The sequence below is a fragment of the Cornus florida genome, unplaced genomic scaffold (assembly GCF_030987335.1).
Source record: "Cornus florida cultivar Cherokee Brave unplaced genomic scaffold, ASM3098733v1 CherokeeBrave_3.0.0_Hap2_Chr06, whole genome shotgun sequence".
Classification (NCBI taxonomy): Eukaryota; Viridiplantae; Streptophyta; class Magnoliopsida; order Cornales; family Cornaceae; genus Cornus; species Cornus florida.
The window spans coordinates 18,931,105-19,075,283 of record NW_026775576.1 but is presented as its reverse complement, the minus strand read 5'-3'; the positions used below and the strand labels follow the sequence as shown (position 1 = coordinate 19,075,283).

The 144,179-nt window shown below is 39.4% G+C and overlaps 1 protein-coding gene across 1 annotated transcript; it reads left to right on the top strand.

The window, feature by feature from the left end:
* The first annotated feature begins 60,936 nt into the window (after positions 1–60,936).
* LOC132311153 (DExH-box ATP-dependent RNA helicase DExH6-like) lies at positions 60,937–128,380 on the top strand. Its single transcript, XM_059808915.1, has 14 exons — positions 60,937–61,280; positions 74,856–74,946; positions 75,132–75,444; positions 75,587–75,661; positions 81,467–81,511; positions 100,927–101,017; positions 101,141–101,199; positions 108,797–108,958; positions 124,204–124,256; positions 124,593–124,626; positions 124,754–124,843; positions 124,934–125,938; positions 126,231–127,328; positions 127,456–128,380. The coding sequence occupies exons 1-14, from the start codon at positions 61,157–61,159 to the stop codon at positions 127,912–127,914; spliced, it is 3,699 nt and encodes a 1,232-aa protein (XP_059664898.1). The 5' UTR covers positions 60,937–61,156; the 3' UTR covers positions 127,915–128,380.
* Positions 128,381–144,179: the final 15,799 nt, after the last annotated feature.

Genomic DNA, 144,179 nt, shown 5'->3' with positions numbered 1-144,179 from the left:
AAGAAATTCATTAAATCAATAGGCAAGAATAATTTATCAAAGATTTACATGCTTAAGCTATGGACTAACAAATTCCTCATAGATCATGCCATTAAAACCATTCCACATTCTCATTTTCATTGTCATAATAAAAATGCAAGCTATACAATCATGAGAAACTATAATCTAAGACAAGATAATAGCTTCAACATAATCATTTATAGAGATTAAGCTTTATTACATCAAAATGAGTACTCTAGAATGTGGAACAACCACATATATACATATTTCCCCCAATTTAAACCAAAAGCTAGAGCATGCTTACAAAGTAGGGCTTCATCACTTCCCTAGATAGGGAGTTAGTTACCCATAGACACAAAGGAGGAAGGAGAAGGAAAGGTCTTCAACTCCATTTTCGTGCTTAAAGGCTCTAAGACTCCAAACCCAAGCTTACAATATTTCTCTCTCTAAAAGCTTTGCTAGAAAAGTGAGATCGATCTAATACCATCCTCCAAGCCCTTATTTAGCCAAAAATATCTTTATTTTCCCTCCATTTTCAAGCCCTAACATCCCTAGGAGAATTCAGGACCACACAATGGGTCAAGGGGACAACCTTGAAGGAAACAATGCAGACCTATACCCACTTGTCTGCGAAATGGCGGGCGTCCGCGGGACTTGGGTGGGCGCCCGTGGCACTCCAACTCTCTGCCATTTTGGGCGGGTGCCCGCGGAACTTTAACTCTCTGCCCTGAAATTGCTACTTTTGACCTCCTTTTCACGAGCTAACAACGCAAGTCTTCTTCCTAGAGCTTTGAGCAACGAGCATTATGAGTTCCATGGATCACTTGACTTGGCCAAAACTATGGTCCCCAGCAACGGCGTACTTTGATCTTCAAAAACTTAACAAGCGTCACTTTTACCTCTCTTAGGGGAACCAACCTAAAAATAGACAAAAGAATGCAATTAAGGCTAATATATTCAGTATAGACAACTAATAGACTTAACTAATGCAAATAAGAACGCTTGAATATACAATATTCGACGCTTATCACACCCCCAAACTTACATTTTGCTCGTTCCATAGCAAAACCAAAAATGAAACTCTTAACAAAAATGACAACATTTGAAATGCTATCAACATGCATCAATCATGGTGCAAGAAAATATATGCAGAGCTCAAATGTAACCTAGAATAGACAGAATATTGGAGATGGGATCATTAAGTAGACTACCTTGCATATATAAAGCCTTGATAAACAAAATGGCTAAACAAATTTTAATTCTCATGCATCAACATCATAGTCTATATAAATAGTTCAATTGTCATTTCTTTAGTACAAATCAACTCCAACTTCAGGGAAAGTTAACCGGATTCCCAATATGTGGCTTTTACCTTCTTTTTCCAATTTCAAAACACAAGCTTCAAATCATTGAATTTTCTTTTTTGAATGAGGTCTCTAAGGCGTGAATTTATTCAAAATACAACTTTTGTTGCTTTTTTTTTTTTTTTTAGATACATAGTATGTGACGGTGGTGTGTTGTGTCGCCATTCCTACACGCTAAATTGATGTAGTGAATGTGTGGTTCAAGAAAAGCCTTTTGGGTCAAATTTAAATTTATAAAAACCACTACCAACACTACTACTAACGTAGCAAGAGTGAGTAGGGATCGTCCCAAGGGACTGTGAGGATCGAGCAATGTCGTGGAATCACAATTAGGGCTAGTAGGTCGAGTAATCAAACAATTGGTTGGTTGGTTGATTAAAGAGCAACTAAATTAAACTAAGTAATAGCAAAAGAGTGCAATTAAGAGTAAGTAATAGAGAAAGAGAGAGAGAGAGATCTTGGGGTTTAGAGATAACCACCAAGCAATGCATTTCTATATCATTAACAAGTGATCAATGAGGGCAAATAGTGGGTTGCAATATTGGTGTGTGTGTATTTGGTTGATTCAACAAACAAGGATGACTAATTAAGCATGTATTGTCTAAACATCATGTGAAAGGCACAATATATCTAAGCTATGAAGCATATATTGTCTAAACATCATCTGAAAGGCACAATATATCTAAACTATGAAGCATATATTGTCTAAACAACATGTGAAAGGCACAATAAATTAAAACAAGTCATTAATCATTTCATTAAGCTCACAATCCAAATACAACACAAGGATAGAGACATATGCTAATTGCATTCAAAAGCTTGGATCATCAAACAACAAGCATAGAATATCCTCCCATTTAACACTACACTACAACTACACTACATCTACACTACTAGCATGAAAATAAACTAAGGGAGAGGCACAATCCATCAAGAGATAAGCATGAACCATCAAGAGAATCACAAAAGCATTCTTTTAAGCATAATGTTTTGATAATCTCTAAATCTATAGCATCGACACACATAGACATGCATCAATAACACAAAATCTAGAGATAAGCACATGAACATCTATTCTAACATACATAGACATATGGATAGAATGAAATGACCAACTGGAAGCATTAAACCACATAAATCATTGAATAAACAAGATCTATATATATCAAAGTGTCAAAACATCAATTACAACACTAATCCCTCAATAATACACAAGATTAAGATATAGAAAGCATGCTTGGGGCTAACTCTAGCCCCAAGAGGATGTCTAGCCACTCATGGTAGTGCTTCTCCAACCCTCAAGGGCTAACTCCATGGTTGAGATTTACTCCTTGGAAGATGAAGAGTCTCCAATGGTGTCTCTAGCCTCCTCCTTCTCCAAACTTCCACTCCAAGAGATGATATAAATATTATGTTCTCCCCTCGAAAAAGCAATCCTTATCCTTATATAAATAGGTCAAAATGACACCCAAAATGAGCTGGGGTCATACACACAATATTCCCTAATGATTGGATAAAGGACAACTTTCAATGAGATGGAATTTTAACTTTTTCGCACTGGAGGAAGTTCGATCGATTGAACCTTGAACTTGGATCGATCGAAAGTAAGTGAGATCGATCGAACTTAGAATGGATTGATCCAACTGGCTGAACTTTTTGGAAAAAGACAAATCCGAGATATTTATGGGAGATATTTATGGGAAAAGGACAAAAGTGGTTAGTGGGTGGTACAGCTGTGGATAGAATCAATCATTTGAATAAGGACAAAAGTGTTCGATCGATCGAAGGATGGTGTTGGATCGATCAAACTTTTGGAACTTTATGCTTTTGGGTCAAGGCTTGGATCTATTTTGAAGTGCTGAGATCGATCATTGTTCGATCAATGGAACCTTGAACTTAGATCGATCGAACTTTGCTGCTTGCCACCTTTGGTTTCATTTGCTTCCTTCTTTCTCCACTTTGTTCCTTTCTTTGATTAATCCCAGAATTGCTTCAATTAAGCTCTTATTTGGCTGAGTTAGCTTATTTTCGGGATAAGTACCTGAAAATATAAATAATACGAAATCAATCTAAAATGGTAAAGTAAGATAGATAAAGGTACTAGAATGCCTAAGCTTAAGGGGTTCAAATACACACTTTTCAGTGTTCATCAGTATGGTCGTGCAATGTCGAAGTCCCTTAAGTATTCTAACCAATCCATGTAACAAGCGTTAGGCCAGTAACTCCCAAACCGGACGGCTTTAGGGTGCTAAGTGTAAAGACACTTCTAGGGCTTAATAACTTGAATTGGCAAGGCTGCGAACTCCAATGAACTATATTTATTTATTTTTATTTCGTGAATGACCGTGCAATGCCTAAGTCCCTTAAGCTTTCTAACTAACTCATGTAGCAAGTGTTAGGCCAACAATTCCCAAACTAGACGGCTTTAGGGTGCTAAGTGTAAGGACACTCTAAGGGCTTAGTAACTTGAGTTAACAAAGCTACAAACTTAAACTAGTCATTATCCTTATTCATATATATATATATATATATATATATATATATATATATATATATATATATATATTTTAGATTCAATGCCAAAGATATCCATTCATTAGGGTCATCAATTCAAATCAACTGAGTCAAGGTTAAGGTCAATCAAGTTGCATGCCTCACAATTGAGTTTCCGGTGTGCATCTGTGCAGTGTGAAGCATAAAAGAGTATGAAATCCGACGAAAATCTAATTGAAGCATTTATACAAACCAATATGAATCAACATGATCATTTCAAAATTTATTTTTTAAAACTATCATTTGCCTCTATACACAAAGTATTAAACACATGCTTCAATCTTCAACAAGTTCCAAGATTACTCTATCATTGTTCTCCAAAAAAAATGAGTTTATTACTTTACATGAATAAATAGCGCATCCAAACAAAAATGTAATTGCCAAAAAAATACAATAATGTACCCCCAAACTTGAATGTCACAATATCCTCAATGTGAGAAGACAAAGAATGAAAATGGAATTGAAAAGAGGGTACATAGAATAATAATACCAAGTGGAGGAGGAAATTCAATAGCAATGCAAAAATAAGCCACATTACGAATTCCAAGAGCATGCCCCCAAACTTGAATTCAAAAACCTATCAAAAGACATCTATACACCACAAGCATCAAATGAATCCAAACAAAGATGAATAGAAATAACTGCAATTTTATTTATCTAAAAACCAAATATCCTTGCAAAGCAGTAAAAGTATTGCAATTAAAAGTTCAAAATAAGAACTGGAAAGTAAATGCCAAACGCGGCCCAAAATAAAGTCTAACAAGTACCACTAGAAAGCAAGATAGATATGGAAAGCACAAAATCACTCCATCGGAGCGGAGGATGAGCCACCGGCGCCGCCTAGGGTGTGGTCAATTAGGGTCTGGAGCATGGTCTGCAATGTCTGTTGTCCATCCTGAGTCACCTGAAGCCTCTCCAGAGTCTCCTTATGGAAGTCCGTAAGGATGCCCTCGACTCGCAGCTGGAATGTATCAAGACAAATGCTGAGCGAGTCATAAGCTGCCTCGGGCATAGCATGCGGAGGCGGGGCAACAGGAGCAACAGGCGGAGCAGGAGCAACTGGAGCTCCCCAATCCAACACATCACCTATGCGAGCTTGACGGGAAGTCTTGAGTTAAACTATGCTGGACTTCCAAACCCCAAGGTCAAAATGAAACACATCAGTCAGCTTCTCCTCATTACGGGGCGCTTTGAACCCTTTGTTCTTGAGCAACCAGGTGATCAAATATGGAAAAGGAAATGCCCAAGTGATGGCATTGCTCGACCATAACACAATTAGATCATTGTAAACCTTCCGAATTTGGTCCCAAATAAGCTGCGGGACGCAGAACCACTGTTCCTTCTCAGCGGCATAAAGGGCGTTCAGAAAAGCCCCTTTACACTCAGAATGCTTTGGCATAGGAAGGGCATTTTTGGCCAAGACCGAGTCCAGGAACCAGAGCCGACATGGGAGAAATGACTTATTGGTGTTGGTTGTTCGATTGCTAGTATACTGGTTGTGGCAAATTTCGTCCACAACGTCCGCCACTTTTAGATTATCTGGAGGCGCAACGTACAGAGGTAGAACCACTTCATCCACCGGAGATGCCAATGGGCAGAGCAAAGCCGTGGCAAGGTCCCGAAGTTTGAACTTAAAAGTGATGCCATCAACAATGGTCTTAATGACGTCCGGGTTGTCGCATGAATGGAACAGGTTCGCGTAAAATAGGCAGACCATACGCAAATAGTAACCACTAGCGCGTGGCTTAAAAAGAGAAGCGAGGCCACACTCCGTCAATTCGCGGACCGCCCACGTGGTTTTCGGATTATTTTCGAAGCCATCTTGGATGTCAAATTTTGCCTCGGTGTCGATGGGCCAATCCGCCCAATTTGGCGTGGGGGCCTCCCCGGAAGGTCCTTCGGAAGAACGAGCTCACTTGGAAGAGGTTTTAGGTGCCATTTGAGTGAAAAAGTTGGTTCAGGCAATTTATCAAACACCTGGTGTGCACAAAAATTAGGAAGAGAGACAAAAGGGAGTTAGAGATGTAAAAATCCCAAAATTTTGACCTGCAATAGACAAACTAGCACTCCTAAACAATCACCAATCCTCCACAAATGTTATCCGGTCCTCCATTGATTATAAATTTAGAGAAAAAGAGAATAGAGAACTTACCAACAATGGAGGAACCCAAAAGCCCCTTGTGTTGGGTGATGATAGAATGATGGAGAATGTGGGGGATTGAAGAAGATGGAAGTGTGATGTATGGAAGAATGGAGATAGGAGAGGAAGAGATTGGGGCTAGAGTGGAAGGTTGAGAGGTGAAGGAGGGGAGTTGGGGTCGCAGGATAGAGAGGGAGAGAGTTTAAAAGGCTTAAAATGGGCTTGCCAGCCCATTTTAAGGGAAGAGCGACAGGCGGTGGGTGCCTGCGGAAGCAAGAGGCCACTGCCCATTTTCACGGGCGCCCGTGGGACCTCGATGAAACTGCCCATTTGTGCAGACTTCCTATCGGCACGAATTTTTGCCTAACGGGGGCCGGGACAGGATCAAAATGTAAAACATATACTTTGACGAATCCTAGAAACCGTGTGAGATCCCTGGAATGAGAATCGATGCACAATTACCAAAGCAGTATAGTTGATGCCCAAATTACCAGTGAGATTTGGATTTAGACGAGAAAATTGCAGTAATGACCTTGAAAAATTTCAAAAATGGTACTGAGACCTTAGAAGGACTAAGAGAACCGCATGTGATTTTTGGAATGCAACTCGAGCCAATTCCGTAAGAATCCACATTTGGGTTAAACTTAGCTAATTTCTGGAGAATTCGTGGCCAAGGCAACTTGAAGGAGGGAAGCTTGGAAATTGAAAGAAATTCTTCCCATGAGTGCTAAATTTAACGATGATAGCTAGACGAACCAAGATTTCGCATTAGTCCTCATAAATTGGGTTCGTCAATAGGGCTTTCTCTACTTTGCGAATTGGGACTATGCCATCAACATAAGGCTTAAGCCGTTGGCCATTAACCTTAAAGTGAGATCCATCGGTAGGATCTTGGAGTTCGATTGCACCATGAGGAAAAATGGAAGTGATGGCATATGGACCATCCCACCGTAAACGGAGTTTACCGGGAAAGAGTCTCAATCTAGAATTGAAAAGCAAAACTTTTTGTCCAGGGGCAAAAGACTTGTTAACAATGTGCTTGTCATGAAATGCTTTAGTCTTTGCCTTATAGATTTTGGCACTTTCATATGCATCATTGCAAATTTCCTCAAGCTCATTGAGTTACAATTTATGAGTAGAGCCGGCTTATTTGAGATCAAAGTTGAGCCTTTTTATGGCCCAATAAGCACGGTGCTCTAATTTGACCAGGAGATGACAAGCTTTGCCAAAGACAAGTCGATATGGCGACACACCAATGGGCATCTTATACGTTGTCCGGTATGCCCAAAGCGCATCGTTTAGTCTTAATGACCAATCTTTACGGTCCAGTTGAACCATTTTTTCCAGAATATGCTTGATTTCCTGATTACATACTTCCACTTGACCACTCGTTTGAGGGTGATAAGGTGTGGCAACCTTATGAATGATGAAGTATTTAAAAAGGACGGATTTAAGATAGCGATTTTGAAAATGAGATCCGCCGTCACTGATGAGTGCTCGAGGCGTACCAAAATGACTAAAAATGTTCGATTAAATGAACTTGACCACAACTTTATGATCATTGGTTTTGGTAACCTCAGCCTCAACCCATTTAGACACATAATCCACCGCTATAAGAATATACTCATAGCTATAAGAAGATAGAAATGGTCCCATGAAGTCAATCCCCCACACATCGAAAATTTCTATGATTAAGATGGGAGTGAGGGGCATCATATCTCTTCTAGACATGGAGCCGAGCTTTTGGCAATGCTCACAAGATTTACAGAAATTGTAAGCATCCCGAAACAAGGAAGACCAGTAGAATCTGCTTTGAAGAACTTCGTCAACGATCTTCTTGGCACTGAAGTGACCCCCACAAGCAAGGGTATGACAGAAATTTAGGACACTTGTGAATTCATTTTCGGGAATGCATCTCCGGATGATTTGATCCGGGCAATACTTGAATAATTCCGGATCTTCCTAAAAGAAATGCTTGACTTAGGAGAAGAACCGGTCTTTCTTTTATTTTGACCATTTGGAGGGAATTTTTCCTACCGTAAGGTAGTTGACAATATCCACGAACCATGGAAGATTTAAATGAGAAATCTAAAACAGTCGCTCATTCAGAAAGGAATCGCGAACTACAGCAAATTCAAAAGATTTCTCAATGAGCAAACGAGAGAGATGGTCGGCGACAACATTATCTGTCCCTTTTTTGTCCCGGATTTCAATGTCAAACCCTTGGAGTAAGAGTATCCATCGAATTAGGCAAGGTTTGGTCTCTTTTTTGGTGAGTAAATGCCTTAAAACGGTATGGTCTGAAAAGACAATGACCTTGGATCTTAGAAGGTAAGAGTGGAATTTATCCAAGGCATATACCACAGCTAGCAATTCTTTTTCAGTGGTGGTGTAATTTAACTGAGCATCAAAGAGAGTCGTGCTAGCATAATAGATAGCACGCAGAAGCATGTCCACACGCTGGCCCAAAACCGCTCCTAATGCATAGTTGGATACATCACACATGATTTCAAATGGAAGAGACCAATTGGGCGGTTTCATGATTCGGGCAGATGAGAGAAGAGTATAGAGCTTCTTAAAAGCTTCCAAACATGTTTCATCAAAATTGAACGGAATATCCTTGGCAAGAAGATACACAAGGGCCGAAAGATTTTGCTAAAATCTTTGATAAAGCAGCGATAGAAGCCAGTATGTTTAAGGAAGGAACGGATTTGACGGACAGAATTGGGAAGAGGAAGGTTAGAGATTAATTCAACTTTGGCCTTGTCGACCTCGATTCCCCTTTTAGAGATGATATGTCCTAAGACAATGCCTTCTTGGACTATAAAATGGCTCTTTTCCCAACTTAGAATCAAATTTGTCTCCTTGCATCTTTGGAGCACAAGGGATAGATTTTGGAGACATGAGTCAAAGGAAGATCCAAAGACGGAAAAATCATCCATGAACACTTCCAAAAACTTTTCAACCATATCAAAAAATATGGACATCATGTACCTTTGGAAGGTTGCCGGTGCATTGCATAGCCCAAAGGGCATGCGCCTATAAGCAAATGTTCCAAAGGGACATGTGAATGTGGTCTTCTCTTGATCTTGCGGATCAATTGCCACTTGGTTATAGCCGAAATAACCATCAAGGAAACAATAGTAGCTTTGGCTGGCTAACCTCTCTAGGATTTTGATCGGTTGGTCAATTAAACATCAACCTTCGCAATAGCACGAATCATTGTAAAATAGGGCTATTGGTCGGGTAAGTCGAACCACTGGGACTGCGCTAGTCTATGGCAACCTAAGTGTCTAGAATTGTTCTTAGAATGATAAGGGGGAATAGGGTGTTTGCTTGGTTTGTCACTAAAGCTATGAAATTAAGATGCATAAAATAGTAATGTGCTAGGAAGTAAAGAGATAGAACAATAGAGAAAATACTAGGGAATTGACTTCACCACAAGCCATATAAACATGCCTAATTGCAATTAACTTGGGGAACAAAGTATACATGCAACCATAATATGTAGAAATGCAAGATAACTACAATATCTTCAAGAAGTTCACACATTCAAGAATTAAGTATAATCCATCCAAGGTTGGCATAAGTCATCTATCTAAACTATGGTATAGAATGAAGTATCCTTCCTAAGCTATGAACTATCAAAGTCCTCAATTTGTGTGGTAAGTGCACATGAAGTCTAGAACTAAGCCACAATCCATCAAAGGTTTCCCTAAGCCATGGAATATCAAATTTCTTAAACAACATGCCATTAAAACCATTGTATAATCTCATCTTCATTCTCACTATAAAGATGTAAGTAGCATAATCATGAAGAAACAATTTCTAAGACAAGATAAGAGTCTCTACAAGATTAAATATGGAATGAAACACAAATACCTCAAAGTGTATCTCTAGATTAGACAACTTGTTACATAAATGCAAAGTTCCCCAAATATAAACACAATTAATACATATTTACTTGACAAGGGTTACATCAACTCCCTAAGAAGAGGTTTAGTTACCCATGGTAGCTCTAGATGAAGGAGGAAGCAAGGCATCCAACTCCATTTTCGTGCTCCCTTGTGTTGGCTTGAAGAACTCCTCCTCCTTGCTCTCTTCTCTCTCCTCTAATCTTGTAGAATATCAAGCCCCTGATATGTGTGGCCTTCCTTGCCTTATCTACCACCAAAAGGTCACCAACCAACATCTCCAACCACTTCATTAAAGAGGAAAGCAAAGTGAAGAAACCAAGGTGCAAGTGGGCTGAAATGAGCCATTTCCGAAGGGCATTCTGCCCAAAATTCGAGCACTCTAAGCAAGGCCTCGAGCACTCGAATTTAGTGTAAAAATGCCCATGCTTCACTTGCTCCGCCCAGACCTACTTTGGTTAAACAGCCATAACTTTGTACTCCGAACTCCGAATGATGAACCGTTTGAAGATTTAGAAAGCTAATTCAGAGCTCTAAATATTTTATGTTTTGGTGGAGATCCAATTCTCAAGGATAGTTGGTCGAAAATGAAGATCAAGGCAGAATTTCATTGCTGCCAGGCAGTTCTGCGCGCCTCTGGTAACAAGGCCATAACTCTCTGCTCCGAGCTCTGAATGACAAACCGTTTGAAGATTTGGAAAGATGATTCAGAGCTCTAAATCTTTCATGTTATGAGGGAAGTCCAGTTCTTGAGTTAGGAAGGTCAAAATGGCGAGCAAAGTTCAGGATCCACTGCTGCCAGAAATTCAGCCTTGTGCCTTTTGATGGCCAAAACTCCACAAAGCCTTGATTTTGCTCCTTTTTTGGCAAATGGACCTGAAAATATATACATACACACAAATGAAGATAATCTACTTAATTAAACAAACAACGGACTTAACTAATGCAATTTAGGGCGCTTAAATATACAGTATTCAGCGCTTATCACACCCCCAAACTTACATTTTGCTAGTCCCTTAGCAAAACTACAATGAAAAACTTAATGAAAAGACAACCATGGGCATGCTACTACAAAAATATCATCCATGGTAAAATGAGATAGATACATAGCTCAAATACAACTTGAAACAGACAAAAACTAGAGATGGGGTCATTGGGAAGACTACCTTGCATATATGAAGCATTGATACAAAAATTGGCTAAATACATTTCCACATACATGCATCAACATCAAAGTCTATATAAATAACTCAATTATCATCTCTTGAAAGGAAATCAACTCTAGCTTCAGTGAAAGTGAATTGGATTCTCAATTTGCGGCTTTTACTTTCTTTTCCAATTCCAAAGCACAAGTTTGCAAATCATTAAATTCCCCTTTAAATGAGGTCCCTAAGGCATGATTTTATTTACAAGACAACTTTTGTTGCTTGTTGACAATTTATTGTAACTCATAAGCGAAACATAGAATGGTTGTGCAATGCTGAAGTCCCTTAAGCTTTTTAACCAACCTATGTAGCAAGCGTTAGGCCAACAACTCCCAAACCAGATGGCTTTAGGGTGTTAAGTGTAGAGACACTCCATAGGGCTTAATAGCTCAAGTTGGAAAGGCTACGAACTCCAACGAACCATGTTTATTACCAGTTTATTTTTTGAATGACCGTGCAATGTTTAAGTCCCTTAAGCTTTCTAACCAACCCCTGTAGCAAGCGTTAGGCCAACAACTCCCAAACCAGACGGTTTTAGGGTGCTAAGTGTAGAGACACTCCTAGGGCTTAATAACTCGAGTTGGAAAGGCTACGAACGTTAACTGATCATTATTTTCTTTCTTTCTAAGTGTTTTTTTTTTTTTTTTTTTTTTTTTTTTTTTTTTTTTTTTTTTTTTTTTTTTTAGATTCATGCCAAAAGTATTCATCCATTAGGTTCATCAAATCAGATTAACTAGGGCAAGGTCAAGGTCAATCAAGTTGCATGCCTCACAGTTAAGTTTCCAATGTGCATCTGTGCATTGTGAAGCTTAAAAGAGTGTCAAATCCAGCGAGAATTTAATTGAGACATTTATACAGACTAATTTGAATCTACATGATCATTTCAACTTAAATTTTTCTTTATTTTCAAAAATGTCAATTGCTTCTATACACAAGGTATTAAACATATGCTTCATCTCCAACTAGTGTCAAGTTATATTATCATTGCTTAGCAAAAATGCAAAACCAAAAATGCATAAATGCACCCCCAAACTTAAATGTCACATTGTCCTCAATGTGAGGAGACAAGTAAATCAAAATAAGAGCAAAAAAGGGGGGAAAGGAACAATAATACCAAGTGGAGTGACGACGACGTAGATGGTCAGCCATGCGAGTGTGCAAATGCGTCCCCCAAACTTGGACAGGAAGACCGATCAAAACACAACTAATGTACACAGGTAAAAATCAAAACATAAATAAAAAGAAAAACAGGACTTATTTATTTATTTATATATATATATATATATATATTTTGTTATAATATTATTATTATATATATATAGTATTATGTTTTTTTTTTTTTTTTGGAATGAATGGCATGCATGAGTTGGTGGTGAGTGAGAAGGTGAGGTGGGTGAGGGTGGATGCCGAGGGTGAAGGGGATAGAAGCCAAGGTGGGTTGGTTTGGGTTGGGTGGCTGCATGGTTGAGAGTGGGGAGCATGCATGGTTTGCATGCTTGGGTGGGGAGGTGTGGGTTGTTTGGTGGAGAGTGGAGAGGTGGGGATGCCGAGAAGGTGGCATGAGAGAGTGAGGGGCATGCATGCATGGGCTTGCATGCATGCATGCAGGAGGGTTGAGGTTGGTTGGCATGGTTGAGGAATTTCAGCGAACACCTGGCGTGCACCACAAAAAGGAGAAGGTGAAAATGAGTGGGGTGGAGGAGGAAACCCAAAAAATTTGGCAAGATAACAAGCTCTAGCATAGAGCAACATCAACAACAAGCAACCCAAGCATCAACAAAATCACCGACATGCAATCCCATCCTCCTTATGATGAAATAAAGACAAGGAAAGGAGAAAAAAAAGGAAGCTCACATACCTTGGGACAGAATATGAAATGGGAACTGCAGAGATGTAGGGGTGGTGGCAATGTGGGTGGGCTGGTGGTGGATGAGAGATGGATTGGGTGTTGTGGGTAGAGAGAGGAGGTGGTGGCATGCATTTGGTGCATGGAGGGGTTGGTGGGTGGTGTGCCGAGAGAAAGGTGGTGTGAGGGGGTGAGGGTGTGGGAGGTTGGTTGGTTGGTGTGGGGAAAGGGAGGAGCCGAGAGAGAGGGAGGTGGTTGTGAGGTGGAAGAGGGGTTGGTGGTGGTTTTGTGGGTTGAGAGGGAGATGGAGCTGCGAGGGAGAGAATGGGTTTTAAAAGAGAGAAAAGAGAGCTTGGTTCGAGCACTCGAAGGCCCACTTCGAGTGCTCGAAATTGGGGCAGAGAGTTGGGTGATGGGCTAGGGTGCTGGCATGAGGAGTTCGAGCACTCGAAGCTTGGTCTTCGAGTGCTCGAAAGTGGAGCAGTGGGTTGCCGAGAGAAGATGGGTGTGAGTTGGTTGAGGTGCAGGGCATGGTGAGGGTTGATGGTGGTTGAGGGGTGGTGAGGTTGGTTGTGAGGGTTGGTAGGAGGGTGGTGGGATGTTGTTGTGTTGCGGAGAGAGAGAGAATGTGGGTTTGAGAGGGATGGTTTGGGTAGGTTGCAGGAAATGGGGTTGTTGTTGGGGAGGAAATGGTGTTTTGTGAGGAAGCCGAGAGTAGTGAGGGTGTGAGGGGTGGCATGCATGCATGGACGTGCATGCATGCATGCAGGGTGGTGATGTATGGTTTGGTTTGGGAAGAGAGAGAGAGGAAGGTTTACATGCATGCATGGGCATTCATGCATGCATGGGAGGAGGGTTGATAGGAGGTGGAGTGATGAGAAGTTTGGAGGTTTGGCATGCATGCATGGGCGTGCATGCATGCATGCAGTGTGGTGAGCTGGGTGGTGAGGGAGGTGGGTTTGGTGTGTGGATGGGGAGTTGGCTGCGAGGATGGGAGTTGGAGCACTCGAAATGGCCTTTTCGAGTGCTCGATATTGTGGCAGAGAGTGAGGGTTGGCTGGGGCATGGAATTCGAGCACTCATACCAGAATTGAGAGTGCTCGAAATGAGGGCAGTAGGTTCAGCAGTATGGGTGGAAGAATTTGGAGCACTCAAATTGGAAGCTAGAGTGCTCCAAAAATGGGCAGTGAGCTTGGGATTGATGGTGAAGACATCTGGAGCAATCCAAATAGAATTTAGAGTGCTCCAAAATGGGTAGTAGCTCATGGAATTTTGATTAGATCATTCGAGCACTAGAATCTTGGCCCAGTGAGCATTTTGAATGGATGCAAGTGCTGAAACAAATGTGTCAAACTTTTTCAAAATGTAACACATTTCCAATGTATGGATGAATTTTGAACTTTGCAAATTCATTCCATTACAAAGCATGGATGTAAAAATTTGTAAATGTGGCATGCCAATCCCATGCATGGAAAGATTTTTAAAGCTTTGCATGGCAGTTGGAAAAATATGTGAAAACTTTGCCATTCCCATGCATGGAAAATTTTAAAATTTTGCACATTATTCCAATCTAATGCATGGATGGATTTTTGAAGCTTTGCATGCATGGAAAGAAATTGAAATTTTGCATGGGACAATGCATGGGGAATTTTGAAAAATTTTCAAACATTGCAAATGCATGGAAAAAATTTTAAACAGTGCAAGAATTTCAATGCATGGATGATTTTGCGAAAATTTTCAAGAATGTATTACAAATGAGACATTATGCACATGAGTAGCATTCCCAAGATCCGATGAAATTGCTAGGAAGCGATGGAAATTTCCGGGAATGAAAATTAGAGTTGAGAAGGTCTAAGAAAAATCAAATTTTTGGCTTTTCTAAACCATTTCCCAGAAAATTTTGCAAGGCACGAGCAATTTCAAAAAGAAGGAAGCTTGGAAATTGAAAGAATTGCTTCCCTTGCTTTGCTAAATTTAATGTCGATAGCTAGACGAAGTTAGAGCAGGTACTAATCCTCAAAAATCTCGATAGCTAGACACACCGAGATCAGGTTAGTCCTCCTTACCCTATACCATGTCTCTCAAGAGACTCAAGCTTCCCCAAATAGGATAATTCTTTTAAAAGCGAAGGAGGAAGAGCTTGAAGACAAAAGTGGAAAAGAGGTAGCGGAAAGACCTCAACCCACTCTTCATCCTCAATGAAGAACTTTGGATTATGGGGCTTATTTGGATTATAGGAAGATGGAGTAGGTGAGAGTGCACCTAGCAAAGGCTTTTGAAGGGTCATATTGAGTACGGGAATGCTCGACAACTTATCCTTCAAAATTTCAACATCCTCCTCACACTTATCCGGCGGTTCGGGCTCAACAACTTGAGACAACTCAAGAGAAGGAATGAGATGAGATGCAAGCTCCCAAGAAAGAGATACATTTGATGTTGACCAAGGAAGATAATGAATAGGTGGATGAATATTAAGCAAAGAATTCACCTCTGAAATGGAATTGTCAACATTAAAATCCTCACAATTGAAATGAGCCAAACAAGCTTTTAGAGGATCCTCCATTGAAGGAGGTGCATCAAGCAAAGGATTATTTAGGGGTTGTTCTAGAGTTTTAAAGGATGCAATCTCATCATCTTTTTCCTCATTTTTAACCACAAATTCTTCCATTTTATGAGTGGCAACAATTTGATCTTCAACCACTATTTCATCATTTTCATATGTGATGACCACTTGATCATTCTCATGATGAAAGTTACTAGGAGTAATCTCATCATTCATAGAATTTTCTTTTGGATTGGCCATAAATTCAAATGAAAATGTTTCCTCCTCTTCATGATTTTTAGCATTAATCCTTTGTTGAATTTGAGATATTTGGTCATCTATCATTGCACTAACTTGGGACTGGTGATATGGTACCACTTGATTGATAGACTCTACTGTGGATTGCATGCTAGCAAGGGAGGCCAATAGTTGATTGTTGGAGTCCATCATTTGCGTGTGCATAGACTCCATCATTTGTTTGTTAGCAACAATTAGCTCATCCAATGGAGACGGTGGAAAAGGAGAAGAGGGCGGGAAAGAATGATCATTGGGTTGAAAAGGTTGCATATGAGATTGTGGGGTTGAATTTCCTATGTCATGCCACAAGAAGTTTTGTTGGTCTCCCCAACCCGAGTTGTAACCATTGAAGTATGGATTACTACCCGGTTCAAAGAAATTTTCATTTGGTTGCTCTAGATAAAAATCCGAGAATTGTCTCGTTGGAAGACAATCTCTTATATGATGTGAATTACTAGAGCAAAAAGCACAAAACGCATGTGGTGTGTAGAATTGAGTTGGAAGATAACTACCCTCCATCTAGGACTTAAACATCAACAACACACAACATAATCAACACAACAATTCTTTATCATCAACTCCACATACAATGATCCCTTTCTCCTCAATTATCAACAAGATAGGAAATAAATGGCCACGACAAGGACCGATGCTTTGCAATATAGTAAAACAAAAATAGCCTCGACAAGGGCTTCACAAGCTAAATTAAACACATACACAATATTCACAATGCGAAACTAGAAGTCACGAGACTTACCTGGGGGCCTCTAGACTTACAATTTGCTAGCGTTCCCCACGGCGAGCTTCGCGTTCCTAGAATCTCACTTACAACACAAAAATGGTTAAACCACACAAGAAATATTCACAAGACACAGTATTCACAATCAAACTAAATTTAACCCTAGAACTTTGGTCGCTAAACCGTTTGTAGTCCCCGGCAACGGCGCCAAAAATTGATCGGTTGGTCAATTAAACATCAACCTTCGCAATAGCACGAATCATTGTAAAATAGGGCTATTGGTCGGGTAAGTCGAACCACTGGGACTGCGCTAGTCTATGGCAACCTAAGTGTCTAGAATTGTTCTTAGAATGATAAGGGGGAATAGGGTGTTTGCTTGGTTTGTCACTAAAGCTATGAAATTAAGATGCATAAAATAGTAATGTGCTAGGAAGTAAAGAGATAGAACAATAGAGAAAATACTAGGGAATTGACTTCACCACAAGCCATATAAACATGCCTAATTGCAATTAACTTGGGGAACAAAGTATACATGCAACCATAATATGTAGAAATGCAAGATAACTACAATATCTTCAAGAAGTTCACACATTCAAGAATTAAGTATAATCCATCCAAGGTTGGCATAAGTCATCTATCTAAACTATGGTATAGAATGAAGTATCCTTCCTAAGCTATGAACTATCAAAGTCCTCAATTTGTGTGGTAAGTGCACATGAAGTCTAGAACTAAGCCACAATCCATCAAAGGTTTCCCTAAGCCATGGAATATCAAATTTCTTAAACAACATGCCATTAAAACCATTGTATAATCTCATCTTCATTCTCACTATAAAGATGTAAGTAGCATAATCATGAAGAAACAATTTCTAAGACAAGATAAGAGTCTCTACAAGATTAAATATGGAATGAAACACAAATACCTCAAAGTGTATCTCTAGATTAGACAACTTGTTACATAAATGCAAAGTTCCCCAAATATAAACACAATTAATACATATTTACTTGACAAGGGTTACATCAACTCCCTAAGAAGAGGTTTAGTTACCCATGGTAGCTCTAGATGAAGGAGGAAGCAAGGCATCCAACTCCATTTTCGTGCTCCCTTGTGTTGGCTTGAAGAACTCCTCCTCCTTGCTCTCTTCTCTCTCCTCTAATCTTGTAGAATATCAAGCCCCTGATATGTGTGGCCTTCCTTGCCTTATCTACCACCAAAAGGTCACCAACCAACATCTCCAACCACTTCATTAAAGAGGAAAGCAAAGTGAAGAAACCAAGGTGCAAGTGGGCTGAAATGAGCCATTTCCGAAGGGCATTCTGCCCAAAATTCGAGCATTCTAAGCAAGGCCTCGAGCACTCGAATTTAGTGTAAAAATGCCCATGCTTCACTTGCTCCGCCCAGACCTACTTTGGTTAAACAGCCATAACTTTGTACTCCGAACTCCGAATGATGAACCGTTTGAAGATTTAGAAAGCTAATTCAGAGCTCTAAATATTTTATGTTTTGGTGGAGATCCAATTCTCAAGGATAGTTGGTCGAAAATGAAGATCAAGGCAGAATTTCATTGCTGCCAGGCAGTTCTGCGCGCCTCTGGTAACAAGGCCATAACTCTCTGCTCCGAGCTCCGAATGACAAACCGTTTGAAGATTTGGAAAGATGATTCAGAGCTCTAAATCTTTCATGTTATGAGGGAAGTCCAGTTCTTGAGTTAGGAAGGTCAAAATGGCGAGCAAAGTTCAGGATCCACTGCTGCCAGAAATTCAGCCTTGTGCCTTTTGATGGCCAAAACTCCACAAAGCCTTGATTTTGCTCCTTTTTTGGCAAATGGACCTGAAAATATATACATACACACAAATGAAGATAATCTACTTAATTAAACAAACAACGGACTTAACTAATGCAATTTAGGGCGCTTAAATATACAGTATTCAGCGCTTATCAGATTTGATCAATGAATGGGAGTGGGAAATGATCCTTCCTAGTGGTAGAATTTAGCTTCCGGTAGTCAATACACACACGCCACCCGGTGGTGGTGCGTTGTGGCACAAACTCTCCCGCTGAATTTTTATCTATGGTGAGGTCGGATTTCTTAGGAACAACTTGAGTGGGGCTCACCTACTTGCTATCAGATATGGGGTAGATGATTCCTGCATCTAGTAACTTGATCACCTCTTTCATGACCACTTCCTTCATGTTGGGATTCAACCGGCGCTGCACCTCTCTAGAAGGTTTAGCGTCATCCTTCAAATGAATGCGGTGCATACAAATAGAAAGGTCAATTCCTTTCAAATCAGCCACTGCCCAGCCAATAGCTTCTTTATGCTCTTGTAGCACCGCTAAAAGGCTATTTTCTTGATCCTTTAAAAGGTCCGAAGCAATGATGACCAGAAGTTCTTGACTTATACCAAGAAACACATACTTGAGGTGGGCCGGGAGCGGCTTTAACTCAAGTTGTGGTGGAGATTTCAAGGAAGGGACCGGAGGAGTAGTGGAAAGTTAAGGAAGTGGTTCTTTTAGTACCTTCCAAGGAGGAAAGTCCATGATAGCACCAATGTCGAGCAACGAATTCACTTCTTGGATGGCTTGGTCAATATCAAAGTTCGAGAGGTCAAAATGGGATATACAAGTTTCCAAAGGATCTTTGCTTAGAATGAATGGGAAAGATTCTTCAACCACTTCATCGACCACATCAATAAGGAAACAATCATCCTCTTCGGAAGGATGTTGAGTTGCATAGAAAATGTAGAGTTTGACTTGCATATTTCCAAAGGCGATGTCCATCACCCCGGTTCGGTAATTAATTGAAGCGTTAGCCGTAGCTAAGAATGGCCTACCGAGGATCACGGGAATATGCTTCTTTGGATCATGGACCGGTTCCGTGTTAAGAACCACAAAGTCTACCGGGAAGTAGAATTTGTCCACTTTAATTATGACATCTTCAAGAATGCCTCGTGGGTGCTTAACTGATCTATCGGCAAGCTGCAAGACCACGGAGGTTGGCTTTAAATCTCCCAATCCAAGCTATAAGTAAATTGAATATGGAATCAAATTTACACTAGTTCCTAAGTCAATGAGGGCCCTCTCTATCTTATTGTCGCTAATGACACACGAGATAGTTGGGGCGCCCGGATCCTTATACTTTGGAGGAGCACTGTGTTGAATGATTGCACTCACATTTTTAGTTAATCTTACCTTCTTTGGCAAATGATTTTTGGAAGTGCGCTTTTGAGTGCATAAATCTTTGAGGAATTTTACATAGGGAGGGATTTATTTAATAGCATCCAAGAGAGGCAAGTTGGTCTTTACATGCTTGAAAACTTCCCACATGTCTTGAATTTTATAATTTTTGTTCCCAAAATGTGTCGACTCTTGGAGACGTTAAGAGAATGGAGCCTTAGGCTCGTAAGAAGTCCCTACATTTGGGTTGACAAGCTTAGAATTTTTAGTGCTAGAATTTGGATCTTCAAGAGTGAACTTTAGATTAGAAAAGCTAGGATTTGGATTTTTGGGAGGAAGAACTTTTTCTTTCCCTCCATCAACCTTGTTGTCCACAACTCGACCACTCCGGAGGGTGGTGATTGTTTGGACTTGTTTATGAGTAGGCCCACTCGGAGGAGGGGCTTCGTCAATCACATACATCCCTCTAGGATTCTCAAATGGTTGAGCGGGAAGCTTTCCCTTATCTCTTTGAAGAAGTTGGTTCATGGAAGTAGCTATTTATCCTACTTGATTCTTAAGTTTAGCTATCGACTTAGTATGAGAATGAACCATTTGGAGACTGGGTTGCAATGATGTCAAGAGTTGCTTATTGGATTCCAACATTTGCTTGTTTGCAGCCAAAATCTTATCAGTTGGAAACACAGGAGGGTGATTAGAGACATTCGGATTATAAAGGGGACGGTAACTTGAAGATGCCTGAAATTGCCTATTTTGAAATTGAGAAGGGGGCTGATTTTAATGCCCTTGATTCTGAAAATTTAAATTTTGTGGGGCGGGTTGTCTCCACGAAAAATTTGGATGATATCTCCATCCCGGATTATAGGTATTAGAATAAGGATTGTTTCCGGGCCTAGAAAACATCGCATTTGCTTGCTCTTGATTGGGACTAGGAAATTGCTCTGGTGTGGGGCAATCTTCTGAGAGATGGAAAGGACTAGTGCATGATGCACATACCGCACTAGCTGAATTTTGAGACAAGGAAAGAGAGAGATATGGTGCCTTCAATTGATAGAATTTATAAGCTATGGCATCCACTTGAGAAGACTCTTCCCTCATTGTCTTCGATTGACATGGGTTGGTGCTCTTTGCGTTGGTTGAGGTTGGAGCACTGCGAGAATTATGTTGCAATGAGTTTTCACTCAAATTCTCAAGTAAGGTCCATGCCTCATCCGCACTTTTAGACATGAACATCCCTCCACATGATGAGTCAACCATGAATCTATGGGTGTCGGTTAAACCAGCATAGAAAGCTTGCACCAATTGCCATTTTGGAATTAAGTGGTGCAGACATTTCCTTAGGAGGTCTTGAAGTCTTTCCCAAGTCTCTTGGAGTTGTTCCCCCTCGCTTTATGAAAAGGTAAGAATGGAACGCCTCATTAGGTTGGTTTTACTCACTGGATAGTACTTTTTTAAGAATTCTTGTTGCAATTAAGCCCATGTAGTGATGGAATTTGCAGCAAGAGAGTTCAACCAATATTTTGCTCTATCTTTTAAGGTGAATGGGAAGAGATGCAAATCGTGTGACGACCCTGGTTTTTAGGCCAGTGTGTCCTGTGATGAACCGAAGATTGACCCGATAACGGATCTGATACGCGGAAGCGAAAACAGAAAACAAGACTCAAAGAAGTCAAAGTGACCTTCCATGAGGTCGTGGAACTCAATGAGAACTGATGCGGAAGCAAAAGGTCAAAAATATGACAAATAAGCCCCTAGGGGCAAAATAGTCAATTCTGAAAATATAAAATCGGGTGCTACCAAGCACACCACTGGAAAGATAGCAAAAAATTAACAAATCTAGACTCAAGAATCACTTGATTCAGAGTCCGGATGAAGAAGATATGAAATTCCAAAGTTTCATAAAAACCAACTTTCGGGTTTCAAAACAGTGCGGCAAGGCTAATTGACAAGGGATAAAATGGTCATTTTAGATAAAACTAGATGCAACTGAGCATACCGATAGATAGACTAGGAAAAATTAATGAATCTAGACTCAAGAATCACTTGATTCAGAGTCCGGATGAAGAAGATATGAAACGTCAAAGTTTCAAAAAAACCAACTTTTGAGTTTAAAATCAGTGCGGCAAGGGTACTTTACAAGGGGTAAAATAGTCTTTCTAGATATAATTGGATGCAACCGTGTATACCGTTGGATAGACAAGCAAAAACTAATAAACTTAGACTCAAAAATCACTTGATTTAGAGTTGGGACGAAGAAGATATGAAGCCTCAAAGTTTCAAAAAAAACAACTTTCTGGGTTTCAAGCATGTGCAGGGTCTGCACAGATTTTCGGACTTCAAATGTGGTTTTAAGGGCTTAAACTACATTTTTTGGCAAAAAGTTATGAACAACCCCCCCCCCCCCCCCCCCCCAAAATTATGTTTTCTACATGACCATGTCAAGAGAAGATTTTTTTCTCCAAGTGAAATATCCGAAATGCCCCTAAGATTAGAACATTTTCTGGAAAAACCTGAAAAGCACCAGGTTCCTAGATCTACGAGTTATTTTCGGCATCAAAACGATCTGTTTTGCAAAAATACAAAGAAGAAACCCCATCAAAATTGAGTTTTTTACATGACCAGCGAGAGAATTCAAAAAAAAAAAAATGCAATGTAGAATGCCTAATATGCCCTCCATGAAATTTGGTCATGGAGGTCCAAAAAAGCGGCTAAAAAAAAAACAGAAAGCTGAACTTTGCGATCGATTTCCTGAACCAAGATGACACTTTATGGAAAAACACAAAAAATAAACCCCCCCTAAAATCACGTTTTCTAAGCGATCATGTGAAGACAAGAATTTATTTCTGGAAGGAAAACCCCAAAGTGCCCCTAAACCAGATTATGCAACAAAATGTCAAAGTGAATCCTTAGGAGGCTCAATTCACAAAGGAAAGGGTTTTTCCCGAAAACAATCTTACACGCAGACGTAACTTACCTATTAAGATACGCTACAATGGTCCACGGCTTAAAAATACTGTCGATGCAAAATCCGACCCCCCAACGGCCAAAAAGGCAAAAATGGACTTAAAATGGGAAAAATGAAAACCAAAATTGACAAATGATTTCAAATTACCGTTTGGCCCTTCGCCACACTTCAAACATGATTTATGAGACCCTATGAAAGAATGAAAATGGAATTCCCACACCCGATGCAACCATGGTGAGACAATGACTTGGCATTTTTCAATGTTTTCATAATATTTCATGAAGTTAAAACATACATAGAATTCAATATACATCTCAATGGCCTCCGGCCTCATCTCATACATATCAAATACATTGTAAAGAGTGTACTTAGGTACACATTACATACATGGAATCAAAAGATACAAGCTTTGTGAAAATAAACAAAAGCAAACATGATATGCTAACATGTGTATATTCAATGTCATCAAAAATACTTCAAGACTTCTAGCATGTCTAAAAATGTTATGTATCCCACAACAAAGCTTCTTTACCTGCAAAACACCCAGTAACTTCGAGGTGAATAAACAAGACTAACAAGTTTATTCGTAGGGGATGAGTATGCATCGACTCGATTTCTTTAGAGATTTTTAGGACTAACATGATATAGTTCAAAAGGGATCATGCCACCTAACGTCTATGTCAAAGATTAGACTCAGGGATCATCCTAAGCTACCGTGGAGTATAAGCAACAAGAATTATGATATATATACATATATAAAACAAGTCAAAGTTGGGATAATCCAAGAGCATGACAAGAAGGTTACTTGAACATAGATTAACATGAATTGCATTATCAATACAATTATGCAAGGCTTGGAATAATTCCATACAACACGACAAAAGGATACTAGAACATAGATTAACATGAATTGCATTATCAATACAATTAACATGATTGGAGCATTCCAATTAACACGAAAGGGTTAATACACGAAATCAAGAACATGGCATAATATCTATGCTATTAGACAAAGTTGGAACCATTCACATAACACGAAAAGAGTTACACATGATATCAAGGATAATGCATAATATCTACGCAATTAAACAAAGATGGGATATTCTATAAAACACAAAAAGGAAGATACATGGAGTCAGGAGCAAGGCATAATATCTATGCATTTAAACATGGGTAAAATCTACCATATAACACGAAAAGAGTCTTAAATCTTCAAGGAATACAACATTTAGAATTTAAGGAGTTAAATCACGAATGAAGCATAAAATCTATGCAATGAGACAAGATTGGTACATTTCACATACACGACAAGTTTAAATCTTCAAGGAATAGCAACCTGAAATTTAAAGAGTGAAATCAACCAATGTGGAAACTTGGATATCGCCCGGATTAAAACCATACTCTTGAGATCACTTTAGGGCTACTAACCCATGGGTACCTTTCCCCTAGTGCGCACTATAGTGTAGAGGGACATTCCCCCGTACTAGAACCGAGTCCTAGCCATGTCAATTCTTGATTAATATCCAAAGTCCCAAAATCAACAAGTTGTGCAAGTCAAGATTGTATCAAAATACAAGAAATGCATTACCCACATATCATGCACAACCAAGATTTTGGAACACACAAGTCATTCCCTAAGTTCTCAACTATGATGGCATGTGAAATGTCAAGAAATCAATGTGTGCATTTATATAGACCACAACCAAGATAAATAACACATGGAATCCATCGAAGCAAATATACCATAAGTATAAGATATATGATTCAATTGTATACTAAACAACACGTGTGATTAAACCATTCCGAAACAAATGAGCATGTTCATTAAGCACATTAATGAAACCAAGATACAAGAAGCCTAGATACATGATATCAAGGCATGATTAACTCAAGGGAGACATAAAATGAAATTTAATCTACTTAAGGGATTAAATTATCAAGATTACATGGCAAGTCCAAATGTTCTACAAATAGGTTATGTCAAGAATCATGTCAAGGCCAAGTTCAATGTCAAGTTTCAAGTGCATTTCATACATGACACAACCATGTGAGTCAAGTCCCATACAAGGGAAATAAATAAATGTAAGTTTCAAAACTTATCCGATTATGCTCAAAGTAATACACGTGAAGGAACTTATCAAAAAAATCATGAATACAAGGTTAGAAACTTAATCAAGTGCATAGAACCATTAAATGGATTTTAATTATTTCATTTAATTAAAATCTCTAGATTTTAAAAGTCATCCAAATGACCTCAATTTAATATATGTTATACAACATGTCACAACCTGATTTAAGAACACGGTACAAGTACATTTAATGCAAGGTACGGCCACGAATATTAAACTTTAATACTAGAAAAATAATAATTGAAAGGTTTCAAAATCTAATCAAATATTCTAGATTTAATATATGTGAAACTATATTGCATGCACATCAAGAATTTCAGGTCGAAAATCTAACGAGATGAATAGTACACTTGGAGCAAATGAATTAATCTAATAAATTAAATATTACTAGATTTCAAAACTTCTCTGATTACTCTCAATTTAATCTATGTTGAAGAGCATGCTAGGGCCTAATATAATATGCAATCACATGTTGATTTAAAGCTAGATAAGGCCACGTGATTTAATATTTTATTCAAGATAAATATTAAAAAAAAATCCTCATTTCTTGTCCAAATAATCTAGGTTTAATATATATCAATCTACATATCAAGATGTAATATTCTATCATGCCACATGATTAAACAAAGCTATGGACAACCGAGAAAATTAAATCCTTCACAAGAAAAATAAATAATAAAATCTCTAGTTTTGTGATTCAAGCATGCAATCAAGTTGTATAAGCATCGCAAGCATGTAATATAGCAAGAAAGTAAATTATAACACCCCCTACCTCAATTTGAGATGAAAACCTCAAATCCCCACTGAAAAAAAAGTGTCCCGAATTCGCCGAAACCGAAGGGTTTTGTCGAGGACAACACGATCTACATGAATCCGAAGGAAGCCCCATGAAAATCACAACTTGACTTCAAACCTAAACTCAAGAAATAGTCAGAAATGAATTCTAATAAGGGGGAATGATAGAACACGTCGAGGGGAACAATAAATGTAAAGGCCAAAGGATTTCTACTAAGGAAATCAAGTGGAGGAGAAGGAGAAAGGGTGGCATCCAAGGAGCTCCCATGGCTGCCGGCCAAGAGAGTGGAGAAGATGAGTGAAAATTTGATTTTTCACTTTAGGGCATCCTATTTATAGTAAGTCTCAAAAACTGCCCCGAAAGGGCCCCGCCAGATCTGGAAAAGTGGATTTTGAGTAAACGTGCTCAAATGGAAAAACTCCATAAACGAAAAAGATTCAAAATGAGAAAATATGAACAACGGAATAAACGGCGTCAAAAACTGAGTTCCGAGCAGAGAGTTATGCCCGGAACAAGTTCGGCGACAACCGGGTCCAGAAACTCTGAAACTGGAGAAAAATGACCAGAAGGAAACTCTATGAATTTACGAGTCAATGAAAAGTAAAAATGAATCTCGTACGAGAATTCAGGCCCCAAACGAGACATTTTGCAATAACTTTCGTTAATTGCACAATGATCCCAACAAAAAGGGTTAACTGCGAAACTGCCCCAGAATAAAAATATCTTCCAAAAGATATTTTCTTAGATACCCCCGAAATAAAATATCTTCAAAAGATATTTATGAAAAACACCCCAAGAAATGAAAAAGATTCTGAAGAATTATGCATTTATACCCCTATGGACACCAGGAGCAACCAGAGTACTTTCTTGCAAAAGTAAAGATACGTATTTCGAGGAAACCACTGAAGATGAAGGTACGTGAAGTCAAAAACTAACTCCGAGCATGAAAAGTGAGGTTTTGCCAAACAAGTAACAAACGGAGATAAGACAGAATAGGGAAAAGGACGAAATAGCGCATAGTGTCCGAAAAGTAAAAATTCAGAAATGACTCGGTCCTCAAAGGAAGTTGTCAATCCATATAAAAGAGTCTCAGGAATCATTTCCAAGCACTCGAGACAACACTAAGCGACAAGGAACAGAGTTCAGAAAGGAAAATTAAACGAAAAAAATTCATTCGTAAAATTTCAGGAAAAAGGAAAGGGAGGCAAATGACCGGGTCGTTACAAATGGAGAGCATTTCAGGGAAGCCCCTAAGCTTGATGGTGGAACAGATTTCAAGGAACTCATCAAGGTGCTTATAAGGGTCCTCAAGTTCTAAGCCATGAAAGGAAGGAAGCATTTGAATTATACTAGATTTGATTTCATATTGGGCTGCATCGATGTTTAGCATCACTATACAAGAAGGAAAGGCATAAGTTATAGGGATGAAATGGTCCCTCGGTTACAAAACCGTTGGCAATCCTCGGCAACGGCGCCAAAAATTGATCGATAAAGATTCGATCTATAATAAATCAACCATTTACAGTAGCACAAATCATTGCAAAATAGGGCTATTGGACGGGTAAGTCGAACCACTGGGACTGCTAGTTTATGGCAACCAAGGTCTTTAAATTCACTTTTAGTTTGATGAAAGGGGTGTAGAGTTTTTGGTTTGTCACTAAAATTAGGAATTAAAATTGCATAAAAACAATAATTGCAAGGAATTGAAGGGAGAAAATTAATAAGGAGGGGATTAGAGAAGTGAATCTACTACCTACCTATAAACATGCTAGAACTTGATTTACTTGGGAGAGCAACATATGCAAATGACCATGGAATGCAACAATCACAAAATTGCTACATTACCTTCAAGAAATTCATGAAATCAATAGGCAAGAATAATTTATCAAAGATTTACATGCTTAAACTACCTAGAGACTAGGGTGTAGCCCTAGACATGCTCACTAGGCTAGAGATTATCAAGCCCTTAATCAAATGATAAAAGCACATGAAATCAAAAATCAAGATTAATCCATCAAAAGGAGACCCTAAGCTGTGGACTAACAAATTCCTCAAAGATCATGCCATTAAAACCATTCCACATTCTAATTTTCATTGTCACAATAAAAATGCAAGCTATACAATCATGAGAAATTATAATCTAAGACAAGATAATAGCTTCAACATAATCATTTGTAGAGATTAAGCTTCATTACATCAAAATGAGTACTCTAGAATATGGAACAACCACATATATACATATTTCCCCAAATTTAAACCAAAAGCTAGAGCATGCTTACAAAGTAGGGCTTCATCACCTCCCTAGATAGGGAGTTAGTTACCCATAGACACAAAAGAGGAAGGAGAATGTGATACCCCTCGGATCCAAGACACGGGTTGATCAGGCCCATACCCAAACTCGAGGGATATCGAACAATTAATATGTTATAACGAACACAGAATACTAAATGAAATAGGAATTAAAATTTAAGAGCTGAAAGAAAACTAAAAGATAATCCTTAATAATTTAAAAACTTAAAATTCGATAATCCAAAACTCCATAAGTTAAACAACTAGGGAATCCATCTCCAGTGGACCCCTAAAAAAAATCCCAAACTGAATGAAAGTAAAGCTGAAGATAAAATCCAAATCTATTATCTGGAAAGAAGTCCTACATCGTTGGTAGAGTGGAAGATCGTCTCTGCTTAGCACAAACAAGCTCAAGCCTGAAACTGACGTACACCTGAAAAAGAGGAGTGGGTCAGGCCCACGAACAAGTTTTATCCTACTACAATCCAAGCAGAGGCTCGATACACATGTACATACTAAATAGTTCAATAATAACTAATAATCCATACATAAATATATCCACACTACTGGACTCTCGCTAGACTATGAGGAGGGTCTCAACCTGAATAGAAGGTATCACACAAAACGCACCTGAGTGGGCATGAGTACCTAAGCCTAAACAGGGTATACCTCAACCCTCACAGCCAGCTACACATCCAACTGCATATACTCCTCCTAACCATCAACTCTGAGACTCAGGCTCATGTCACGGTAACATAAAAATATATTTAATTCCGTTCCTAACCATCCACAAGAAATCCAGTAAGTCGTTCGGCATATTCAACCGCACCGACCCATATATATAAGGAGGATTTTATTTAATAACCTGTACCCTTATTCCAAAATAGGTAGGACTTAGCAATTTGAGCTAATCTAAACCTAGTATGACACCGTCCCAGACCGGTGCATATAATCCCATCCGTCCAACAGTTGATAAAGCATCGAAAATATGAATGTCAATATCAAGAATTCCATATTAAGCATATTAAAGTATATTATCAAACATGCTTAAATAAAACCAACCAGTTGATAAAACACTGATAATACAAATATCAATACCAACAATTCCAAACTAAGCATAATGGAGTAGCTTAACAAACATGCTTAAGTAAACCAATACAGAAAACATAACTTGATCGCACAGGACTATGCCTGTAAATAAAACTCTATTCCCAGTTTCCATATGATTAACAGAGCCTAAAATAGATATTGTCTCACTCAATTCCATGGCATGCCAAATAAATCTAGGCAACTTATCGTACTGTTAATTTCCTGTCCGAACAGATTGATGCACTAAATTCTAAAATTTAATTATCAATTAATCCTTAACAAAATATAGATTTCTAACAAGTATTTCTATTCCACAAATATGTAATTAGCAGTGGACAAGTCCTCACAGGAATTTCTAAAATAATTAAGAAATATACTATCCAAAACCAAACAGGTCTGCAAGGCACATAAAATTTCCATATAGTTTTAACGATTAAAACTCGGTGACTAAATCTGTATTATTCTATCCCTTGAGACTTTAATCCTACTTTGAACAACCTCTAATACCTCCATTACAGTATTTAATTTCTCTTGGAAAACTTAAACAAACCATCACCACAAAGCTTTCTCATTGAAAACTGAAGATCACGCTAACAGAACAAAAAAAACTAGAAGAAGCAAAGATGGAGCAAGCTCCAAAAAAACTTGGAGCCGCCTCCAAGTGCCTTGGAGCCACCTCCAAAGGCCTTGGAGCCGCCTCCAATCAAAAGGAGCAGCCTCCAATCCAAAAGGAGCCGGCTCTCTCCCTCCTCTTCTCCGTGTTTTGTTTTTCCAGCGTCGTTTTCACCTCCGGTACTTCTCTGCCAAGGTTCCTAGAAACTGTAACTAAATCCCAGTAGGTTCCCACCCTTATTTAAGTCCTTATTATAGTTACTAACAGGGATTTAAATAGACAACAATGCAGAAAAGTTTCAAGTTTAAACAGTTTATCAAGAATAAGAGTTATGACTTATACTTAAATCATTAAAACAGATAACATATATTTTTAAACATGTTATAAATAAACCTGGAACTAATCTAGTATGCAAAGAACATGAAGCCTAAGGGAGAGAGTTAAGACAGAACTTGCCTTTGTGACTTTTGTTCAAAATCTGTACGTCGTCTTCGAAGATCTCCAGCGAACTCAAATATTGTAAAACTTCCTCTATTTCTCTCTCTGCTATTTCCACAAACGTGTTTTGGTTTTATTTGTTTTTAAAACCCTAAACAGACGTCTACTATATATTTATAAAGTTATACCAAACCCTAAATTAATTCAAGCCCCAACTGAAATCCTAACCGGCCCAAAGAAACTTAATTAAAAACCTACGTCGGCTACAAACGTGAAAACAAAACCCTAATTAAATCACGACCATTAACAATTAAATTAAAACAATTAAACCATTACATTAAATTAAATTAATTCATTTAAAACAACTAAATTAAACCACTTAAACCAAAAATAAAGAATTAAACACAACAATTAAAAAAATAAGTCATAATTCAAGTAATAAAACATTTAGACACGTCATGCAACTTAAACACCAATTTAAACAAGTAACAAACACACAATTTAAACAAGTAACAAATATATCAAATAAACAATTAAATAATTGGAAATTCAATTAAAAGAATAAATTAAATACCAGGACTATCCTTTTGAAATTAGGGGTATTACATTATTTCCCCCTAACAAAAGGAATTCCGTCCTCGGAATTCGCTCTTACCTTCTTCCCATAATTCAGGAAATTGCGAGCGAATGACATCCTCCCATTCCCAAGTGGACTCAGCCTCATTATGATGACTCCATTGAACACGAACTAAAGAGATTACCTTATTACGAAGGATTTGACCCGACGGTCGACAATACGACACGGTGGCTCCAAATAAGTTGCATCTGGCTGCAACTCAATCTCCCCAACATCGATATGCTGATACCGATCCTCATCTCGCAGAAATTTTCGCAACATGGAAACATGGAACACATTATGGACACGATCCAAATTATCCGGAAGTGCCAACCGATAAGCGACATCTCCAACTCGATCCGTAATCATGAATGGACTGACCTACCTCGGTGACAACTTCCTTTTCTTCCCAAAGCGCATTACACCCTTCATAGGCGACACTTTGAGTAGCACCTGATCCCCAACCTGAAATTCCAAAGCACAAGCGCGACGATCAGCATAGCTCTTCTGCCTACTTTGAGCAGTACGCATGCGATCTCGAATAAGAGCAATATTCTCCGAACTATCCTAGATGAACTCAGGACCCAAGAATCTGCTCTCACCAACCTCTATCCAACAAACAGGCGATCAACACGGTCGGCCGTATAACGCCTCAAATGGTGCCATCCCAATAGTCTTCTGGAAACTATTGTTATAAGCAAACTCCACAAGCGGTAGGTAATCCTCCCAGTGGCCTTTGAAATCAAGAACACACGACCGAAGCATATCTTCTATGATCTGATTCACCCGCTCAGTCTGTCCATCAGTCTGAGGATGATAAGCAGTGCTAAGATGCAACTCTGTACCTAAAGCCTGCTGAAAACTCTTCCAGAATCCTGACACAAAGCTTGAATCCCTATCCGATATAATAGACAATGGAATGCCGTGCAACTTCACAATCTCGGTAATGTAAAGTCTCGCCAACTGCTCCGAAGTGTAGTCAGTACGAATAGGCAAAAAGTGAGCTGATTTCGTCAGTCTGTCCATGATAGCCCAAATAGAGTTGTGATCCCTGAAAGAGTTTGGCAATCCCTCCACAAAATCCATAGAAATGCTCTCCCATTTCCACTCCGATATTGGTAGTGGTTGTAGAGCTCCTGGCGGCCTCTGATGATCAATCTTGACCATCTGACAAGTGCTACATCATGAGACAAAAAGAGCAATGTCTCTCTTCATACCTGCCTACCAAAACTGCCGCTTTATATCCTGATACATCTTATCGCCTTCTGGATGAACAGAGAACTCAGAGTGGTGAGTCTCAGTCATCACATCCTTCCTCAAATCATCAACAGAAGGTACCACTAACCGTCCCTTGTACCTTAAACCTCCATCAGCCCCAACATAGTAGAATGGAACCTCTCCGGAAGCTATCTCTGCAACCTTGTCAATGCATTGCTGATCCGTGAGTTGTGCCTTCAAAACCTTATAAATGATAGAAGGTGTAACTACCATACAAGCCATGAACGCATCTGACAATTCATCCACCTTCTTCAACGCATTCCACTTAGTAGTGAATAAAGCAGAAAGACTACCAATAGGTCGGCGACTGAGTGCATCCGCCACCACATTCGCTTTCCCTAGATGGTACTGTATAAAAAAATGATAATCTTTCACAAACTCCAACCACCTGCGCTTTCTCATATTCAGTTCCCGCTGAGTGAACAAGTACTGCAGACTCTTGTAATCACTAAATAATCTGAAGGACTCACCCAACAGATAATGCCTTCATATGCGCAAGACAAAAACCACAGCTGCCAATTCCAAATCATGCGTTGGATAATTAAGCTTATGAGGCTTAAGCTTCCGAGATCCATAAGAAATCAGTCGCTCCTCCTGCATCAAGACCCTACAACGAAGCATCCGTATAGACAAGATACTCTATCCCGCTCTGTGGAGTAGCCAAAACCGGTGTAGAAGTCAACTTCCTTTTTAGCTCATCAAAAGCTCGTTGACAGTGCTCATCCCACACGAATTGTACACCCTTCTTGGTCAGATGAGTGAGTGGTCCTACTATCTTGGAGAACCCCTAGATGAACCAACAATAATATCCTGCCAAACCAAGAAAACTTTGAATCTTGGTAGGTAAAGTAGGCTGTCCCCACTCTACCACAACTAAAACCTTGGCTGGATCAACCTATCCCCCTTTCTGACACCACGTGACCCAGAAACTTCATTTACCGCTGCCAAAATTCACACTTCTCGAACTTGGCATATAACTGGTGCTCACGAAGCGTCTGCAGACTATGAGAAGATGTTCAGTATGGTTGTCCCCAGACCTAGAATAGATCAAGATATCATCAATAAAGACAATGACGAACTGATCGAAATAAGCCCAAAAGACTCTGTTCATTAAATCTATGAACACTGCACGTGCATTAGTCGTCCCAAACGGCATGGCACGAAACTCATAAGAACCATATCTCGTGAGAAATACTGTGTTAGGAACATCGTGCTCCCTAACCCTCAGTTGATGATACCCAGAACGCAGATCAATCTTGAAGAAGTATGCGGCTCCTCGTAACTGATCAAACAAATCATCGATCCTGGGTAGAGGGTTCTTGTTACGAATAATAACCTTGTTCAACTCCCTGTAATCTATACACAGGAGAAGCGAACCATCCTTCTTCTTCACAAACAGAATCGGTGCTCCCCAAGGTGATGTACTCCTACGAATAAAACCCTGGCTGAGTAACTGCTGAATCTAATCCCTCAGCTCTCTTATCTCTACTGGTGCCATCCTATAGGGTGCCCTAGCAATAGGCGCAATGCCTGGAGCTAAGTCTATCATAAAATCGATCTCGCGACTAGATGGCAACCCTGGAATCTCCTGAAATACATCCAGGAAATCCTGTACAATTGGTATGTTATCCAATGATATAGTAGTCCCCTCCTCCATTTCCTCTTCCACATGGAACAAATAGGTGCTACCGACCCCGCTAGAACGTGGCATAGTGACGACATATATGTCCTGACCAGGTATGGTAAACACAATAGACCTATCAAAGCAATTAACTTGGGCATGGTAGTGAGACAACCAATCCATCCCAAGTATCACATCATAAGTGTGCATGTCCAAGACCAATAGGTTGGCTAGAAATCTGAGTCTGCCAATATCTAGTGTCACAGGCCCATCACTCTCATATATAATAACTGTATCACCCAATGGTGTAGAAATACCCTGAGGTCTAGTGCATACCCTCGTCCTCATCCCAGATAAAACAACAAAAGTCCTAGCTACAAATGAGTGTGTAGCACCCATATCAAATAAAACACGTCCATGAAAACCATGTATAGGAAACTTACCCTCAACAGCCTGAGGTGCCTGTATATCCTGCGGCTTAGGGTTGTACACCCTGCCATAATGTAACTGCTGCGGTGCCTGTCCCTAAGGCTGCGGCGGTACCGGTAAAGCCAAATGTGTCTGTCCCTGAATCCTTGGAACCTGTGGAGCTGGTAAAGGCACTGGCACCCTCTTCCCCTACTACACATGTTGTCCCTGTCCCTGTCTCTGTCCCTATCTTGTTGTAGGATACTGCTTGGAAGTGTGACCATACTCTCCACAAGTGTAACAACTACCCTGGAAAGTACCAAATGGCCTCCTATGTCAGTTAGCCTGTGGCTGACCCTGTCCTGCCTGTGGTCCCCCATTCTGGTATCGCTGAACAGGTGCCACATCCCTGGGAGCATCCGAACCACCCTTGTGCTTCTTCCAAGGCTGCTGTCCCTGGAATCTGCCCTTGTCATTCTGTTGGTGTCTGTTCCCATTCCCCTTCTCAGCTGACTTGTTAGCAGAGTCTCTGTCACCCCACTTCTCACCCTTGGCCTGTCTGATATCCACGATCAACTGGTACTGCTGTAGAGTGGCGTCTACCACCTGAGCATAGGTAGTATAGGCTGGACTACCTGTAATAGCTCTCTTGATAAACCACATCAGTCCCTTGACAAAACTGTTGTGCTTCTTCTTTTCTGTATCCACCTCTTCCGGTGCAAAGAGAGACAAACGTGTGAACTGCTGCTCATACTCCGCCACTATCATATTCCCCTCCTGCAAATTTAGAAACTCAGTCTTCATAGCTGCCCTGACTGCATAAGGAAAGTATTTTTCATCAAAGCGTGCACTGAACTGATCGTAAGTCAAAGCTATCCTCTCCTCTGCGGTGGTAACTGACTCCCACCACTGTAGTGCATCCCCAACTACCTTGAATGTAGCAAGCATCTGCTTCTGAACCTCCATGCACTGAACTAAGTGAAGATATCGCTCAATGTCCTGTTTCTACTGGTGAGCTGCTCTCGCATTGGTGGAGCCCGTGAACTCAGGTGGACTCCCCTTTGTGAAAGAACTCCTGGCCTTCTCCCAAGTATCAGTCTGAACAACCGGTGCTGGTAGCGGTGCTGGCTGTACCTGAGGCTGATTCCAAAATACAACTGTTACCCCAGCTTCTATAGCCCGAGCAATGAGGTCGTTGATGTGAGGAGGATACTCTGGATCTTCTCCCTGATTCCGAGTTTGTTGAACTGCCTCTGAAACCTGACCATCATCATCTTGAAACCCAAGCCTTTGCTGCTCTTCCTTCATTTGCTGACGCCGTAGGAGATACTGTTGCCTACGAGCCGCTCTCCTTTCCTTCCTAGTTCCTTGCATGTCCTGTCCGTTTTTAGCGTTAACCATCTGTTAACATGAAAAGACAGACATCAGTACCATTTCTATACGCACCGTAAGGAATATAATGAATCCTAAACTTAAGCTCTAATTAAGAGAAAAAGCTACGCGGAAGACTTAATACGAAACATCCTAGAGACACTTGAACCTAGAGTGCTCTGATACCAACTGTGATACCCCTCAGATCCGAGACACGGGTTGATCAGGCCCAGGCCCAAACTCGAGGGATATCGAATAATTAATACGTTATAACGAACACAGAATACTAAATGAAATAGGAATTAAAATTTAAGAGCTGAAAGAAAACTAAAAGATAATCCTTAATAATTTAAATACTTAAAATTCGATAATCCAAAACTCCATAAGTTAAACAACCCGAGAGTCCATCTCCAGTGAACCCCTAATAAAAATCCCAAACAGAATGAAAGTAAAGCTGAAGATAAAATCCAAATCTATTATCTGGAAAGATGTTCTACATCATTGGTAGAGTGGAAGATCGTCTCTGCTTAGCACAAACAAGCTCAAGCCTGAAACTGATGTACACCTGAAAAAGAGGAGTGGGTCAGGCCCACGAACAAGTTTTATCCTACTACAATCCAAGCAGAGGCTCGATACGCATGTACATACTAAATAGTTCAACAATAACTAATAATCCATACATAAATATATCCACACTACTGGACTCTCGCTAGACTATGAAGAGGGTCTTAACCTGAATAGAAGGTATCACACAAAACGCACCTGAGTGGGTATGAATACCTAAGCCTAAACAGGGTATAGCTCAACCTTCACAGCCAGCTACACATCCAACTGCATAAACGCCTCCTAACCATCGACTCTGAGACTCAGGCTCATGTCACGGTAACATAAAAATATATTTAATTTCGTTCCTAACCATCCACAAGAAATCCAGTAAGTGGTTCGGCATATTCAACCGCACCGACCCATATATATAAGGAGGAATTTATTTAATAACCCGTACCCTTATTCCAAAATAGGTAAGACTTAGCAATTTGAGCTAATCCAAACCAAGTATGACACCGTCCCATACCGGTGCATACAATCCCATCCGTCCAACAATTGATAAAGCATCGAAAATATGAATGTCAATATCAAGAATTCCATATTAAGAATATTAAAGTATATTATCAAACATGCTTAAACAAAACCAACCAGTTGATAAAACATTGAAAATATAAATATTAATACCAACAATTCCAAACTAAGCATAATGGAGTAGCTTAACAAACATACTTAAGTAAACCAATACAGAAAATATAACTTGATCACACAGGACTATGCTTACAAATAAAACTCTATTCCCAGTTTCCATATGATTAACAGAGCCTAAAATAGATATTGTCTCACTCAATTCCGTGGCATGGCAAATAAATCTAGGCAACTTATCGTACTGTTAATTTCCTGTCCGAACAGATTGATGCACTAAATTCTAAAATTTAATCATCAATTAATCCTTAACAAAATATAGATTTCTAACAAGTATTTCTATTCCACAAATATGTAATTAGCAATGGACAAGTCCTCACAGGAATTTCTAAAATAATTAAGAAATATACTATCCAAAACCAAACAGGTCTGCAAGGCACATAAAATTTCCATATAGTTTTAACGATTAAAACTCGGCGACTAAATCTGTATTATTCTATCCCTTGAGACTTTAATCCTACTCTGAACAACCTCTAATACCTCCATTATAGTATTTAATTTCTCTTGGAAAACTTAAACAAACCATCACCACAAAGCTTTCTCATTGAAAACTGAAGATCACGCTAACAGAACAAAAAAAAACTGGAAGAAGCAAAGAGAGAGCAGGCTCCAAAAAAACTTGGAGCCACCTCCAAATGCCTTAGAGCCACCTCCAAAGGCCTTGGAGCTGCCTCCAATCAAAAGGAGCCGGCTCCAATCCAAAAGGAGCCGGCTCTCTCCCTCTTCTTCTCTATGTTTTGTTTTTCCGGCGTCGTTTTCACCTCCGGTACTTCTCTGCCAAGGTTCCTAGAAACTGTAACTAGATCCGAATAGGTTCCCACCCTTATTTAAGTCCTTATTACAATTACTAATAGGGATTTAAATAGACAACAATGCAGAGTTTCAAGTTTAAACAGTTTATCAAGAATAAGAGTTACGACTTAAACTTAAATAATTGAAACAGAAAACATATATTTTTAAACATGTTATAAATAAACCTAGAACTAATCTAGTATGCAAAGAACACGAAGCCTAAGGGAGAGAGTTCAGACGGAACTTGCCTTTGAGACTTTTGTTCAAAATCTCTACGTCGTCTTCGAAGATCTCCGGCGAACTCAAATATTGTAAAACTTCCTCTATTTCTCTCTCTGCTATTTCCACAGACGTGTTTTGGTTTTATTTGTTTTTAAAACCCTAAATAGACGTCTACTATATATTTATAGAGTTATACCAAACCCTAAATTAATTCAAGCCCCAACTAAAATCCTAACCGGCCCTAAGAAACTTAATTAAAAACCTACGTCGGCTACAAACATGAAAACAAAACCCTAACTAAATACAATTAAATCACGACCATTAACAATTAAATTAAAACAATTAAATCATTACATTAAATTAAATTAATTCATTTAAAACAACTAACTTAAACCACTTAAACCAAAAATAAAGAATTAAACACAACAATTAAAAAACAAGTCATAATTCAAGTAATAAAACATTTAGACGCGTCATGCAACTTAAACACCAATTTAAACAAGTAACAAACACACAATTTAAACAAGTAACAAATATGTCAAATAAACAATTAAATAATTGAAAATTCAATTAAAAGAATAAATTAAATACCAGGACTATCCTTCTGAAATTAGGGGTATTACAGAGAAGGACAGGTCTTCAACTCCATTTTCGTGCTTAAAGGCTCAAAGACTCCAAACCCAAGCTTACAATATTTCTCTCTCTTAAAGCTTTGCTAGAAAAGTGGGATCGATCTAATACTATCCTCCAAGCCCTTATTTAGCCAAAAATATCTTTATTTTCCCTCCATTTTCGAGCCCTAACATCCCTAGGAGAATTCAGGACCACACAATGGGTCAAGGGGATAGCCTTAAAGGAAACAATTTAGCCCTATACCCACTTATCTGTGAAATGGCGGGCGCCCGCGGGACTTGGGCGGGCGCCCGTGGCACTCCAACTCTTTGCCCTTTTGGGCGGGCCCCCGCGGAACTTTAACTCTCTGCCCTGAAATTGCTGCTTTTGACCTCCTTTTTGCGGGCTAACAACATAAGTCTTCTTCCTTGAGCTTTGAGCAAGGAGCATTATGAGTTCCATGGATCACTTGACTTGCCCAAAACTACGGTCCCCGGCAACGACGTACTTTGATCTTCAAAAACTTATCAAAGCGTCACTTTTACCTCTTTTAGGGGAACCAACCTAAAAATAGACAAAAGAATGCAATTAAGGCTAATATATTCAGTATAGACAACTAATGGACTTAACTAATGCAAATAAGGGCGCTTGAATATGTAATATTCGGCGCTTATCAAAAATCATTCTTGGCAACATTTTCAATAATAGATTCTTCCATATGTAATGAAGGAGGAATAGGATGTGAGACGGGACAGGTGTCAACTTTTGGTTGCATCAGTTCACTCTCTTCATTGTGAACACCAACTTGATTATTAACAACTCTTCCACTTCTCAAAGTGGTCACCGCATTCACATGTTCAAGTATATGACCTTCCGAAGAGGAATTGGTCTCTATAACAAATTGTTGCTTGGGTGGTGGATTCAAAGGCATTTTCCCTTTTTCCCTAGCATTTAATGTACTAGCTATTTATCCGACTTGGGTTTCTAGCTTTGCAATCAATTGGGAATAAGAATGAAACAATTGGGTATTTGCCTCCAAAGTACCCAAAACGGTTAAGACTTTCTCTTCAAATGCGGGACTTCTTGAATTTCCTTGAGAATATGAAGATTGATTTGGAAAATAAGAGTTTAAAAATTGGTTTCCATGAGATGCTTGGTAAGATGAGCGATAACCTTGGGAACCTTGGCTTTGCATTGGGGGCGGAACATACCTGCCTTGGAAACCACTTTGGGGAGGGTTTGAGCATTCCCCTTGGTTTTTCCAAGAGAAGTTTGGATGGTTCCTCCACCCCGCATTATAATGAGTGCCATAAGGATTATTCATTTAGTTAACAAACGCGGCATTCACTTGTTCATGGTGTTTACTTTACTCATGTGATGAGTGCTCAAATGTGACGCATTTTAGCACCTAAGCGAGGGTATTTTAGTCCATTCATCTCTCTTTATTTTTCAGTTTTAGTACTTATTTGTGTTTTTGTGTATTTCAGGTCAATAAGGTTCAAACGGGCTAAAAATGGTCTATTATAGCTTTTTTGGAGTCAAACAAAAGTTCTTAAAAGATTTCAGAAAAATCCGGAAAAAGGTCAAAAATGTTGAATTTTTGGATGGATCGAAGATTATTTCGATCGATCGAAGACCTTTAACATAACATTTGAGGTGATGAACTTAGCCTTCTCATGGAAAATTATTGACTTGCATATTTTCATATTTTATATATATATATATATATATATATATATTATGAAAATATGCAAGTCAATAATAAATAAACAACAGAACATGAATAAGTTTGAAGAACTTTGATTAAAACATGGAACTTACAACTTTGATCTTTGAATACAACACTTTTGTTCTGAGCTGAGCTCCTTGGATGACGTAAAACTTAAACTTAAAATTACAATTTAAACTGAGAACTTCTGAAATGAAAACTAAGAACTAAACTTAAAATGAGCTTGTCTTCAATGTCTTAAGGAGCTGTTATTTATAGGGCCTCAAATGAGCCTTGGGGTGCCTTGGATTCCTTGGGGATAAGGATGCAGCTGGAGGCCATGTGTAAAGGCTGAAAGGCTGAATTGAGGTGATGTCTTCTGAATGATGCTGGAGGCCATGTGCAAGGCCTGAAAGGCTGAATTGAGGTGATGGCCACTGACCTGCCTTGGATTCCTTTTTTGAAATGCTTGTCTGTCATGAGCACCGAAAGGTACTAGAAGCCTAAAAATGGAGAACTGTTGAATAAAATTTTAAACTGTAGATTTTGCCTTTTTTTTTTTTTTTTTTGTCACTATGCAGCAGTATTGAATGACCGAAGTCAGAAACTTTTTTGAAATGAAATGATGATGTTTTAGAAATTTGGTTACTAAAACATTCATCTTCATTGGGTTGGGCTAGATCTGTTTAGGAGCCATGGAATGAACCTGAGCCTTCACTTCTGTTAGAGCCCATTTTTGAGAAGGTTATGGGATTGACTTGGGCTAAAGCTTCCATGAGGAAAGCTTCATACTCATCTTGGGATTTTGCTAAAGAAAGCTTTGCTTGGGTCTGGCTTTTGGATAGGAGGAAAGCCGAAGACTGAAGAAAGCTTTGCTTGGGTCTGGCTTTTGGATAGGAGGATGCTTTGAGAACCATTCTGTAATTGCTTCTGGAGTAGCATACTTGATAGAGAATTGGTCCCACCATTTGACTTTGAAAATCCTTCCTAGAAGAGGAAGGTTGGAAGGGGTTTTAAGGATTTGGAATTGCCATAGAACTATCCAAGACAATGCGAAATTTGCAAAAAATAAGAATGATTTGGGAAATTCCGAAAGCTCAGGAGGAGCCTGGAATTTTTCATTGAAAATTGAAAATCCCTTGGACACCGTTTCAGGGATAATTTCTTTACAGGGACCAAACATATGCCACCAGTCAATGAACCATCTAGGAACATTCAGATTGAAATTCTTTTGGAAAAGGATAAGCCAAGAATGGCTATAATCCTGATTTTGGAAATAAAAGGTATTGTACCAGGCATCCTGATAGTCCCAGTAATTGAAAGTTTGAGGGTTGCGAGGCTGAGAAAATTGCCTCAGAGCATTGATGTTTTTACCCCAGGCTGCTGGAGTAATGACTTTTTGAATGGTACATGTGGTGTGAGAAATGAAAGACTCATCACCCGGTTTTGAATGAGTTCAAATTTTGATGGAATCAGTGTCTGCTAAAATAAACTCATAAAAATTTTGTGTTTTTCGAAAATCTGATGTTGGATATTGAAAACCTTTGACAAAATGATTTTGAGAAAGTAAAATTGGGTTTTGGTTAAAAAGTTCTTTTTCAACCACACAAATGGTTGATGAATTTGTTTTTTCAAAATAACGAGATTTTTTAAGAGTGGGATTGTTGACCACCACTTATTGTGAAGCAGATCTTGAGGAAATTTGTTTTTCTGATGCTAAAGAAATTGCAGCATAAGATTTTTGAAGGGGAGGGAAAATTGGTTGTTGGGATTGTAAGTATGATTGGATGGGGTCATATTGGATTGGGGACATGTCTATGACATGTTGGGGAATTTTGGTTAATGCTGAAAATTGGTTTGTAATTAATGGAGATGGACTAGCACACATAGCTTCTTCATCTTCTTTGACTTTCTCATACCAGGTTAATTTGGAAGGGGTTTGGGAAGAGGATGATTGTGCATATACATATTTTATTTTGTGAGGTTTTGTGCTTGCAACTGAGGCTCCTCTACCTGTCTTGGGAGGCATGGTAACCGCCCTTAAGCTCTTGCTTTTCCCTGCAAAAATTCCCTGGTGAGAAAATCAGGAAGAGAATTGTTTTCTCCTTTTATATATTCAATATCAAAGTTAAATACAGAAAGAATAGCTTGCCATCGGGCAAAAATTTATTTTGAGGCTATGTTATGAACATCTTTCTTTAAAACAGTTTTTGCTGATTGGTAATCAACACGAACTAAAAATTCTAGCACCTTTCGGTGCTCATGAACTTTTCTTTCCAAAAGGCTTGGTTACAATCAGTCCTAGTGAGGACCTTTGAGAGGAAAACATCCTTGTACCATCTAAAATCCTGGAGTTTGCGGCATCTAAGGTTGGCTAGGATTTCTGAGGTCTTGTCTCTAACAATTGAGAGGTCACCGAGGAATTGTTTAGCGATAGAGAAAATGAGGGCAGCAACTGCATCTTCTATATCTGCACCTTCTTCTGTTTTGATAACTGTTCCTTCAGGAGTTGTTTTGACAGAATTAAGAATGGCATGTCGTTTATCTGGAGTGAGGATGTTGTCCCACTATCCTTTGAGTTAGCCTGTGAATCCTCCTACTAAGAGTTGTGCTATAGCATGATCAAAATTGTCATTCTTGGTTTTGTAAGCAATGCTGACCATTGTCATTTCTTGAAGTGTATTGAGAATGTGATACTCAGTTTTGCCATCTATGTTCCATTCATAAATGGTTCCACCATGATAAGCAGCTTGGGAGAACTGGCCTCGTTCTTCGATCTGGAGGTCAGGGAAAGTAGGCCTGGGATAGTAATTTCGAGAAGAAGTTGGTTCTAAGGTATTAACGTGTTGGTTCTGGAAGACCTCAATAATTTCATCAATTTCAGTATCATTACCAATTTCTTGGTTAAGAGTATTAATGGCTCTAAGAGGTTTTTCAAGCGTATCAGGAATCGTAGTCGTGGAGGTCATAAGGGATTCGATACGCTTAATCCTGTCCTGTGCTTCTTCAATAGCACTACGCTTTGATAGTTGTTTAGACAAGTGTAGGGGGATTTCATGGGGTATGAAAGGGGGAGCATTATCAGATTGAATGGGGATGATTTGTTCTTTCTAAAGCAAGGTTTCTACACGAGAAAGCTGATCGCCAAGTGTCTGGAGGTGCTGGTTCGTGTAGTTAATGATGCTTCGGACATCACAGGTCGTGGATGGGGTATTGTCATTGGCTACTGCCTTTGTTTTGAAAGGAGAAGTAGTAAGTGTGACCGTTCCTGATGCCTTTGTCTTGAATTCAATTGTCTCAGCTGAGGGATAGATGGCTTTAATGGCATCACCACGGGATGTTTGCCAGGTAGTGGTGGATTTGGTTATGACATTTAAGGATTTGATTGTGGAGAAAGGAAAATCAATATTGTTGTCGAGACAATATTTTTCAAACCATGTGAATAAAGGGGCTGAGAACTTGTGGTGTATACAGAAAGCATACCACTCTTCTCTAATAAGGATGGTTTTTTGAGCAGAAAAGGTTTGGAAATACCATTGTCTTTTTGGAATCATTTATCGCAGAGTAAAAATCTTTGCGTAGGAAGTCTTTATTGATCTTATAAACCTTTTCTATCATGTAGAGCTGTGAATCTGATGATCAGGATCTTTAAACTGAGAATCATTTGGGGATGGAGGAGAATCATGATGGTCTTCGTTTAGAGGAGGGTTTTGCAGACCTTTGTTTTGAGAACTAGTTTGGGTAGGTAAAGGAGTGCTGCGAAGAGGATGGATGTCTTCTTCTTCAGTCTGTATGCTAACATTGTCATGGTAAACTGGGTTAGCAACCTCTTTGTTTTTGACACTGACGAGGTTTGGATACCTTATAGGTTTTCCTGAAAATGATTTTTGGGAAAGGGCTTTTGAATAGTTTGTGTGAGAAGCATGAGAAAAAGAGGATCTAGGTCTTTCTATTTCTTAGATAGAAAGTCTATTGGGCCTATTAGAATTAAAAGTCCCCTCCCCCATGGTCCGATGAGCATACAAGAACAGTCAGAATCCTTAAAAGCAAAGCAAAAAACCTCCCTTGCCTATCTATTGCTGATCCAGAAGCTTTCAAAATTGTGGAAACTGATACCTCTGAATTAGGATATGGAGGTATCCTAAAACAAAAGATAGGTGACAAAGAATAACTAGTTCAGTTCACCTCTGACACATGGAACCAAGCACAACAAAATTACTCTACAGCCAAAAAATTTTAGTTCGTGTTGATTGCCAATTTGCAAAAACTGTTTTAAATAAAGATGTTCATAACATAGCCTCAAAACAAATTTTTTTCTGATGGCAAGCTATTCTTTCTGTATTTGACTTTGATATTGAATATATAAAAGGAGAAAATAATTTTCTTCCTAATTTTCTCACCAGGGAATTTTTGCAGGGAAAAACAGGAGCTTAAGGGCGGTTACCATGCCTCCCAAGACAGGTAGAGGAGCCTCAGTTGCAAGCACAAAACCCCATAAAACAAAAGATGCATATGCACAATCATCCTCTTCCCAAATCCCTTCCAAATTAACCTAGTATGAGAAAGTCAAAGAAGATGAAGAAGCTATGTGTGCTAGTCCATCTCCATTAATTACAAACCAATTTTCAGCATTAACCAAAATTCCCCAACATGTCATAGACATGTCCCCAATCCAGTATGGCTTATCCTTTTCCAAAAGAATTTCAATCTGAATGTCTCCAGATGGTTCATTGACTAGTGGCATATGTTTGGTCCCTGCAAAGAAATTATCCCTGAAATGGTGTCCAAGGGATTTTCAATTTTTAATGAAAAATTCCGGGCTCCTCCTGAGCTTTCGGAATTTCCCAAATCATTCTTATTTTTTGCAAATTTTGCATTGTCATGGATAGTTCTATGGCAATTCCAAATCCTCAAAACCCCTTCCAACCATCCTCTTCTAGAAAGGATTTTCAAAGTCAAATGGTGGGACCAATTCTCTATCAAGGATGTTACTCCAGAAGCAATTACAGATGGTTCTCAAAGCATCCTGCAATATCATGTTCTAGCTTAGGAGAGTCTTCGGCTTTCCTCCTATCCAAAAGCCAGACCCAAGCAAAGCTTTCTTCAGCAAAATCCCAAGATGAGTATAAAGCCTTCCTCATGGAAGCTTTAGCCCAAGTTAATCCCATAGCCTTCTCAAAAATGGGCTCCAACAGAAGTGAAGGCTCAGGTTCATTCCATGGCTCCCAAACAGATCTAGCCCAACCTAATGAAGATGACTATTTTGGTATTTTTACCCAACAGCTCCAGTAACCAAATTTCTAAAACATCATCATTTAATTGCAAAAAAGTTTCTGACTTTGGTCATTCAATGCCACTGCATAGCGACAAAAAAAAAAAAAAAAAAGGCAAAATCTACAGTTTAAAATTTTATTCAACAGTTCTCCATTTTTAGGCTTCTAGCACCTTTCGGTGCTCATGACAAACAAGCATTTCAAAAAAGGTTATCATAAGCACCCAGGATAAATATATATATTTAAATATATATATATATTTCAAAAAAGGTTATCATAAGCACCCAGGATAAATATATATATATATAAATATATATATATATATATTTGAGGTGTAGCATTAAAGATTTCTTCGATCGATCGAAGATATTTAGGATCAATCGAAAATATGCTAGCAGCGAGCTGTTTTATTCCCGCGCACCCGAACTCCACCTACCACATAGTTGCGGGATTAGATATTTTAAGGGCTTATTTTTTGACTTGTTCACTACTCTAAGGACCTTTTATAAAGGGGGAATTGAACTATTTTGTAATATATCATTTTGTCTTCAATTTTATTCATTGTAATTTTATTTTCTCTCTCAAGAAAAGTTAGAGATTAGGGTTAGAAGAAAAGAGAGGAGTGGAGGTTCCAAGAACACATCTCAAGATCTACACACACTCTCTCTCTAGAATTCAACAAGAAGAAGAGGAAGAAGATGGAGTCATGTTTGGGGATTGCCCTTGAGGGTTCCAAGATCACACCCACCTCCTCCATGATTGGCTAAACTTCTTCTTGGGGCTTGGATGAGCCCTAAGTTTGTAATCTAAACCTCTATCTCTTTTATATTTTTGGGGGAATAATATCTTGTGATTAGTGTTTTAGCCTTGAGAATTTAATAAATCTTGGGTTCTCCTTTGATTTCTATGGAATAATTCTTTCTATTGATTCTCTATGTGATTACATGTTGTCTTATGTGTGATTATTTGGGAATTGATTTCTACACTAGTTTTTCTATATTAATTGCATGTCTATGTGTGGTTGATTGAGAATCTAGTGATGGCTAGATATGGTTTTTATTAGATGGGTTTGTCAATTAATTTGATGGATTATACTTATGCTTGATGAGTTGTTCTACAATTTAATTCATGCTTGTAGGTAGGTAGACAATCTTTACTTGATTTGATATTCCATGGCTTATTATTGCAAATTTCATGATTCTCTAAATTGATGTGTGTTGTAATTGTAACTAGTTTGATGGGTCATGCTTAGAATTGATGGGTTGTTCTACACTTAATTTATTTGTTGGTTAGGTAAACAATACATTATTGAATTTGATGGTCTATGGTTAATATTGCAATTGGTAGGCGCATTTTGTTCACAAGAAGGTTTTCCCCAAATTAATTGAAAGTGCAAGGTTTAGTGAATGAGCTTGGTGACTATTCCAATGCACCCCAAGACCTCAGTTCTCATCTCTTAAATCCCTATCTCAACTTAGTTTTATTTTAATTGCATTTTAATTTCCTTGCATCTTAGTTTAATCAACCAACCCTCATTTGCAATCATTTGGTACATTAGAGTCGAAGTTAAATTCCAACACGTATAATCTCTTGGGACGATCCCTTCTCACTCATACTACATAGTATAGGTGTTAAGCGGTTTATAAATTTAAAGTATGATGCCCACTTGACACTAATTTCCAAACTCAAAGTGTTATGCGTTATTTTGTCCACACGCTCGAGATGCATCAACATGTCCATGAGGACAATTGGAAGTAGAATGTAAAACACTAAAACAAGTCATGCAAGATTCATTGGAAGTATGATGAGTATGACTAGGGGAGGAAGACATTTGATTCACCGAATTTTGGTCAATCAAAAATTGATCAAACCTTTGGGATATAGACTTTACTTCGGTGGCTACATTATTAGAATGGTCAACTTTATACAAGCTAACATTCTTCCTTCCACCTAACTTTCTACCATCTTTAGATGACAAGGATCGATACATTGAATTCTCACTCATGCTCTCATATAAGCACCGTACATCATCTTCATGCCTATCAAGATAAGAACCACCCATAGAAGCATCAACCATTCTTTTATAATTATCCGACAAACTTTCAAAGAAAAATTGAACCAATTGCCATTTAGGAATGTCATAATGTGGACACTTCCTAAGCAAGTCATTCAATCACTCCCATGCCTCATGAAACATTTTCCTTTCCCCTTGAGAAAATTCTCGAATTGAAGTTCTCATTGCATTGGTCTTTGAAACCAGATAGTACTTTTTCAAGAACTCTTGTTGCATCTCTGCCCAAGAAGTTATCGAAAAAGACCTTAAATTGTTGAACTAATATTTTGCTTTATCTTTAAGGGTGAAAGGGAAGAGTTTTAACCTCAAAACCTCTGCCGGCATGTCCGTGTATTTCACGGTGGAACACACTTCAAGAACCTCATCCAAATGCTTGTAAGGTTCTTCACTTGGTAGCCCATGGTAATTGGGAAGCATTTGAATTGTTTGTGGTTTAATTTGATAATTATGTGCTCTAAATGAAGGTAATTAATGCATGTTGGTGCATTATACTCATTCGGCACATAATGATCTCTCAAAGCAAGAGGATGATTCACAACTGATGGCTCTACACGAGCACCATGATTTCCTTGAACAACGGGAGGTGGATGTGGAACAAAAAATGGCCGAGGCATTCCCATTGGAACTTGGCCTTGTTGTTGTGGAATGAAGGGTTTAGGCATACCTAATGGTACTTGAATGTTATATCATTATGTTGATGCACATTAGGGTGAAGAATACCTTGTTGGTCGATGTGACCAAGGTCCTCTACATGGTCCTCATTATGTTCCTCCATTAATGAAACGGAGTCACTAGAATTACCCCTTCCCCTAGAATTATGAACAATGGATTTAAGATTCAAATTAAGTGGGACAAGAGTAGGATTCAATGATCTACGTCCATGCATGCACAATAAAAAAAAAACAACAACTCAATAACAAGCAAATAGCAAGCATTTCTCCTCTGCAACAAGTCAATTAACAAACCTCCACATACATTGATCCCATACTCCCATACTTTCAACAATATGCAAGAAAAATAAATTGCCTCCACGTAGGCCGATGATTTAACTAAGAGAGAGAGTTAGAAAATTTCACAAAGGGTCCTTAAGCAACTTCAAATTATTTTTCAATTTTTTCTTTGCCTTGCTTTGCTTTGCAATTTTTATTTTTATTTATTTTATTTTATTTTTAGCTTTTTATGATTTTGTTTTGCTTAGCTTAGCTTGCTTCTTTGCTTTAGAATCATTTTGTTTTACTTCCCTTGCTTAATGTACCTAGCTAATCAAGAACAAACACAATAAGTAACCAAAATGAAATAAAATAAAGATAAGATCAAAACAGTACTAATTCCTAATTGGTTCCAAAATACGGCGTTGCCAATCCTCGGCAACGACGCCAAAACTTGGTGTTACCGCGGCATCAACTGCATAAAAGTGTGATAAATGTAATGTGACCAAGTTTGAATTTATAGCGATCGTCCCAAGGGAAATGAGCGGTATTCTTGTTATCAATGTTGAATTAGTAGGTCGAATGATCAAAACAGAGTTTGTTGGTTGAATTATACTACACTTTAAACTAAAGAAATGTAATGTAAAACAACTAAAACAAATGAGGTGTAGAGAATATGAGAAAGGAGTTTTGGGTCATTGAGTTCACTACTAAGCATTACCTTCCTAGACATTCAATATTTGATGGATTAGGGGGATTATGTGTTGTAAATGAAAGTGTGTGTCATTAATTGAAATATCAAACGTAGATGGCCAAGTAAGTATACATTGTTAAATCAATCTAATGAATAGTACAATATATCAAATTAAGCCATTAATCCTTCCATAAGTCCACAATTAATATACACTCATTAAATTAGAGAAATATGCCACTTGTATTTATAAGCATGAAACATCAAACAACAAAAATGAATTATCCACCTATCTAAGAAAGTAAGGCAATTACACTACAACTAAGCTAGTGACATGAAAATTAAACTAAGGAGTTGGCACAATCCATCAAGAAATAAGTATGAACCATCAAATAAACCACAAGAGTAATCCATTTAAGCACCATGCCTTGACCATCACTAGATTCATAATATCAACACACATAGACATGCATCAATGTCACAAAAGGTAGAGATAAACACATGAACATTCATTCTAGCATACATAGACATATGGATAAAATTAAATGATCAATTGGAAGTATTAAACTACACAAATCATTGTAGAAATAAGATTTATATACATAAGATGTCAAGATAAGAAATACAACACAAATCCCCATTAATTACAAAACATCAAAGTCTAGAAGGCATGCTTAGGGCTATCTCTAGCCCCAAGAGAATGGTTTAGCCACTCATTGATGTTGTCATCCAACCCTCAAGGGCTATCTCCATGGTAGAATTCATCATCCTCTTCTTGAGTTCTTGGTAAAAACCCTAAATGAGTGGAAGAACTTCCCCAAACTATATGTTTCTCTCTCTAATCTCTAGCCAAGTCTCTCTCTCTAACTAACCTCCTTTACTCAAAATAGCCAAAATCCTTATATTGGTAGCTCAAATGTCACACTCAATGGTCAGACATCGTGCACTAAGACCTCCAAATGATTGCACCATGAGCACACCTTTAATTTGGCTTGAACTTTGTTTTTCACGCAATTTGAGGCAGTTCGATCGATCACATGGTCGCTCGGATCGATTGAACCATTGATAAGCGCCGAATATTGCAAATTCAAGCGCCCTAAATTGCATTAGTTAAGTCCATTATTTGATTTTATTATGTAGATTATCTTCATTTGTGCATTTTTGTTTATTTTCAGGTTCATTGGCTTAAAAGAAGCAAGAATGATGTTTTGTTGAAATTTTGAATGCAAAGGCACAATGCTGAAGCTTGGCAGCAGTGGAACCTGAATTTTGTCGCCATTTTTGACCTAGTAAACTCAAGAACTGAACTTCCATCATAACATGAAAGATTTAGAGCTCTGAATTAGGTTTCTAAATCTTCAAACGGTTTGTCATTCAGAGCTCAGAGCAGAGAGTTATGGCCTTGTTACCAGAGGTGCGCAGAACTGCCTAGCAGCAATGAAATTCTGCTTTGATCTTCATTTTCGACCAACCATCCTTGAGAATTGGATCTCCACCAAAACATGAAGTATTTAAAGCTCTGAATTAGATCTCCAAATCTTCAAACCGCTTGTCATTCGGAGTTTGGAGCACAAAGTTATGGCCATTTTATCAAAGTAGGTCTGGGCGGAGCAAGTGAAGCATGGAGCTTTTTACACTAAATTCGAGTGCTCGAGGCCTTGCTTCGAGTGCTCAAATTTTGGGCAGATTGTTGTTCGGGAATAGCCCATTTCAGCCACTTGCACTCTACATTTACCAACTTTGGATTTCCCTATTGATGAGGTGGTTGAGGATGTCTTTTGGGGGAGAGAGAGAGGCCTTATCTATAAAAGAGAAGAGAAGGGAGGCCACAAAAATGCATTATCCTACATTTTTACAAGATAGAGGAGAGAGAAGGGAGCAAAAGGAGGAGTTCTTCAAGCAAAGGAAGGAGCACGAAAATGGAGTCTTGCATGGAGCTTCTTCCTTCTTCTAGCTTAGCAATGAGTAACTAACTCTTTCTCTAGGGAGGTGATGAAGTCCCTCCCTTGTAAGCATGTCCTAGGGTAGTCTATATTGGGGGATTGCAATGTATATTTATGGTCTTTTTCATAGCTAAGAGCACTTCATTTAGTGTAATGAATGTTTATATATGTATGGATGATTTCTTCAAGCTCATTATCTTATGTTAGGTGATGTCTTGTATTAATCTTTTTGTTTGAGTTTACATGGTGAGAATGGAAACAAGGTTATGAAATGATTTAATGGAATGTTGATAGGTGACTTTGATAGACCATTGCTTAGGAAATCCTTTGATGGTGTATGCTTAATCTCTAGCTCCATGTGCTTCATCATTTTGTCAAGAATTTGATAGTCTTTCATTTAAGTAAACGTGTATAAGCTACACCTTAGTTAGGCAGTCTAAACATGTTTACCCTTTTGATGGATTATACTTGTTTGAGACCTAATGTACCTCTTGATTACTTACATGGCAACTATGTGTTGCCATGTAGTTCTTGACCATCATATGTTGTTTTTCCCCTAATTTAGGTCTAATTTAGCATGTGTATAGGGATGGAGGCGGATTCACTTCCTTAGTCTTCTTTACTCATCTTTCATCTCTTAAATTCTTGCAAGTTTTTCATTAATGCATATTTCAATTCATAGTATAAGTGACAAACAATCAATAACTCTTTATTACACCTCATCATCCTAAGAATGATTCTAGACATTTAGGTTGCTTTAGACTAGCGCAGTCCCAGTGGTTCGACTTACCCGACCAATAGCCCTATTTTACAATGATTCGTGCTATTGCGAAGGTTGATGTATAGTTGATCAACCGATCAATTTTTGGCGCCGTTGCCGGGGACTGCAAACAATTTAGCGACCATAGTTCTAGGGTTAAATTTAGTTTGATTGTGAATACTGTGTTTTGTCAATATTTCTTGTGTGTTTTAACCATCTTTGTGTTGTAAGTGAGATCCTAGGGACTCGAAGCTCGCCGTGGGAATGCTAGCAAATTGTGAGTCTAGAGGACCCGAGGTAAGTCTCGTGACTTCTAGTTTCGAATTATGGATATTGTGCATGTGTTAAGCTTAGAAGTAGTTAAATTGCAAGCCCTTGTCGAGGTTATTTCAATTGTGTATTTTCAATTCCAAGCATCGGTCCTTGTCGTGGCCATTTTAATTTTTGTCTTGATAATTGAGGAGAAAGGGAATATCATTGTATGTGGAGTTGATGATAAAGAATTGTTGTGTTGATTATGTTGTGTGTTGTTGATGTTTAACTCCTAGATGGAGAATAATTATCTCCCAACTCAATTCTACACACCACATGCGTTTTGTGCTTTTTGCTCTAGTAATACACATCATACAAGAGATTGTCTTCCAACGAGACAATTCTCGGATTTTTATCTAGAGCAACCAAATGCAAATTTCTCTGAACCGGGTAGTGATCCATACTTCAATGGTTATAACTCGGGTTCAGGAGACCATCAAAACTTCTTGTGGCATGACATAGGAAATTCAGCCCCACAATCTCTTGGGCAACATTTTCACTCCAATTTTCAACCCAATGATCATTATTTCCAGCCCTCTTCTTCTCCTTTTCTACCGTCTCCATTGGATGAGTTAATAGCTGCCAACGAACAAATGATAGAGTCTATGCATACGCAAATGATGGAGTCCAACAAGCAAATGTTGGATGACATTGTTAGCATGCAATCCATCGCCTATTCTCATTCCCAATCTAGAGTTGATTTAGATGACCAAATAGCCCAAATTCAACAAATGGTTGATGTTCTAAATCAGGAAAAGGAAGAAGAATTTCCAATTGAACTTGTGGTCAATCCAAAAGAGAATTCTATGAATGATGAGTTTACTTCTAGTAATTTTCATCACGAGAATGTTCAAGTGGTTACCGCATGTGAAAATGAAGAAATAGTGGGTGAAGATCAAATTGTAGCCACACAAAAAATTGAAGAATTTGTGGTTCAAAATGAGGAAATTAATGATGATGAGATTGTATCCTATAAAAATCCAGCACAACCCCTACATAATCCCTTGCTTGATGCACCTCCTTTAATGGAGGATCCTCTAAAAACATGCTTAGCTCATTTTAATTATGAGGATTTTGATGTTGCCAATTATGTTTGCGAGGTCAATTCTTTGCTTGATATTCCTCCACTTATTCACTCTCCTCATTGGAAAACATCAAATGTATCTCTTTCGTGGGAGCTTGCACCTCCTCTCATTCCTTCTCCTAAGTTATCTCAAACTGTTGAGCTCGAACCACCGGATAAGTGTGGGGAGGATGTTGAAATTCTGAAGGATAACTTGTTAAGCATTCCCGTGCTCAATATGACCCTTCATAAGTCGTTGCTTAGTGCACCCTCACCTAATCCATCTTCCTATAATCCAAATCAGCCCCATAGTCCAAAGTTCTTCATTGAGGAAGAAGAGTGGGTTGAGGTCTTTCCGTTACCTCTTTTCCACTTTTGTCTTCAAAGTCTTCCTCCTCCACTTTTAAAAGAACTATCCTATTTGGGGACCTATGACTCTCTAGAGAGACATGGTATAGGGTAAGGAGGACTAACCTGATCTCGGTGCGTCTAGCTATCGACGTTAAATTTAGCACCCATGGGGAGCAATTTTTTCTACTTCAATGCCTCCCTAATGTTCAATTGTCTGAGCCATGAAATTTTCTAGGAAATGGTTAAGAAATGCCAAAATTTAACTTTCTCTGGAACTATCTTAAGTTGTGTTCCACATTTTTAGACTGGCTTCTTAGACCTTCTCAACTCTAATTTTCATTCCCGGAAATTTCCATCGCTTCCTAGCAATTTCATCGGATCTTGGGAATGCTACTCATGTGCATAATGTCTCATTTGTAATACATTCTTGAAAATTTTCGCAAAATCATCCATGTATTGAAATTCTTGCACTGATTAAAATTTTTCCATGCATTTGCAATGTTTGAAAATTTTTCAAAATTCCCCATGCATTATCCCATGCAAAATTTCAATTTCTTTCCATGCATGCAAAGCATCAAAAATCTATCCATGCATTAGATTGGAATAATGTGCAAAGTTTTAAAATTTTCCATGCATGGCTTGAATTGAAGCTGCTACTTGCAATGATTTTTCAATGCATGGGAATGACATGAAAATTTTTCGATGCATGGAATGGCATGCAAAGTTTTCAAATATTTTTCCAACTGCCATGCAAAGCTTTAAAAATCTTTCCATGCATGGGAATGGCATGCCAAGTTTAAAAATTTTCCATCTATGCATTGGAATGGAATGAATTCGCAAAGTTCAAAATTCATCCATACATTGGAAATGTGTTACATTTTGAAAAAATTTCCAATTATATCCATGCATTAGCAAGATGTTGCAAAGTTTGACACATTTGTTTCAACAATTACATCCATTCAAAATGCTCACTGGGCCAAGATTCTAGTGCTCGAATGATTTAACCAAAATTCCATGAGCCTACTGCCAAAAATTGGAGCAATCCAACTCTCATTTGGATTGCTCCAACTTCCTCACCATCATTCCGAGGCTACTGCTTGTATTTCGAGCACTCTAATTCCATTTTAGAGTGCTCGAAATGTGAACCAATCTCATCCCAAGCTCACTGCCCTCACTTCGAGCTCTCTAGCACCCATTTGGAGTGCTCTAAATTCCAGGTGCCATTTCGAATTTCCTCATCCAAATTTGGGCACCTCTCTGTTTGTTTCTCGAGCACTCGAACCATGCATTTCGAGTGCTCGAGCTTCCAACCCAAAATTTCAGCATGCTCGAAACTTCTACAAAAAAAAAAAAAAAAAAATCCGAGGCTTTTGCTTGTTTTTGGAGCCCTCGAAGCCAAATTTTGAGTGCTCGAAAAACCAAACCCACCCTTCTTCACCAAACAAACCTCGGCTCACCATCCACCCTCACCAACCTCAACTTTCCTCCTCTCATTTCTCTCTCTACACACTCCTCACACCTCTCGGCACATGAACCAAACATCAACCCAACTTCACTCTCCATCACCTTCAACCATCTTCTTCTTCCTCTCGGCATCCCTCCACACATATCCCATCTCTCGGCATCCCGAGCCCTCAAAGACCTTCATCAACCTCACCACCTTACCACCTTATACACCAACCTTCCCTCATCTCTCTCTAACCTACACACCTCACCTCCACAACACCTTCATGCATGCATGCATGCACCAACCTTCCTTCCTCTCTCTCTCTCAACCCCAACTTGCAAACCATGCACACTAACCCATCTTTCCACTCTCGGCACCTTCACTCCCTAACCACACCACCACTCTCGGCAATGCTCATCATCAACACCATTCATCTTCCCTCACACCACCCTCCTCCAAAACCTCAACCATCCTCACCCCAACCCAACCAACTCTCGGCAACTCCTCCATTAACTGTCCTCACTCCACCATCAACCCCACTTAACTAACTCCGATCAACCCACATCAACCCACAAACCTGCATGCCGAGTGCTCGAACACTCCCTAACTATCAACTTCCCCAACACAAGTCCTCTCGGCTTCAACTTCCACCACCATCAACCCTCACCCCAACCCAACCACCTCTCGGCATTCCTCTTCCATCACTATGTAACCAACTTTCTCTCTCTACCCAAACCAACCAACCTCACTACCCTTTTCACCTCTCGGCATCTCTCCAACCATCCCAACCTTCACCCCTCTCAAACCGACAACAACCCACTTCCACAACCCACCTTCCCAACCCAATCAACTCCAAACCATCACCTCTTAGCAAACCCCAAACACCCACCATCCTTCTATCCTCACCACTCTCCAACACCAATGCACCACCACACCAACTCACCATCACCCCCATCAACCACCAACCAACCTCACTATCCATCATCCCCACCATCCATCCCTCACTCACTGCCACCATTTCGAGTGCTCGAAGTGAAGCTTCGAGCACTCGAAACCACCTAATCCCTCTTTTAAACCCCCACACTCCCATTTCGAGGGCTCGCCGCTGCCATCACAACACCACCTTCAACCCCTCAGCACACACACCTCCCTCCTCTCTTTCTCCATAACATCAACCCAATCAACCCACTTCCATGCAACCCACTTCCATGCCTCACCATCTTCCTCAACTCCTCACCACACATAACCCATCTCTCCACCTCACAACCATCCCAACAACCACCTCACAACCATCCCAACCAATCGGCATCCCTCACTTCACTACCCCAACTCAACCCAACCCTTCCTTCGGCCCTCCTCACCTCACCACTCTAACCAAACTACAACACCCCCCACAACCCCCCACACATCCAACCCTCATGCATGTTTTCATATATATATATATATATATATATAAAGTGAAAAAAAAGAAGAAGAGTAAAATGGCACACTTTTGGCATTCTTTTGCTATCCATTTTAAACTTGTGGCTAATGTGTGCCAATTTATGTTTTTGTATAGATTTCTATCTTTTAATAACATTCATGTTCGTATTATTTTTTCTGTTCCCGTTTTTCTTAAGAGACCTATGCTTTTACATGTATATTTTAGTTGTGTTTTGATAGGTCTTCATATCCAAGTTTGGGGGACGCGTTTGCGCACTTACATCGGTGGATATTTTTGCATTCGTCACTCTACTTGGTAATATTGTTCTTTTACCTTCTTTGCTCTTATTTTGTTTCACTTGTCTTCACACATTGAGGACAATGTGACATTCAAGTTTGGGGGTGCATTAGGACATTTTTGGTTTTGCATTTTTGTTAAGCAATGATAGTATGATTTGAACTTGTCAGGGATGAAGCATATGTTTAATACCTTGTGTATAGAAGCAATTGACATTTTTCAAAATAAAGAAAAATTTGAGTTGAAATGATCATATGGATTCAAATCAGTCTATATAAATGTCTCAATTAGATTCTCGCTGGATTTGACACTCTTTTAAGCTTCACAATGCACAGATGCACATTGGAAACTTAACTGTGAGGCATGCAACTTGATTGACCTTGACCTTGGTCTAGTTAATTTGATTTGATGAACCTGATAGATGAATATCTTTGGCATGATTTAAGTTGTCTAAAAATAAAAAATAAAAAAAATAAAAACTGAGAAAGAAAGAAAAAAATGACCAGTTGACGTTCGTAACCTTTCCAACTCGAGCTATTAAGCCCTAGGAGTGTCTCTACACTTAGCACCCTAAAGCCGTCTGGTTTGGGAGTTGTTGGCCTAACGCTTGCTACAAGGGTTGGTTAGAAAGCTTAAAGGACTTAAACATTGCACGGTCATTCAAAAAAAAATTGTAATAAACATGGTTCGCTAAAGTTCGTAGCCTTTCCAACTTCAGCTATTAAGCCCTTTGGAGTGTCTCTACACTTAACACCCTAAAGCCATCTGGTTTGGGAGTTGTTGGCCTAACGCTTGCTACATAGGTTGGTTAGAAAGCTTAAGGGACTTCAGCATTGCACAACCATTCTATGTTTTGCTTATGAGTTACAATAAATTGTCAACAAGCAACAAAAGTTGTCTTGTAAATAAAATCATGCCTTAGGGACCTCATTTAAAGGGGAATTCAATGATTCGAAAACTTGTGCTTGGAAATTGGAAAAGAAAGTAAAAGCCGCATGTTGAGAATCCAATTCACTTTCACTAAACCTAGAGTTGATTTCCATTCAAGAGATGATAATTGAGTTATTTATATAGTCTATGATGTTGATACATGCATGTTGAAATGTGTTTAGTATCAATGCTTCATATATGCAAGGTAGTCTTCCCAATGACCCCATCTCCAGCTCTTTTTCTGTTTCAAGTTATTTTTGAGCTATGTATATATCTCATTTTACCATGGATGATATTTTTGTAGTAGCATGCCCATGGTTGTCTTTTCATTAAGTTTTTCATTGTAGTTTTGCTAAGGGACTAGCAAAATGTAAGTTTGGGGGTGTGATAAGCGCCGAATATTGTATATTCAAGCGCCCTAAATTGCATTAGTTAAGTCCATTATATGATTTTATTATGTAGATTATCTTCATTTGTGCATTTTTGTTTATTTTCAGGTTCATTGGCTTAAAAGAAGCAAGAATGATGTTTTGTTGAAATTTTGAATGCAAAGGCACAATGCTGAAGCTTGGCAGCAGTGGAACCTGACTTTTGTCGCCATTTTCGACCTAGCAAACTCAAGAACTGGAATTCTATCATAACATGAAAGATTTAGAGCTCTGAATTAGCTTTCTAAATCTTCAAACAGTTTGTCATTCGGAGCTCGGAACAGAGAGTTATGGCCTTGTTACCAGAGGTGCGCAGAACTGCCTGGCAGCAATGAAATTCTGCCTTGATCTTCATTTTCGACCAACCATCCTTGAGAATTGGATCTCTAGCAAAACATGAAGTATTTAAAGCTCTGAATTAAATCTCCAAATCTTTAAATGGTTTGTCATTCGGAGTTCGGAGCACAAAGTTATGGCTATTTCATTAAAGTAGGTCTGGGCGGAGCAAGTGAAGCATGGAGCTTTTTACACTAAATTCGAGTGCTCGAGGCCTTGCTTCGAGTGCTCGAATTTTGGGCAGATTGTTGTTCGGGAATAGCCCACTTCAGCCACTTGCACTCTACATTTACCAACTTTGGATTTCCCTATTGATGAGGTGGTTGAGGATGTCTTTTGGGGGAGAGAGAGAGGCCTTATCTATAAAAGAGAAGAGAAGGGAGGCCACAAAAATGCATTATCCTACATTTTTACAAGATAGAGGAGAGAGAAGGGAGCAAAAGGAGGAGTTCTTCAAGCAAAGGAAGGAGCACGAAAATGGAGTCTTGGATGGAGCTTCTTCCTTCTTCTAGCTTAGCAATGAGTAACTAACTCTTTCTCTAGGGAGGTGATGAAGTCCCTCCCTTGTAAGCATGTCCTAGGGTAGTCTATATTGGGGGATTGCAATGTATATTTATGGTCTTTTTCATAGCTAAGAGCACTTCATTTAGTGTAATGAATGTTTATATATGTATGGATGATTTCTTCAAGCTCATTATCTTATGTTAGGTGATGTCTTGTATTAATCTTTTTGTTTGAGTTTACATGGTGAGAATGGAAACAAGGTTATGAAATGATTTAATGGAATGTTGATAGGTGACTTTGATAGACCATTGCTTAGGAAATCCTTTGATGGTGTATGCTTAATCTTTAACTCCATGTGCTTCATCATTTTGTCAAGAATTTGATAGTCTTTCATTTAAGTAAACGTGTATAAGCTACACCTTAGTTAGGCAGTCTAAACATGTTTACCCTTTTGATGGATTATACTTGTTTGAGACCTAATGTACCTCTTACTTACATGGCAACTATGTGTTGCCATGTAGTTCTTGACCATCATATGTTGTTTTTCCCCTAATTTAGGTCTAATCTAGCATGTGTATAGGGATGGAGGCGGATTCACTTCCTTAGTCTTCTTTACTCGTCTTTCATCTCTTAAATTCTTGCAAGTTTTTCATTAATGCATATTTCAATTCATAGTATAAGTGACAAACAATCAACAACTCTTTATTACACCTCATCATCCTAAGAATGATTCTAGACATTTAGGTTGCTTTAGACTAGCGCAGTCCCAGTGGTTCGACTTACCCGACCAATAGCCCTATTTTACAATGATTCGTGCTATTGCGAAGGTTGATGTATAGTTGATCAACCGATCAACCATGGCGGCGCACTTTTTGGATAAGGACAAGGCTGAGATATTTTTGAGAAGAGGACAAAAATGGTAGGTGAGGATAAGATCAAAAGGGTTCGATCGATCGAAGGAAAGGTTAGATCGATCGAAGGAAAGGTTAGATTGATTGAATATGAAATTTTTCTGAGGATAAGGACAAAGGGCTTGATCTATCATGTCAGGGTTGGAATGATCACAGTATGATCGATCATAGCTTAGTTCGATCGATTAGAGAAGGCTTTTTCCACCACTTTGCTCCTTTCTTCCACTAGGTTTGAGATTGCTTCTTTTAATGCTTTAATTCAGCTGAATTGACTTATTTTGGGGATAAATGCTTGAAAAGGGAAATAATATGAAATTAGACTAAAATGAGAAAATAAGATAGAATAAGGTCCTAGAACATTTAAGATTAAGGAGTTTAAATGCGTACTTTTCAACGCTTATCACAGAGCTAAAGCTGCACTATTAGCAGGAAAAGGAGAAAAGACGACAGCCTGCAAAATAGTGCTCATTGAATCGCGAAAAACCACACCTCCACCCTCAACTTGAGATGAGGCTAAAAAAGTAGCATCCACACTACACTTAACAATGCCATCTCCTGGAGGCACCCATCATGAAGGAGAGGAAACAGGTTGCGAAAAAGATCGAGGAACAGACAAACCGGGATACAAACTGACGATAGGAAATGAAGATGCTTCCTTGTATTCCCAAAACTTAGAACAAGCCATCGAAGCAACACTAGGAGCATCCCAGCTCGTCCCATCGAAGATCAACTTATTTCTGGCTTTCCAAATTTCCCAAGAACAGCAAGCCACCAAACCCAACACATCCATTCTCCCTTCCGTATCCTTCCACTTCCCACCCAAATCCAACGACCAAGCAGAAAAAGATGAAGGAGGAGCACAAACAAAATCCAATCAAAGTGGTGAATACTTCCAAACTTGAATAGAATGAGGGCATAGGAAAAGCAAATGCTCGATGAATTCCTCGCCCCCCCTCTACACCTAGGACACACCACATCTGCCTCCAAACTTGTAGGCTTGAACTATTGTGTAATAATTGTCTCTCGTATTTTACACTGACATGATCAAACAATAAAAAAAATTTAAACCGATCACCATAAAAAGTTGATTCCCCAAATTACATGTCCCATTTAAAAACTAAATGTAATATATTTTATAATATTTTTAAATTACCATTTTTTATATCGACTCCATTAAAAGTAAAAGAATAATATATATTTTTTAAAACTAATTAATTACCATAAAAGATGGATTCCCAACAAGCTATTTTGGGACGGGGCATTTTTAATTAGTCCTTAGATATTCCATTCAGCCACGTGTAAGTGTAAGCAGAGCAAATCGCAGAAGCGTTGAACCGCTTCAGAAAAAAAAAGGGGCAAACTTAAACGCAAACGCGGCCAAGAAGCTATAAGCCGACGAAAGAGGGATATAAATACAGTACGTACATAGAGCAAAACAACAAGAACTCTCTCGTTCTGTATTCGTTGCCAAGCGAAGTGATTCAGAGAATCCCAAAAAGAAAGGAAGAAAATATGACAAGATCAGGACAGAAAAGGCAGAAGAAAGGAGAACAGCAACAAAACCCTAAAATCGTCGAAGCCACTCGGATTCGCATAACCAATTTACTACAAGACTTCCGTACATCAATTGATGAAGGTAATAGTACTAAACTCACACTAAATGGAATTAACTTTCTTATACTTGTTTTCTGCAGTTTATGCTATGAGTTCTGGTTGAAGCTTGAGCATTTTTTTCATTAATTTTTTTTTTTGGCTTTAATTTCTTTACTCTTCAAGTGGTCGTTCCTTTCAGTTTTCTCATTCTTAGTAGATGTTGGCAATACAAATTGCATTCTAAAACTTTACAGCTCTGGTTAGCGTGTGATGGAAAACTAATATATAAGCAAAGTATCTTTTCTTGAACCTTTGAGGCCAAACAGTGTGTGCTTTATTTTGAACTGCTTCGTTTTTTAATATTCTTTCCCAGATAGCTAGCTGCCAGTTGCTCTTGGATACATGGGGATATCCCCCATTACATTTGATTGTATTTCTATTTGGTTGTATGCCTCCATTTTTGGGTATCAGATAGAACAGAGTGAAAAATCTATCATTTAAATATTTGTTACCAATTCAAGAGTATGGCTATTACCCAAAGTTCTGATGGTTCAGCGTACACCATGTTTCCTAGAGGTGGTTGAGAAGGTCTTGTGATACCTTATCAACAAATAACCATTTTTTGAATTGCATTTTTATTGTGCCAAAATTTTAATCTAAATCACTTCTTTTTCGTGTGCATTTGTTATACATTCTAATTTCTATTCAGACATATGAAGATGTTGAAAAAATTAATAATAAAAAAATAGAGCAATCACACGAACAAACTAGATTTATGTGGAAAACCCCAAAAGGGAAAAATCATGGGGGACAAACAATCGACCATAATAGAAAACAGTACAACCCTAGGTCCAGACTCTTATCCCTAAGATTCTTTTATATTGAATTAAATCTAATCCAAACTCATGCTAGACACATAGGCTAGTTTGGTGTGCAGGAATAAAATGGAATGGAATGAGAATTTAAGTGGGAATGGAATGAGAATGAAAAAGGAAAGGAATGGTCATTCTCATTCCATTGTTTGGTTTCAAACCTAGAATGATAAGGAATGGAATGCTTATTTCCATTCCAATGTTTGGCTGGACCATCATCCTAAAACTAGAATGGAATGAATTTTTTTTTTTTTTTCAAAATATTCTTATCAAAATTCAAAATTAAAAATAAAATAAAAATAAATAAGAATAAGAATTGATCAATAGCAATTTGTTTTGAGTACGAACGTCCTGCCCCGACTGGCGTTCCCCTAAAATAGAAGTGAGTTTGTGCCGTCATTGCCATTTTCGATTGAATCAAGAGAGAAATAGAGATATGTAGAAAACCCTAGATCAGCTCCGATGGTGAGTACTTGCTTCTCTCTCTCTGAGATTAAAAAGTTCAGAGCTTGGTGAGTTTACGAACTACTGCTATGTAGAATGTTCAGAGAAAAGCTTGGAAGTGAGAGGAACAAACAATTGCAGAGTGCTACTGTATGTGTATATGCGAGGGTTTCGAAGGTTTTTCATTCAAAGTATGTTGGGTGGTGAGAGAGGGAGGAGGAGAGAGAGGGAAGTGTGGAACTGTGAGGGGAGAAGTGGAGGCAATGGAAAGTTTTTTAGGAGTGGTAGAAAAGAGAGAGATGATGGAGGAAGACGGCTGAGGGAGACAGAGTCATGTGTGAAAGAAGTTTTTAGGTTAGACGGTGCTTTTATTTTGTATTTATTTATTTTTTCTATTTTACTTATATTTTATTTTAATTTTTGTTGGGAATGGAATGGCCATTCCTTTGGTCAAGAAGAGGAATGGCCATTCCAACTTCTTGATGGAATGAGCATTCTCAGGAATGAGTTGGAATAGTCATTCCACCTTTAAAATGACACACCAAACAAGATAAAAGGAATCAGAAGTTGGAGTGGTCATTCCATTTCAGCCCATTCCAGCACACCAAACTAGTCCTTACTTGACCTTTAATATTGTGGATCAATGAATCCGTTCACTAACATGATCCTTGTTTGCTCTATAATTCAATCATAATTCATTCAACATAATGTGGGGTATTATATGAACACTTAACTTGTGATTAAAAAATGTAACTCTTAATATCATGTATCTCTATATTTTCATATAATCCCTTCTCATGTATTGTACTTGGTTTACCCTTATGTTCAGATAACCTCATGTTACCTTTTTATAGTGTTGGAATGATTAGTGATCAATTAGGAATGCTTTGGTTGAGTTTATAAAGGTTTCAAAACCTTTTCAAACTTGCAAGTGTGTGTTGTACAATTTTGATTGATTTAAACAACACCAGTAACCATTTATTGATTGCACAATTGATCAAACTATCTACTGTAGCTCTTAGGAGTGAGTTTCTTTGATTGAAATGAAGGTTTGATTACTCTAACTTTAGATACTTCATTGAGGTCCCCATGGACTCAAAATTAGGCGTATAATATATCATTGGAAGCTTATTGAGTGTTGTTTTTGAAAATACAAATGATATCGGAAAATTCTAGCTAGTTTATTTTCAATGTTTTTTGAAGGCATAAAGGTTAGTTTTTTTTTTTTTTTTGATAAGTAAAAATATATTAGAAAAACGTTCAAAAGGGGAACGCATCCCTAATACAAGAAAAAAGGTTTAAGGACCAATAGAATCCAAGAGATCAAAGAAATCATCAATCGAGGAGCATGTACTTCCTCTTACATAACAGAACAAAGAACGAAGAATATGAATTTTTAAATTAGCTAAAGACGATTCTTTTCCTTCAAAGGATTTGTTATTCCTCTCACGCCACAAACACCACCAGACACAATGTGGAACAATCTTCCAATAATCACGAGCTTGCTCTTTGATAGGACACCTTTTCCAAGCGTTAATCAATTGAGAGGAGTGTTTAGGCATTACCCAAAAAACACCAAACATGCTAAAAATAAAACTCCAACAATCATACGCCACAGCACAATGCAAAAGAATGTGATCCACGGATTCACTATCAGCTTTACATAAACAACACCAATTAACAATGATGTTGCCTCTCTTTCTCAAATTGTCCAATGTCAAAATCTTCTCCAATGAGGCAGTCCAAACGAAGAAGGCATAAAGGTTAGTTTTGATCCAAAAAAAAAAAAAAAAGAAGAGAGAAAATAGGAGTGAGTTTCTTTGATTGAAATCAAGGTTTGATTGCTTTGACTTTAGATACTTAGGTCCCTATGGACTCAAAATTAGGCGTATAATATATCATTGGAAGCTTATTGATTGTTGTTTTTGGAAATTTAAATTATATCGGAAGATTCTAGCTAGCTTATTTTCAATGTTTTTATGAAGACATAAAGGTTAGTTTTGAACCTTTATTGATTGTTGTCTTTGATAGGACACCTTTTCCAAGCGTTAATCAATTGAGAGGAGTGTTTAGGCATTACCCAAAAAACACCAAACATGCTAAAAATAAAACTCCAACAATCATACGCCACAGCACAATGCAAAAGAATGTGATCCACGGATTCACTATCAGCTTTACATAAACAACACCAATTAACAATGATGTTGCCTCTCTTTCTCAAATTGTCCAATGTCAAAATCTTCTCCAATGAGGCAGTCCAAACGAAGAAGGCATAAAGGTTAGTTTTGATCCAAAAAAAAAAAGAAAGAAGAAGAGAGAAAATAGGAGTGAGTTTCTTTGATTGAAATCAAGGTTTGATTGCTTTGACTTTAGATACTTAGGTCCCTATGGACTCAAAATTAGGCGTATAATATATCATTGGAAGCTTATTGATTGTTGTTTTTGGAAATTTAAATTATATCGGAAGGTTCTAGCTAGCTTATTTTCAATGTTTTTATGAAGACATAAAGGTTAGTTTTGAACCCCCCCCCCCCCCCCCCCCCTAAAAAAAGGAAGAAGAGAGACAATAGACTTTTAGTGGTATGGTCATATAAAACGGAGGCCTATGGATGCACCATTTAGAAAATGTAGATTTGATTGCATAAAAAGTAATAGAAAAAGAGGCTGACCAAAACTATTTTGTGGGATGAAGTAACTACAAATGATTATAAAAAAATTTGTTACAAGATGAGACATGGCTTGCAGTAGAAAAGAATGAAAAAAGAGAATTCATGAATTAGTTTCGACAACCTAAGATTTTTACCAAAACAACTACTTATTTGGTTTCAATTGAACTTCAAAATCTAAGCCTCCTAACCAAATTAAAGGTTTCGAAATTCATTCCCAATTAAGTAATATTCAATTTGAAATTTATAATGAAGCTCAAATATATTAGTTTAAAGCTATGTTACTTGGATTTGGGTATGTGTGTTGGGTACGAATATTTATTCATGCGATGGACGTGTCAAATCCCAAACAAGCCAATGCAGCAAGCCAAAGTGTCGGCTAGAGTTAATCTCATAAACGCCCCCAACCAGAACCAAAACGCTTTCTTTCCCACATTTACCTTCAAGCCAGAAACAACTTGAAACTATATTAGAACGCATCTCAAATACCTCATTTGAGAGACAGCTGCATCACTAGAAAACAAGAGTGTCATTAGCAAACATCAAATGAGAAATCTCCAAATGATTAGGAATGTCTCTCCCCACCCGAAAGCCATAGAATAAGCCCAGTTCCACCACCCTTTACATCATCCTACTAAGAGCCTCCATCACAATGGGAAAAAGAAAAGGAGATAGAGGATCTCCCTGCCTGAACCCCCTCAAACTAGAAAAGAATCCCATTGAAGCTTCATTTACGAGGATCGAGATTCTAACGTTTGAGATACAAAACTTAATCCATTTCCTTCATCTCTCTCCAAAATCTATCCTCTCCAACATATAAAGAAGGAAGCTCCAATTGACATGATCACAAGCCATCTCAATGTCCAACTTGCAAAGAACCCCTGGGACCCCACTGCACAGTCTAGAATCCACTTACTGCCTGCAATAAGGACTGACCTCCCGCAAAAGCGTTTTGGGAATCCAAGATAACCCTGTCCAATGTATCTCTCAATCTTAAAGCAAGAACTTTAACAATTAATTTATAGATGATTCCCACCAAGCTGATAGGTCTAAAGTTCGTCACATCAGACGCACCCCCGTTTTTGGGGATAAGAGCAATGAATGTGGCATTTAGACTTTTTTCAAAATGACCTTGAGAGTGAAAAGCATGAAAAGTACCCCTCACCTCTCCCCTCACCATCTCCCAGTTTTCAAAAAGGAATCTTAAGGAGAAACCATCAGGTCTTGGGGCTTTATCCCCATTATAGCTCTTCAATTCCTCAACACTTCTTCTTCAGACAAAGACCTCTCTAATTTAGCACTCGCAATCTTAGAAATCGAATCGAATTGGAGTCCCCTAAGCAGAGGTCTCCAACTGTGAGTCTTAGTGAAAAGCTTCTGATAAAAAGAGGCAACCCCTCTACAAACCTTCTCCCCATTACACAAAAATTCCCCTTCCACCCAAATCCTTCCAATATGATTACCCCTTCGATGAGTGTTAGCAAGTCGATGGAAGAATTTCGTATTCCGATCCCCCTCCTTTAACCACAAGTCTCTAGCTTCCTGCCTCCACGAAATCTCTTCCAACACGGCAATCTTAGCAATCCGCCCTCTTACTACTCAAAGCTTCCACAAGATCTCCTAATCCTCCATACAATCTCCGAAAACGCTCGGTTCTTCCTCCATTCCAAGTTTCCGACCGTCTTTTGATATCCATCTTCAACCGTCGCAATTTGCCTGCAAGGATAAAGCTCGGAGTGCCACTCACATCATAGCCCTCCCACCAAGAGCGAACCCTCTCAATGAAGCCCTCTTCTCGAAGCCACATATTCTCAAAGCTAAAGGGAGAACTTTTTTTGTGATCCCCCACAATCCGAAATCAAACGAATATGGTCGGAAGTAGGTATAGCCAGCGCTGCTTGAACCATAACCGGAAATTTCTCCTCCAAATCTCCGAACAAAAGGAATCTATCTAGACGAGATAGAGTAGGTGACTCTCTACCCCGTCCACCTTTCACTAAGAGAGCGTACAACATTAAAATCCTCTCCAACACACCAAGGTGAAGGCCATCTCCTTCGGACAGACCAAGCTCCTCCCACAACAAATGGCGAACATCATCTTCTTTAGGGTTGTAGACACCCGAAAAAATCCAATAGAAACCATCCTCCTCCATAGTGAAAAGGCAAGACACCGAGAATCTTTCCATCCACGCATCATGTTTTGAAACCCATCTTTTATCCCTCATCACAAGAATGCCTCCCGACATAGCAACTTATCTGAGACCGAAGCAATTTTTGTTTCTTGTAAACAAACCACACGAATTACCAACTTCACTACCTTCCTCTTTTTCGGGTCATTGAGACCATGGACATTCCACGAGATAATGCGGAATTTCACGAGGAAACAATTGCATTCTCCTTCCTTCTTCTCTTCCCTTAACCCCTCTCCGTCGCCTCCCCACTCTTCCCTTCATAGTTGACATACGAGATAAGGTTCCTCAGCTCCCTCTCCCCTTTCTCTAAAGAAGTCGTCCCTTGCCCCCCACCTGCTTGACTTTGTTAAATTGATGGAAAATTTCCACTGCCTGATTATTATCCTCCTAAAAGGTCACTCCAAACAAGGTTACCTACACACCCAGCATTATTCATAACCCACTCCTCCCTACAATCCCCTTAATCCCCCTTTCCCCTCCCCCCACTTCAGTATGGTCATCCCTCACCCCCTTAAGATTCACCACTGCCAAAGGGAACTACATGTCATCTTCTGCACAACCCTCCCAAGGAACAATCCCCATATCTCTGCCGAGTTCGACATCCCATCCCAATCCTTCTACGTGGAAACAGCTGCTAGCCACAGGGGTGCCAAACTCATTTGCAGAATCCTTGTAATTTGTTTTCGAGCCCTCAAATGAAGCACAATTAAGCCCCTTCAGGGCTTTAAACAGTCGTAGTTCTTTAAACAGTCGCTTTAAACAGCTGCAAATTTTTGGAATTCGCCGGAGAAGAGGAGATGGATGAAATTTAGTGCCGACGAGGCTGGTGTGGGAATAGACAAGGAGGTCTTTCGTCATCTACAGTGTTGCGCTGATGCTTCAAATAAGTCCCTACCAGTTACTACTTGGATAAAGGGAAGCAACTCTAGACTCTCATCTCGGGATTCTCACAGAATTAGCCATGTTTATAGATGGTCAAGAAAAGATAAACAGAAATGGACCTCCACTGAACTTGGATAAAGGGAAGCAACTCTAGACTCTCATCTCGGGAAGGGAAGCAACTCTAGACTCTCATCTCGAGATTCTCACAGAATTAGCCATGTTTATAGATGGTCAAGAAAAGATAAACAGAAATGGACCTCCACTGACCTAGGTATGTCCTCTGTTATTCATCCCCATAGTTCCCTTACAGCACCTTCTTCTTCTTCCTCTCCTTCTTGTGGGGCAGTGAGAGGCGATGTTGAGATGACAATGGATAAGAGCAGTGTTATGTCAGTTATGCCTACGGCACCTACAAACGAGTATGGTCTGGTTACAGATAGGAAGGCTGCTAGCACGTATGCCACTTCAGGGTAAGCTGACCCACATGATTGTGCAATTCAGGACTTATCAGATGGGGTTTTGGTCTGTGTAGGGAGAGACCTTCACTTTCAGATGTCTAATGAGTCAGCTATGGCTCTGCTCAAAGAACTTCGCCTTTATGTAGCCTTGAAAGGCCTTAACTGCATGCCGTCTGTAGGGGCTGAGGAGAATAAATTGGTCAGTTTCGTGAGTAGTGGAATGGGAGACTAAATTACAGATTTTGACTCATTGACAGAGCCATTTGATTTAGGAAGAGATTGTGTAGAGGAGGTGGCTACTGATCTGGTTTCCATCCAACAAGTTTGCTCCAATGAGTTTGCTCCTTGGCTGGAGAATGATTTTTCTGAAGTGATAGAGGAGGAACCATTGGCAGTTGAGACACCTGGTTGTTCAGGAACATATGTTGACTTAGGCAAGGACTGGGTGGTCGAAAATATAGGAGCTACTAGTGAGTTGTTGGGTGTTTCTTCAAAGGGGAATAGTGACTTGACACTATCCATTCTTCAACCAATAGTGGAAGGAAGAGAGGTAGCTGTGACTGAAGAGGTTGTGAACACGAGGCCTATACCCTCTTGGAAAGGGGCACAAGAGGTCAAGAATCTTATCTCTGAAGTCAATTATGAAGGGAAGAAAGGGGTGGTGAGGGAGAGGGGAAGGACTAGGAGTAGGAGTTTGAGGAAGGGAGGAGGGGAGATCATCTTATTTGGTTTTTAATGAAGCTACGAATTATTACTTGGAATGTTCGTGGTCTCAACGACCCGAATAAAAGGAGGGTGGTAAAGGTAGCTTTAAGGAAGTGGGGGGGCCAAGTTGTTTGTTTGCAAGAAACCAAGTTGGCATCCATTTTTGATGGGGTGGTTAGGAGTTGTGGGAGGAAGGTTTGTGGAATGGGAGGTCTTGAATGCTACAGGTACTTCGGGCGATGGGATTGTAGATGGTTGTCTTGGATGGATGTGTGGGTGGGGAGATTCTCTCTGTCTTGCAAGTTCAAATTGAAAGAGGACAATTTCAGATGGGTTTTCACTGGGGTCTATGGACTGGTTGTTGATATTGATCGGGCTTTTTTCTGGGAGGAGCTAAATCATGCTCAAGAAATGTGGTCTCTTCCTTGGTGTTTGGGTGGGGATTTCAATTTTGTTAGATTCCCATTAGAGAGGTCCACAAGAGGAAGGAGGTCTTCTGAAATGGATCAATTTTCTGATTTCATTGATGGGCATCTTCTCATTGATCTACCAATGGAAGGCGCAGCCTATACATGGTTAAATGGTAGGGACCCAGTCACTTTTTCAAGGCTGGATCGTTTCTTGATTTTTGGAGAGTGGGAAGAGAAATTCCTGGATGTCGTTCAAGCAGTTTTAGCAAGGGAGGTTTGTGTTCCTCTGGTTTTGGATTGTGGGGGTTTGTGTTCTTGAAGGTCTCCGTTTCGATTTGAGAATATGTGGCTAAGAGCATTACAGGCTCGTCTAGCTTCATGTTAACTATGAAGTTAAAGGCTCTTAAACTCGATCTTAAGAAATGGAATAAAGAAGTTTTTGGGAATCTTGAATTGTGGAAGCATAGAGTCCTTGCTGATTTTTTTGAGATTGATCGCCTTAAAGAGGCGAGTGGGGATGTGGAGTTATTACGTTCTAGAAGAGCTTCTTGTCAGGGAGCTCTTGTTGAGATTGCTAGCATGGAGGAGATATCATGGCGACAAAAATCCCGGGCTATTTGGTTAAAATAGGGAGATCGTAATACAAAATTTTTTCACAGACTCGCTAATGCTTATAGAAGAAGCAATCATATAGGACGTATTCGGGTGGAAGGTGTAGAGATGTGGAGGGAGGAAGATGTGCGAAATGGGATTGCTTCTTTTTATCAGAAGCTTTATACCGAGCCGCTAGCTTGGAGACCTAAACTTGATGGTCTTCATTTTGTGGCTATTTCTGAGATCGACAGGGAGGGGCTTGAGATTCCCTTTACTGAAGAAGAAGTTCTAAAGGTTTTATCAAGTTGTAACGGGGACAAAGCTCCGGGGCCTGATGGGTTCACTATGCGGTTTCTAATGGAAAGTTGGGCGGTTGTGAGAAATGAGGTGATGGGCACTTTTCAGGAGTTTTATTCTATAGGTGCCTTTGAGAAGTCGCTAAATGCGTCATTCATTGCCTTATCCCTAAGAAGGGAGGTGTTTCTGACATTAAAGACTTTTGACCTATTAGCTTAGTGGGTTGTATCTACAAGCTTATGGCTAAGGTTCTTGCTCTTAGGATGAGGGAAGTGATGGATGGGATTATATCGGATTCCCAGAATGCTTTTGTCGGAGGACAGGAAATTCTTGATTCAGTTCTTATTGCAGGCGAATGTGTGGACTCTAGATTGAGAAGTGGTGTTCCCGGAGTCTTATGCAAACTTGACATTAAGAAAGCGTATGATCATGCGAATTGGAATTTCCTGCTTTATTTGCTACAGAGAATGGGGTTTGGAGGTAAATAGAGGAAATGGATTGAGACACGCCTCTCGTCTGTCAAGTTCTTTGTTCTTGTGAACAGGTTTTCTGCTGGCTTATTTGGGTGTACTCGGGGTTTAAGATAAGGAGATCCCCTGTCGTCTTTCCTTTTTCTTATTGTTATGGAGGGATTAAGCAGACTTGTGCGAAGGGCAGAGGATCTCGATCTTATTAAGGGTTTTATGGTGGGAAGAGATCCTGTCCATCAAATGGAGGTCTCTCATTTACTTTTTGCGGACGACACCCTAGTTTTCTGTGATGCTGATGTGTCTCAGCTTAGATGATATTTTAGGTGCATCTTGGCCTGTTTTCAGGCTGTCCTAGTCTGAAGGTTAATGTGGCTAAAAGTGTGCTTGTTCTGGTTGGGGATGTTCAGAATATCTCATCTTTAGCGGCAGTCCTTAGGTGTAGGGTGAGTTCTTTTCCAATTCCGTATTTGGGTTTGCCCTTAGGGGTTTCCTCTAGACAGTGGGGAGTTGGGACCCTGTGATTGATAGGTATGCGAAGAGATTGGCAGGATGGAAAAAGCAATACTTGTCTTTGGGTGTTGGGGGGGGGGGGGGGGGGGGGGGGCTACTCTCATTAAAAGCACTTTATCGAGCACTTTATCGAGCCTTCCCACATATTTTTTATCCATGTTCCAAATTCTATGATTTGTTGCTGCTAGGGTTGAAAAAATTCAAAGGGATTTCCTTTGGGGCGGAAGAGGAGAAGAGTTTAAGTATCACCTTGTCAATTGGGAACAAGTCTGCAAGCCAATGAAGTTTGGTGGTCTTGGTATTAGAAGACTGGTTCCCTTTAACTAAGCTCTTTTGGGAAAATGGCTGTGGAGTTACGGGAGGGAAAGACATCGCCCTTAGCGAAGGCTTGTTTCATGCCGGTATGGGGAAGAGAGTGGTGGTTGGTCTACTCATATGGTGTCTCTAGTGGGAGGAGTAGGGGCGTGGAAATCCATTTGGAAGGATGGGATGCTTTTTCTACTCATATCAGATTCAAAGTTCGTGATGGCAGATGTGTTCGCTTTTGGGAGGATCTTTGGTGTGGAGACCAGCCTTTATCTAGTTTATTTCCCAGATTATACAGTATTGCAGTTGATAGACATGCCTGCGTAGCTGACTGTTATCGGCTTGATAGAAGTGGGATTACGTGGGATGTGCACTTTCGACTCTCTTTTCAGGATTGGGAGGTGGACGAGGTATGTGTTTTTCTAGATTTGCTGTATCTATAGGAGGCAGTTGGCAAATGTTGTGACGACATGACATGGATTCCCTCTTCCCATGGTCGCTTCGAAGTTCGATCCTTATTCTTATGTCTTTCTGATTTTGATATCGTTGATTTTTTGGGGAAGACTATCTGGCGTTCTATCGCTCCAACTAGGGTGGCATTCTTTGTTTAGACCGCTGTATGGGGTAAGATCCTGATGATTTATAATTTAAGGAAAAGGGGCAACTGTCTTGTTAACTGGTGTTACCTATGCAAACAAGATGGTGAGTCAGTTGCTCATATTCTCATGCATTGTCCTGTGGCGAGCGATTGTTGGAATCTTATCTTTTGTTTGTTTGGTATGGGTTGGGTTATGCCTCATTATCCTAAGGATTTGATTCGTATTTGGAGAGGATGCCGTGTGAGAAGTGTTGTTCGCGATTATTGGAGAGTTGTACCACATTGTGTCTGGTGGTGCATATGGAAGGAGAGGAATAGTAGAATGTTCGAAGGGAAAGAGTCGTCCACAACGATTCTGAAACTTCACATTATTCGCTCTCTTTTCAGTTACTTGAAGAGGAAGTCCTGTTTCTCTCCCGATGATTTAATCATTTTTTTGGAATCTTTGGGGCCTTAAACCCCGGTTCCACTTTTGTATAAGGGATGCGTTCCCCTCTTGAACGCCTTTTTAATTCAATTATTACTTATTAAAAAAAAAAAAAAAAAAATAGTTTTCTGGAAATCATGGCCAGTTCTTCATTTTCATCACTTTCCCCATCAACATCATAACCTTCACTCTCTTGGTGAGATCATTTGAGAATAAGCCCGCCCTTTGCTGGCTTTGACCGAGTCTTTTGGACCCTTCAAAGCAATCTCATGTGTTAGTAGAGAGCCAGGTAGCTCATCAAGTGTTAGCTTCTTGAAATCCTTAGATTCAGCAATGGCTGTGACTTTGGGCTTCCATTGGTGCGGCAAAGACCTTAGAATCTTCTTGATGCTCTTGTAGGTGGAATACCCTTCACCGAGAGCATCTATTCTATTCAAGATGGAGGTGAACCGAGTGAACATCGCACTAAGTTAAGATACTCGATCTATCGTTTTTAAAATCCCTTCATGTGTCATGTGACGGCATACCTGATACGATAGCATGACCGTTAACCCTGGGCTCCAGGTCGCCTCCCCCAATCCTTTGCTTCCCTATGCTGGCCTCCATCCCCGTCCTCTGGAAATTGACCTTGACGAAACACCCACACTCTCTATCTTCACACCGAGCGTTCCCATTCCTTCTCCACTCACCTTTCTTTCCCTCATCTGCCACCATATCGACCAAACAATGCCTCAGTCGGCACTAATTTCGGCAATCGTTCTTCAGCCACCGCCCCCTTGAAGTGCAGTGATTGTAGTGTAGCATCCTTTATCGCATTGCCCTCAACCGTTTTGAAACCCCCACAAGCATCACTGACAGCTCTGAAGAGGGAATTGCACCATAAAGGGAGTGGTAATCCAAAGAGTAACAACCAACTTTCCTTTCTCCCTTTCAAGATGCTGGAACACCCAACCTTGAACACCAAATGTCCAACCTCAGAGTGGCTTCAACCCAAGTTCGCTTCCCCTCCATGAGGACTTTAATGGCCTCTGCGTGTGACAGTAATTGGTACAGCAGCAGAGTGTCAGGCAGTGGCAACAGCACCACCACTGGCCACACTCCAAGCCCTTGAAGCCCACTCCGTTACCTTCTCAATCGAGCCCACTGGTTTGCCCCACCTCTACATGCCTGTAATGCATCTCGTTTCTGCCATATACCCTGATCTTCCACTTTGAAACAAAAACCTCTCGTCTCTGACGCCGGCAATACCATAGTCTCACCTCTGGCGTAGAGACATGGTAGCCTAGCTACCTCAATGAACGACCTCATCTATTCTCAATTAAGTACTCAACCTCTCTTGATCGAGCCCATAGTTGATAACTACTGTTCACACTTTATCACATCAGAACTTCGGGTAACGGTTTAATGCACTCTTGAGTGTTTATTTTTTATTTTTAGTTTTTAATTTTTTTTTATGCTGACTATAATGTTGTGATCTCTTTCCTTCTGGGGATTGTATCCATTTGAATGGAGTAAAGGTGCACTGAGGCATCCTCGGAAGCATTAAATAAAACCTTAGCTTGCAGGATATCAAAACTGGACATAAAGGTTCTGATTGATGCATTGTGCAGAGTGGTGGACACATACAATTCTGTTTTTGGTGACTTCATGCCAACTGCTGCATTTTTGAGAGCCTTTTATAAATAAATTTTCAAGTCTTTTTGCCCGCCTAGTTTTATTTATTTATTTTGAAAAGCTGTGAAATAAATCAAAGCCCAATTGTCTAATTGAGAATGCTGTTAATGCAGTGTACACATTTGAAGCCAACCTGACAAATTATGAACGTGCAGTGGTGCATGAATTATGCAAGAAAATGGGTATGACGTCCAAAAGTTCTGGGTGAGTATTGGTGGTGATATCGCATTATGATTCTGGTGAATGTGACCCTCAAATTTTCTACACCATTGAAAATTGAGGCTAGTGATTCCCCATTTGTTTCTAATGTCACCGTTTTTACTTGTTAGTTGGGCACTGATATCTTGCTCCCATTCGGTATAGTTACTTATGAGCTTGAGCTTGTGTAGGCGTGGGAATCAGCGATGCGTATCTGTTTACAAAGCTAAAAGAAAAGTGGACAAGAAGATGGGGAAAGAAAATCTCACTCCCTTAACATTTTCAGAAATGGCAAAAGAGGTATTGCAGGACTTATTTACTCGATATCCACCTGATGATCAAAAGGTAGACGAGGAAATGATTGGGAAACATAGTGGAAAATCTGATAAAAGACATGGAAAGAGAGATGATATCTTTTGCCGACCTTCAATGAACAAGGACGAAATAGCAAAGAAGGTGGAATCACTTGCTTCTAGAGTAGAAAAGTCCCCGAAACTGACAGAGGTTCTGCTGCTTATAATACTGAGTTTTTTATGTTCTATAAATTTTTTGGTTAAAATAAATACTACCTATGTAATTGTGCTGTCAAAATTATTTTGTTTAGTAGTCTAAAAGTGAAGGTTTATTATGATTTTATGCATTGCAGATTATTGAACAGAGGTCTAAGCTTCCAATATCATCCTTCAGGGATCTCATTACATCCACAATAAAATCTAATCAGGTTGTTTAAGTTTACTTTACATGTTATTCTATTGATTTTGCTTCCTAAATTGCAAATTGCATCATGCTAAGAGACCGACTTAAGCTGTTGACTGGTTCTAGAAGCAGCAGAATCTTAAGAATATTTGTATATTAAAATACGTAATAGTTGTGATTCGTGTATAAAAAGTACCCGTAAGCTTGAATAATTTTTATTTTATTTCATTATATATATATATATATTTTTGGTGATAGTGCGTATTTTATGTTGTCTTATCTAATTTTAACTACTTTTTAACTTTAACTAAATTATCGAATAACAAGAACTTGAACCAACACAAAATCTTAGTAAGTATTCAAACCATCATGCTTTAATCATAATACATGCAATCATAGGCTATACAAAGAAAAGTAGTTTCTCAATACACTCATATTACTCTCGCCAATCTAAATAAGAATGATTGATGAATAAAAAACAAAATATGCACGCACTACAGTCTCTCGATAAGGCTTTGAATCTTTCTTGTTTGTGTCTTTGGTTCTCTGAAAGCATGAGCTATTTATTGGCGAAAAGGAATAGTAGAGAAAATATGATTAGTGTTTTAATCCCAAAACGAAACTGCTGTTTCGTAAAGTTTTTTTTTTTTTTTTTTTTTTCTCTCATACCACAAGCACCAAATGATGCAAGTGAAGAACCTGCAAGAAACCTTCCTCCTTGTAGCAGAACTAGGAGAGAAAGTAATGAACCACTGGATAACCAAATTAAAGGACTGTAGGTTGATGCAGTCAGAGAAACCTAATTTTCTGCAGTGGAATATGTGTTTTTTAGATATTTTAAAATTTTCTTTGTTTTTTGTAGTTTTCTAATTTTCAGCAGCTTTCCTATTTTGGTTTTATTATAGATTTGGTTTTTACCTAATATAAGGCTAGGATTGGGGGAAGAAGAAACTTTATATAAAGCCTTGTAATTCCTAGTGTTTGGGGAGTTTTACAGTTTCAGAGAATTATTTTACAGCAAATAAAGTTGCCTGTCAATTCTCCTTTCTCTTGCTTTTGTTCTTTATTTCGTTTGAATATTGCTGTGAAGACGATTTGATCTTTTCCTCTTGGTAAGGCGGCATCAGTGTGGTATCAGAGCATGGGTTCAGCTTTCTGACTGCTCAATCATGCTTCCAGGACAACAACTGAGAAGAGAACGTTTTAGGATGCAAGGTCCAACCAAACCCTTACCCCAGAAAGTCAAAAACGAAGTCGAGAATTTGCGGAGACAAGTCGAGATGTTGAACCAACAATTGGCTCAACATGTTATCAACCTGCTGGTTGATGACAACTTTCCAATGGAGGATAACCAGTCTAAACTCGAAACATTTTAAAAATCCATTTTATATTTCGCGGCGCCATAGGTCACCCGACAGTCGGACCAGACGTCGTTGGGAGGTGAATATCAGAAGAGAAATTCCCGAGTTCCACGGGAGTCCCAAGGCAGAGGAGTTTATTGATTGGCAAATACCACGAGATACCAGATCACAAAAAAGGTCAAGCTTGTGGCTATTCATTTAAAATGTAAAGCATCGGAATGGTGGGAGCAATTACGGATTACCCGAAAGCGTAGAGGTAAGCCAAAGATCATAGAATGGAAAAAAAATGAAGAAAAAGTTGAAGGAACAAATTTTGCCCTTTAATTATGTCCAAACGATGTATCAACGTTTGCATAATGTAAGGCAAGGAGGCCGTAGTGTGGAAGATTACAGTAAAGCAATTTCTCGGTTAGCACACAATGACCTATCAGAGAGTGAAGAACAGATTGTGGCATGCTATATTGGCGGACTAATAGAAGAAGTCCTGCTCTTGCATTCATTTTGGTCAGTTTCAGAGGCTTATCAACGAGCTTTGGTGGTGAAGCAGCAAAGCAAGCAGGTTTCGAGTTCCAGCAGCACTTTCACAAGGTTGCAGTCCACTTTTAAATGTGAATCAGCCTCTACAACAGTGAGAAACTAGGCCCAAAAAGTGGGACAGCAGCTGCCACATGTTAGTGGAGTTAAAGAGCAGGATGCCAACGCTGGAAACCGCCAAAATTATGGAAGGACATCTGGCCAAAGTCAAGGTGGAGACCTTGGGCTGAAGTGTTACAAGTGTGGAGAGCGTGGGCATAGATCAGCGGAGTGCAGAAAACATGAAAAACAGATTTTGATCGAAGAAGATGATGCAATCCCAGAGGTTGAGCCAAAATATGATGATTATCCGGAGGAAGAGGATGATGACATCTTATATGGTGATTTAGGTGAATTTTTGGTTAAGCAGAAGTCCCCTCTGCTTCCGAAACATGAGGATGATGAAGTTAAGGAATTCAACACGACAAAAGAAGAGGATGGTGACAAGAAGTTTGGTATTGAGAGTGAACAACATTGATTAGCTGATGAGCACGTTGAAGAATTTTCAAATTGCATGACCAAGATGTGGTGGAGAAGCATGGGCATCAAGTTTGTGAAGGATCATTATGTGAGCAGATTGTTGGTGAAGAAGTTTTTATTCCAGAAAGTGCTAGCGAAGATAATTTGGTTGTCTTGCTCTGAAGGTTCTCTTAGCAATGTACGGAATGATTGTGGCAAACAGGACTTGTTTGGTTGGGATTGAATATGGTGCAATGCTTCTTGCTCCTCTTGCTAACTGTTTTGAGCATGATATCATGCATTTTGAGGTTTGGAAATATGAGGACCCAACTGATGGTTATCTCAGTATGCATGTTCACCACGAAGTGATCATTCCAGCAGGTCCCTTAGATACAAATTGGCTTGACCACTTAAGGTTAGAGAAAGGGTGAGCTTTATATTTGCACGAAAAATGCAATCAAACATAAAAAAATTGAAGCAAGATTTTGTAGCATTGAGTCTTCGTTTTTGACTAGTGGAGCTTTTATTGGCTGAGGCCAAGAACCAAGGTTTTTCCCTATTGAGAGGGTTTTCCTTGTAAACCTTGTGTCTCATTGCATTTGTATTGATTGTAATTATCACTGTGCTAAAGAAGAATTTGAAGCAAGACCAATTCACCCCCCCTCTTGGTCCAACAAAAATATTTATGAATCATGCCCAAACTCTAGTATTCCAGTAAACTTTAAATCCCAAGCTAACACTGAACTATATAGTCTCTAATTACAGTCTCTCCATAGTTCAGTTTTAGCTTGGGCCCTTAGAGTTTACTGGAATACTAGAGTTTGGGCATGATTCATAAATCTTTTGTTGGACCATGCTCAAGTCTTGCCTCGTTAGACGATTTGATAGAGACGTGGGATCTATGACTGATATTGAGAGGTGGGCTTCGAAGACATGGAGAATTTCATTTGGGTTTAGCGTTTCCGCTCTGGCGGATGGGTTGCTTTTGTTCAGATTCCCATCGGTTTTGGAATCTCAGAAGGTTTTGAAGAGGGGTAAGAAAGTCTGGGGCGATGCACAGTTTATTGATTTGTGGTGCTATTGGGTCGGGTGTTTTGGGCTGAGGATGAAGACCTTGCACCGGCGTGTTATTCTGTATTGTCTTCCTTTGCATCTTTGGTGTCAGAAGCTGTTTGTTGCCATTGGTGAGATGTTGAGGCTTACAAATTGAGTGATACAGAGAGAATTGTCATCACTGTGCTCGAGGGAGGTGAGTTCCCGGAGTTAATCACTGTGGAAGACAGGCGGTGGGCTTTCAGACTTTCGTTGACAGAAGAGACCTGCCCTTCTTTGTACCGACTTTGAATTCTTTCGATGTGAGTGAAAGGAGGAGACCCCAAGTGATTTCGGATAGGAAGGATCGAGTGGTACGATGGTCTGGAGGTGGTCTTTGTGCTCCACTGGAGGAGCATATTATGGATCGTCACGGTGGTCTTTCCCAAGGGCAGGGAGCTGGGGACGTAGGGGGATGCACATGCCGAAGGAGAGTGGGGTGGGCAGATCTAGGGGTGAGACGTGGTTGGTGTTCATGGCCATCCCGTTGTCGGTGCAAGACAACTGTGGGTGCACGTGATCATGCATGTGAGTGTGTGGGACATTTGTATTCTGATAAGGATGGGCCTGGACCTGGGCCACACTATGGGCGTCAGGGACTAAATGTTACAGTAAGGTCTCAGTCCAAGCCCATGTCTGTCAAATCTGTTGGGCCATCCTCTTCAGCTGGGCTGCATCCGGCCAAGCCCAACTCACTTGCGTCAAGATCGTCGGCTGGGCTTCCTCATTATAAGCCTGTGCCCAGATTAGGCAAGTTTAGAGGGGATAGGGTGGTGGCTTGGGGCCCGGATAAGGGACTTGTTGTCTCTTTTAAGGGGAACCAGTCCAGTCCACTGGTTGCTAAGGAGTCCATCTACATTCAGCAGGCCCAGTCCATAGGTCCATCTCCTACGCAGTTCAAAGGTCCTTCGACAACAAAGCCTGTGGCTAAGTATTTGTCTCAGAGGGAGAGAGACTTCTGGGTAAAGGTGGGTGAGTCCTTTCAGGGAGATGGGTTGAAGACTAAGAGATTCCATCACGCTGAGTGCTGCAAAAGATTGATGTCTGGGAATAGCTTTGGTCCGTTGCTCAGCGGAAGTTGCAGTGATGTTTCAGAGGACTGTGACTCGTCAGATAAGCCGGATTATCAAAGGAATTCATTTATGATTAAACACCCTGACAAAAGATGGACCAAAAGCAAAAACAGAAATGGGTGGCTCGCAAGGACAGAGACCTCGAACCTGGTATGTATCCTATTTCCCACTCTTGGAGCTCTCTTTCTGCTCCTCCTTCTTCTACTACTCCTTGCGGGGTGTCGAGGAGTGATGGGGGAGGACTGTGATGGGTTTTCAGTAAAGTCTCGGTTGCTTTCCCCTGTGGTAGAGGTGGGGTCCGAGGATGAGGTGGTTGACTCGGATTCGAATGGATGTGGGTTTGTTGGGCTGTTAGAAAGGGATGGGATGGCCGGTGTTGATCTTTTTGGGTTATCAAAAAGGGATGGGATGGCCAGTGTGGATTCTGATTTGGATTTCTTGGGGAATGATGGGTTTCTGTCTGATTTCTCTTCATCGGTTCAGCCGTCATTGGTTGGGGAGGAGCTGGGTTGGATTTCTGAGCCTATTACAGACATGGTTGATGATTTGGGTGATTCTATACTGGATGGAGACAGATTGGGGAGGTCACAGATGGACCCTTTGACTGGCGCTTCCGAAAGGATGGTAGTTTATGTTGGGAAGGACCTTCATTTTACTCTCAGTGATGATGCAACAGCTCTGTTGGTACAGGAATTGACGAAATACAGAACTCTGCCTATTGATCATGCTGTTGGTACGAATACTCAGGTTGACGGTTTGGAAGGTAGGGAGGACAGTGTTGTTGAGTGGATTTCGTGTGTAGGGGAGGAGGAGGAGATGGAGGATGGGGTAGGAGAGGTGTTGAGGGATAAACGGTGTGGGGCTTTGGATATGATTGTGTGGGCTGAGGAGCGACATCCAAATTTAGGGGTGGTTGAACCCTTGACTGTGAAAGTGTGGTGACTGATGGTGTTAGACAGGATTGTGTTGATGAAGGAAAGGAGTGGGTGAATGATCATATTGATGTTGTTAGAAAGAGGAATGCCCCCCTTTGGAAAGGGGAGAGGGAGTTGAGAAATCTTTTCTATGACGTTAATTAGGATATGAACGCTTTCTAATACACTTTTACTTTTCAAATATTTATATATATATATTTTTGACTAGATCTCTTGTTGACTGAAAGGGTACTTGTTTTGCTGATTGTTGGTTTTTGACTTGTAATTTGTATATTTTTATCTATCTGACTTCTGCCACTCTCTAAGAATTTATTCTTTGGTTAATGTTTCAAAGCAGGTGGTGCTCATATCTGGTGAGACTGGATGTGGAAAAACCACACAGGTTACCATTTCTTTGCTTTATTTTCTTACCTGATATATTTTTGGTATAGCTTTATGAACAGATGCTGTTTCAGGATTCAGAAGTTGTAATTAATGGGGATGTACTTTTTGAATTGTTTAACCACTGATATGCTTATGAATGTATTTGCAGTTTTGCATTATAATGGTGTAGGACTTCAAGAGCAGCCTTAAATAGCTAAAACATACAGAATTCAGTGGCTGAAAGTTGAAACAACCGGGGCTGAAATTTTGTGGTTCGATTGTAGAAATATATAAAAATCAAGGAGAAAAAAAATAAAATAAGAGCAGTCAATTGGAATCACACCAACAGGTCTAGCCTCTAGGCATTTTTTTTTTGGATAAGTCTAGCCTCATATTTGTGAATCACTCACAAAGAAATTTCATTAGATATTTTTTTTGTCATTCATTCACTGATCAGCCAAGTTTACACTCCATCCTGTTATAGGATTCTGCTCATACCTCTTAGACTTGCGTGCCGCTTAACTCATAACCCACGACTTCTAAACTTACCTCATAATTGAGAAAATCTATAAGACTTGCAACTCTTCTAATACCTAACTTACAACTTAATAACATAAAAGCAATAAAAAATCACCTTAATTGCATCATAACGCCCACCAAACTCGTAAATGACGCAGTGTGACCAAAAATTATTCAAGACTCCAAGTGGACCCACATCATGAACCTATGCCAAATTAAGGCTTGAGTTCTGAAATCCTCCTTTCCGTACCTTTGACACACCTTTAATGGTTGCTGCCATTGATCTCCATCAATCCTCCCCGGCTTGGAAAGACTTGACCCGGCAAGGTAAAGGGATGAAATTGCTCATAAAGGTCCGAGCTAGGCATTGGAACTCACTATCGGTAGACGGTAGTCCAATTACAATAAAAAGTGGACGTCCCCTCCATTTTACAAGGAACTTTTGATAACCACCTCCTCTTGTTGAAACTAAGTTAGTGATCAAACAGCTGATTAGCAATTGCATTGGGGAAATGGTTGCGCCCTTCAGTATCAACATCGACAATCAGCATCTGGAAGAAATCCATAGCAGCATCCATCAAGTATTCCAATGAACCATTGTGGACCATCTATTTGGATTTCAAGGTGGCATCAACCTCTGAGAAAATTCATGGCGATTGGTTGATCTTGCTAGCTATCGGTCTTCATGTTAGGAGTAGAAGGATCGATATTGTGTGGAAATGCACCCAGGATGATGTTTCGAATCTGGATGCAGCTAGAAGGTTTAAAATCACATAACAGAAATGATATTCGCAGAGGATCTCTGGAAAATCGTGAAGCAGCACAACCAGCACCATCAGAGTGCCTTTTTACAGAATAAATGTACCAGTTCTCGCTGTTCAGCATTCTTCAGATTTGGCTCCATAAATTTGAACAGGTCAACCAGCAATTGTCAAACCTGAGGCCTACCTTTCGGAGGGTTAACAGTGAGCAATTTAGGTATAAATCTCCTGTGACTGACCAGTTCAAGCCACACAGCTGAATGCAGCAACTTTAAGAGGCTGCAATAAATGGAAAACATTGGCAAAAGCAACCAAAACCTGAAAGTTATTGTTGGCAGGGGCTTTTTTTGTTATTACTTATATAATGTTGGGGCTTATGTGTAATTTTTGAAACTTGTTAGTATAAATAGAATGTGGTAGAAGGATGAAAGTATTCTTTCATTCTTTCTCTCTTTCCTCATTTCTCTCTCTTTTTCTCTCATTCTCTTTCTTCTTCTTCTTCTTCTTCTTCTTCTTCTTTACTCTTGATTTGATTCTCTCTTAAAGTCACCATGGTTTCAGAGCATGGCTTGTAAAGCTCTAGGTGTGTAGTTGAAACCCTAGGGAAAGTTTGTGTAAACCACAGTGGGTGTGAAGGGGTTTGAACAGATTCCAAGATGGGATTTGTTTGCAAGGAAGTAGAGTTAATCACATCCATACGCATCGTGGATCCAACTTGATCGGTGTTTTTTTTCATGTTCGCATGGTTTTGCAACAACGACTTTTTCTTTGTCGTTTGCGATTCTGGTATGATCTACTTTGTTGCTTTCTAGGGTTTGTGTGGTGGCTGTAAGGTCACTTTTTTATGCATCTTAGGAGACGGTAATATTTCTAGTTGTTTGTGTTAGAGAAGTGGTTCTCTACGTATTTTGTTGTTACTTTTGTTTCTGAGGATTGTATACCTAGAAACTGTTTGATAAAATGTCTGGCTTAGAGCTAACTTCAAAAGAAGCTGGGTCTTCTCCTAGTCTAACTCGAGTATTAGGCAGTAGTTGTGATCACCATCCATGCCTTTGTATTACGACTGTTCGGCTGGATGAGACAAACTATATGGCGTGGGCTCAATTTGCTCATATGAGACAAACTATATGGAGTGGGTTCAATTTGCTCGTATGCATATCACTGGTTGTAGGATGATTGACCATATCGAATGGACTGTCACGTATCCCTCCAAGAGTGATCCTGAATTCAAAGATTAGAGTGCAAATAATGCACTAGGAATTCAAAGAGTGGAGTGCAAATAATGCACTAGTTATGACGTGGTTGTTGCAGTTAATGCAGCCACATATCAACAAAGGGTTTTTGTTTGTGAAAACAGCTAAAGGGTTATCGAAGGCTGCGGAAGAGACATATTCCTCGGTTGATAATTTTGTAAAACTGTATGAACTCCAACAACAGATTTCAAGATTCAAGCAGGAAGACCAAACTCTTGCTGTATATTACCACACTCTACGTGGTAAATGGGAAGAGTTAGATCACTACCACCAAGACTACATACTTGTGTGTGCAGCTGATATTAAAACATTTCGTGCTATTGTAGAAAGGAATCAAATTTATGAGTTCTTGGGTGGTCTGCATCCGAGATACGGTCATGCCAGGGTATAAGTGTTAGGCAGGTACCTAGCCCCTACATCTATTAGAGGTGTTTTCGTATATCCAGGTTGAGGAGAGTAGGAAGAAGGCTATGTCTGCACCTATATACACTAAGCTTGAGCTAGAAGTACCACTGTCTGAGAGGTCCGCTCTTGTCACACAACAATGGAACAAGCCTAATCCTCCAAAAGGAGGGAAGCAGGATGACAAGAACAAGTTGAGGTGTGATCACTGTGGGCGTACACGCCACACTAGGGAAACATGTTGAAATCTACACGGTCACCCTACTTTAGCTCCTGCTTATGCGAATGCTAGGCTAAGTCCTGGTTCATTTAGGAGGTTATCTACGACACATTCTGCTGAGCGTGAGATTGCTTCTACAGGCCATGCCTCCTCAGGGCACCGAATTTTTTGTCCGGGGCTGAACTTGATGCTCTTCGACATCTACTAGCTTAAAATGCCTCCATTTCCACCTATAACTTTGCTCAGGTACCTCTCTTTCGGCACATCAAGTTTCCACATTATTAGACACATTATCTGGTGGGCCACCTTGGATCATTGATTTTGGAGCCACTGATCGCATGACTGGTATGGCATATGATTTTTTTTTTTTTTTGTACAGTTTATGTTCTGGTAAGGATAAGGTTAGAGTGGATGATGGCACCTTTACCTCCTTTGCGGGGAAGGGCATTGTTTCTGTCTCTCCTAATCTTACCTTATCGTTTGTTCTTCATGTACCAAAGTTTACCAATAGCCTCCTTTCTGTCAGTCACATTACGAAAGGCTTGAATTGTAGTGTAACATTTTTTCCATCTCACTGTGTTACTGGACTTGGATACGGGGAAGACGATTAGAAGTGGATGTGAGGACAATGGCTTGTATTTGCTGAACGTGAGGCCAACTTCTAATTATGTTGTAAATCAATCTAGTGTTAGGAATAGTAATGTCAATAAAGATCTGTTAATGTGATGGCATAATAGACTAGGTCATTTACCTCCTTTTGTTTTGAAGCTTGTGCTTTCCCTAGTTTGCTTCTGTTGAATCTTTTGAGTTAAATTGTGAAACATGCGTTTTTGCCAAACAATGTCGTGTTTCTTATCCTACTATTATTAATAAAAGTACAACTCCTTTGCAACTTGTTCATTATGATGTGTGGGGTCTTGAATCTACTACTTCGTTACTTGGTTTTCATTACTTTGTTGTGTTTATTGATGACTTGGCTTTTTCTTATGAAAACCAAAGATGAAGTTCATTCCATTTTTAAAACCTTTCGTAAGATGATATGTACTCGGTTTGATTGTCCCCTCAAAGTCCTTCGATCTGATAATGGAGGAGAGTTTATATATGGTGGTCTTGCCTCCTTTTTTGCTGATAACGGGATTGTCCATCAAACCTCTTGTGTCGATACACCACAACAGAATGGTGTAGCTGAAAGAAAACACTGTCATATTACGGAGGTGACCCATTCTCTTCTAATTGGGATGGGAGTGCCTAAAAGTTATTGGGCTGATGCAACCTTAACAGCTACACACCTTATCAATCGCATGCGTTCTAAGGTTCTTGGCTATCAATCCCCCTTCTCTGTCTTACACCATCACACTGCCTTGTTTACTTTCCCTCCGAAAGTGTTTGGTTGTGTTTGTTATGTTTACATTCATCATCGCTAAGACAAAATGGACCCTAAGGCTATCCGATGTGCCTTTCTTGGATACTCCACCACTCAGGAAGGTGTCGGTGTTATTACCCTACCACTCGTCATCGCTTGGTCTCCATGGATGTTACATTCTTTGAGTTTGTTCCTTTTGTTTCCCCACTGCTCGGGATTCTCTACAGGGGGAGACTATTATACAGGTAGAGAATTCGTCGTCCATTTAGAGGGAATGCCCCCTTCCTTTGCCTGTTCCCATTCAGGGGTAGCTTCTTACTGAGGTGCTTATGTTTGGTCCTCCTAACACCAATGATTTGCAGCAAAGAAAACAGCCAATTGTCTACACTAGAAGGGCAAAACAAGTCATTGACTCACCCCTTGGACCAAGAAGTCTCCCTCGATCCAGGTAATTACTCAGTTGACATTGATACTCTTGATTCTTTTCCCAATAGTATTCCAGTTGATCTTGATGTCCCTCTTGCGTATCGTAAGAGTAGAAATATATAAAAAGAAGAGAAATGAGAGAATTGTGTAAGGGCTTGAATGATATCAATTACTCATTCACAGCTCTAGTATTTATAGATAAAATGAGCACATGCTCATATTACAAGAAAGGAAACTAAATAAAATCAAAATCAAATCACAACTTATTCTAAAGCATATTCTATGGCATATTCTATAGCATAGTCAAATCTCTGCTATTATGGTAAGTCATACCATAAATCGTGATATCATATATGCTAACATATGCATAGTCAAATCTCTGCTATTATGGTAAGTCATACCATAAATCGTGGTATTATATATGTTTAACACTCTCCCTCGAGTTGGTGCGTGGATATCTGAAACGCCCAACTTGGACAATGCATTCTCAAACACAATCTTGCTGACGCCCTTTGTAAGAATGTCTGCAAGCTGCTGAGAGCTTGGGACAAATGGCGTGCAAATTTGACCAGAGATGATCTTCTCTCGTATGAAGTGACGGTCCACCTCTATATGCTTAGTCCTGTCATGCTGAACGGGATTTGCTGCTATGCTAATGGCAGACTTCTTGTCGCAGTAGAGTGAAAATGGAAGCGATACTGGAAGGCACAAGTCTGTCATCAAGGTTTTCAGCCAAAGCAACTCACCTACCCCAAGAGCTATAGCCCAATACTCTGCCTCTGCACTAGATCGAGAGACAACATCCTGCTTCTTACTGCGCCAAGTAACCAAGTTACCACCAATAGTGGTACAATAACTTGAAGTAGACCTCCTATCTGAAATTGGTCCTGCATAATCAGCATCTGTCCAAGCCTCAACACGTAAGTGACCATGATTGACAAACAAAATACCACGGCCTGGACACCCTTTTAAGGAAGTGAAGGATCCGAATAGTTGCATTAAGGTGAGGGGCACGAGGAGAGTGCATGAATTGATTCACGACACTCACGGCATAAGCAATGTCAGGTCGAGTCATGGATAAATAGATGAGCTTCCCCACAAGTCGTTGATACTGACCAATACCTGACAACAACTCGCCCTCAGAATCAGCCAACCGATGATTCTGCTCAATCGGAGTATCAGCAGGACGAGCGCCAAGCTGACCAGAAGCAGAAAGTAAGTCAAGAACATACTTGCGTTGAGAGATGAAAATGCTAGTCTTGGAGTGAGCCACCTCAATGCCCAAGAAGTACCGTAGGGGACCAAGATCCCTAACCTCAAACTGACGACCAAGATAGCTCTTAACCTCATCAATTCCGGTAGTATCATCGTCGGTAAGAACAATATCATCGACATACACAATGAGAGCAATTGTCTTACCACCTGAATGACGTAAAAACAAGGTATTATCGGTTGCACTTTGATGGAAACCAAACTTGAGCATAGCAGTGCCAAAGCGATCAGACCAAGCTCGAGGAGATTGCTTGAGGCCATACAGAGAACGACGAAGATGACATACCATACCAGAATGAGCAGGAGAACGAAAGCCCGAAGGAGGAACCATGTACACCTCCTCTTGTAAATCACCATTGAGAAAGGCATTCTTTACATCTAACTGAAATAAAGGCCAAGATCGAATTGCAGCAACGGAAAATAATACATGGATGGTATTCATCTTGGCAATAGGGGCAAAAGTCTCCTGATAATCTATGCCATAAGTTTGAGCATAACCCTTGGCAACCAATCGGGCCTTGTAACGAGCAATTGACCCATGTGGATTATGCTCAATTGTAAACACCAAACGACAACCCACAGCCTTTCGTCCAATAGGAAGCGGAACCATGTCCCAAGTCTGATTTTTCTCAAGTGCTTGTAGTTCTTCTGTCATAGCATCACACCATTAAGGTTGTGCTAGTGCATCTGCAACACTAGAAGGAATAGGAACCGAGGGAACAAAAACAAGAAAACTCCGATAGGAGGGTGAGAGAGCATAATCAGAAACAAAATTAGAAATAAGGTATGTACAAGAACGTTTACCCTTTCGAAGAGCAATTGGGCGATCATCAAGCAAAACAATAGCTTGAGAAGGCGGAGCTAGTGCTGAAGGAACAGGGCAGTCGATCGTGGGAGTAGAAGCTTGTACCTGTTGTCTCTGACTATAAACCTGTGAAAAAGGAACAATTCCCCTTGCTGGAGGGGTATCACGAGGAGGAATCATAAAAGAAGAAACAGGTAATGGTAGAGGAGTTGAAGACGGAAGAAGGTGATCATCCATTATATTCAATAGGAACCATTCACTCTGAGAACCAACTGAACCACTATAGTATGGTGTATGCTCAAAGAAAGAAACATCCATGGATATAAACCGCCGCCGACTGGGAGGATGGTAACACCTATAACCTTTTTGAGAGTGAGAATAGCCCAAAAACACACACTTCAAAGCCTCGGGGTCAAGCTTTGTACAAGTCTGCCCCAACTACTGAATAAAGCACACACACCCGAAGACTCGCGGAGGAATAAAAAAAGAGATGAATTGGGATGTAAGATTGAGAGTGGGGCTGCAAAGTTAAGAATCCTAGAAGGAGTCCTATTAATGATGTAAACAACAGTAAGAATTGCATCTCCCCAAAATGATTGGGGAACATTCATGCCAATGCAGATTGCTCTGGCTAAGTCAAGGATGTGGCGATTCTTTCTCTCAAAACGACCATTCTGTTGAGGGTTTTAACATTAGCCATCTGATGCTCAATCCCAAATTATGTACATAACTGTTGTACCTCCCCATTAGTGTACTCTGTACCCTGGTCAGATCTGAATTTTTTAATGGTACGACCATATTGAGTCTGAACCATTGTCATAAAATTTTTTTAAATGGTGTATACCTCATTTTTGGTTTTCATAAGATAAACCTAAGTAACACGACTATGATCATCAATGAACAACACGAAATAGCGAAATCCAAGACTAGAAGTAACTGGGCAACGACCCTACACATCTGAATGAACAAGATCAAAAGGTGTTAAAGCAGATTTATTACTAGTAGGATAATCGGAACAAACATGTTTAGCCATGTGACATGTTTCATAGGATAAATCTGACACTGTCACGTTACAAAATAAGGAAGGAAATAAATGTTTCAAATAACCAAAAGAAATATGTCTTAAACGCATGTGCCAACGCATAAGCTGGGCTTTATTAGATGAAACAATATTAGAAAATGAAGCTGAATGTGCTTAAGGTGACAAAAGAGCATCCAACAGGTATAAACCGTCCACTTCACGCCCACTGCCAATCGTCCGTTTCGACACCAGATCCTGAAAAATACAATGAGAGGGAAAGAACGTTACACTACAATTTAATTGTTTGGTAATGCTACTAATAGAAATAAGATTTGTAGTCAACTTTGGAACATGAAGTGTATTTGACAAAGTTAATGAAGGAGTAACTGATATGTCCCAGCAATGGAAGATGGAGATCTATCCACAAGGCGGACCTTGCGTTGGCCAGAACAGATACTATAAGATTGGAAGAGTGAGGACATACCAGTCATATTGTCTGAAGCACCAGAATCAATGATCCATGGTGTTGAAGATGTAGATACGCTATATACAGACGCAATAGTACCTGAGTGGGCATAAGTGGAGGTTGGCTGAGGTGATGCTTCCATTTGGTTGAAGAATTGCTTGAACTTGTCCAAATCAGCTTGAGTCAAGGTAACTGTGGTAGAAGATGTAGAGGCAGGGTTGTTAGGAGTTGACAACGAGACTGGTTGTGTAACAGAATGTGCAGAGGATCGAGGCTGTTGGTTCTGTTGTGGTGGACGTCCATGTAGAGCATAATAACGAGATTTCATGTGACCAATTTTTCCGCAATGGTCACACCGTCCACGTTGTTGTCCCAGAGGAGGACCGGTGGTAGTGCTCTGAACTGACTGGGATGGTGAAGTTCTTGAAAGGTTGGGAACCCGAATGCTATAGCAGAACGATCAGAACGATCAACAGAAGCAACACCTAATGGATGAGTCCGGCAGCTCTCTTCTGACAACACATAGGAGTATCCTCAAGAGTTGGGAATGAAGATAAGCCCAATAAATGAACACGAGCATACTCAAACTCGTCGCTCAACCCGGCAAGAAATTGAAACACTCGATTCTTCTCCACAATTCTTGTATATAAAACTGCATCATCTGGATCCTTCCAAGAGTGGAAGGAATCATAATATGACATCTCCTCCCAAATAGCACGAAGCTTGGCGATGTAACCTGAAACTGTCAAGTCACCCTGAGAAATCCTGGTGATATCTCGCCCCAGTTGGAAAATTCGTGCATTATTTTGCCTCTGAGAATAAGTGCGTTGAACTGAATCCCAAATCTGCTTAGCAGTCTTCATAAACATATAGCCAACAACTATGTTTGGTTGCATCGAATTGACTAGCTAAGACATAACCATAGCGTTATCTGCAAACCACTGTGGATATGCCTTCTCTAACATAGCTGGCTCTTTCTCAGAACCAGTAATATAGCCAATCTTGCCTTTGCTACCAATGAACATCTTGGCAGACTGTGCCCAAATCAAATAGTTGGAGCCATCCAACTTCACTGTGGTGATTTGAAGTCCTGGATTTTCTGATGAGTTGGTGGGAAAAATGGCACCACCACCCACAGAACTTGAGCCAAGAGAATTAACAGTCGAGGACCCTGAATCTGCCATAATCTGTCACACGACAATAAAAAACTCCAAAAACACCACAAATTCTATTAATAAATGAAAGGGTCTCCTCAGATCATAAACAATAACAATGTCTCCTCAGACCATTCCCTGAAAAATCCAAATACATACCTTTTTTAAGGAGCGCTGCCCGCTTACATATAGCCAGACAACCTCCTCCTTAATATTTGGAACCTCTTTGTAGGCTAATTTTATTTTATTTTTATTTTTATATATATATATTTTTATACCCAAGCCTTTCTAGGTGTTGGAAACCAACTATCCCAATTTACCCAACCCTAGAAGAGTGAAAAAGAAATTGTAAAACTTAAAAAATACCTGTTTTCGATCACAAAACAGCAACACAGAAAAACATGTGTGGGCAACGTCACACGATGTCACAAACAGCCTAAGGTAGCTGTCGCACAAGTAGCAAGGCTACTGAAATGTGTGGAAAGGTGTTGGCTCTGAGACCAAGTAGAAATATATAAAAGGAAGAGAAAGGAGAGAATTGTGTAAAGGCTTGAATGATATCAATTACTCATTCACAGCTCTAGTATTTATAGATAAAATGAGCACATGCTCATACTACAACAAAGGAAACTAAATAAAATCAAGATCAAATCACAACTTATTCTAAAGCATATTCTATGGCATATTCTATAGGATAGTTAAATCTCTGCTATTATGGTAAGTCATATCATGAATCGTGGTATCATATATGCTAACATATGCATAGTCAAATCTTTGCTATTATGGTAAGTCATACCATAAATCGTGGTATTATATATGTTAATAGTAAGGGTGTTCGTAGTTGTACAAAACATCTCATATCTTAGTTTGTATCCTATAATGCCTTATCTCCAACATATCGAGCTTTCACTTCGTGTATCTCCTAAGTATTTGTTCCTTCTGGTGTTTTAAATGCTCTCTGTCAAACTCCATGGAAGGAAGCCGTGCTTGAAGAGATGAAGGCCCTCGAGAAGAATGGTACCTGAGATATTGTTCTATTACCCAGGGGACATATCGAGCTTTCACTTTGTGTATCTCCTATGTATTTGTTCCTTTTGGTGTTTCAAATGCTCTTAGTCAAACTCCATGGAAGGAAGCCGTGCTTGAAGAGATGAAGGCCCTTGAGAAGAATGGTACCTGAGATATTGTTCTATTACCCAGGGGTAAGAAATTAGTAGGATGCAAATGGGTCTACACAAATAAAGTATCATGCAGACGGAACAATTGAGAGATATAAAGCCCGATTAGTTACTAAGAGCTTCACTTAGACCTATGGGATTGATTATCTAGAAACATTTGCTCTAGTTGCCAAGCTGAACTCTATATGTGTCCTTTTTTCTTTGGCAACTAATTTGAATTGGCCTTTACATCAGCTGGATGTAAAAAATGCTTTCCTTCATGTTGACTTGGAGGAAGAGGTGTATATGACTATGCCGCAAGGGTTTAAGCTTGCCAATGGTCAGAATTTAGTGTGCAAGCTAAATAAAGCCTTGTATGGGTTAAACTAGCGGCCATGTGCTTGGTTTGAGAGGTTTAGCACTGCTGTGAAAAGAGTAGGGTACACATAGAGTTGGACAGATCATACTCTCTTCATCAAGAAGCACCAGGATTGCACAACTTACTTTATTTTGTATGTTGATGATATTGGTATCACTGTAAATGATCCAGAAGATTCATCAAATGAAGTCATTCTTGGGGACAGAGTTCGAGGTTAAAGACCTTGGATCATTGAGATACTTTCTTGGCATCGAGGTGTGCCGATCGAAGAAAGGGGTGCTCATTTCTCAACGGAAGTATATGTTAGATTTTTTGGTTGAAACAGTCTTGGAGCTAGACCTATTGATATTCCCATTGAGCAGAACCATAGGCTTATTGATGTAGATGGAGACCCATTAGACGATGTGGGAAGATTTCAACGATTGGTTGGGAGACTAATTTACCTATCTTTCACACGCCCAAATATTGCCTATGTTGTTAGTGTGATTAGTTAGTTTATGCATGCTCCACGTACACCTCACCTTGAGGCAACTCATCATGTTCTTCACTACCTCAAGGGTTCACAGGCAGATCACACTCTCTTCATCAAGAAGCACCAGCACTGTACCACTTCCATCATTGCATATGTTGATGATATTGGTATCATTGTAAATGATCCAGAAGATTCATCGAATGAAGTCATTCTTGGGGACAGAGTTCAAGGTTAAAGACCTTGGATCATTGAGATACTTTCTTGGCATCGAGGTGTGCCGATCGAAGAAAGGGGTGCTCATTTCTCAACGAAGTATGTGTTAGATTTTTTGGTTGAAATAGGCTTGGGGCTAGACCTATTGATATTCCCCTTGAGCAGAACCATAGGCTTAATGATGTAGATGGAGACCCATTAGACGATGTGGGAAGATTTCAACGATTGGTTGGGAGACTAATTTACCTATCTCTCACGCGCTCAGATATTGCCTACACTGTTAGTGTGATTAGTTAGTTTATGCATGCTCCACGTACACCTCACCGTGAGGCAACTCATCATGTTCTTCACTACCTTAAGGGTTCACCTGGTAAGGGGATATTGTTTGGCCGTCATGGCCACTTGCGTGTTGAAGCCTATACTGATGTTGATTGGGCAGGATTTGTTACAAATCGATGATCTACTTCAGGATATTGCACATTTGTTGGAGGTAATCTTATTTCATGGTGAAGCAAGAAATAGTCTGTAGTAGCTAGGTCTAGTGCAGAGGTTGAGTTCAGATCCATGGCACATGGAGTTTGTCAGTTGTTATGTCTACAAACGATGTTGGGTGAGTTGGGTTATCCTGTTTGCGAGTTAATGAAGTTGTATTGTGACAACAAGGCTGTTATTAGCATTGCCCACAATCCAGTTCAACATGACAGGACAAAGCACATTGAAGTCGATTGACACTTCATCAAGGAAAAGCTTCGTCTTGGGTTGATTTGTACTCCATACGTCGAGACACATGATCAACTGATGTTTTGACTAAGGGTGTGAGCAAGACTTGCTAGCAAAATATGTTATTCAAGCTGGGCATGATAGATATCTTTGCACCAACTTGAGAGGGATTGTTGTTAGGTGCTTATTTGTTGTTACTTATATAATGTTGGGGCTTATGTGTAATTTCTGAAATTTGTTAGTATAAATAGAATGTGGTGGAAGGACGAAAGTATTCTTTTGTTCTCTCTCTCTTTCCCCATCTCTCTACTCTTTTTCTCTCATCCTCTTTCTTCTCTTTAGTGTTTTTCTCCTCCTTATACTTTACTCTTGATTTGATTATCTTTTGAAGTCAACAGTTATCACCCCCTAGGATGGGATCTGGGTCAAGGTCATAAAGCCAGTTGACGAACAACATGAAATATGGCCTCTTTTCTTCAGCATCGCTTTGAATGACTCTTGGTAATTACTGATAATATCTTTAGACAAAAGTTGGAGTTTAGTCAGCCCATGCCCCACCACACAGTACTTCAGAGTCAAGTATTTCAGATACACATCAATAACAAGAAATGACAGGTTCTGAGATTTGTGAGGTGAATTTGATAACCATGGTCGGATACTTATCTGCTTTGTAGAAAGTTCCATGAAAAGGCAGATAAATGGATCTTACATATCATCCCCATTAAAATACTCACTTTGCTGCTACTGTGAAATAAAATGAGGACAAGATACATCACTTGTAACATTAAGTTCAGATATCTGGTACCATTGTGCAAATAGGACAGAAACCTGATCACGAAGACCAGTAGGATCTGCTCCCTCAGATTAGGCATTGATATAGTTGTCCCTGCTTGTAATAACATTGTCAGAGTTTTTCTTTTCCCTGGATTGCTTGACCCTATTATCCTTCCTAGCACCAAATCCAGCAAGAACTGCAGCATTAGCAGCAGAATTTCTTGGAATCTCATTCAACAGCTGTTGTAAAGACTCGGGAGATCTAGGTCTATTTGCAAGCTTTGCCAAGGCATCAACCAAATTGGGAAGTACTGACACACTTGCTCCTGATTTCTGAACCAAAAACTTTGGGAGAAGAGAGATTGCAAACTCTGTAGCAACTTTATTCCTCCCAACATCAACAAGCCTTGCCATGTGCATATTGTATTCTGTAAGGCTCAGCAAGTCCTTGTGAATAAGGTCAAAGATAATAACTGTGTTAAACTCCCTCTCCCCATCTGAATAAATCACCTGAATAAAAGTACCATCTATCCAACCCACTTCGAACATTTGTGGATGTGAAAGGACTGAAAGTTTGAGGCGCTCAACCGTGGCTGCAAAGACAACACTTGTGCAGCTACCGCCATCAATAATAGGCTTCCAAGCTTCGTTCCACAACGAACTTGCATCGGAAAAATAGATTTGTGCCACCAATATTCGTCTTCAACTTTAGGGGCTGCAAGGATGTGCCTCACAATAGAGATGGATGGAACATTCTCTTTATTCTCTTTCCACATCATTATTGGTGTAGGTCCCATGGTCAATCTGGTTCTCATTATCTACTCCTACCTATTCTTCATGCCTTGTTCCAATATGTAAATTTTTCTTTGGACATTAATATGCCATGTGGCCCGTTTCTCCACATTTGAAGCACTTGTTATCCCTTCCATTTCCCTTGCTAACCATGACTCTTTCCTTTAGGATCAGCCATGTTAGATAAAGGCGGTTTTGATCCACCATTTGTCTGCGTTGTTTCTGTGTGTGTGCTACGATTTCCATCACTTAGCTTCTTGGTAATATCTCCAGCAGTATCATGTGGCTCATGATGATTCACTTCTAACTGGTTCTTGGAAACTCAAACATGGGATGTGGTGATGGATTAGCCGGCCCTCAAATTACGCCTTTGTTGAGAGTTTAAAGGTGGTTGTTGCTCCCGGTTTCTGCCATCATTAGTTTTAGATATAGTTCCTTGCTCAACGGCTGCTGAACTGTTAATAGGCTGAGAAATTCGAGCTTCTAACTTATTGAATTGAACATTCAACCAGTTAAGCTGCTCCACAATTCTACATAGCAACTCAACCCGCTGATTACCATCCAATCTTTCATTTCCCAATCATGTAAATGTAATGTCTACTTAGCTATGATAAAAAACTGATTTAGGACTTTAGTAGCAGCCTTAAATAGCTCAACTTACAGAATTCAGTTGCCGAAAGTTCAGACCACCAGGCCGAAATTTGGAGGTTTGATGGTAGAAATGTAGAAAAATCAAAGAGAGAAGAAATAGAATAAGGCAGCCTATTGGAATCACAAACAGGTTTAAGCATCACACCTAGAGAAGGTCTCACACATCATATTTTGTGAATCGCTCACAGAGCAATTTCATAAAATATATTTATTCATTCATTCATTGATTAACCAAGTTTACACTCCATCCTTTTATTGGATTCTGCTTGTACCTCTTAGACTTACATGGAGTTTAACTCATTACTCATGACTTTTAAACATACCTCATAATTGGGATAATTTTTTTTTTTTTTTTAATAAGTAGGATTGTATTAGAAAGCGATCAAAAGGGGAACACATCCCGCAGAAGCTGCACAAGGCCAAATAGGGCCCTTGCACTCTCAAAGAGTCCAAAATTCAACCACATACCCCATGGATTTACAATTTCTTCCACTAACTCAACAAAAAAGAGAAATAAGAATTGAGAACTCCAGTGCTCCAATAGGAGACTCCTTCCCATCAAAGGATCTTCTCTTCCGTTCTAACCATAAACAGCACCAAAAACATAGAGGCGGTACCCTCCGACAATCACGGGCTTGGGCACCCACTGTAACCTCTTGAGGACCGAAGCATTACCCACTGGATTGAACAATAAACTCCAACAATCCCTGGCCACTGAGCAATGCAGCAGAAGACGATCAACTATCTCTGCATCTCTCTTGCACAAACAGCACCAATTGACAACCACCTGTCCTCTCCTTCTCAGGTTATCCGGAGTCTCAGATATTCCCACAACTGCCATCCACACAAAGAAAGCCACCTTGAGGGGGGCTTTAGAGCGCAAACAACCTTCCATAGGAGAGTAGGCCGTAGAGCATTTTATTTATTTATTTATTTTTTTGTTAAGTAATAATTGATAAAAGGCGTTCAAAAGGGGAACCTGTAGAGAGAATGAACACCAAAGTGCCCCTGAGGAAAGGGCGCCCACACCAGGGCATCGCCCACATCTTCTAGGCGATACAACTCTTCCAATTGCTAACTTATGACTTAATAACATAAAAGCAAATAAAAATCTTCTTAATTGCATCATAATGCCCACCAAACTCATAAATGATGCAACTTGACCAGAACACCGAATTATTCAAGACTCTAAGTGGACCCACATCATCTAACCTATGAATTAAGGCTCGAGTCTTAGAATCCTCCTTTTTGCACTTTTTTTTTTTTTTCCTGAATGGTGGGAAAGTTTTATTAATACAAAATGAAACATTAAAGTACATTAGGAGAGTGATCACTGGAAAGAGATCCCTAGAAAAGATGAAAACGTCTTGCAACAAGTCTAAGGCGTACACTCAACTTGAAGATTAGACAAAGAAAGCAAGATTTTGCAATTAAAAAATAGCTTGCAAATCTGGAATTGAGATGCCCAAGCAAGTAAGTCCCTCCAGACAAGCTGTCCTGGCCTCCACCTCTGCTGTGGAAGGACTTCCACCATGAAGAATGTTGTTCCTATGGTTCCAAAGACTCCACACTATAGAATTATAAAAAGACCTCATCACCTTGTTTCTCATATTGTGAGATTCAGTCCTGTGGATGAACTAGTCAGTGGCTACCTCAAAAGATAGTGAAGCAAGCAAGCTGCCCAATGGCACAGATCACAGAACCATAACCACACTTTCTTTGCAAAGGAGCAAGACCAGAAGAGGTACTCATTGGAGTCAGCACCAGCAAAACAATGTGGCAAATGGATGTAAGATTAAGTCCCTGTCTCTGAAGGTTGGCAAAGGACTTATTTGCATGCTGCAATACCAGCACCGCAAAGATAGAGGCCCTGGGCCTGCTGCCATCCCAAACATGGGACTTAAGTGCCTTGATGTCTACATAAGTTCCATGCAATTTTAAAACAGAACTGTCTTCCTTTCCAATCTATTTCATCATCCTCAGGGGAATACCTCCTCCTATTTAAGTAATTAGAAATTTCAATGGGCCATGTAGATGGAGTGACCCAACCAGAAACATGGCCTAACTCACACTTTAGCATCAGTATTGAAACCAGCAGCAATCCTTCTCAAACCAAACTTCTGCTGAAGAGTGAGCCCCTCAAACCATGGATCAAAAAATAGACTGAAGATATCACCATTATTAATTTTGAAATCCATATGTGGGATCATCTTTCAACAGAAAGAATGTCCCTCCGTACTCCAGAATCTGAGGCTTTGCCAAGCATAGTCCAGAAGTGTACTCCATTAACATATTTATCCCTAAACCATTTGACCCATAGAGCTGCTTTCAAGTGCAAGAAGTCCCACAGCAAGGCACACTTACTGGCTAGGTTGATACTCTGAAGGCACCTGATCCCTAGACCACCCTCCCTCTTTGGCATAGTGACGTTCTCCCAACTGAAGAGTGAGTGTGTACTCTGCCCTGCATTGCCAGACCATAAGAACTGTCTAATCTTCTTTTCAATGCTGATCTGAATATCAACAGGGATGTAGAAGACGGTACACCAGAAGTAATAATAAGTAAGCATTGACTTGATCAATTCCACCCTCTTTGGTAGTGAGAGATTGAAACAGTTCCAAGCACTCAGTTTGGAGTTAATCTTATCCACCAATCCTTCACAATGAACACTAGTAAACCTTCTATCAACCAGAGGCTCCCCAAGATAAAGAGGCAGGAAGAGAACCCACATTAAAATTAAGTATAGCCCTGATACCTCTTTTCCTCCTCACAAACCTTGAGAAGAACAGCTCACTCCTGACTATTGACACTCAATCCTGATACCACAGAAAATTGCTGCAACAAAGCATTTGGTCACCTAGCATTTGGGATACTAGCTTTCAGGATCATGAAGAGTTCATCAGCAAAAAACATGTGTGAAATCTGACAGTGCACCTTCTGAACAGCGTGGCATAGCTCCAACTGACCTAGCACAGCCCTCTGTACCATTTGAGAAAAATAAGTCAGTAACCGATTTATTCTTGGGTTCCCTGCGTTTGTCGTAACAGATTCCAATAAACCACCACCATCTCCAACCATGAATCAACCCCCAGTCATGAATCGGGAAGTGGGTGTTGCAACAACTTCTCCTAGTATATCTGTTGCGACTGAGACCATTGTAAACAATATTTCTTCTGTTGAAGATAAGGTAGTTACCAATGCTACAAATGTTAATTCATTCCAAAATAATTTTGAGTCTGTAGTCAAACTTGAGGAACCAAACCTTAAAGTTTGTACACATCATATGGATAGCATGGACAACAAAGAGAAATTCATTAATGGATCACTGGAATTTCTTTTTAAATCTATCTAGAGTCCTATAGTGGCATGTTCTTGAATTGCACTTGGTGCTCGGCAAAGGCCCAGTTAATGCACTTACTGTTGAAGAATTCAGCATTCTCGATTGTCTGTTCAAGGAAAAACTCGTTGATGAATCTTGCATGGTCTTATTATTCATGAGAACGGGTATTGTCAAAAGTTGCAAAGGCTTGATGTCTCAAATAAGTTCTTTTCTTTTGAGTTGCCAAGGAAGATTGGAAATCTGTCACATTTGGTGCTCTTTTGGGATTGAACAAATAAGAAGCAAGTTTTAGAAACACCAAGGTCAAGTCGTCAATGGTATAAAATTTTGTTCACACTCATATATGACCCAAGAATTAAACTCGAGGACAAGTTCTTTTAAAGCAGGTTCTATATCATAGATCGTATTGTTTAACGTTATGAAATATTTGACATAATTCATAGATTTATGGTTCACTCCTTACATTAACTGCAGTTAGTGCTTGATTCTGAATATATATAATAATTATGTTTAAATATGCTTATTGTTATACACACGCCTTAATTCGATCGGGCTCTCACCTTATTCTTAGGCTCCAGAAGGCCTTTGGCGCCTTAGTGGGCCTTGAGCCTTTAACAACAATGGACTATTGATTTGAGTGTTTCCTTCTCAATTCTAGCTTGAGCTTTCGCTTGTTGGATTGAGAAGGTATGCAATTGGTTGGACCTCCCTCAAGTTATTATTGAATCCAAAAATCACATCTGTAATTTGTCTATAGTTTTTTTTTGAATGTCAACTGCGTAATATAAGTTGTATTAGAATGAACTTACTTCCTTTCACTAAGAAAATAAGAACTAAGTGTGGATCAAAGCATTCTGATCTTCATGGTATAAGTTATAATGCTTGTACGATGTACATTCAATAGATCAGGTTGCAAATTCTGCAACTTCCTAAACCCAAGCCTCATATGAAAAATGAAGTCTTTCCAATCCTCCACTTTTCTCGTTTCTACTGACTAGTAAGTAAAAGGCATGGAATTATCACCCAAAAAAGAAGAATATTTGAAGCAACCACCATTTGCTTTTTATTTTTTATTATTTTTTATTTATATATATATATATATATATAGATATATATATGTGTGTACTTGTAAAACTTGAAGAGAGATTATTATTATTTTTAACTTGTACTTTCCTATTATACATATTGGATGGCTGATATCGTGCTCTTAATGCTTGATAGTAATTCCAATTGCTGTATCACATTGAACTTCTGTCCTTATTTTTATGATTCAGGTCCCACAATTTCTTTTGGATTATATGTGGGGTAAGGATGAGGCATGTAAAATAGTCTGCACTCAACCACGACGAATCTCAGCGACATCAGGTGCCTGTTACCAATCTATGCCTACAAATCTCTTTGTACTCTTGCCAACTTATTTTCTATTCCCATTGTCCATTCACTTTTAGCTGCACAAGAAATTTATACTCTTGTTGTTTTCCTATGTAGTTGCTGAGAGAATCTCTTATGAAAGAGGCGAAACTGTTGGAGATAGTGTTGGATACAAGGTAACGTTTATACTCTGTCTTGATCATTATGACTGCTGTTTTTATTCATTACAACCAAAATTGTAAGCAATATTAGTAACTTAGAGGGTTTATGGTAAAAATTTCAGGGTCCATCTTGTACAGCTGATTGAAGTGAATATAGGAAATGAATTTATGGATTGAAAATACTGCTAGTCATAATTTTGTAACATATAGATTTTCTACAAAATTTTAAGACACTTTTGTAAGAATTTTGAGACTTTCTGTCCTCTGCATTCTGGTTCAGCAATCCATAATTTTTCTGCTTGCTTAGAAAAATAAATTCACTGTTTTATATCTTTGCATAATGATCCCTAAATAGTAGGTAAAATCTTCATGGTGCCTATATGTAGAACCATTTTAGAAAGTGTCAGCAGTTTGTTGTCAGGCATGTGCTTTCAAGAAGAAAAGAGGAAGAGAAAGGGGAGAAGAAAAAACAAGAGAGTAGAGAGGCTGCATAAAATGCTTCGAGATCCAAACTGATAAAGAAAAAACTATAGAACTCGACAATTCATAGAAAATAACAAATATGGAGAAGAACTCTACAATTTATGGTGATCTTATATAAAACTTTTATTGTAAAACATCAGCATTTGACTTCTTGTTGGGCATGTGTTTTCAATAAAAGAGAGGAGGGGACTTTTACCATCATAAGGTAAAAAAAACCTTATTATTCTCTAATGTCGCTTTCTAACCCCCCGGTCTTTCCTTCTCTCCAAGGTACTGAAGTCTTCTACTCCGGCGACCTTTGTTCTTTCTCTTTCTTTCTGGCTTTTCTCTTTTTTCTTCTGGGTTGTTATGAGAGCTTTTGAGGGCGAGAACTGCTCCTTTCTTGTGGTGGCGAGACTCCTAAGTCTCGCTGTCATTGGTGAGGTTGAAAGCTCGGTGACCAACCAAGGGCATGTTTTCGGGGTAGATAATCACAACACAACAATCAGGCAGGCCGCTTTGAAATATTGTTTGGTTGGGAGATTTGATAGAGATGTGGGTAGTCTACAAAGAATTGAGGAATGTGCATCGAAGATTTGGAAGATTTTGAGTGGGGTGAGGGTTTACACCTTGCCCGTTGGTTTGTTGCTGTTCGGGTTCCCTTTGGAAATGGAAGTGCAGAGGGCGCTGAAGGTCAGATAGAAGAGATGGGGTGGGGCTAATCTGCTGTTTGGGTCTGTTGAAAAAGAGGAAGCAAAGGAGAATTCATTTTATGGATTACCCTTACACTTGTGGTGTGAGAAGTTGTTTGAAACCATTGATGAAATATGTGGAGTCTATCGGGATGTCGAGGCCTATAATATGAGCGTCACTGAAAAAGTCATCCTCAGTATCGCCAATGGAGGGGTTATCCCCAAGCACGTCATCCTTGAAGACAACTAGGTGGCCTTTAAGACCGCATTGATGGAAGAGACCCCTCCTTCTATTGTGCCGAAACTGGAGTGATCCCGAAGCACGTCATCCTTGAGCTGATCGGGTATGTAGGGAGGTGTGGGTGAGAAATAATGTTGAGTTTATGTGCAATCTCATTGGAGTGACTTTTATGAGGGTGAGAGTTGTGAGGCTGTGGGTATGTTTCATTAAATTCAGGAGAGTCAAAAGGTGGGAGGAAAGGGTAGGACAACTTCCGAAAGGGGGAGAGGGAGGTTCAACATCTTATTTCGTATGTCAATTATTTCATGGAATATCCACGGTCTTGATGATTCAGATAAGAGGAAGGTGGTGAAGTTGGCGATTCATAAGTGGGACGTTAATGTGGTGTGTTTGCAAGAAACGAAACTTACCTCAGTTTTGGATATGATGGTTAGGAGTCTTTGGGGTTGGAGATTTGTGGATTGGGTGGCTTTGGATCCTTTGGGTGCTTTTGGGGGATTCTTGTGATGTGGGACAAAAGATGGGTTTCCAAACTGGGTGTGTGGATTGGAAGATTCTTTGTGTTTTTTTGTTTAATATGGAGGAGGATGGTTTTTATTGGGTGTTCTTTGGGGTCTATGACTAGATTGAAGATGACGTGCGACACTTGTAGTGAGTGGAGCTTGGTTCTGTTCGGAGGAGATGGCCGTATCCTTGGTGTATTGGAGGGGACTTTAACGTCATTCGTTCCCCCGTGGAGAGGTTGACAGGGGTTTTTGATGCGAGTGGCACTCTGAGTTTTACCTTTGCGGGCAAACTGCGGTTTTTCAAGGAAGAAATTAAAAGATGGAATGAGGACGAGTTCGGGAATCTAGAATAGAGGAAGAATCGTGCTTTTTCCAAGATTGCAGAAATTGATAGGAAGAAGGGGTTGGGTGACCTTGCGGAGGCTTTAAGGCATGGGAGGTTGGAGTGCGAGGCAAAGATTGGTACTTTAGAGGAAGTTTCATGGCTGAATTCTAGAACCTTATGGCTTAAGGACAGGGATAGAAGTACAAAGTTCATTCATAGGCTTGCAAATGCTAATTGAAGGGGCCACCATATTGGGAGGATGCGGGTGAAAGGGGTGGTGTTGTGCAAGGATGAGGAGGTTTGTAGGGGGATTGCATCTTTTCACAGAAACATTTAGTTGGAGAGCAGAGCTTGGGGGCTTCAGTTCTATTCGATTTCAGGGGTGGGGGGCATCTGATGTCAAGGACTTCAGACCTATTAGTCTGGTGGGATGTATCTATAAATTAATAGCTAAGGTTATTGCTTTGAGATTGAGGGAGGTTTTGGACGGGGTCATCCCAGATTCCCATAGTGTTTTAGTTGGAGGCCGTCTAATTTTAAATTCTATCCTTGCTGCTGGAGATTGTTTGGATTCTAGATTATGTAGTGGGATCCCTTGTGTTTTGTGCAAGGTGGACATTGAGAAGGTAAGATCATGTAAGTTGGAGCTTCCTTCTTTATTTATTGGAGATAATGTGGTTTGGTATGAAATGGAGGAGATGGATCAAGTTTTGCATTTCCAGTGTTTGCTTCTCGGTTCTTGGGAGTAGCTCTCCGATAGGCTTCTTCAGTAGTTTGAGGGGACTAAGGTAGGGGGGTCCGCTCTCTCTTTTTGTTCCTCGTGGTGATGGAGGCTCTCAGCACATTGATAGGAGGGTTGTAGATTTGGGGTTTTGAGTGTGGTGTTCGGGTGGGTAGAGATGCTTCTAGTTAATTGGAGATTTCCCATTTGATGCGTCAATGATACGTCTTTTTTTTTTTTTTTCCGTGACGCTGATGAGTCTCAGATAAGGTATTTGAGATGTGTTCTAATTTGGTTTCAAGTTTTATCTGACTTGAAGGTGAAAGTGGGAAAGAGTGTTATGGTTTCCTTCTGGGAGGTTATGGAGATTTCCACTTTAGTTGACATTCTTGGTTGCAGTATTGGCTCTTTTCCTTTATCGTATTTGTGGTTGCCTCTTGGGGTGCCATCTAGGAGAGTGGGATGTTGGGATCCCGTGGTGTGAGAAGAGGTTGGCAAGGTGGAAGAAGCATCATCTTTCAAAAGGTGGGAGGGTCACTTTGATAAAGAGTCCTCCATCGAGCCTTCCAACTTATTTCCTCAATATTTTAGAGCTCAATCACATAATAGCACTATACAGTTTTCTTTCTTGAATCCTACCGGATGAAAAAAAAAAAAAAAAAAGCCCTTCCAATCTATCACATATAGTGTAGTCGTCTCTCACAGGACCCTAGGACTCCATTTTATAGTGCTGGAGTACTTAGATTATTTTTTTGTTTTGTTTTTTCTAAACCTTTGGGAAGATACTCACACACCCACTTTGAAGGTTTAGAAACCAATTTGAATTAGGAAACTTGTATGTACCGATTCTCGGTGTCTGATTAATTCATACTGAGTTTAATCGATCGAAACAACTCCAACTGCCACTGGTCCATTTTCTGATCAATTGTAGCATTTTAGAGTGAATTTGATCGATTGGAGTCAAGTTCAATAAGTCGTTGCATTTTGCCAAACTTGGTTGCATATGGTCTGCTTATGCTTCATTGAGCGGTCAAACGAATTTGAATAGGTGTATTGTATATTGTTGGAAAGCTTATTGAGTCTAGCATTTAGAAATATAAAGCTCATCATGAGATTCCAGGTATATTATTTTTATTGTTTTTTTGAAGGCACAAAGACACCAAAATAAAGGGTTGTACACGAGGATCCCGCCATTGCAGGGTCTGGGAGGGTGAGATGTACATAGACTTGCCTCTTATGGAGAGGCTGTTTCCGGTTTTTAACTCATGACCTCCAGGTCACAATGGACCAACTTTATCATTGCACTCTCATTTTGTTTTCAACTTAAACTCAAAATCCTTAACCATATTAAGGTTTCAAAATTCAGTCATAGATTGGGGTTATTATGGCTTTTGGCTTTTCTTTTGTGGTTGGGATGCACTCCCTTTTTGAGTGCTCTTCAATGAAATCTTACTTACAATGGAGGAAATGGATTGAGACCTGTCTTTCGTCTGTCAAGTTTTCAGTTCTTGTGAATGGCTCTCCCGCCGGTTTCTTTGGTTGTTCTAGAGGTATAAGACAAGGTGATCCTTTGTCATCTTTCCTTTTTCTTCTTGTTATGGAGGGGTTAAGTAGACTGATGCATAGGGCAGAGGACCTTGGTTTTGTTAAGGGTTTCAGAGTGGGTAGAGATTTAGACCATCAGATGGAGATTTCCCATTTACTCTTTGCAGATGACACCCTGGTTTTCTGTGATGCTGATGTGTCTCAACTTCGACACTTGAGGTGTGTTCTGACTTGTTTTCAGGCAGTTTCCGGGCTTAAGGTCAATGTGACAGTGTGCGCTTGTCCCAGTAGGGAATGTTCCGGATATTTCCTCTTTAGCTGCAGTCCTTGGATGCAGAGTGAGCTCATTCCCTATTCCTTATTTGGGTTTGCCCCTAGGGGTCTCTTCTAGTTTAGTGGGGAGTTGGGATTCTGTGATTGACAGGTACGCGAAGAGATTAGCAGGTTGGAAGAAGCAATACTTGTCAAAAGGGGGTAAAGTTACTCATATAAAGAGCACCTTGTCGAGCCTTCCCACTTATTTTCTCTCTATGTTCCAAATCCCTTGTTCCATTGCAGACAGGATTGAAAAAATTCAAAGGGATTTCCTTTGGGGTGGTAAGGGCGATGAGTTCAAGTACCACCTTCTCAAATGGGAGGATGTTTGTAAGCCTATGAAATTGGGTGGACTTGGTATAAGACGTTTAGTTCCTTTCAATCAAGCTCTCTTGGGTAAGTGGTTATGGAGATTTGGGAGGGAAAGACATCGACCATGGCGTAGGCTAGTCTCTTGTCGGTTTGGCGAAGAGGCTGGAGGTTGGTCTACGCGTCCGGTTACCCTAGCGGGAGGAGTAGGGATGTGGAAGGCTATTCGGAAAGGATGGGATGTTTTTTCGGCTCATATCAGATTCAAACTCCATGACGGACGTTGCATTCGGTTTTGGGAAGATCTCTGGTGTGGGGATCAGTCACTTTCTCATACTTTTCCAAGATTATATAGTATTGCCGTTAATAAACATGCCTACATAGTTGACTGCTATCGGCTTGATAGCAGCGGGATTATATGGGATGTGCATTTTTGGCGCTCTTTTCAAGATTGGGAGATGGACGAGGTATGTGTTTTTTTGGATCTTCTGTATCGACAGGAGGGCGTTGGCAGAGGTAATGATGTTTTAAGTTGGGTTCCCTCTTCTCATGGTCGTTTCGAAGTTAGATCTTTGTTCTTATGTTTGTCAAATTTTGTTAATCGAGACTTCCCGTGGAAAACTATTTGGCGGTCTATGGCTCCAACTGGGGTGGCTTTCTTTGTTTGGACTGCTGTGTGGGGAAGGATTCTGACAATTGATAACTTGAGAAAAAGGGGCAATTGTATAGTTAATCGCTGTTGTCTATGCAAGGATGGCGAGGAGTCCGTTAACCACCTCCTTTTGCATTGCCCTGTGGCGATTGACTGTTGGAATCTTATTGCTAGGTTGTTTGGCATGTGTTGGGTTATGCCACGATCTACTAAGGAATTGATTCATATTTGGAGAGGTTGTCGAGTGAGAAGAGACGTTCGCGAGTTCTGGAGAATTGTACCACATTGCGTATGGTGGTGCATTTGGAAGGAGAGAAACAGCAGAATGTTTGAAGGAAAAGAGTCGCCTACGGAAACGGTCAAACTTTACATTCTTCGTTCTCTCTTCAATTATGTGAAGAGGAGCTTTTGTTCTTCTTCATATGATTTAATTACTTTTTTGGATTCTTTGGGGCCTTAGCTCCGGTTCCACTTTTGTAATTGGGACGCGTTCTCCTTTTGAACTCCTTTTTTTAATATTATTTTTACTTATCAAAAAAAAAAAATCTTACTTACAAAATATAAAAATAAAAATTTAATGTTAAACTTCTTGGTTAATGTTAAACTTATTTCAAAATAATTCCTAATTAGTTCAAGGTCTTAATTTATTATAAACCGATTTTAACCCCTCTTCCCTCTTTTTTAATATGTTTTTATTTATTTTTTATTTTTTATTTTTCTGTTTTGTTTTTTGTATATATTTTCATTGAAAAGACTCGAGGGGAGTGCATCCCAAATACCACTGCATAAGTCAAAAAAGACCATGTCATATGACTATCCACAAAAGACGATAGAATTTCCATAGATTTATAACTTCTCCCATGAACCCAAAAAAATAATGAACTTTGTATAGAATATTTCAGAACCCGCATAGGAATCTCCTGCCCATCAAGTAACCTCCTATTCCTCTATCCGTAGAGCCCACCACAAATAAAGGGGGAGACACCATCCACACATCTCTAGAACATGATCAAATGGGAAATTCTCAGACTGACTAAATTACTAATGATTCCAAATCTTAGTCTCTTTTAAGTCACTTGCCTTCTCTAAATTGTGTAAATGATTGAGCATGAAGCAAGAAGTTGAAGTGTTTTTTTGGCACTTTTTCCAATCTTACAATCACAGCTTCAATATTGATGATAAACTCTCAGATGAAATGATTCAACACTATATTCACTGAATATGTGTAACACATTTCGTAATAGTGTTCTATGCTATTATAAAATTTTACGCACACCTTATTGGTGTGTCAGATGTTATTATATCCTTGATATATGTTATCAGTACCTTAAATTTCAGTTTTTGTTGGTAATTTAGTTTTTAATTTTAATATAAAGATTAGACACTTTTTAATTATGTAAATTAACAACACTAAAGAATTATATATTTCATCTACTAGATATTTTTCGTCCTTGTCTTACTATATTTTCCGATATGTTTTAAAATTTGGAATATATCTTGTTATTCTTGATATGATATGAAAAATATAATTTTTTATTGGCAATATGGTTCAGTTTCCTTGCTAGAGGAAGACACGGAGAATTCGGAAGAAAGAAAAATAAGAAGGCTACTGAAAATGTTATCTTAGGAAGTCTTGCGAATCACAATTATGAACTTGCATGTCTGTGTCTATAGTTATACATGTGACTTTTATCACTCAGTCTTCATGGATAATCACATTATTCAGTTGTTAGTATCTGTTTCTTGAGAATTCTGATTTCCTAATTATTTCATTATTACCGTAGCTTTCTTTTTGTTCTATATATTTTACCATTGCTGACTCATCTCTTTACTGCAAACCTTAGATAAGGTTGGAGAGCAAAGGTGGGAGGCACTCATCAATTCTGTTCTGCACTAATGGGATTCTGTTGAGGGTACTGGTTTCTAAGGGCACTGGCAGGATGATGGTAGGAGCTTCCGGAAGATGGGCTGAAGATGATATTTCTGACATAACCCACATTATTGTGGTATGAATCTTATTGTAACATGACTATTAAATGTTTATTTTTCTTTTCTTTTACTCAATCCTGAAAACTTTGATGCCTTCTCTCTATGCTGTGTTCCTTACATTACTTTTTTTTTTTGTTTTTGATAAGTAAGATTTACATTGTTGTCTTGCATGTCTTCCTTTGAATTCATAATGAAAAGTACTAGGTAGGGCTGCAAACAAGACGAGCCGTTCCTGAACTACTCGGGCTCGGTTTATGTTCGTTTATTTACTAAACGAACCAAGCCCAAACACAAATATGTGGTTCGTTTATTAAATGAACCGAACACAAACACGGCTATGCTCGGCTCCTTTGTTCATGAACTGTTTGTGAACAAACTCATTTAATGGCTCGTATATATATATATATATATTTATTTATGTGTGTGTAAAATATGAAATAGATATAGGCTTCAACCCATTGAATAATTAATCATTTAAACTTATTTAAGTCCAGCCCAATCCAATTAGATTTTTTCTTTTTAAAAAACCCAATAAGTGAAAGCCCATACACATATCAAGCCCATCCTATAAGGGGATATGAATACAAATATCCAATGAAAGCCAATAAAACAATCAAACACAAACACAAGAGGGGGGGGGGGGGGGGGGGGGGGGGGGGGGGGGGGACAAACACAAGAGGGAGGGGGGGGGGGGGGTGGGGGTGGGGGGATATGAATACAAATATCCAATGAAAGCCAATAAAACAATCAAACACAAACACAAGATATACATGATTCACCCAAACTCATGATTACGTCGATGGATAAGAAGAGATTTCACTATGATTCGTAGAGATATTACAATAATAGAGTAACAATACCACGTACTTATCTTTTCACCATGTAACACTCCATGAGCCTATCTCCTTGCTGCAAGTGTCACCGGTGTTTTTCCTACTCTACTAACCTATAAATTGCCTCTACCCATCAACTCCCTCGTGAGACTACATCTCTCTCAATCTCATAAGTCTCAACCCATAACCTAGGTATCTATTTATAGAGTTCTAAACCCAATTCCCTGTTGGACAAGGATTGCAATTTCTTAAAGCTCACTTACTTGATAAGAAATTTCCTTACATAATATAACTCTAAAATAGAAATCTAATTAGAATAGGAATTTGAGACACAATTTCCAACAATCTCCACCTTGACTCAAATGCCATCTAGCCAATCATCGCTTTCCATGACCTTAATCAGGACAATTCTTTTGCAGCTTCAATTTTGACGATACTCCTGCAAAACACTAATTGTTCCCATTGTACGTTGCGCGATCAGTCAAACCTCCAAGGCTCCACCTTGACTACTTGAGACTCCACTTGCAACTGAAACTCGTTGTCGCACTCACTGATACTAGTGTTTTCTGGATTTCCTTCATCTTTGGCTCTGATTCCAATTTGTTGGGGCAACGGAAACGTATGAACACAAAAATCCAATAAAAACCAATAAATCAATCACACACAAATACAAGATATACATGGTTCACCTAAACTCAAGGCTACGTCCATGAATGAGGAGATTCCACTATGATTTGTAGAGATATTGCAACAATAGATTCCCAACACCACGTACATGTCTTTTCACCATATACCACTCCATGAGCCTATCTCCTCGCTGCTAGTGTCACCGGTGTTTTTCCTACTCTACCAACCTATTAACTACTACTACCTATCAACTCCCTTGTGAGACTACATCTCTCTCAATTTCATAAGTCTCAACCCATAAACTAACCAGAACTGTAGAATTGGTTCCATGTCCCAACCAACCGGTTCCGGTTCCGGTTCACATGTTTAGGGCACTTTTTACATGCTTGTATGTTTCTATGTCCTCCTACAATGTGTTGCTTAGCCCTATAAATACCTTCTTTCATAACTTTTTCACAAAAATTACACGTTGCATTCCTATCTTGTGGGTTTTGCAGGCGACAATAATTCCAAGTTGGATCCTTTGACATTTTTTTCTATCTATTTACAATGAGAAATAGAATGGAGTCAATGGACCAAGTTAAATTCAGCAAACAACATTCAGGCTATTCAACAAACAACATCAGAAAGATGCATTCAAAATTTAAATAATCTAGCAAAATCCAGCAAACAACATGCAGCAAAATTCAGCAAACTGCATTCAAAAGAAGAAAAAACAAAACACAACATCAACAAAAAAGAGACAGACAGAACTCAGAAGGAATGTTAACCATAAGACAACCTTCAAAGAAGAAGGGAGAAAAAAAAAATGAGAGATAGAGTTCAGAGGAAGAAAAAGTCGAGGGACATCAAACAGAGATTGAAAAAAAAAAAAAAAACAGAGATAAGAGCAAGTAGATGAAGAAAAGAAAGAAAGAGAAAGAAAAAACAGAGCCCTGAGCCCTCAAACAGAGATTGAAAAAAAATATTTGTTCATTGAGAGAAGTAGATGAAGAGAGAGAGACTCAGAGAGGAGTAGATGAAAAAAAAAAAAAAATTTAACAGAGCCCTTAGAAGAAGTAGATGAAGTCATGAAGAAAAGAAATAAAGAAAGAAACATTGTTCACGAGAAAAAAACAGAGATTGAAAAAAAATAATAAAAAAAAAATAAAACACTGTTCATGAGTAAAGGGAAAAAATGCAGAGAGACAGACGGGAGAGGAGTAGATGAAGAAAAAGAAAGAAGAAAAAAGAAAAAAAAAACAGAGACCCAGATAAAAAAAAAAAAGAAAAAAAAAACTAGATATATAGAAGAAGCAAATGAGGAGAGAGAGAAGAAGAGAAGAGAAGATGAGAATAGAAGAGGAGGAGGAGGAAAAAAAAACTGAACTGACTTGGTAGGTTGGTTCCTGGCTTCGTCTTCGTTGGAAGGAGGCTGTGGCTGCAAGCCTGCAACTGATAACCCTTTCTTCTCTTTCTCTCTCTCTCTCTCTCTTCTCGATGTTTCCCACTCCCTCATGTCTTTCTTTCTTCTGCAGCTTTTGCTTGATTGATTTGTTGACTATTGGGACCATTGGGTTGCCTCACAAGAAGACAAAATTACTATTTTTTGGTTTTAGTTTCCAAAAGCCTGTAAGTATATACTAATATATATACTATAAAACAAACACGTAAAATATATAAAAGGAAACAGCACCTCATAATACATGAAGCGCGCCTCATAAAATCCCCAAGGTGTAGACAAGGTGCGCCCATATTGGAGGTCACTGCGCTTGGGGGAACTACAGGTGTTGAAGGTGTGCCTCGCGTCTAGGTGCGCTTTTAATAACACTGGTCCAGATGATGAGCTGCCTCCCCACCCACCATGAACCCCTTTATAAAACCCAACTCCACCGCCCTCCTCGTCATCCTACTCAGGGCCTCCATAACAATAATAAATAGAAAAGGAGACAATGGATTCCCCCTGGCGCAAACCTCTCGAGCTACCAAAAAAACCAGCATTAACCATTACCGAAAATCTCGCTGAAGAAATACAAGCTTCAATCTAATGCCTCCATTTGCCCCCTAACCCCATTCTTTCCATCAAATACAGCAGGACCTTCCAACTCACATTATCATAGGCTTTCTCAACATCAAGTTTATAGAGAACCCCTGGGACACCGCTCCTCATCCTCGTGTCCACACATTCGCTAGCAATAAGAGTTGAGTCAAGAATCTGACGCCCACCAATAAAAGCATTCTTAGACTCCGAAATAATATCATCCAAAACATCCCTCAATCTAAAAGCTAGAACTTTAGCTATTAATTTGTAAATACACCCGAACAAGCTAATAGGTCTAAAGTCCTTCACATCCGAAGCGCCCCCCCCCACCCTCCTCTCTCTTTGGAATAAGTGCAATAAACGAGGCATTAGAGGAACTCTCAAACCTCCCCTGAGAATGAAAAGCATGAACCGTATCCATCACCTCTCCCCTGACCACACCCTAACTCTCCAAAAGAAAACTCATAGTAAAGCCATCCGGACCCGGAGCTTTATCCCCGTTACAACTCTTAAACACCTTTAGCACTTCCTCTTTAGAGAACGGAATCTCCATCCCATCTCTACTAAAGCTCCGAAATGGAATCAAATGGAAGCCCATCCAGCCGGGGTCTCCAAGCAGAAGGCTCCGTAAACAAACCTTGATAAAAAGAGAGAATCCCTCTGCAAACATCCTCCTCCCTGACCTGAACCTTCCCATCAATAGTAATCCTCCCAATGTGATTGCCTATCCTCTGAGCGCTAGCCACCCGATGGAAGAATTTAGTATTCTTGTCACCCTCTTTAAGCCATAAAGCTCTAGATTTCTGCCTCCAAGAAATTTCTTCCATCACTGCAATCTCCGCAAGCTCTGTCTGGCATGCATCCCTCTTACTTTTTTGACTCTCATCAATACTACCCATTCCTTCCCTCTCCGCAAAGGCCTATTCTTCCTCCACTCGAGATTCCCAAACCCCTCCTTATTCCACCTTTTGATCTCATTTTTCAGCCCCTTAAGCTTTTTCGCAAGAATAAAGCTCGGGTTACCCTTCACCCTAATCACCTCCCACCAAGCCCTCACACACCCCTAAAAATCCTTTGCCCGTAACCACATGTTCTCAAATCGAAAAGGAGTACCCCTCGTTCTCAATGCACCACAATCTAGAATCACAGGAATATGATCAAAAGTTGGTCTAGCCAAAGCTACCTGGATCACATCAGGAAACTTCTTCCTAATCTCCAGAAATAAGAAAACGATCCAATCGTGACAATGAGATTTCCTGGAGTAATCTATTCTTTCGCTATACAAGGTTACCAAACACTTCTTTGTTCCAAGTCTTAATATCACTCTTCAATGACCTTAATTGAAACTCGGACTGCCCCTAATCTCGTAGCCCGTCCACCAAATCCGAACCTTATCTTTGAAGTCATCAGCCCGGAGCCACATAATTTCAAACCAGAAAGGCGATCTCCCTCTCCTCACCTCTCCACAATAAAGAAGAATAGGAATATGGTCCGAAATAGCACGGGCCAAAGCCACCTGAGACACGTCAGGGAATCTCTCCTCCAAATCCCCCGAAATCAAGAATCTGTCCAGCCGTGACAACGTTGGTGATTCTCGTCCACTAGACCATGTGAAATGTTCTCCTTCCATCGGAAGATCAATAAGGTGGTGGGTGTCAATGAAATCAGTCATGGCTTGAGACCAAAGACCTTCTGTGGATCTCTCACTAGGCATACAAACATCATTAAAATCTCCCCCAATGCACCACTGGACTGCCCACCTTGATCTAACAAACCGCAATTCCTCCCACAAACCTCTTCTTTCGACATCCCCTCCCGACCCATACACACCAATAAACACCCACTGTGAACCATCTTCCTCCAGCAAAAACAATACAGAAATAGAGTATCTCCCTTTCCACAAGCTAGTGTTCGATACCCATTGTTTTTATCCCAAAGCACCACAATACCTCCAGCAGTCCCCTCGGCATCAACCACCTCCCAATCCACATACCTAAACAACCCCCCCCCCCCCCCCCCTCCCCCCCCCCCCGGGCGGGCGCGACTTGAATCCAGTTTAGACTCCTGCAAACAAACCACATTCACCCCCCATTTACGTACAAGTACCTTCACCACCATTCTTTTGTTCGGGTCATCAATCCCTGAATATTCCAAGACACAATTTTGAGCTTCATAGATACACAAATATCTTTCCCTCCCCCCACTCTTCCTCTCACCCTTGTCCCCACTCCTCCCTTCGTAGTTGACGTTGGAAAACAAACTTTTCAGCTCTCTCCCCACTTCCTCCCAGGGCTCTTCATAGTTTTCACCATCGCCCTCTCATCCTCAACCACTTGAAACATATCCTGAGTTGTCTTCTCCCCCCTCCCCAGCACTAGATAATCCCAGCAAATTACTTGTCCCTCCTATACACTCCATAAACCATTCCTCATCACTACCATCCAAATTAGCAGCCCTTTGCACGTCTCTAATTACTGCCAATGGAGTATCAATTCCGATTGTGTCTCCATTCTCTCATACTGGTGGTGGGATGTCCAGTTCAGAGGGGCATTCCGCCACAGCTGTGTTACCTGGACTCGTCGGCGACGGCTAGAGTGTCCGTGTCGACACGACACGACACGGACACCGACATGGGATATGTGTCCGACCCTCCATTCTTCAACCGGACACAACTGATGACGAAAATAAACTAAAGGATGTGTAACTCGATGCTTGTGAAGGATTAGGGATTTTTTTCATGTTTTATTTAATAGATCTGCAGCTATACGAAGCTTCCTGGTTCAACAGTGGCGCTCTGATTCGAATCGGTGGTCTAAAGGTTGAAGACGACTTCTTGTTTGTGAAATCGCACGTGCTGACTTTGCAATTACCTACCTGAGCGTGGTTTCACGCAATTGTTAATACCCAGCCTTTAATGGCCAGGATGATGCCACCTATTTACCTATTTATTTGGATCTGAAATGATAGAGACAATAATGGGCTTTTTAATAAAAGTAAAAAATTCAATGCCTCACAGCTGGAAAGCAATACCTACAGCTGTGTGTGGTATACAGCTGTTACTTACCTTTATTATGAGTTATGACTGATATACATATTGTTTATATTGTTGAGTTGGGCTTCCTTGTTAATTGTGCTTTGACTTGTACAGGCCCAAAGGTCAAGACTAAGATGACAATAGAAAGGCATATTAGCCCAAGCCCAAACTTGCCCCAAAGGTTCCCATCAAATAGTAACACGGGAATGCATATCCATGACTATGGCCATGCCACCAATCAAATGAGGCAAACAAATGGTAGTAATAATTATAAAATGTTTATAAAAAATTACAATTGATATATTTATTTTTTTAGTTTTATGATTGATGTCTCAAACATAAAAAAATATTCTAATTTTTTTTTTAACTTTCCAAAGTTTCCAAGTAGCCGTGTCCACGTATCGTGTAAATTGATAGATTGACGAATCCGACCCCTAGACACGCACCCGTGTCCGACACCCGTACCCGAGTCCGGGTAACATAGCGCCACAGTCAAAGCGTCAACATCAGAGAACAGAGCCCCACCATCCGGATCCCAGCCATCAGAAGTACTCGTAACTCTGCCCTGTTCAGAACTCCCAGCGGTCAGCAAACAAGACTCAACAGTACCCGTTTTCGTTCCATCCCAATGCAGTTTCAGACCAGCTCTTAATGCCTCGACCGTGCCCCCATCAATCAATAACTGAGTTCATTGTCCATCACACAGCACAACACTGCCGTCGTCCTTTCCACTTGGGAGAAGCATCACAGGCCAGTCCTTGATCTTCAAACAACACGTCTCAGAACCTGACATCGTCCCTGTGAAGTCCGAGGATACAGACGCCCCACCATCATCCTCAATTCTGCCTTCATTACTCACCTCAGCAATTGGGGATAGCCTATGGACCCCCATTAACAAACCCCCATCCACCATACCATTTTCCCTCCTCAACACCCCTCAAGGAGCAGTAGAAGTAGCAAAAGGGGTAGAGAAGGAAGAGAGATGTGGCGAGAGATCAGAGCACATACCCGGTTTGTGGATTCCAATGGTGGACTTTACCCACTTTTGCTTTTGCTTCCGAGACCATCTTCGCCCTTTTACACTAACTCAGTAACTTGTGCGTTGCTTGGTTTCTGGTTCAGATAATCGTAAGTGCTTGAACCATCGCCCATGTTTCTCGGTCTCGCATTCACCACCTCCTCAGATCCTCCAAATGAGCTGACATCCTTACCTCCTGAAGTAGACCCTTCCTGTAGAGGATCAAATGAATTATGGAGGGCAGGCCCAAACGATTGAGTCTTTAAAGACACAAAGGATTGCCCAGACCCAATAGAGTGCACATTAGTTTTCCTTTGTGTGTGGGAAGGTTGGGCCTTGAACCTCCTCTCTGGCCCTGAAGGACCATTAAAATCATTCCGTCTTAGCCCATGAATATTCTGGCCCAAACTACTTTGACCAAAACTTCTTGACCCGGAAACTTTTTGGCCCAAGTTGCCTCGACCATTACTTTTCGCATGTCTGTAAGAGGGCCGGAAATCATGTGGCCCAACCATTCTTTCCCCTTCCCCAATAGGCTTGTGAAACCGCCCACGAGGCCCAGCCCAAAAAGAAGATCCACCCCACTCCCCTTTACTTGAGGGGTCATGTGCCCTATCTTTGAAATTCAAATCCCTTATCTTATCCGAGTAAGTGCAATCCTGGGGATCCCTTGCATGCCAACCACGTGTCCCTTCTTCTTTACCATTGGATCCACGCGCTGCCCGCCCATTGGATCCACGCGCTGCCCGCCCGTGAAAACCACTCCATCTTCTTCTACGTTTAGAACCCTGCAACTCCGGTGCCAGCAACTTCTTCCCACCTCCTCTTTGCAACCTCAACCATTCATCTTTCGGAAGAACAGTACTCTCATCCTTTCCGTCAAAGCCATCAGTAGTTGGGACAAGCTCTGGATACCTCTCAACCACCAGATACACCCTGTAACAGAGTCGTTTGTCATTCGCAAGAATCCACTCCGCCATCAACGTCGACATAGATGATGACCTTGCTTGCATCCTTCCTTTCGTCTGCTTTTACCTTTCTGAAACCCTCATAGTGTTTCCAATATCTTCAAATAAAGCATAAGACCACAAATGCAGCGGTAAGGCAAACACCATCACTCTCTTCTCCTTCTTTTCCTTGAGAATACCACAACACCCCACGCGGAAAGACCACACATCCAATCGTAACTCAGCTTCTCCCCAAGTCCGTTTACCTTCCCTCAAAACCCTAACCGCCTCAGCATGAGAAGGCAATCTGAACAGCAATAGGGAATCCGGCAAACGGGGAAACCATCACACCAGCAGAAATCTTCCAAGCCCTTGAAGCCTGTGATACTCCCTAATTTCGGAACACGGGTTGATCAAATCTGCGCACAAAATCAGGGGATATCAAAACAATTGAAGTATTTCAAGCAAGCACAGAGTACAAAATGAAATAAGAGAATAAATAATACGCTGAAGAAAAACTAATAAATAAAATTTTCATTAATAACTCGCCAATGGTTACAACTCGGGAATCACTTAACTCAAGGACCCCTTAACCAAAATCCACTATCCATTAATCCATTAGTACTTACGGAGGTAATAATATCCTACTTTAAAATAAAATACAAAGAATAGATAAGTCCTCCAGCTGCGGATCCTCAACCTTGAGACTTGAATTTCTAGTAACTGATTGTGATGACCCTGTGGGCGGGTGTGAGAGACACTGTCAGGCTACCACACTGGCGAGTTACGGGTGCACAGTCCCACATCGCCTGGGTAGAGGAAAGGTGAAGTGCTTATATGTAAGTGTGTCATCTCCAATTGGTATGAGGCCTTTTGAGGTAAAGCCCAAAAGCAAATCTGTGCGGGTTCAGGCCCAAAGCGGACAATATCATACCATATGGTGGAGTGGGCCGTTACAAATGGTATCAGAGCCTGACCCAGCCGGAAGTGTGCTGACGGGGACGTCGGGCCTCCAAGGGGGGTGGATTGTGATGACCCTGTGGGCGGGTGTGCCGTGGGCGGGTGCGAGAGACACTGTCAGGCTACCATATTGGCGAGTTACGGGTGCACAGTCCCACATCGCCTGGGTAGAGGAAAGGTGAAGTGCTTATATGTAAGTGTGTCATCTCCAATTGGTATGAGGCCTTTTGGGGTAAAGCCCAAGAGCAAATCCGTGCGGGTTCAGGCCCAAAGCGGACAATATCATACCATGTGGTGGAGTGGGTCGTTACAAAGCCCTGTCTTCAATCCTCGCACAATCCCCAACATCACGATCAAACCTCCCTACCAGAAAATTTTGAATTACATCTCTTCTTTTCCAAATGCTTTGATCATAAAGAAAGAAGTCAACACCCCTTTTTGACACCTTCGTCTCCAAAACACCATGCTTTGGGAGATTTGGAATTGTCGCCACCTCAACATACAATCGATACCCAGATCCCTCAGATAGGGCAGATCAAGCCCTCATTTTATGCAATATATACACGCTGTATCCCTCCTCTCTTCCACCCTTCAATCATTTCTTCCAACCTTGCTGCTTCCTACATAATCTGCTTCTTCTCTAGTACTTTGATCTCTCAGTTAGTCGATCAACTCAATCTAGAGTAACTACCAAGCTAGAATAAGAATTTTTCAGATTATGTGTTTCAGTGTTCTCTTGAATTAAGAAATTTATTTTGCTGAGCAAATCAGTTTTATATCTTTCAAGTTCATCATTCAACAAATTTTTCTTGACTAATGCTTTCTTAGTTTCCTCTAAGGTTTGTTCTAGCTTTTTAAGTTTGATCTTTAAATTCTTATTTAAAATTTCAGCTTGAACAGTCTCCTCAAATAGTTCATTAACGGCTAGTTTAAGCTTTTATTGATCATCATCGTCCTTTTCGGCTTCACTTCTAGGGTAGCTACTTTCATCATCTTTTGTATCGGTATTTAGTTCAGAAGGTTCATATTGGAAGTACCTCGAGGTTCAACAATTGCAACCAATGCTACTTGATGATACCTTTTTTTATTTTTTATTTTTAGTTGGTACTCACACACACATGCCTCCACTGAGTTTCGAACCCCTGACCTCCCTTGGAAAAGTAGGAGCCTGGTACTGCTAGGCCACATGCCTGTTGGTTACTTGATGATGCCTCATCACCCTCAAAAGAAGAAGAATCACTATGGATTCAGATGAATTGTGAGTGTGACTTTCATTATCCTAATTTTAGTTTTCTTCTTTTTATCCTTACTCTTCTTTCGGTTTCTTTGGACAATCACTTAGTTTTTCGCCACAATTGCAGCAAGTTACATCCTTAGAATTATTTATTTATTTATTTATTATTTTTTTCCCCTTTTAGTCAAATTTCTTAGGAATTTTACCTTTCTTGCTTTATTTATTCTTTAAGAAGGTTTTTAATTTTCTAATAAACAAAGCAAATTTTTTTTTTTTAATTATTTTTTAATCAGAATCACTACTTGTATTCCCCCCCCCCCCCCACAAAGTCTCTTAAATAGCTTTTAGTGCAAGGTTCTATCCATTTTTAGTTGGAGGATTATTTAAGTCATAAGTTTGCAATGACTAGGTCATTTATCTTATAATTATTTGATCTATATCTTTTCTTTTCTATGGAGTGACTTAAGTTTTAAATCTATCATGTATTGATTAATAAGGTACCCTTTGTTTATGAGATTGTCTTGCTAGAATGAAATTGTTGTTCACTTTGTCATTAATCTTAGTGCAATATTCATCAAAAGTTTCCCCATCTTTCATCCTAAGATTTTCAAACTTAATGGTCAGCATATGAAGTTTGGAGATTTTAACGGTAGTGGTTCCCTCATGTTCTTTTATGCCATGCATCTCTTGCAAGAGTGCAATTCATTAGCCTGCCAAACTCAGTTGGGGTTATGCTGCAGAAATAGTATTTAATACCGAATTGTAATGTGCATCTACTAGTTCATCTTTTGTACAATTAGACACAGCGTTGAGAGTCCCACACTTAGTTAGGGTTGCAACTTGGGCGGGCTAACTAGCCCAACCCAACCCCAACCCAGAAAATTTTAAATTTGGGATTAAAATTTACAAATCAAGCTCATGTTCGGGTTGGGCTCGGGCTCAACCCGAACCCAACCCAAAACCCAAAAAAAAAAAAAAAAAAAAAATTTAATTTTTTTTTTTCTCCCTTCTTCTTTTTCTTTCTCTTTCTCTCGCCGCCGTCGTCCCTCTGTTGCTGCTGCCATTGTCAATCGCCCTTAGCCGCTGATCCACCGTCGCCGCCGTCCCTTCGCCTCTGCCGCTGCCGCCGTCACTTCCAAAATTTAAAACAAAACTCATACATACAAGTTAGCAGTTGCAGAGAGAGAGGGGGGCAAGCTTGAGAGTTGAGAGACAGCGGCTGAAGGTTGCGAATGGCGAAACCGAATTGGAACAGCGGGCGATGCAAACTGAAAGATATGGGTTTTGATTTTTTGAACAATGGAAATGATATGCCGATGTGGGTTTTGATATAGTTAGTAGGTTTTGAACTTTTGATTCTTGCAGACTGATAGATAAACTGAAATATATGGGTTTTGAACTTCTGATTCTTGTAGATTTTGTAGTTTGCAGTTGTAGAGAAAGAGGGCAAGTTCAGAGTTGAGAACGAGAATAGAGATGGAAGCGATTGGGAGGCTGAAATGATTTGCCCTAAAAAAATTTTGTTTTTAAATAATAATATAATCAAATATTTATATATATATAAATTTCTGAAAAAAAAAATTAAGAAAAAAAACCTCAACCCGTCAACCGACCCAACCCGTCCGAAAATATTTGGGTTGGGTTTTGACCATAACCCATGTTTGGTACAATTCGGGCTGGCCCAACCCAACCCGATTCAGGTTGAGGTTGGGTTGGGACTGGGCTGGGTTGGGCCAGCCCAACTTGCTGCCGTACTCTTAGTTGTTGGTAGTCTATTGCCAGACCATTTCATCGAAGGACTTTAGAAATATCTTAGTCCTAGCTTACCAGTTTCTATAGTTTGTTCAATTTAGGAAAACTAGCCTAGATATAGAATTGCTTCCCTCAGACTTTCCATGACCTACTCTGTATTGTTTGAGCAACCTTCTCTAATACCAATTGATGGGTTTACGTGCGTAAAACGTCACTAGATTGAACCCGAGAGGAATAGGAGATCCACGTTAGAGATGCTTGGAGTGCAACTCCTCTTTGTATATGGTGGGGTTTGTGGCATGAGAGGAATAGGAGATCCTTTGAAGGCGAGGAGTCCCCTGCTTGGGTTCTTAAATTGAATATTTTGCATTCTCTTTTCTTTTGGGTCAAGTGGTCAACAGGCGAAATTGTTTATCTATGGATAAACTTTTGGAGTTTGTTGACAGTTTGAAGTTGTTGTGACGCCTATGGTGTCTTTAGCTTTTGTTTTTCCAGGAGCGCTCTCCTTTTTGAGCGTCTTTAATGATAGATTCTTATTACTTATCAAAAGAATTTGCTCGAGTTATATGCAATTTTCAATTCAAATTTAACAAGTATTCAATCATAAATTTATTCATAAAAGCAGTAAAGTAATAATCATATAAACTAGATTTTTACGTGGAAAAACTCTCAAATTAGTGTTAAAAAACACGGGACCTAGTATGGCAAATTAATTTACTATAAAAATTGAGATACACAACCTAGGTCACACTTTCAGTACTAGGTGTGCACACGGTTTGGAATCGGAGCTGGAACCGTTCCCAACGGTTCCTAAAAATTGGAACCGGAACCAGAACCATTGGGACATGGAACCGAACCGTAAAGACCGGTCCGGTCCGGTTTGGTTCGGTTCCACGGTTCCCCTTATTCTGCAGCAAACAAAATTTACAAAACTCTATGCGATCACCGACACTGACATACATGGTAGTAATAGTAGTAATAAACCAGTAAAGAGAATCTCATCTGAGAGATCTCACATCTTCAGTGCAGATCCGAAGAGGAAGGCCACGATGGTGAGGAGACAGCCGACGGTGAACCGGAACCGTGAGGAACTGGAATCGAAGCACCGGTTTGGTTCGGTTCCATCGGTTCTTTGTACACCCCTATTCAGTACAGTTCAAACTCCTAGTTGATCTCTAGACACAGCAAGACACCAAACCTTTTGTCGCCTTTCTAATTTGTCTACAACATTCACCATGAATTTGTTTCTTCATTGATTAATCTCATCCACTAGTTTATTTACTTGAGAATCTGGTTGATTACTCTTGAATAACCTTGAGTAGCTCAACAACGAATGTATCAACACCAGTTATGAACAACTCACCAAATCTAATATGTATAATGATTATTGAAAACAAAAACAAAGCACTTTTCTTTCACAAGAAAACTGTCGAAAATATTTAGTGCAAAATAAGAGCTTTGATCTTCCGTATGAAAAGAAATAAACTTTTTCTACTTTTCAAAAGTGTTGGGAATTAATCCCCTTCATTCGGCACAGTGGAAGCAAGACACAAACAAGGACGCATAATAACACAGTATTTTACGTGGTATGGCTGAACTCGACGTACATCCATGGAGAGAAGAAATTTCACTATACTGAATCAAGAAGAAAATATACAACTGTAGAGATTGCACAATCTCTTCTATATTTGGTATATCTGAACTGCAAATTATTTTTAGAGTATAAAAAAAGGAAAAAGAAAAAGTAGAAGAAGAAGAAAACACATGAGAAGAGATATGAAACCATGTAAACAAGATAATCCACTCATTAGAAACCAAAGAAGATCAAATAGCTCAAAGTAATTTTAATAAATTATGATTACATGTTCAATTTCTCAGAACAAACATATATACGAGTGTCTTCTAAATATTTTGGGTCTTCTTTTCTCAAGACTGCTGTTGTTGAGTGCCTGTTCTTCCCCTCTTCCAATTGTAAGATAAAGAATAAGGCAGGAGATGAGGTTGGGGGTCAAGTACCACACGTGTAAGGACTCATCTAGAGCCATTAAATTTCATCAATCTAATGTGTTAGATTTGTTAATGTTGAAGAATAAAGACCTGACACATATCATGCGACAACAATTTGTTTATTCTTATTTCTTGTGCATTTTATGGTAAAATCATGTGTCATATGAGATGTGACTAATGAAAGAACATATTAACAAACACGTTGGCCTCCTGTTCGTGACCCTGATAAAGCCAAATCTGTTCTGTTCTAGCTCGGCTCATTTATTAAAGAGATGAATTGCACTTAAGTTTGGCTTGCTGAGCAATATGAACAAGCATGAACTAGTTTTTATTGAGCTGAGCCCGATCTTTCCACGTACATTGTTATCCTTTTGGTTCCACGAGATGTTATTCAGGGAGCATGTCTCAAGATTTGTCAAATAGGGAGGCTATTTCCTGTCCTTTTGGCTGCCTCATGGCCAGCATGCAGTTGATCTGCCATTTTCACTTGGTACTGTGGAAAATTCCATTTGTTTTGATGATAGTGCTTCCATTGTGTAACTGTAGTAAATGCAACTTTTTTTGTTAGTTCCAATTGACTCGGTATCTTAAACTGTTCTTGGGTTAGCTGGAGATTGTGATGTGAATTCTCACCTAAAATAATTTCTCAGAAGAAATTTCTATTTATGTTTTTATGTTACTCTGAAATGTTTATGTAAAATTCGATTTATATCAATTTATTTATGTGTTTATATCATTTGTCACATATATGTAACAAAAGCTTACCATATATGTGTATCTGTTTTGGTTTTAATGGCTGGCATTGGCTGTGATCTTGTTTTGCTTTGTAGGATGAAATTCATGAACGGGATCGCTATTCTGATTTCATGCTAGCAATTCTCAGGTTTGCTTTGCTTGCTTTAAAGTCTCAAATTTTCTTGCTATACTTAAATGGATATGGGTATGTATAATTGCTTTGGACATGAATGACTTGGTAATACAGATTCTATGTTGATGCGGGGAATGCCAAACATGTGATGGTTTATGATGACTACCTTATATCTTAAATACTATTGTTAGTTAGTGAATTTCATCCTTTATATAGTCATTAAGAATATTTTTAGAATTCTTTGTTTCACTCTTACACTGAAAGAAACAGTACTCACAAGCAAAGTTGGTAGTTTTTGTTCTTCCATGTTAGTTAGATAATCTACTTATATTAGTTTCTTGTTATCTGCAGAGACATGCTTCCTTCATATCCTCATCTACATCTGGTTAGTATCAATCTGTATATGTGTAACATATATATATATATATATTTTCTAATATTTACTATTTCAGTAATTTCTTTCTTCAAGTAGTAGTCTTCAATGGACTTCATCACCAGTTTTAATGCAATAGGTACTGATGAGTGCTACACTTGATGCTGAACGGTTTTCACACTACTTTGGTGGTTGCCCAATTATCCGAGTCCCTGGGTTCACTTATCCTGTAAATTTTTTTCCCTGTTGTATGTTGCATATTTATTTATTTGTTTATTGTTGATTTCTGTTTTTGATTTTTGTAGCATTCTTGATTCAGGTGAAAACGTTTTATTTGGAGGATGTACTTTCTTTATTGAAATCACTGGAAAATAATCACCTTGATTGTACTTCAGAGAGTGTTACAATTAAGGAGTCCAAGTTAACAGAAGAATACAGAGTTGCCCTTGATGAAGCTATTAATTTGGCTTGGTCAAATGATGAGTTTGATCCCCTCCTAGATTTAGTTTCTTCTGAAGAAGCTCCAATTTTTTTTAATTATCAGCATTCTTTGACTGGAGTAACACCATTAATGGTATTAGCTGGAAAAGGTAGAGTGGGTGATGTTTGCATGCTTCTCTCTTTTGGTGCTGACTGCAGTATACGAGCCAATGATGGAACAACTGCAGTGGGTTGGGCTGAAAGAGAGGGTGAGGGAGAAGCTGCTGAAATTATAAAAAAACACATGGAAAAATCCCTTTCCAACTCTGAGGAAGAACAACAAATACTTGAGAAATATCTATCAACTATCAATCCTGAACTTATTGATGTTGTCCTTATAGGGCAATTAATAAGGAAAATATGTATCGACTCGAAAGATGGAGCTATCCTTGTTTTCCTTCCTGGGTGGGATGATATAAATAGAACACGAGAGATATTAATTTCTAGCCAGTTCTTCAAAGATTCTTCTAAGTTTGTAATTATATCTCTCCATTCTATGGTCCCATCTGTGGAGCAAAAGAAGGTTTTTAAACGGCCCCCTCTTGGTTGTCGCAAAATAATTCTTTCAACTAACATTGCTGAGACTGCTGTCACCATTGATGATGTTGTTTATGTTATCGACAGTGGAAGGATGAAAGAAAAAAATTATGACCCTTACAACAATGTTTCAACTCTTCATTCTTCTTGGGTTTCAAAAGCAAGTGCAAAGCAACGAGAAGGACGTGCTGGACGCTGCCAGCCAGGAATCTGTTATCATCTTTATTCAAAACTTCGAGCAGCTTCATTGCCAGATTTCCAAGTTCCTGAAATCAAGAGGATGCCAATTGAGGAACTTTGTTTGCAGGTACCTGTTGATCTCCTTGTTATGTTTGGAGAATCCAAAAATATGAGATACAGGGAATCTAGTGAATGTTGGGACAATTACATATTCTTTTTTGTTTACCATGTTTGGAGGATCACTAGTTTGAACAAATACCTTTTTCCTTTTTAATTGCTGATTTTTGTTGTCGTGGAAGTAAAATAATGCCTTTTATGATTCTTTGGAAGTCTGTTAATAATTGTTGCATTACTTGCAATTTATGAACATATTTGTGATGTATTCTATAATGCTGAATGTCTTTTTTACTCACTAACAGGTGAAGCTACTTGATCCAAATTGCAAAATAGGAGATTTCTTACGGAAAACATTAGACCCGCCGGTTTTTGAAACCATACGTAATGCGATTATTGTTCTTCAAGATATTGGGGCCCTGTCACTTGATGAGAAACTTACAGAACTCGGGGAGAAGCTGGGTTCTCTACCAGTACATCCCCTAACAAGCAAGATGCTTTTCTTTGCCATATTATTGAATTGCCTCGAACCAGCTTTGACTTTGGCTTGTGCATCTGATTACAGAGATCTATTTACTCTTCCCATGTTGCCTAATGAAAAGAAGAGAGCTGCGGCTGCTAAATCTGAGCTGGCTTCACTCTATGGTGGGCATGGTGATCAACTAGCGGTAATAGCTGCATTTGAGTGCTGGCAGAACGCCAAGGAGAGGGGTCAAGAAGCACTTTTTTGTTCTCAATACTTCATGTCTTCAAGTGCCATGAATATGCTATCCAGAATGCGCAAGCAACTAAAATCTGAATTAATCCGGAATGGTTTTATTCAGGAAGATGCATCTGGTTTTAGCCTAAATGCACGGGATCCTGGTATACTCCATGCAGTCCTTGTGGCTGGTTTGTATCCAATGGTGGGGAGATTACTTCCACCTCACAAAGGCGGAAAGCGATCAGTTGTGGAAACTGCTAGTGGTGATAAGGTCCGGTTGCACCCTCAATCCACAAACTTTAAGTTATCATCTAAGTCATCTGTTGATCAGCCTTTAATTATATATGATGAGATAACCCGTGGAGATGGGGGTTTGCACATTAGAAAATCTAGTGTTGTTGGGCCTCTCCCGTTATTACTGTTAGCAACAGAGATTGTTGTTGCTCCTGCTAACGATAATGATGATGGCGGTGAAGATGATGATGAAAGCGACTTTGAAGATGACGACGATGATAGTGATGAAGATAAAACAGAGATGCATGATAAGACTGCTGTACGACATGGAGAAAAAATCATGTCCTCTCCTGATAATACTGTTAAGGTGGTTGTTGACAGGTGGCTATACTTCGAGTCAACAGCACTTGATGTTGCTCAGATTTACTGTTTAAGAGAGAGACTTTCTGCAGCAATTTTGTTCAAAGTAAGATCTTGTATTGTTTTACTTTTGGAGGGTTACTAAAATATGCATGAAGTTGATGCAGACAATCTCTGCGTTATCTTAAAACTTTATATTTCCCGAGTCTAATTCTTACCTTGTTGGTTTGTAGGTAACTCATCCAAAAAAAGTTCTTCCTCAACTTCTTGAGGCTTCTGTATATGCAATATCCTGTGTTCTGTCATATGATGGGATGTCGGGAGTCTCATTGTCATTGAAATCTGTGGATGCACTGACTTCAATGGTGAATGCAACTGAAATTGACCAAGAATCAGGGAGAAAGAAAATGGGTCAGAATCCAAATGGTTTTATGAGATCGCTCATGTGGAATGACAACCCCCAGAACTTTCCTTCAAATCATAACAAAGGTAGGCTGCCTGAAAATAAGGGTAAAGCACACTGGAATCACCCATCGAGCCATCATGTTGTGCCTCCTGCTCCAGTATTCATGAATGCAGACCAAAGATCTGCATCACAAGGTTCTAGTGCTGCTGGGTTTGGTCATGGAACGTATGGACAAATCAGTTCAAGAGCGGATTCTTTTAAGCGCCAGCGTGGTAACAGGTCTTGATAACTAAACGAGGTTGGAAAATGGACCCCAACTGGGCAGTTGGGATTAAGCTGGGAATTGAGTTCAGACGGGAATGTCCACTGGTTGCTGCTGCATCTAAAATTTCCAAGTTGCCCAAAAGTAACGCCTTGATGCTTCCATGGAGTGGGTGCTGGGTAATGTATACTTAAGCGTCCACATGATCTAATGCCTGGCTGCTGCTGCATCTAAAATTTCGGAGTTGCAGAATTGCAGAAAAGTAGCTCCTTGATGGTTCCGGGGAGTGGTTGCTGGTAATGCATTTAAGCATCGGAATTATCAAATGTCTTTTTTGGTTAGAAATTTATGTTTTTAAATGTTACATATATTATTTAACATGTGTTTATATATATATATATATGTACACACACACACACCCTCTTCTGGAGGGAATACTTGGAACTTGAACTCATTTATGCGCCCATTATTGCTCCTTATTATGTAACAAGAGTGTTATAAGCCCATTCCCACTAGAACAGAAGAGTTAATGTTATACCGCTTGCAAGTGCGGTGTTGCCCAAATGGTTGGGTTGCTCCCCGTGTCTGGGAGATCATGTACCCTTCTTCTCCTCTAACCACCAACTCTTAACATTCTTGCCTAAAAATAAAAATAAAAAATAAAAAAATTGATATACTGCTTGCCCCTACTCCCTGGGTGCATTGTTTTGTGCGTTAAGTAGGCTCTCGTGTAGGTAGAGTGAACACATCGTTTACTAGCCTACCAATTGGTAGGATATTGGCAGCTGAGTCATTCTATGAGCCATCTACAAAGTTCATCAGAGGGAGGACCAAATCGGACCCTTTTTTATAATATAGTAGACACTCTCTCGGTGTTCGTAACGATGACGAACTTCAGGCCTAAGGAAATGGTGTGAATTCTTGATGGTAAGAAACGACTGAACAGGAAAATCTTCATTCGTTCGGACACAACTGCCCAATAAGAAAAATATTATAGATCTATATATACAGCAAGATAGAATATTGGATACTACGTACATCTTTATAATTTTCAGAGCATTTGTATAAACATAAATAAAGTACCAAATAAAAATTTATTAATGGAGCAATAATATAAATACCCAACACAATCAAAATCTGAATAGCAACATTTAAACTCAATGCTCGAAGTAAATAAATTAATCCTTAATGCACACACCAGTGGATTCTCGGTTTAAACTTAATACTCAAATCGGTTTAGACTCGATATTCAAAGTAAATAAATTAATCCTCAACGCACACACCAGCGGATTCTCGGTCATTCTCCGGCGGACTACTGCCATGTATTTTCGAAATAATTTCTTTTAACCGCTCCTTTATATTTTCATCCAGTTATCAAAATGCAATTAAGCACGAGAAAGTACACAACTAAAATTCTCATCCCAGAGCAAAGTAAGCAGTTAGCTTAATCAAATACACCTAAAGTGCGGTTATAGATATTATATTTCTATAGTTCAATTACTATTTTTGTTACTAATCATTACCACTTTTATATTTACTAATAGGAAATTCTTGCATTAGAAAACCCAACAGCATGAGATTTCGAAACGAACAGTACACTACATGGATAAATCAAAATTATAGGTAAGAATATAAATACAAACAAATAAATAACACTATATATATATTTTTATATATTTATATCAATTCTGAAGACCAACAGATCCTCTCATGATACCTTAATTTGAAACTAAAAAAATTAAAATTATTAGTATTGGGAAAAAACTAGATAGAGACGAGTCACACATTTATATATAGATTCAACAGAATATATGCTCAAATCATTATATTGCACCAATCATCCTATATTCCCGTAACTAGATGAAGAAAATAATAAATAAATAAAATTCGTTAAGTATATTAACTAATCTTAGATTTATTTGATCTTTGTACGTCACACTCATATATATATATATATATAAGCAAATGAAAACTTTACCTACCATATATATATACACACACACATCCCGGATGAAGCAATAATTCAGTCTTTCTATATATTTTATTGGTCCTAGCTTAGATCTAGCGTTTGTCCTTTTAAATGTCAAAAAGGTATTCACAGGTCCATTACTTTGATACACTATTAATTCTAACGTCTTCAGGCCATTTTAGTGATGCACATGGGCAATATAGTCATTTTAAACACGAGAGAGCTCAATTTAAATTGATTAAGGAAGGTACATTGAAGCACAAGTTCAATTCCCAAGCCAAGACAATGTTATTTCTGGTGCAATTAAGTCTTTTCACACGTTTACATAATCATTTTGTATTTGCCTTTATAAACTTAAAAGGAAGAAATATAAAATAAATTTTTTTTCTGTATTAGCACACTATTCACAAGTTTACACGGGTTCTCTATTATAAGAAAGAATATACGCATATAACTAGCTGGCCTAATTAATAATTTTCTAGTTTACAATATTTGACCAATATTCTATTTACAACAAATATCCTCCAAATATTATATTTACAGCTAATAATATTTGGTAGCATTACTACCGAAACTTTCCTTTTCAATACTCCCCCTCAAGCTGGTTTGAAGATATCCTCCATAGTCAGCTTGCCAATTAGTCTGTCGAACTTTCTTGTAGGAAGTCCCTTTGTAAGCATATCTGTAACTTGCTCGGTAGTAGGAATGTACGGCATACAGATCAATCCTTTTTCGAGCTTTTCCTTGATGAAGTGTTTGTCTACCTCCATGTGCTTTGTTCTGTCATGAAGCACTAGATTGTGAGCGATCGAAATAGCAGCTTTATTGTCCCAGTACAATTTCATAGGCAACGGATTAGAGACCTTTAATTCATCCAATAACCTCTTAATCCATAACACCTCACAAATTCCATGAGTAACTGATCTAAACTCGGCCTCTGCGTTGTTTCTTGCTACTACATTTTGTTTTTTACTCCGCCAGGTGACAAGGTTACCTCCAACAAAGGTGCAGTAGCCAGAAGTTGACCGTCTATCAATAGCACTCCCAGCCCAATCTGCATCAGTATAGGCTTCAACTTGCAAATGCCCACAGTTTTTTAACAGTAGACCTCTTCCAGGGGTCCTCTTTAGGTATCTGAGAATTCTGTAGACTGCATCAAAGTGTTCTCATCCAGATGAATGCATGAACTGGCTAGCCATGCTAACTGCAAAAGCTATATCTGGACGTGTAGGCGACAAGTAGATCAGTCTTCCAACAAGTCTTTGATACTGCTCTCTATTCATAACTTCTTCATCTTTAGAAGGCTGCAGCTTAGGGTTGGGCTCAATGGGTGTCTCGGCTGGTTTACATCCTAGCAGACCTATCTCACTAAGTAAATCAAGAACATATTTACGTTGATTCACAAATATACCTTCTTTGGATCTAGCAAACTCCATTCGTAGAAAGTATTTTAATGCACCCAAATCCTTGATATCAAAATCAGCTGCAAGTCTCTTTTTCAGTCTCCCCAATTCTTCATTGTCATTATCTGTCAAGACTATATCATCCACATAGACAATTAACACTGCAACCTTGCCTTCTTTACTGTGTTTGTAGAACATGGTATGGTCAGCTTGGATCTGACAGTAGCCACAATTCTTCACAGCTCTCCCAAATATCTCAAACCAAGCTCTAGGGGACTATTTGAGACCATATAAAGATTTTTTCAGTCTACAGACTTTATTAGGTCCCAATTTTCCCTCAAACCCATATGGTAGATTTATAAAGACCTCCTCCTCAAGATCTCCATTTAAAAAGGCATTTTTTACATCTAACTGGTGTAATGGCCAACTGAAATTCACAGCCAAAGATAACAAAATTCTAATTGAGCTTATCTTGGCTACAGGAGCAAAAGTTTCCTGATAATCAATTCCATAGGTCTGGGTGAACCTTTTTGCTACTAATCTTGCCTTGTACCTCTCTATGCTACCATCAGCTTTACATTTCACAGTAAAGACCCACTTGCAACCTACTGTTCTTTTCTCCTTAGGTAAATCAATTATCTCCCAAGTACCATTTCTTCTAAGAGCATTCATCTCTTCCATCACTGCTAACTTCCAATTCGGATCATCAAGAGCTTCCTGAATGTTTCTCGGGACAAACAAGTGTGAGATTTTTGAGGTAAAAGCCCTATGAGTGTGAGAGAGTTTTTCATAAGAAAGGTATTTGGCAATGGAATATTTTGGATTTGAATATTTGATTCGAATACCTTTCCTAATAGCTATAGGAATATCAAGGTCTGATGGTTCTTGGTTAGGAGAAACAATAGGAACTGAAGATGAGTTAGGAACAGAATTACCTGTGATATCTGGAGGTCCAGTTCCCGAAGGTTGAGATTGATCATTTCCAAGATGAATAGTCTGACTTTTACTCTTTTGATGGGGTATTCTCTGAGTATAAACCAGAGGCTCAGTATTGGGAACTTTAGTGCCCGGTTGTAGTGATTCTTCCCCTGTTTCAGATACAGTAATGTTTGGCACTATATGACTAGGATTCTCTTCATTGTTTTCATTGGTTTTATCACAGTGTTCCTGACTTTGAATTTCGGGAATAATAGTAGGATGAGGTGAAGGAGTCAAAATCATATTTGATAAAGGAGTAGGAGATAAATCCCCAAAATTTTCTTCCATCAGCTATGCAGCCAAAAACCTTTAGAGGTAAATCTGAGTATATCCTTGATACTGGAAAAATTCTTTTGAAACATTCTAATGGCGTGCTATATTTTAAAACATGTGAAGGCATTCTATTAATCAAATACGAAGCTGTTAAAACAGCTTCCCCCCAAAGATATTTTGGAACATTCATTGAAAACATTATAGCACGAGCCACTTCAAGTAAATGTATATTTTTTCTTTCAGCAATTCCGTTTTGTTGAGGGGTATCCACACATGTAGACTGATGATGGATACCATTTTCTTTCAAAAAAACTCCCCAAAATTTCATTATTATACTCGGTTCCATTATCGGTGTGAAAAATGCTAATTTTTGCTTGAAACTGAGTTTCAACCATTGTGTAAAAATTCTTAAAAAATCTTTTCAACCTCAGACTTTTCATTCATCAAATAAACCCAACATAAACGGGTATGATCATCTATAAAAGTAATAAACCATTTTTTCCTAGAGATAGTAATGACTCTTGAAGGTTCCCAAACATCACTATGTATTAAATAAAATGATTTTGAAGAAGTATAAGGTTTTGGCAAATAAGTAGTACGATGATTCTTAGATAAATAACAACTCTCACAATAGAACAATGAACAATCCAAACCTTTAAATAAAGCAGGAAACAAATGTTTAAGATATGGAAAGCTAGGATGTCCTAGTCTTAAATGCCAAAACATTATTTGTTCGTAAAGAGAGTTAGAACTAACACTACTAAGGCCCTGAGCCTTTTTATTACTGGAGAAGTCCTCATCAAAGTAGTAAAGTTCATCTATTATCTTAGCACTGCCAATCTTCTTCCCCAAGCTCCGATCCTGAAATTCACAGTAAGAATCACAGAAAATTACATGACAATTAGATTCTTTGGTTAGTTTACTCATAGACAAAAGGTTACAGGCTAGCTTAGGAACATGAAGAACAAATTTAAGATCTATATTCTTGGATAATTTTATCAAACCTTTTCTTGCAATAGGTGAGAAACTACCATCTGCAATTCTAATTTTTTCAAGGCCAGAACATGGTGAGTAAGTGCTAAAAAGATTGGAAATCCTGGTCATATAATCAGAGCCTCTAGAATCGATGATCCATGGAGTATAATTTAAACAATAAGAAAGGGCATTAAGTGCACTACCTGTTTGTGCAAGAGCAACACAAGGAATACCAGATGAGGAATTAAATTTCAGCAGCTTCAGAAGGTGATCTATCTGCTCCTTGCTTAAGGGACTTGTCTCAGCTCCATTAGCAGTAGGAACCATACGCCTATTTCTGTCACCAGGCTTGTTGCTCTTCCAATTCGTTGGTTTTCCGTGGATTTTCCAGCAGTTCTCTTCAGTTTTTCGCTAAAAATTGTTGGTTTATTAGCAGCAGTCTCTGCAACAATAAGGGCGGAACTCTCAACAGGTCTGCTGGTAGTCTTCTTCCCCAACATTACGTGTCTGTGGCTCTCTTCTCTTCTAACCTCAGCAAACACTTCACCAATTGGAGGAAGTGGAGTCCTGCCAATGATCCGTCCTCGTACTTCATCAAATTCCACGTTGAGCCCAGCAAGAAATTTGTAAATACGATGAGCCTCCACGGTCCGTTTGTAGTGATTGGCATCTTCAATGGAATTCCATTCATAATCATTGAACAGATCCATGTCCTACCAAAAGTGCTTCAATGAATACTTGGTGATTGAGTCTTCTCCCTGTCGAATCTCACCAAGTTTTAGAGTCAATTCATAGATCTGAGACTGATTTCCCAAATCAGAATACATCTGATTCACGTTGTCCCAGAGCTCCTTGGCCGTGGAGTAGCACATATAGTTGGAGCTAATATCCTCGTCCATGGAGTTCACAAGCCAAGTCATCACCATTGAATTTTCTGCATCCCAGGTCACGTACGTTGGGTCGTTCGATGCTAGTGCCTTCTTATCTCCCGTCAGGATCCGAACGGACTGGGACCACCGTAAATAATTGTCACCATTAAGGCGAATATTGGTGATCTGAACCGAGTGAGAAACAGTACTGGGGGCTTGGGTTATCGGATTGGTTGATTGGGTTGTGATAGGCGAGGTTGGCATGGAGGAAACGTCAGATATGGTTGATCAACGAAGAAATTGTGCAGAAAAGAAAATTAGGTTTTTTTTTTTTTTTTTTTTTTTTTTTTTCCCCTTAAGGTGGCTCTGATACCATATAAACTTGAAAGGAATAAATATAGAATAAAATTTTTCTCTATATTAGTACACTATTCACAAGTTTACATTGGTTCTCTTTATAAGAGAGAATACACGCACATAACTAGCTGGCCTAATTAATAATTTCTTAATTTACAATATTTGACCAATATTCTATTTACAACAAATATCCTTCAAATATTATATTTATAGCTAATAATATTTGGTAGTATTACTACCGAAACTTTCCTTTTCAACAGCATTGAATGCTACATTGCATCACAAAGCTCAGGAATACAGTGTGTTAGGGAACACATAAGCTGCATCACTCATTTCTACTGCATATTGACAAATGTCCTTTAAAGGGGCATTTTAGTCTTTTTGTCTATGCAATGCACATGACATGGTCCTAGTGAGAGAAATTTGTTGGACAATTCACATTTCTTATGCACCAAGTTGTATTGATTCAGATATATGTATATATATATATATATTTAAGCTATGAATTGCATGTGCACTAGCGGACAAAACACTTAGGTGTAACAAGGACATTGTGGTCCTTTCACACAGGGAATGTCAGAATATTCCCTCACCAATGATTGGTGGAATGTGCTAAATGTATTTCTATTTAAGGTTGCACCATATCAGTGTAAGGTACTATATATATCCTGTTATAGCAGTAGTAGCTAAGCCTTGTTAGTGACAATTGTGAGCCTTTTGTGTGGTGCATTGTGTGTGTCTCGAGAGCAAAGAATGAACAAGGGTTTATGAGTGTTAGATTTATGATTTAAGCTTCATTTCACCTCAGAATTAATTATTGAGTGCATACAAATGTGTTGATCATCAAGAAGGTTATATAGTGCTGTTTTCTAGTGCAAAATCAAGGTTTAGGGGCTTCAAAATGGTTTGAGCTATTTTCAGAGCACTGTGAAGGTTAAGGCAAGTTTATATTGCACAAGGAGTCTTAGAGGATGTGTCTTGAAATTTTAAAATTATGATCTAAGAGAGAGTTTATGGTTATATGAAAAGTATAATGATCTTGTCAGTTGTTTGTCTCTAATTTTGAAGAGTTGAAACATTGTTGAGGAAGGTTATCTTTAATTATATATGAGATTATTTATTTCATCTTAGTTTTTTATGTTACTTTTATTTTATTTTACTTTAATCTCATTTATCACGTCCTAAAATTCGGGGTGTGAGCCGTTGACACCTACCCCTTCCCCCAACTGGTTGTAGAGCAATGCTAAGAACTCAGCAACCTCCGTAGGCTCCTAATTATGAAACTCTCTATGAAACTGCATATCCTAAGTCAACCTCCTACTATCAAGACAATAACAATTGGCAATCAGAACATGTCTTCTTGAAGAAATCCTGAACAACTGAGGGAACCTACGAGCCAAAAACAAGGTCCATACCAGAGATCCTCCCAAAACCTGATGAGACTCCCACTCCGAACTTTGAACCAGATAGGTTTGGAAATGTCATCTCACCCCTTCCGAATTAGCTTTCAAGTGCCCATACCTGCTGGAAATATCACTTCCTTAGATAACCACCCATTATCGTCCTCACCATGTTAGCAAGCAACGACCTTCATCCATAACTAGGGCCACTTTCCCGAATCTCCATAACCATTTACCCAATAATGCCTTGTTGAACAAATCCAATCTCTGAATGCCCAAACCCCCATTTGACTAGGGGAGCACACCATCTCCTAGTTAACCAAATGGTATTTGAACTAATAACCAATGCCACCCCATAGAAAATTCCTCTCAATCTCATCTAATATTCGAATAACAGCTTTTGGCATCAGGAAAAGAAACATAAAAAAGGTAGGAAGATTTTAAAGGGTGTTCTTTATAAGGGTAATCCTTCTCCCTTTTGAAAGATATTACTTCTTTCACCCTACAAGTCTTCTCTCGAAGCTCTCAACCATGGGATCCCAAACTGAAATCCTTTTCAAAACTGCCTCCAAAGGAAGACCTAAATATGAAATCGGGAGAGCGCTAACAAAAAACCTACGAATATTTGTAAGATCCTGAATTCCTTCGACTCCCCAAACTAAAACCAACTTGATCTTCCCAATGTTGATCTTTAACCTTGCAATGCTAGGAAATATGCCAGAACACACCTTAACCCTTAACTAGTTCACCCTAGGGTCACTAAAAACGATGGTGTCATCCTCAAAGAGCAAATGAGAGATAACCAACTGATTAAGATTGTTTTCCATCATGAAACCTCGAATAAAATCCAACTCTTATGCTCTCCTCATCAATATGCTCTCCTCGGACGCAAACCTCGAGAGCTAGTGAAGAATCCAGCTAAGGAACCATTAACAAGGACTGAGAAGCATGCAGTTGAGATACATTGCCATATCTAATTAATCCATTTAGGGCTAAACCCCGTCCTTTCTAGCAAATACAACAAGAAATTCCAACAAACATGATCATAAGCCTACTCGACGTCTTACTTGAAAACAATCCCCGGAACACAACTTCTAGCTTTGGCCTCCACACACTCACTAGCAACCAAGACCAAATCCAAAATATAACGACCACCAATAGAAACATTATTGGACTTTAAGATCACCTCATCCATAACTCTCCTTAGATGGATTACTAAAACTTTAGCTAGAATCTTGTAAACAGGTTTTACAAAACTAATTGGTGTAAAGTCCTTATCCTCAACAGCACCACCCTTCTTTGGAATAAGGGTGATGAAGGATGCATTAAGAATTTTCTCAAAGTGCCCATTAGAATGAATAGAACTCAAAGCACCCATCACCTTAGGCTTCACCACCTCTCAACAATTACTACACATCCCATTTATCTCTTAATGTTTTTTCAGTTAAAAAGGTGGTCATCTTATTTTAAAATTCTATATCTCAAACTTTATTGACTTCACAATTTGTCATTTTTATTTTTATGATGAAATTATATATCTCAAGTCCCTACAAGAATGTTACCGAAGTGGATAGGTTCGCCAGTGTAGAGAATTTGCACCGCTGAACAACCCACCACTAGGTGACTTTTATTATTACTCGTTTTCTCTTTCTCTTCCTTTTCCTTTGTCTCTCTCTCCGACTACCATCCACAATGTTTTTTTTTCTTCAAACTCGTCCATTAGTTCATCGAAAGTGGTTGCAGTAGCAAGTTATCATGCGTGGGGAGTAAGAGAAAGAGATAACCGTCTGTTAGGGGGAGTTAGAGAGAGAGAGAAAGAGAAAAAGAGAGAGAATTAGAGGGAGTGAATATGGAAGACTTAGGTTGGTTCTATTTTTTAAGATTCAATGAGGTTATTTTCGTAATTTAATGTAATAGGTTATTGAGGGTAAGAAAGACTTTTGACTCTTGAAATATTATTTAGGGAATTTTTTTCAATCGATACGTGTAGGCCATTTTGTAATAGTGTCACAAGTTGTTAAGGGCAATTTGGATCCAAAGTGTAGAAATTGACGTATTTGTAATTACTTTTGGTAAGTTGTTTTTTTACACAGGTATGCATCCTTTCATTCTGACATTCTTTCTTTGAATGGCTTTGTTGTTTGTGCCGCAGGGTTTTTCCTATAGGTATCAATAAAGATGGTTTTTCCTATGGTATTGGTAATTATACCTCCCAAAATGGTCATAAATTAAATAACCTAAGATTATAAGGCTCTATTTGTTTTAACTAAAAGTACACAGTTCGATTTTGATGCTTTTGTTGTGTTTTAGAACCAAACTGATCCTAACAGTTTTATAGAAATTGAAATCAAATTGAACCAAATCAAACCATAATAAACCAGTTTCGTTTGATTTAGTTCCACGGTTCTAGCCTTGAAGATAATTGGGGCTTGAAGTTATAGTTAGCTCGGTGGTGGCCATTGAAGTTTTTCTCTGTATTGCAAGTTTTAAGCTCTAGGCCCTCCCCATCCCTTTTTTTACTCTAGTTCTCTATCTAAATTTGTATATCAATCTATATATATACACATATATAGATGCAGAAAGAGATGAACTTCAATTCTTAAATATGAAAAAGTATGAAAGGTGAATGAGAGCATTCAAGTGGTGGACCACAAAAGGATGAATTACAAGAATCATCTATGTCAGAGTAGTTTGATTTATATGAATAAAACCTAGTGTCAACCATACCGAAGTAGCCGTTTCTCACCATCAAGAAGTCACACCATTTCCTTGGGGCTAAAGTTCATTGTCGTTACGAACACCGAGAGAGAGTTTGAACCGTGCAAGAGAGTGTCTGTGTTTACTCTCTTATTCTTCTTGTAGTTTATTTTGATGTCTCAGACCTCTTGTTTGCTGTGTTTTCTGGTTTAAGCCTCCTGAATTTAGATTATAATGTTGATATCTTGCTGTGAGCTTGTTGTATATCATCTGAACATGATTAAATAGTTGATTAGATTTGGATTCAACTTTAAAATATTTGTATTTAAAACGATCTAAAGATTTTTTGTGAAAACCAAACCTTCTGTTATCACTAGTTCTCCCAAGCTAATTATAACATGTCATTTTTGTGGAGAAAAATGTCATATCAAGTATAAGTGTCAGAAAAGAGAAATTGAACTTGGGAAGAAATTAAAAAATCTGGAGAGTTATACTCAGATGAAGAGAATGATTAGTAAGAAAAAGTCTTCTGAGTTTTGTGACACTTTGCCTGGGATAATAGGGAAATCATTGCATAATTAATCTAAAATTGTTTATGTAAAAAAAGATAAGTTTTGGGTGTGTCGCTGTACCAACGCTCAAAAGTGATGTGATCAAATGTGGCCAAGTTTGAAATTATAAAATGCCACTACCACTACTAACTATTAATGTAGCTGGAGTAAGTAGGGATCGTCCCAAGGGAAATGGAGCGGTATTATTGAAATTAATGATGGATTAGTAGGTCGATTGATCAAAAGATGATTTGTTCATTGAATTAGACTACAATTTAAACTAAATAAATGCAATGTAAAACAACTAAAACAAATGAGGTGTAGAGAATATGAGAGAGGAGTCTTGGGTCATAGAGTTCACCATTAAGCATTACCTTCCTAGATATTCAATATTTGATGGATTAGAGGGATTATGTGTTGTAAATGAAGGTGTGTGTCATTAATTGAAATATCAAGCATGGATGGCAAGTAAGCATACATTGTCTGGTCAATCTAGTGAATAGCACAACATATCAAATTAAGCCATTAATCCTTCCATAAGTTCACAATTAATGCACAATCATTAAATTAGAGAAATATATTACTTGTATTCATAAGCATGGAACATCAAATAACAAGAATGGATTGTCCACCTATCTAAGAAAGTAAGGCAATTACACTACAACTAAGCTATTGACATGGAAATTAAACTAATTAAACTAAGGAGGTGGCACAATCCATCAAGAAATAAGTATGAACCATCAAACAAATCACAAGAGTAATCTATTTAAGCACCATACCTTGACCATCACTAGATTCATAATATCAACACACAAAGACATGTATCAATGTCATAAAATCTAGAGATAAATACATGAGCATTCATTCTAACATACATAGACATATGGATAGAATTAAATGATCAATTGGAAGTATTAAACTACACAAATCAGTGTAGAAACAAGATTTATATATATAAGATGTCAAGACAAGAATTATAACACAAATTCCTATTAATTACAAAACATCAAAGTCTAGGAGGCATGCTTAGAGCTATCTCTAGCCCCAAGAGAATGGTTTAGCCTCTCATTGATGTTGTCATCCAACCCTCAATGGCTATCTCCATGGTAGAAATCATCCTCCTTCTCTTGAGTTCTTGGTAGAAACCCTAGCTGAGTGGAAGAACTTTCTTAAATTGTGTATTTCTCTCTATAATCTCTAGCCAAACCTTTCTATCTAACCAACGTCTATCATCCTCCTTTACTGAAAAGAGCCAAAATCCTTATATAGGTAGCTCAAATGTCACACCCAATGGTCAGACCTCGTGCACTAGGAGCTCCAAATGATTGCACCACGAGCACACCTTTAATTTGGCTGGAACTCTATTTTTTACGCAACTTGAGGCAGTTCAATCAATCACAAGGTTGCTCGGATCAATCAAACCATGGTGGCGCACTTTTTGGATAATGACAAGGCTGAGATATTTTTGGGAAAAGGACGAAAGTGGTAGGTGATAATAAGATCAAAAGGTTTCGATCGATCGAAGGAAAGGTTGGATCGATCAAATAGGAAATTTTCCTAAAGATAAGAACAAAAGGCTCGATCCATCATAATGGGGTTGGAATGATCATAGTGTGATCGATCGTAGCTTGGTTCGATCGATCGAAGAAGGGTGCTTCACCACTTTGCTTCCACTTTGCTCCTTTCTTCCTCTAGGCTTGAGATTGTTTCTTTTAATGTTCTAATTCAGCTGAATTGACTTATTTTTGGGATAACTGCCTGAAAAGGGAAATATCATGAAATTAAACATAAATTGAAAAATAAGATAGAATAAGGTCCTAGAACATTCAAGCTTAAATGGTTTAAATGCGCACTTTTTAGTGCTTATCACACCCCCTAACTTAAATATTGCTAGTCCCTAGCAATGAACTATGAAGAAAATAAAGAAATGAACAACTAAACAACTATGAACTAGAAAACAATAAATGGATAAAGCCACTTTCGTAGGGAACACGCTTGCATTTAGCATATGCAACAAGCCTTTTAAACCCCTAAGTTACCCTTAATGGACAAGTGAAATCTCGTGAGGGTTTCTAAAAATGATACCCATAAACATTAAGCTCTTTCTCACTAAAGAGGTACTAATATTTCAAACAAGCATTAGGAGAAAACTATCTTAAGTATGTAATTTTTCAACCATTTCCAAGCAATCTCCCAAAATTTTAACATCAAGCAAGTAAATATAGTCCTCCACACATGAAGATAATGATCATACAAATGAAAACAACTTTAGAATCCTTTTTAAGTGAACCGGAATCAAATATGTTGCTATCTAAACCAACTAAAGAAATGATCATATCTGGTCTCAAGCTAGCACACAAATCTAGTACTGATCATCAAGACAAAGACTGGACTTTTTATTAAAGCTTTATTCAACTAGGTGCGCTTATTCTTTTCACTTAATTTTTTTTTATTTTTTTTAATTTTTTCTAATCCTAAGGATTAAAGATGGAAGCATTGTGCAATGTGTTGATCTATTAAGCTTTCTAATGATCCATGAGGTCGAGCGTTAGGTCAATGACTCCCAAACCGGACTGCTTTAGGGCATTAGGTGTTTAAACACCCCTAAAGACTTAAAAACTGAAATCAACTAGGCTACAAATCAAAACAACCTCTATCTAATCATTTCCCACTTCTCACCTTTTGGGAGAAGTTCTCAACAACCTCCTTTTTTTTTTTTTTTTTTTTTTTTTTTCAAGTTATTAACCTAGAGTTTGGGCCTTCCACCTTTTGGCGCGAGAAATTCAGTGCTTGATAAGGCCACAATCTTGGCTACTTAGTGAAAAGGGTTTGTTATCCACCTTTATCAAGAATGAAAGCTTTCAATGCACTACTAGCTCAATTGGGATATAACCAAATCAATAATCAATAAAGTATGTACCCCATAAATGAATGCTAGTATGCGCCTGTGCTAGTGTAGAATCCTAAAGTGAATCTCAAAACAATCATAGAATCAAGATGATATAGACCATAAATGCAAGCAAGATATCAATCTTTCAAAAAATTTACTCCTAAATGACATCCATAAAACATATAAGGAGTATTGGACTCTCAAGTGAAGTAATTTTTAAATTATAAGCAATATAGTCCTCAAAAGATCAAAATCATAGCTACTCATGGACCAATCATAGAAAATCCCTCAAATACACAAGTCATGCTCAAAATCTTGAATTAAATGGAAAGAACACACATCACCCCAAACTTAAAAGGCACAATGTCCTCAATGTGCAAAGAGAACAAAAGAAAGAGGAAAGAGTATACCAGTGCAACTATGGCGATGACTGGTCGGGACATAAGTATCTGAAGTGGGTGGTATAACCCCCCGAAACTTGGGATTAACTGTGGTCCTGAAAAGATGTCACTAGAATAAAACCTCATCAAATAACAAATGGGATAGTAATGGTGCACAATGGGCATGCAAGTGTAAGTGGGAAAGTAAATGAAAGAGAGAGAGGGGTAAGGATAGTCCTGAAAAATATGGGTTGCCACTGGAATGCACTTGATAATGGAGTCAATCATCAATAGATATATCAATATAAGACCGAAACATCCAAAATATTATGAATAATAAAAAAAGTATAAGGTACATCACAGTAATCTGGCCAACAGACTAGCCGCAAAATTGGAATAACAGTATCAAAGTAACAGTCTGAAAACACAGGTATAAATGAGATAAAGAGAGAGAGAGGTCAGGAAGAGGATGACGATCTGGCGGGGTGTGAATTTCGGATATATCTAGAAATGTCCTACAGCGCTGTTATGACATCTGTACGGAGAGTGGTCACATCTACTCTGAGGGAGATGACTGTATCCTGCAGTGTCCAGATACGCTCTCCCAAGCTGTCTGTCCGAGCCTGAGTGTCAGGAATGACTGGATCATCCCGACGGGGAAATTTGGAGTCATCAAAAGATTGATGCTCGTCCCGGCTCTGAGAATGGTGACTCTATTCCTGAGAAGGGTATGGTGACTCTACTGGAGGTTTCTGCTTCAGGTCAATGTCCATATGAGCTCTCTCTACCGTCGGTGCCTCTACTGCTACTGCTGCGTCCGCCTCCTATGCTGCCGTATCCTCCGCCACTTAGGTTGCCTCTACCTCCAGACTCTTAATAAGAGCGTTATAGCTCTTATTCCAGTCCTTATTCCTGTAATTGCAGGCCCTAGTCTCAATGTCCTCCTTTGGGTCAAATAGATAGTGCTGGTCCCGGAGGATCTGTGTAATCAAATGTGCAAATGAGAGGAACTTGGGCCACTTTGGGTTGCTCTTGCTGATGTAATCAATATATAGCTTCATTATGACACTCTAGTAGAGTGTAGGAATAGAAAACCAATGCCCTGTGTAAGTGGCGTATAAAGCTGCAAGGAAATCTGCCCGCCGCTGGATTTTGTGCCCAGCCATATAAACATTTTAGAATAAAACTGAATCAAAGAACTATATGCTGTCAGGCAAGTAAGTCCTAGTGGTGTAAGTGTCAGCGACAGTAATGGTGCCATGAAGAGCTGTGGCCATGTCTGCAAATGATATCCTTTACAAAATCAGGTAATCTATGCCTAGAAGGCAGGCATGTGGGCACTAAGATGATGTCGCTAATGTCTCGACTGTAATGCGGATGAGATACCGATCTATGGTAGTCCGCAGCTCAGCCAAGTTACTCAGAGCTGTTCGAAGGTTCTGGTAGAACAGCTGAACAAGCCTCGGGTAAACTGGATTAGCCACTGGGGCCAAGATGGGATAAATTATACAACCACTTGTTCGTGATTGACCATGCAAAGAAATCCT

Bases quoted from the DNA above. Each gene is read 5' to 3' on its own strand.
- LOC132311153 (XM_059808915.1), top strand. From the start codon at position 61,157: ATGACAAGATCAGGACAGAAAAGGCAGAAGAAAGGAGAACAGCAACAA. The intron at 74,947-75,131 runs GTGAGTATTGGT...GAGCTTGTGTAG, and splicing joins ATGACGTCCAAAAGTTCTGG to GCGTGGGAATCAGCGATGCG. The intron at 101,018-101,140 runs GTGCCTGTTACC...TTTCCTATGTAG, and splicing joins ACGAATCTCAGCGACATCAG to TTGCTGAGAGAATCTCTTAT.